Here is a 144,042-nt window from a genome sequence, read left to right as displayed (position 1 = left end):
GTAGGTGGAATATATCAACACCCGAAGCAATTTCGTTGAACATAGTTATCGCCCTCCCAATTGGCCTACCTCCACCCTTCGCCACTGGTACACAGCATTGTCGATCTCTATCATATCACGTACTCTTAAATAAAGCTCTTGATTTTCAATCTGTACGGTTTTTTTTTAATTTGGTCGGAAGAAATTTGTTGGGCGAAAAAATTGTGGCTGGAAAATCTAAAAAAAAATCTTCCATTCTCGAATATCGAGAATTGAAAAATGTCGAGAAATCTCAAGTTCCACAGTCCAACACCGTTTTTCTGTGTGCACACCCAATTGTACCTAATACACAATATACGAAAATAATATATGTATATACAACAATTTTGTTTTGTAAACATGCTAATGTATTTATAATAAAATAACTAATATGGAAATCGTTTGGTAACTGTAATTGGAATATAACAAATAATTGGATGCTTGAATTACTTTTTTTGCGTATATTGTTAACTTTTTAGGATATATTTATCATCGTTTTAAGGTAAAACTGTTTATCGATATATTTTTATTTTATTTCAAATGTATAACCTTCTACAAAGAGGCCACTTCAATAGTTAGATTAGGTCATTGTAAAACTCGGTGAATTCGCATAAGTATATTGGGTCTTTAGACAAATTCAGTAATAATATAAACGAGGAAATAAAAATGGAGACTAATGATAAGAATTTATGTTATTACATAAATAATTTTAATTCGCCCGCTCATTGTGTAATATGAATACTCACTTCTACAAACCCTAATACAAACCATATTAAGTTTATACTACATGGTCCAGAACTTGAACCCAAAAATGTGACGATCGCAAAACAATGATTGAGCTAATAATGAGTCTCTATGATGAGTCAGCATTGTCATATTTTTCAAAACTAAACATTTTTTTCTAGCCGGCAATATATAACGCATTGATAATTAGAAATTCCGCTATCCTGAATCACTGTACCCCAGGTATCTGCACTAACCGCTCTATCATTCTTGTTTACACCGTTGAATCATCGAAGTTTAAACCTGCCAGTTAACTTGCGACTGTTGGGGCTACAAACTAGGATGCCCTTTGGCAGTTGGACACTGTCCATTCTTACGTCATGGCCCGCTCATCGGAGTCTACTATGTTTAACACATGCAGAGATGTCGATTAAGTTTTAGAACTCTAGGTTATATCATATAAACCATTCATCTCTTTCTAGTATGTGACCATATTATATCATACGCAGCACCATTTTTTCTAATACATCGAGTGCACGTTCATCGGCCTTGGCGAGGGTCCAGCGCTCCGACTCGTAGATCTATAATGTACTGATTGACTCCATATTATACATCAAGGTGTTTGATTATCTAGCTAAATCTAATACAGTCAGTGTCAATCGGATTTCCGCGGACCCTGGGGTTCCGTGAGAATTCACAGAACCATAACTTGAAACGATTTAATGTAAAATAATTACAAGATAAAAAGAACTTTTTTATATACCACGTTTTTAAATTTTCTGTTGAATCATATAAACTTGACAATTCTATGTATTAATAAATACTTATTTTTATACTTGATAGAAATACTGAATAAAAATATAATACTGAAATGTAATTTTGACATTTCATATTGATTTCCATATTAACGCACGTATATATTAATAATTTAGTTGCTAGGACCCCCTTAGCAACCAATAATAGTGTTTTACTTTTTACGGATTTTTTCCGAAATAACTTTCCATACAAAACAGAATTAACTGAAAATAAATTAAATTCTACTTAAAGATGGCTAAAAGAATTGCAATTATAACAAACTTATTGTAATTGTTACAATAAGTGCTAATACTTTGATACAAACCTACTCTAAGTTTGATAATATTTATCACTTTATCACTTTAGCGGTCGATAAGTATAGAATAGACCCACTTAAAGATGAAACGCTGAGAATTTTTGTTTATTCCAAACAATAGCGCTATAAAAGAAGAAGAAAATGTATTACTAAGGTAGCTATTCCCGCTGTAGACGCCAAAGATTTTAAATTTTAAAATGCTCAAAAATATTTTCTACCTTAATAAATATTGTAAATATGAGATACAAAAACCTGATATATTACTTGACATCTATTTTTGTTGTGCGATTATTTACGCCCATATTGAAAAATAAGCTGGTAGGCGAAAATCCATTTTGAAGGAAAATATTTCATACGTCTCGAAATATTATAAAATATTACAAAACATTTTCATATTTGACTCAGATTATGGATACTGTCAAGTATATATTATTATTATGTTCGTATCTTCAAGTGAAATAATGTATAAAATGAATTACTTATTAATATATATACGTCTTGTGATGTAGCACCGAAAATGAACATGAATATATGCTACAGGGGTCAGCAACCTTTTCAGACGTATGGAAAAGCCACATTTAAGATTCAGTTTTAGTATTATCGCCGCAAAAGTTTGAAGAAATGACAAGGAGTGTAAACGATTTACTTTACAGTTTATATTATGTGTATCATTTATTATAAATATATAGTATGTTAAAACTATATAACAAAAATAATATAATTACATAATTTGAATAAAACTTAAGAAACATACCTAGTATGAAAAAACATATTTCTGAAGTATTATAAATTACATATTATGGTCAATAACAAATGTTGCATTCTTAGATCTTGTAAATTATTCATAGCTTTATACGTACGTCGAACACATATTTATTAATTATGGCGTGATTATGTATGAAAAAAGTTACTTAGTTGGTTAAGCACGTTGGGCGAAATCCGATGAATGCAGGGTATACTCCCGCTATGCACCAATGTCTTTTCAAATGGTATGTTCCAGAGGCGTTGCAAATTATGCATATTATTCAATGATAAATTCCTAAATTTTTCTAATTAGTAATTGGTAAAAAAATGTTTAATTACAACAATAAAAGATGAAAAAACAGGGTAGGTACACTGTTTACAGTGTTTTTTTTCGACTTATCCGCGGCGTAAATGTGAACTCTGCCATTCTTGGTGGCATTGGCTTGTGTGTCTCTGATAATTATCCTAGGAATCGAGGGCATCCGTTGATTGTTCTTCCAAGGTGCAGAACTAGCCTGCCATTGGTAATGCCAATTGGGAGGGCAATAACTCTGTTCAACCAAATCACTTCAGTTATTAACATATTCTACCTGCGTGAGGATGAGTTTAGGTGGGCATTGTTTTATAAATTCTTAAAATAGGATCTGCTTAGCTCATTTGGTGTACTTCCTTGTATCTAATAAATATATATATATATGTATTTAAACTTTTCTACTGTTTAATGCTGATCAATTTCTTTTTTATATAATACTGTTTTATTAATATTTCTTTGCTTCTAATAGGCCATCCATGGACTGAAACCGTATGCGGTTTAGAACCATGTGCCATACTAAGCTTATCTTTTCTGCTCATGGGAATATATTTTCACAAACTATAGTATAATCATCCGATCGTATTCATTTATACCATACACTTACACTTACAAATTTTGTGAAAATATATTTTCATGAACAAAAATCATAAGTTTATTATGGCATACGCATCTAAACCGCATACGGTTTCAAGTCCATGGATGGCCTCTAAATGTCATGTTGTGAACGTCTTGAGTTAATAATCTGTAATGTAAACATAAATAAAATTTGAATATGATTTTTTAAATCTATAAGATCGCTCTGATTGCGGGTGACCTCCAATAGAGGATGGCACAAGAAGACAGAGAAATATTATCAGCAAAAAAAATTAGTAACCGCTGGTAAAACATGACGAAAAATTATTGCAGTACCTATGTCTTATTTTACTGATATTTTTTTTTATTGCATGTTGAATAGCAGTAATATACAAGATAATCTTTAAAAAAATGATTTTCATGACCTAAGATTACAAAGAAACTATTTAATTTATCGTAAAATATAAACTATGTTATTAAGCACGATGCAAGCATTTCAGAAATATATTTCTTTTTTTTTTTAAATGAACAAAACGTGAATTTTATTTTTACATCAGCGTATCGCAAAACATTTTTATAATATGGATACCTCTACGGCAGTCAGCGTCCGTGAAATGTGCGCGCCATATTTTATATGAAGGCCATTTTGTAAAAGAGGTTGACAGTTGTTTATGGTATCTGTCATATCTAAAAACCTCTTCTGCCGTTTTGTTATTAACAACCTTTTTGGAGCCAAAAAGGATTCTATGCCTTCACGTACACCAACAATATGCAGTACTTTCTCAAAGCTAGACAAATATATCTACATATAAATTTATATTGCTGTGTTAGTCTATAAGCTAAATTCTAGACTGATATACACATGGATGATTTCATTAGGCTTGTAGAGACTACAAGAATATATTTGAATATATCACACGGCGGCAAAGTGAGGTTAAGAATAAATATAATAATAATTACAAGATAAAAAGAACTTTTTATATACAACGTTTTAAAATTTTCTGTTGAATCGTATAAATATGACTTGACTAGCTTAAACGATCAAAAAAATTTGTACTTGATAGAGATAATACTGAAATGTCATTTTGACATTTCATATTGATTTCCATAGTGACGCACGTATATATTAATAATTTAGTTGTTAGGACCCTAACAACCAATAATAGTGGATTGGATTACGGATTTCTTCCGAAATAACTTTTCATACAAAACAGAATTAACTGAAAATGAATTTAATTCTACTTAAAAATGGCTAAAAGTATTAATATAATGCATTGGCATCTTGTTCTGATATATTCTAAAAGTTTCAAATGTCTAGCTAGTCGGGTAGTTAGTTAAAAATCGATTGCAAGATTTGTACCGGTTAAACAACCACCGGACAAAAATAAGAATACGACCTAATAAAAACGTTGTAAAAATATTGCCACAAAAAGTGCTGCCAACAAACTAAAAGTAACTGTTAGAATCTAAACTTCAATATCATTTACAAATAGTACGTAACCAGCCATTCTTATTATTTTACGTCTTATGTGGAATACCATATGGCACTTTCAAGAATCCCTGTCACTCAACAGTGTGTTTATGTCTTCCTAGATGCCAGCACCCGTAGCGATGATGATAGTTCTAGTATAATATCTGTTTTTGAAGCTCATTGTATCGAGATCTCTTTTCTAAATGTCATCGCTCTTGATATGCACCCTAAGGTGTATTAAGCTGTCAACTTTCTTGATGTTTTGTATATCACCTGTCAGAAGCCAAATTGGAGCGGGTCAGATACAATTAGGTATACATAGCGTTGGATTTCTTCGTCACGATTTAAGGCCAATACGAGATCAATAATTGTTATACTATATAGCCTTACTATTTTCACTTGAATGACCCCTAAAAGAACTAATTACGAATATTATCAAATAATAACAATAACCAGCCATACGCATTAGTAAATTTAGTATTTAAACATACATTTAAAGCACATCGCACCATGAGTACTTTAGTGTATTAACTCCAAAAGTATAGTTTTGAGATATCGTTTGAAGTTGCGAATCAATTTCGTACCGTAATATTGCGATAAGTTTAAGAACTTCGTATGTTAATACTTTAGTATATCAAATCAAAACAATAAACTAATGCACCAAATATATATATCACATTGATGCATTACTTATTGTATTATTAATTCACATTTCTCTGTATTTTTATTTAAAAAAAATGTTAACACTTATTTTATATCATGTCATGAACGCTTTGAATTTATAATTTGTTATGTTTATTATATGTAAAATAAATAAATTTGATTGATTTGATTCACTGATTGATTGATTACCATAGTATATCCTAATAATACAGTAAATCAGTCAACTTCTTAAAATATTTTGAAAATACCTTAGTGAAGTAACTTAATTACAACGCATTTCTCATTTTGTTTGAGTTACTACGTTAAAGCAATAAATAAAGCAAAAACATCTGAATAAAACTGCAGTACTAACTAAAAAATGATAATTTTTGACTTAATACACTAAAGTACTCATGGTGCGACATATTTTTCAATTATTGAAAGTTGAAAGCAATCATTTTTTCACATCTAATGGTTTATGGCATTTATTATACTGTTATGTTTACAATATTTTATAAATAAAAACCTACGACAAAACATCGACCGGTATTGGGCCAAATATTTATCCTAAAACTTCGTTTTATGAGATTGCGTATTTTCTTTGATAGGCGCATTACAATAATGTAAAAACGAGCATAATACCCCGTTTACACATGCATAGATTTACTGTGTATAGTAAGAAAATGTATGGGGAAACATGTATTATCCTGCAGTTGGCAAGATTGCGAGCATGAATCAAACAAGTTTGGAAACACCCGAATTGTGATGATTTTTTTTACGCGCAAGTAAGATCTGCACCTGCGCAGTAGAACGATAATGGCGAACCTGCCGGTAAAAAATCGAACTACTCATTTGAAGTTACCCGATTTTCAATACCTACGTCCTGTTAAATAGTAGTATAAAATGACAACATCGCGTCTCACTTACTCTTGAAGAATGAGATTGGAGAGACAGTCGTACTTTTACGTGTAAACCGTTATTGTCATGATAGTTTAAAATAAGCACTATTGCCGACATTAATTCCATTCACGTGTACAGGCGCTATAATAATTATTTCAAATTGTGGAAGCAGATATTTTTTGCCGCCGATAACCAGAATTGGCGCTGGCTGTGGAAGAATGTTTAATATTATAGAGTCTGATACTTGGGAAGGCTTATTTGTGACATCAAATATTATAATAATTATGACAAATACTCACAACTAGCACAATTGTAGATATATTAATGTAATTTACTTATCGATCCATTCATTGGTAAGAATATGTCGTCTCTGTTCTGGCAGAACACACTAACTGGAGAATACTTGTTTCGAGTAATTTGACTTTGAAGTTTTTAAAATGTTTGAAATGGTATATCATGTGAGTTTATTAAGTAATCGTTAAAATAATGACTTCAAAATAAAGACTGTTTATTTATTAAGAAGGTTAACGTAAAAAAAAGAAGTAAAATTTTCTTTTTTTATGTTTATTTTCTTATTTGTTTATAAAAAAACGAATTAGTGTTTTTTGCCAGAACACATTTTGTCTTTCTGTTTTCTGCCAGGATAAAAATGCAGAATATTCTAAAGCCATTGTCATAGTTTTAGGGAAAAATTTTAGTACGTAAAATTATCTAGGTATTTTTTATAAAAAAAATGAGATAGATACATACTGCAATAGTATATTCTTATAGAGCGTAGAGATTATAAGTAGGTAGATGTGTAAATAATGACAAGTAGAAGACATATTAATAAAGGGAATTTCAGAGTAACTATCATTGGTGGAAAAGTAGCATCGTTAGAATTATCATCATCAGTCTAAATCAATACACTGCTGGATAAAGCCCTCTCCAAGCTGATTCCACTTCTCTCGGTCCTGTCTGCCAGAACAGTGACGATGTTATCAAAGTATATTACATTCTAAAGAAATTCATTTATGATATTGTGTTCGACAGAATTCAACCTGCTGCCCTTATTCGTAATACCGAATGGCCATAGATCTTCTTGAGATATTTATTTTATGACCGTTCCGATCATATGCTTGGTGAATTATTGCGAGGATCTCTTGCTACAATTCCAGAAGCTAATATTAGGTGGAATCGATAGGAGAATATTGTAGAAATACTTAAATCATATAATACAGCATACTAATCCAATAACATACTTATTTATTAACTTCCACTTTTTTAATAATTCATCTTTAAATTATATATAAACAGTTCGACCTACTATAATTGAAGGACTAATACGAACATATAGTAGCTAGTTAATTATTACAAGCCTTTATAGTAATTCCATAATGTCTTGAATTGATATATATAGAAGAAATGATCGCATTTTTGTAAATAACATTGTTGGCCTTCGCGTTTATCATTACTTACTATTATAATTGAATTACTTAGGATTAAACAATAACAAGTGACATTTTATCACGTTTTCATTAGCTCGTATTCTTGTTTGTCCGGTACAGATTTTTTCTTGTGCAGTACAAATTTTTTAACTAACTTCTCGACTAGCTAGACATTTGAAACTATTAGAATATATCAGAACACGACGACAATGCATTCTTTTAATACTTTTGGCCATCTTTAAGCAGAATTGAACTCGTTTTCAGTTAATTCTGTTTTGAATGTTTCGGAAAAAATTCGTCAAAAGTAATATTTACTACTCACTATTATTGGTTGCTAAGTGGGTCCTAGCAACTAAATTATTAATATATATGTGCGTTACTATGGAAATCAATATGAAATTTCAAAATGACATTTCTGTATTCTATAATATTTATTCAGTATTTCTATCAAGTACAATAAAAAGTTTTTATTAATACATATAATTGTCAAGTTTATATGATTCAACAGAAAATTTAAAAACGTGGTATATAAAAGGTTCTTTTTATCTTGTGATTATTTATTAATATTTTAAATACTAATGGGTAAAAAATTGGTAATTGTGCCGCAGATGCCCGCATGAGCTTTATAACTTTCTTTTTAGACCAAACCCAACCTAACCTATTCTAAACTAACACAACCTAACCTAATCTACCTTAATCTAACCTACCCCAACCTAATATAAACGTATGAAAATATCAAATTTTAAATTAACGATTTTTGGATCTAAAAGCATCTGCGCCGACAGAAAAAGATATTTTTAATATAATTGTCTACATGGAATATACTGTTTTCGTAAAAATAAAGTTATAAAAGCTCATGCGGGCATCTGCGGCACAATTACTAAAAAAATTATATTGCTAGATTTGTTTTCAAGTCACACATTTTTAATACTTTTGTCAAAACAGGTGAACTCAAAATAATAATTTACAATTCATTCTTATTTTAAATGCTGAATCATATTGTTTAGTAAAGTTGGCAATATTATTTCTATGGTATGACTGACGTCAATGAATATTGTCTATGAATATAAAATATATGCTCATTTGTTTATTTATGTTTCGTTACAAAGTAAATTCGCGGAATGTTGAATGAGAGATTTGAAATTTCCACACGCGAACATTCACTTAGGCGCGACCCACTGCCGACCTATTTGGATTGTTACCCTGTCAACGAAATGCTGAATCAACTGATTATTATTCAACGACTTAATATCTATCTATTTTGTGAATGTATAACTATATTATCTTCACTGCTAAGCTGCGAATATTACTATGAAACTTGAAGTAAAATATTATGTAAAACAACCGCTTTCCATTTAAATAACAACAACATGGGTTGGCATTCATTCACATGGCATAAATCCAATGTAGTACTTACGTATATTAAGTGTTGAACTTATGTAATATTGTGTGCGTATATATTATTAATTATGCCTCTAAAGAGTTACTCTGTGCTTAAATGTGCCTTCTTACCCGTATTAATTTGCCTTTGTAGTTTATCTAGTACTCAAAAACAGTAAAATATTACCATTTACATTCAAAACGAAACACACAGAAATTGATACAATAAATATTATTATATTAAAGAGATTAATTAATATAATAAATTTGTAAAATTAACTAAGTCTAATGTAGGTATTGATACCAAATAATATTTATTATATTATCATAATGCCTAAATCCCCCATCAAAAATCCTCCAATCGACAGAGTTGGGAATATAATAATATTATTGTAACTGTAAATGAGTCAAAGCTAGACCAGGATGCACGCACAGCTAATCAAAGAAAAAGAAAGTTACAGTTATCTGTTTCTGGGCGGACGAAGGGTCGAGGGAGGGTACGGTCAGTCGGTTACCACTCTTGAGCCTTGAACGTCGCCTTTAAATACGATTTTCTACCTTTTTTACGCGCCAAAACGTGTTTACAAAAAAATGTTGTTAATAATTAATTGTTACTTGCCAAGCAAAATATACTTACGTAACTTAATGTCCCTGAATCAGTGTTTTTAATAAGTGAAAAGTATAAATCAACACCCTACGTAAACCCATACCCCTCAGTATATAATACATTTATTATTTGGTTATTCACCACATATAAAAATTATAAACTACTTTTTACCACAACTACATATCTCCAGGCGGTTCTCGTGGTGCAGTGCGAAAGGCGTTGGCCTTCCATTCGAGAGCTCTGGGTTCGATTCCGGTGAGAACACAATATATTTATGTGATTTTCTCAAAGCCTGGGTGTTTGTGATTGTTCAAAAATTACCAACAACCCCCTTGTATGAAAAGGACTTATATAAGTTTATTAATAATAAGAAAAAAACTACACAGCTCCTTATCTACACATATTATCATACAGTTATAAACAATAAATGTACCTATCAATAAAATATAAACTCAAACGTAAATTTCTTTACTCTTACCAGATAAAGCTATCTATCTTTAGGAAAAAAGTGACCTAATATATTATATAATATATATATAAAATAAATCCACAAATTACGAGTAGCGCAAGGTAGCATGGAGATAGTTGGGTATAACGCGTAAAAATCGCAAAAGAAATCAATGGATAAGGAAGCAGATAAGAGTACGCGATATGATAGAGCTCGCTAAGCAGATGAAATGGCAATAAACCGGACATGTCGCTCGGCGAATGTACAATCGCTGGACAAATGCCGTCATACAGTGGTATTCAAGGGACACTAAACGCCCACGGGACGCCCTTAAAATATGATGATAGCGAATAGCAAGGGGTCCTCCATAAATCACGTCACATGTTGGTCCAATATTCACAACATATTTGGTTCTCAGAAAATATTAGTTTATATTTTGTTACGTTTGTGACGTCTCATTTTCTACAAACCCCCTTCTATCTCCTTCATTACAAATCATTATATTATATTAGACCCCTTTCTTACAGCGTTTCGTCATCTATAGCTGTGGGTCTATTCTATACTTATCAACCGCTAAAGTGATACAGTGATAAATACGACAGCTAACTAGGGTAGGTTTGTATCAAAGGATTAGTACTTATTGCAACAATTACAATAAGTTGGTTGTAATTGTTGCAATAAGTGCTATATTTTAACAGCACCTCTCTTGGCTGTGATTAATTTTAGAGCGAGATAGACAGTTTTGACTGTGTGTTTAGACGGCTAACTTAGTGTAACAATTATAATATCTCAATACAAATATGTAATACATACTATCACTTTGGCGGTCGATAGTCGCCTTGTGTATAGAATAATTAATAAAAATTATGATAAATTACTACAAGGTAAACGCTAAATCTCTTGAAGAAATTGACGTAAATAAATATTTTTTCATAACGACAAATAAAACGTGATATTTTACTGATTATTACTATGTATGTATTAACTTAAAATCTAAATAAAACAGAAAAAACTGCTAATTCACTTTCGTAGCAAGGGTCTACGCTTACCGTAGACCTGCGCTGCGAAGTGCTACAACGTGCGAGCTACGCTGTAGCAATGCTTTGTCGGATATTCATTGAGATAAAGCCATTCCCACGAAATATATTGATTCGGCAAAAGCCTTATCATGTCAGCCTTACCGTGACTTAGCGGCAAAGCTGTTTTTGTTACGTACGAATAGATACTTAATCACAATAATGTGAATTGATATACCTGTACTAATAATCATGATAATACTATTGAATAACGGTTTCAGTATTTACACCCACACAATTTAGCTTCTATTATGTTTTACAATGGATACTATTTCATACACCAGATGTTTTCAACCTGGTTCCCGTAACTCCGATGGGGTGACAGATGGCATTTATATCTACTACTTAGTAGCTTACTTAGCATATTTGCCCTGCTAAGTAAAAAGACAGTGTTACAAAAGTATTAAACTACCGTTTCTATTATATTATGTAAAAGTATATATTTAGAGAGAATAGCATGGCAATTCAGTTGATTAAAGTACCATCTAAAGCAAGGGTAGTCAACCTTTTTATACCTACCGTCCACTTTTGTATCTCTGTTAGTAGTAAAAATTTTCTAACCGCCCACCGGTTCCACAGTAATGGTGATTTATAAAGTAGGAAAGTAACTTTACTTTATAAAATTTATAACGCAGATTAACAGCAAGTTAAGGCATATAATAATAATTACTTACCAAATACTTTACGTTAGAGTTAGACTTTCACTAAGTTTGTGCAGAATAAATCTTTATAAAACAACTTACTATAGTTTAATCTATTTTTTATTTATGTACTGGATATCTGGCACAATTTTTGTAAGAAACTTATGCGAGGGCGATACAAATGTAGTATATTTTCTGAAATTTAATTTGTCATTGGGAATTTTATGGAAACACAATGAAAATGTTTTTAAAACCCCTACCATGAAAGCTGGAACGCCCACTAGTGGGCGGTAGAGACCAGGTTAACTACCCCTGACCTAAAGTATAACATTATCCCTCACCACCATATACCTATATCATTTCATTTTATGCATATATGATTATCGTAGTAGATTTTTAGGTTTCCACCCTGTGTCCTTCTTCCTTCTTTACTCGACGTTTGACGCCGACGGAGCCCATTGAAATCCATAGAAACCCTGAAAATATTAATTGGGATGATGGATTACGGTTAAAAACGTCATGGCTTCCAGCACTATCAGCAAAATCCAATATTCGAGCCGATATCTCTGGTCGTAACGATTGACAGATTACTCTGAGCAACGTTTGCTCTTAGCTAATCGGATTCCTTTTGACATTATTAGAGCAACGTTTACATTTATATACCTATACTACATTTTCATCATAAAACATATCATCTCTTGATAATGGCCTCTGCAACGAGCCCGAAACGTCGAGTAAAGAAGGAAGAAGGAGACACGGTGAAAATCCAAAAATCTTCTACGAAAAAAAACAACCGTGAAAGCCTCAAACATTACATATTATATGATTATATTATGTCTTTTGTATTTATAGTAGTAACATGTAGATAATAGAGCGGACCATGCAGCCTCTCATCACATTGAGAGGGCTCGGCTATGTGCTGTGGATGCCTCAAGTGAATTTTAACGTAGCCTGCCTGTCTGTCAATAACCAGGTTTCACTAAATATCATCCACAGAGTGTATAAGGCGGTTTGAAATGCTGACAATATGTTGGGAAGATGAAAGAAGACTGACCTGCGACAGGGAATCTTGGAACATGGAATCATGTGGTGTACCCACATAATATGCTTTAATTAAGGTGTGGATATGATAAAAAAAGAATAAGAAGGATTTATGTATATGTTTAAATTTTAAATCGATACGAAATACCAGTGATTTGAGTAACAGTTTATATATATTATTTTTAAAACGTTTTATTAGGTCGTATTTTTATATTGTCCGGTGGTAGTTTATCCGGTACAAATCTTGCAATCGATTTTAACTAACTTCCCGACTAGCTAGACATTTGAAACTTTTATAGAATATATCAGAACACAATGCCAGTGTATTCTTCATATTTAAGTAGAATTGAATTCATTTTTAGTTAATTCTGTTTTGTATGAAAAGTTATTTCGGAAGAAATCCGTAATCCAATCCACTATTATTGGTTGCTAAGTGGGTGGTCGTAACAACTAAATTATTAATATATACGTGCGTTACCATGGAAATCAAAATGACATTTCAGTATTCTACATTTGTTTGTATGTTTTTTTATTTACTTCATATCAAGTACAAGTTTGAGCATAATAATTCAACATAAAATTTATAAACGTTGTATATAAAAAGTTCTTTTTATCTTGTAATTATTTTATAATATAAATTTAATGATCGTCAACAAAATACAACTGAAAAAATCGAAGTATGTATCTCCTTGCTAAACTGGGAATCAAATGTTTACTGTGAAGCTTCATTTAATAAACGGTGCAAAACTCAAATGTAAGGGTGTAGCACTTATCGATTTCGCGGTAAAATAGGGCAAGTACGATAATTTGCACACCTAACCGTCGGGTTTACCGGGGCAAGGACGCGGCTCGCGTGGCGCGCCGGTTTACCAACCCCAAGGTTCCCGCTTCGATGTTATCCTGCCGGCCTAGCTAACAACGAGGCGCACGCCAACTTTCGCTTTGTTTCACTACTGGCAGTGTTTTGATGGCCAGCCATGTGAAGGAGAACGATATGGCTGCAATCAACCGACGGGGATGAATAATAAACGAGCATTTTATGTTCAAAATTATCTGAACTTTGAACACTTTCATATACATAGATATTCCCACTTTTTAGGATCTTCGGTCATTTTGAACTAAGTAAAACTTTTATGGTCGATCTACGAAAAATAAAAAAGAAACCAAAACTTGTCGCGAAATATATATTATCATAATTTATTATTGCAGCATTATAGTATTATACTCCGTTTACACGTGCATGGACGTACTGTGCAGAGTAAGAAAATGTATGGGGAAATATGTATTATCCTGCAGTTGGCAAGATTGCGTGCATAAATCAAACAAGATTGGAAGATTCCAAACTGTGATGATTTATTGCTCGCAAGTAAGATTATTTTCGATCTGCGGCTGCGCAGTAAAACGATAGAGAACATGCCCGTAAAAAACGAACTACTCATTTTGAGCTCCGATTTTCAATACGACCTGTCAGATAGTAGTATAAAATGACAACCTCGCGTCTCGCTTACTCTTGAAGAATGAGATTGGAGAGACAGTCAGCTCTTTTACATGGTGCTGCATGGTGTGTTTTTGAAAATGCATACATATTTTTTTATGATTATCATTATACACTCCACCAAATCTGCCAATTTCAAAAATGATTACATTAAAATCATGTAAAAAAACACAAAATAATACAAGTACAAGTGAATCTTTTTGCTGTTCACGCAATGAGTAGATACTGCCTTGTCTGTTTTTGGGTTTTTTCATAAACGTTTTCAAATTTTATTTCCTAGACTCGAACTGATTTGGGTCGCTTTAATTTTGTTGTAATTTTGACCCTAGATAATCTCTATATATAAAAAAATCTTGTGTCACGATGTTTGTGGTCGCACTCCTCCGAAATGGCTTCACCCATTTTTATGATTTTTTTTAGGTATGAGAATAGGTCAACAAGTATATTTCATACCGCTAGGTGATTAGGGTATCTCTATCCAGAAAATTTTTCTTTAATTTTTTTGACAATTTTTTTTTGTATTTTTTTTATTATTTGGCATCAAAAAATACCTAGAACCCCAAATTTTCACCCTCCTATCCCCACCCTCCCATTTTTTAATCGCGATTTTATTATTTTTGTATGAACAAATTTAACCGTCGTTCGTATTTCAAACAGAACGAAATTATTTATGTTGTTGAATGACAGATGTTTGAACGTCCGATAAGAATTCAAGAGAAGCGTCATTTTGACATTTCATTCGGCATATCACAACGCAATGCGTGCAAAATTTTGTACGATTTATTTTAATTTATCTATTTTTGTGTGCGTGTATTACAGTGCACAATGCCAGCAAGACGCAAGGGAGGGCATTTGGGCCGTCGAACGAATAAAGCAACAAACATGCAAAATAGTAGAGCAAAAAGAACAGACGAACAAATCCAACAAGATAACAAAAACGTGCGTTTTGAACATTGAACACTTTCATATACATAGATATTCCCACTTTTTAGGATCTTCGGTCATTTTGAACTAAGTAAAACTTTTATGGTCGATCTACGAAAAATAAAAAAGAAACCAAAACTTGTCGCGAAATATATATTATCATAATTTATTATTGCAGCATTATAGTATTATACTCCGTTTACACGTGCATGGACGTACTGTGCAGAGTAAGAAAATGTATGGGGAAATATGTATTATCCTGCAGTTGGCAAGATTGCGTGCATAAATCAAACAAGATTGGAAGATTCCAAACTGTGATGATTTATTGCTCGCAAGTAAGATTATTTTCGATCTGCGGCTGCGCAGTAAAACGATAGAGAACATGCCCGTAAAAAACGAACTACTCATTTTGAGCTCCGATTTTCAATACGACCTGTCAGATAGTAGTATAAAATGACAACCTCGCGTCTCGCTTACTCTTGAAGAATGAGATTGGAGAGACAGTCAGCTCTTTTACATGGTGCTGCATGGTGTGTTTTTGAAAATGCATACATATTTTTTTATGATTATCATTATACACTCCACCAAATCTGCCAATTTCAAAAATGATTACATTAAAATCATGTAAAAAAACACAAAATAATACAAGTACAAGTGAATCTTTTTGCTGTTCACGCAATGAGTAGATACTGCCTTGTCTGTTTTTGGGTTTTTTCATAAACGTTTTCAAATTTTATTTCCTAGACTCGAACTGATTTGGGTCGCTTTAATTTTGTTGTAATTTTGACCCTAGATAATCTCTATATATAAAAAAATCTTGTGTCACGATGTTTGTGGTCGCACTCCTCCGAAATGGCTTCACCCATTTTTATGATTTTTTTTAGGTATGAGAATAGGTCAACAAGTATATTTCATACCGCTAGGTGATTAGGGTATCTCTATCCAGAAAATTTTTCTTTAATTTTTTTGACAATTTTTTTTTGTATTTTTTTTATTATTTGGCATCAAAAAATACCTAGAACCCCAAATTTTCACCCTCCTATCCCCACCCTCCCATTTTTTAATCGCGATTTTATTATTTTTGTATGAACAAATTTAACCGTCGTTCGTATTTCAAACAGAACGAAATTATTTATGTTGTTGAATGACAGATGTTTGAACGTCCGATAAGAATTCAAGAGAAGCGTCATTTTGACATTTCATTCGGCATATCACAACGCAATGCGTGCAAAATTTTGTACGATTTATTTTAATTTATCTATTTTTGTGTGCGTGTATTACAGTGCACAATGCCAGCAAGACGCAAGGGAGGGCATTTGGGCCGTCGAACGAATAAAGCAACAAACATGCAAAATAGTAGAGCAAAAAGAACAGACGAACAAATCCAACAAGATAACAAAAACGTGCGTTTTGAACATTGAACACTTTCATATACATAGATATTCCCACTTTTTAGGATCTTCGGTCATTTTGAACTAAGTAAAACTTTTATGGTCGATCTACGAAAAATAAAAAAGAAACCAAAACTTGTCGCGAAATATATATTATCATAATTTATTATTGCAGCATTATAGTATTATACTCCGTTTACACGTGCATGGACGTACTGTGCAGAGTAAGAAAATGTATGGGGAAATATGTATTATCCTGCAGTTGGCAAGATTGCGTGCATAAATCAAACAAGATTGGAAGATTCCAAACTGTGATGATTTATTGCTCGCAAGTAAGATTATTTTCGATCTGCGGCTGCGCAGTAAAACGATAGAGAACATGCCCGTAAAAAACGAACTACTCATTTTGAGCTCCGATTTTCAATACGACCTGTCAGATAGTAGTATAAAATGACAACCTCGCGTCTCGCTTACTCTTGAAGAATGAGATTGGAGAGACAGTCAGCTCTTTTACATGGTGCTGCATGGTGTGTTTTTGAAAATGCATACATATTTTTTTATGATTATCATTATACACTCCACCAAATCTGCCAATTTCAAAAATGATTACATTAAAATCATGTAAAAAAACACAAAATAATACAAGTACAAGTGAATCTTTTTGCTGTTCACGCAATGAGTAGATACTGCCTTGTCTGTTTTTGGGTTTTTTCATAAACGTTTTCAAATTTTATTTCCTAGACTCGAACTGATTTGGGTCGCTTTAATTTTGTTGTAATTTTGACCCTAGATAATCTCTATATATAAAAAAATCTTGTGTCACGATGTTTGTGGTCGCACTCCTCCGAAATGGCTTCACCCATTTTTATGATTTTTTTTAGGTATGAGAATAGGTCAACAAGTATATTTCATACCGCTAGGTGATTAGGGTATCTCTATCCAGAAAATTTTTCTTTAATTTTTTTGACAATTTTTTTTTGTATTTTTTTTATTATTTGGCATCAAAAAATACCTAGAACCCCAAATTTTCACCCTCCTATCCCCACCCTCCCATTTTTTAATCGCGATTTTATTATTTTTGTATGAACAAATTTAACCGTCGTTCGTATTTCAAACAGAACGAAATTATTTATGTTGTTGAATGACAGATGTTTGAACGTCCGATAAGAATTCAAGAGAAGCGTCATTTTGACATTTCATTCGGCATATCACAACGCAATGCGTGCAAAATTTTGTACGATTTATTTTAATTTATCTATTTTTGTGTGCGTGTATTACAGTGCACAATGCCAGCAAGACGCAAGGGAGGGCATTTGGGCCGTCGAACGAATAAAGCAACAAACATGCAAAATAGTAGAGCAAAAAGAACAGACGAACAAATCCAACAAGATAACAAAAACGTGCGTGTGAGCATGTCGCAATTGCGTGCATCTCAATCACAAGAGGCACGAGCTGAACGAAATCAACAACGACAATTGGAACGGAGCCAAGCGCGCCGGTTTGTAGTTAACACACGCAGAGCAAATGACCGACAACGCCAACAAGTACATCGAACATTTACATCCGCTTCGTTCCTTCGTCTCGCATTCGAGTACGAGCCAGATATTAAATATTCCGCTCATCCGAAAGTGCTGATTGGTGCTATGGACAAAGAATGTCCCCATTGTCATGCGCTCAAATTCAAACATGAGTCAGCCGGGATGTGTTGCGCATCAGGAAAGTGCAACTACCAGAAATTGAGATACCACCAGAACCATTGAACGGCTTGCTCATCGGCACGGTTCCAAATTCAAACCTGTTCCTGAAGTCCATTCGCACATTCAATTCATGCTTCCAAATGACTTCGTTTGGAGCAACAGAAATAGTTCACAATACTGCGGCAAATGGTCAACAATTCCATTCTACGTTCAAAATCAAAGGCCAAGTATACCACAAAGTAGGCTCATTGCTGCCAATGCCAAACGAACCACATAATTTTTTACAAATCTACTTCATGGGCGGTGAGGACATCAATCGTGTGGATGCACGTTGCGGCTACAATAACCTCAATTAGCCTAATGCCAGGCGCATCGTCGGCGAACTGGACGCCCTATTGAATGAGCACAATGAATTATTGAAATTCTTCAAAGCATACATGCACGAATTCCAAAGTGACAATCACGCTATTGTCATCGATCCTGATAAAACACCAGCTGGAGAGCACGTGCGTCGATTCAATGCGCCTGTTGTTGACGACATTGCTGGAATCATGGTTGGCGACCGCACATCGACGCGAGAAATCGTGATTCGAAAAAGAAACAATAATCTGGAGTTCATCGCTGACACACACCGTTCATACGACGCTCTCCAATATCCGCTAATTTTCTGGAAGGGACAAGACGGATATTGCATAAACATTAAACAACGAGATCCTGTCACAGGTAATTCATTCATTATGAACATCATTACTCATTTTGAATTGAGAAAATTAATGGTTGGTGTTTTTTTTGTTTTTATCGGCGGTCATCGTCTACAGCGCTCCATTCCTCTTTCTGTCATAGATCCCATCCCCACACACTTACGATACATTCGTTATTTTTTATTTAACAACCAAAATATTCACTAGAAATAATGGTACTGTTCGGTTATACCGGAGGCAGCGGAAAACGCATTTTGAAAATAGCCGATAAACTGGATTATTTGTTAGGTTAACCTAACCAAACCTAACCTAATCTAACCTAACCTTACCTAACCCAACCTAACCGAACCTAAACTAACCCAAACTAACAAATAATCCAGTTTATCGACTATTTTCAAAATGCGTTTTCCGCTGCCTCCGGTATAACCGAACAGTACCGAAATAATTTATATGGCAGAACAACGTTTGCCGGGCCAGCTAGTAATATATAATATATTGTTATATTATAACAAATAGATGAATACAAACCATACATAAGTTGAGATATTTTATAGTTAGAAAAATGTGTTTTTATCTGTTATGATTTGGCGTAGGCAGAGTGTAATCGAATTTTAAAAACCATCTGAAATTTGTATGCTTAGTTCAACGAAAAGCATAAGCAGGTACTTATATAAAAATTTATTCTTGTTAGTAAGTAAATAGTAAAATACTAAACCAATTATTGCAGTCATGAGACGTCCAAAGCAGATATAAACAAGATTACAATTTTATTACTTCGTCAAAACCTTTCTTAATGCAGACTAAAGCTGAAGGTTTAGTCACCTTTCTATTCACGTACAGCTCTTGACCTCTCGTTCAGTAGTTAGGTAAATATCCCCTAATCGTTGGCTCAACGTCTACAATTTTACTTGCAAATGTTTGCTTGAGTGGGTGTGCAACGCTAGACACTAACGGAAGATTTTTCAACTTGGCAACCCTGATGGATTTTATTTATTATATTATTATTACATTACATAGTTATGTTATGTTATATTTTTTTTTTACAGAAAACAATGTTCTGTATTTGAATTTTTAATCTAAAGTTTTATTTGTGATAAATGATCGCACTGTAATAGTGTGCTTATGTTTAACGTTAATTAAAAACGCAGACCATAGATAGTTATACTAAATTATAAAATTACAAGATAAAAAGAACTTTATATATACCACGTTTTTAAATTTTCTGTTGAATCATATAAACTTGACAATTCTATGTATCAATAAAAACTTTTTATTGTACTTGTTAGAAATACTGAATAAATATTATAGAATACAGAAATGTCATTTTGACATTTCATATTGATTTCCATAGTAACGCACGTATATATTAATAATTTTGTTGCTAGGACCCACTTAGCAACCATTAATAGTGAGTAGTAAATATTACTTTTAACGATTTTTTTTCCGAAACATACAAAGCATAACAAACTGAAAATGAATTCAATTCTGCTTAAAGATAGCCAAAAGTTTTAAAATAATGCATTGTCGTCGTATTTTGATAATATATTTTAAAAGTTTCAAATGTCTAGCTAGTTGGGAAGTTAGTTAAAAATCTTGGACAAACAAGAAAAAATTTGTACCGGACAAACAAGAATACGAGCTAATAAAAACGCGGTAAATAATACTTGCGATGGGTGATTATCTATCGGATTTCAGCAAAATTGCTTTAACAATTTAGCCACCTACACTATGCCTAATCACGGCAAAAATAGATTCTTCTTATATTTCAGGCATATGATAGTATTATTGGATCATCAAAACGACTTTTCTCTCTCAGGACTTTTAAAATGTATTTTCTCTATCGACGTATGATAAATAAATTATGAATTGCTCATATAACAAAATTACGTGTGGACTGGTCAAGATAAAAATATTAAATTATTCTCGAATGTATTATTAATACGTATATAACATTATATCATATTATTATTATGATCATGACTGTCCACTTTTATGTAATATTAAAACCAAAATTCAAAATCAACAATTATGTACACTATTTTACAACGTTTTTCTTAGCTCGTATTCTTATTTGTCCGATGGTTGTTTGTCCGGTACAAATCTTGCAATCGATTTTTAACTAACTTCCCGACTAGCTAGACATTTGAAACTTTTAGAATATATCAGATCACGATGTCAATGCATTATTTTAATACCTTTAGCCATCTTTAAGCAGAATTGAATTCATTTTCAGTTAATTCTGTTTTGTTTGAAAAGTCATTTCGGAAGAAATCCGTAAAAAGTAAAACTATTATTGGTTGCTAAGTGGGTCCTAGCAACCAAATTATTAATATTAATATATACGTGCGTTACTATGGAAATCAATATGAAGTGTCAAAATGACATTTCAGTATATTTATTCAGTATTTCTATCAGGTACAAATTTTTTTGATCGTTTAAACTAGTCAAGTTAATAAGATTCAACAGAAAATTTAAAAACGTTGTATATAAAAAGTTCTTTTTATCTTGTAATTATTTATTTATCACAAAATCTTATACCACACCACATTCTCTCCCATAGGGAGTAATTACAGACAGTTAGTATTATCTTATGTTATGTTATTAACAGTTATAATGTTTTGGGATCCATATGAATATTATATATTATACCAATATAAGTATCGTGAGGGGAAAGGAAGTTAGAAGGTAAACACAATTATTGGTATGGTATAGTGGCATAATCACAATGATTTTAATTCCTAAAAACCAAAATTATACTCCATTCAACCATCAGTAATCGTATAATTAATTATTGTACACTAATTTACAAGACTGGTAATAATTATGTGCTGACGATTTAACACACGTATGGTGCACCAATGAACAAGATTTTTTTAACACTACAACAAGCCCTGAGGCCTAATGATAGTAGTGTAATTAGTGATATAAGTAAGTGAAACAATCACAGATATCCAGGTTTTGAGAAAATCACATAAATATATTGTGACCTCACCGGGAAACCAACCCGGAGCCCTTGGATGAACGTCTTACGCACTGGACTACGTGGGCTGGTGTAATCGATAACAATGTTAAATAATATGCGATTGTAAATTATATATACTCGTAACTGTTTGCAGTATTATGTATATGAGATATTTCTTCAAATAATCCGTTATAACTATTCCGAAAGAATACGTATACTATTTTTTACATTTAATTTTGTTTTTGGTGTGTAGTCAGACCAAAACATTCAAATTACATTTACCATTGATATACTACTAGATGAGCAGTTCCCATACAAATGTCATTTTAAAAATGTACCACAAAAGATATAACGAATATCGTCTTATAATATTTCCTTGTAGGTATAATGCGTTAAGACCGTTAACATGGATTCCCGAATTTCACCCGTATTGCCCTGGCTGTAAAACTAAATTTGCGTTCTTGGAATAGTGAACCTAAGGGTGGCTGCAACGCAAAACAGACAGAGCAAGTCGTCATGCGCTGACTATTAGTTAGAGTAAGATGCAAGCTAGACCGGGCTTACTCAGTAAGTTTTAACAAAGTCCGAGTCGCTGAAAATCGGGCATCATTTTAAGAAGCATATGATCCATCCAGTAGTATATCAATGACATTTACTATTAAAATAATAACGACATTTTATTTTTTCTGTCCATAGGATATTTTATTATGTATTAAGATGCAAATAATGCTTTTAACTTTTTTATGTACAGCAGTTACATAATATATGAATTCTGTTTCACGCATACGTGAAAACTACCCCTAACACATTCTTTAATTAGTTTTAGTTACATGTAGTTTTTAAATCCTCAGCATCTCATTTTTTATAACCTATATTTTATTACAGCAAATATCAAAATGTCTTCTCTTGTATGAAGATTAGTAGGTATATAAGCCAGTAGGCATGTTTAAAACTCTACCATCGTGCAAGTCATTCTCCTGCGCCCACAATGCCCTGGGTTTTCTGCTTTCACTCACTCACCTGTGTGTGTCTCGAACACACCGACTTTCGCCTTTAAATGGCCTGGCGAAAGTGGCAATGAAGAAATAAATACGGGTTGTTATAAGATTACGGCGGGGGTTTAATTCAAATTTATTGACATAATAAACGTAAAGAAACAATTTTACCCTGGCTATTTGGCGGCAAGAATTTTGTTCCACACTTATTATATACACTTAGCTTTTAATTATGTGATAAATATTATTTTTAGGAAACGGAAAAATAAACATATTGGAATAATAATGTCCTAAGAAAATTAGGTGGGTATTGCCAATATATACCAGTGGCGAAGGGAAATGGGACAACTGGACGCCAAGACAATTGGACGCCGCACTGTCGTAGACACGTAAACAGAACGTAGACGATGGATTTTAATCAGTTTCCATTTACTACTTAGTAGTTTTAATTCATTGTACTCTTAACATAATGTTTTTTATTGCGGATTGAGAATTAACATGCCTAAGGCTTTATATAAAAATAAAAAACTCTTTTTTCGTTGGAACTTAAACATACGCACGATTAAATCATTATTTACGTGTGCATATTTAAATTCTCACCAACTATTAAATCATAATATAACAATTTAAACATTAATAATAATATTAAATATTTTTTTAAGAGTACGCATAAGTACCTCGCGTCTCTTTATTTTAGAATTGCGTGGCGTCCAGTTGTCCCGACGCCAAATCGTCCTAGACACGTGGCGAAGGATGCTGTTAAGATATGGCATAAATAACTGCAACAACTTTATTCATATTCCGCAAATATAGCCGTACTCATCACAATCTGATGTTATTATTATCAGCTGAAAACCAAACACCACCAGACGATCTTCACAATACACTACACTTAGCAAGAGGGATGCCTAACGCCCTGCCCCCCCCCCCCCCCCCCTCTTTGTAAGTGATAAATTACTATTGAGTAAATGTCAGTCTCAATAATTATAGGGTTTTTTATAATTAGTATTGAAGTTATACTTCTTTATGCGCGTTTGGGAAAACATATAAGAGTGTATTTTTGGCGTGGGACGAAGTTGCTCGCGCAAATGTGAACGCATTAATTTGGCGTGGGACGGAAGTTTTGCCGGCCGATGCAACATAATTTATTTTGCGCGGCGACGTTCAGGTGTTCTAAATGCTGGAGGTTTGTAATTTTCAGCTGTGATATTGAGGGCCGTGATTTGGGCCGGTTGGGTAAAGACTGAATATTGCAACTTTTATTTATGACTGAAATTATATATCAATAAATAAATAAATTTTGTGAATGTTGAGTTGGTCAATAATTCAAACAATAGTATGTTGTAAATTTACAATATTTAGACACTTCATATACAAAAATACATATTTTTACAGCTTACGATAATATATTTGTCGTATATCCCATATCAATTTATTTATTAGCGGTTTATAATAATTGAAGACAATAATAATTATTATGTTTCATCACAAAAGCCAATATTACGTTTCAGTTAAACCATTAAATATCGCATAGGCTATGTTTTACTTTTGATTTGTAAAAAAATATTATTGTTAACGAAGATAGTTCTACAGTCATCTGTTTAAGAAAAGATGGTCGAAATAGCGGTTTGCAAAATTTTTCAAACACAGGTTTTGAGATTTTTTTCTTCCAAAGTAGCTAGGTACATTCTGCAATAATATTTTGTTTTGTTACGCCAAAGAAGTATAACTTCTAACGCGCGTACATAAGTACACACCGATTTTTTTAAGTATGTAATTAAAGTTATTACGCTTATCTTGTGCTTCTGCCGCGTGAGTGGAATAATAACAAGTATCATCCCGATGAGTCTCATAATCAAACAAATTCTAAAGTTAATAATTTATTCAAAGCGTATTTTAAATTAGGCGGCAATATTCCCAGAAGCCAGCAGACCCTTATCTTAAGTCGCCCCAAATTCAATTAGGCAATAAGTAGAACAATTAATAATTAACAATGGCAAAATTGTGTTTTATGCTCGGAAGAACCCTGCGTCTAAAACACGATTCGTCTAATCATCACTTACGTCTTACATCGATCAAAGTCGCTCACCCAGTTGCGTGCCCATTATCGACAAAACGAAATTAAAAATAATACTTGGCTATCTACGAAACGTTTCAAGCAGTGTTGCCGATTGCCATTTAATAAAATATGCCAGATGTAGTAATGAAATATCAACTGCCGAAAGGAAAAAAGGCGTAACGCTCAGTTAAAATAAAAGTAGGTTTTATTGCATAATAACGTTGTACACGACTATTTAATATACGTTGTGTCCAAAGGGTGTAAGTTGAAAATGCCGATATTTAGCTAACTATAAAAAAATAAGTGACGTGGGAAATACGACTTAACTATCATTTTCGTTGGGTTTTTTTTAAATAACTCAATAATCAATACCAGACTAGGGATATAAAAATGAAATTATTAATTATCATGCACTTCAAAGTTATGTATATTTTGTATTTTAACTTTAACCGAAAACCATAACAAACATTTTTGTACCTCCTGTAAAATTTGATTTGTGTGGGTTACGCCCTTTTTCTTGCCACAGTCGATATGCTAATAATTGACAGTAAAAAGCTCTATATTTTCGTATAATTAAAATAATGTCTAGAAACTATATATTAACAAATATGTCATATTTTTAACATTGTTTTGTGAAAACAAAATATATTAAAGAAGAATTAAGTCGTAAATCAACTTTGTTATTATTGTTGTTATTCAAAAATGCTACACCTGGTAAGAGAAACGTTAGCTAAACTGATTTTAATGGTAAGGGTTATCATAAACAGCCGAGGTCGATCCACTACTAGTCTCTCTTAGCTCCTTCCACTCTTCTCGGTTCATAACTATACAGCAGTGGCGAAGGGTAGAGGTAGGCTGTTAATATCTGCAATAAATATTGCACACTGTCAGTGATACATATTTGGTGTCATTGAAATAAGACTACAATTTAAGGATGGTGTTGGTTAGTTTTTAAAATTCAATTAAACCCTGCGAAAACCAGACCATAATAGATAATAGTCAAAAAATACTCTATCTATAAAATATCTAAAATTATGCAATTAATAAATCATACATAACTTTGGATATTTTATAGATAGAATAATATTTTTTTATCTATTACAGTTTGGTTAGGCAGGGCGTAATGCATTTAAAAAAAATAGCCAACAATGTAATATGTATTCTTAACCCAACAAAAACAAATAAGTATGAATGGAAAAGTGTGCACAATTTTATCGTATCTCCTAAAATATACCAAATCTACTATGGTTTGTGTACTATGGTTTGGTGTAGATAGGGTTTAATTGATTTTTAAAAACTAACCAACACCACCTGTAAATTATTGTAGTCTTAGTTAAATAAAAACAAAAACATATGGCTAACTAAGTTTAATATGCACTATTTATGGCAGATCTTAACAGCCTATCTCCACCCTTTGCTACTGATATACAGATACCTAATTCTTTTCAACATATACACCATTTTCTTGATAATTAATAGTGTGATTTTACTTAAGTGATGCGATCAATATGTTGCAATCGTTACATTTAAGTTTATTTAATATTATAATTTAATAATTATCATCATACTGTATCGTGGAGGTAGAGATGGAGTAATATAATGCAAGAAAGGGATAGTTAGTAAAATTCGAAGTTATAATAAATGAGTATAGAGGGAGAGATTTTTCAATGAGAAAATCGTGAGGAAAGAGTGGCAAATGTTAGCGTTTAAAATGCTGACGTTTTACACCGCCTACCCCTACTCAAATATAATTTGGAAATAGGAGATCATCACACAAACGCCCATACCCTTAATCCAAATACATATTATATTGATTGTAAAAATCATATATTACCTACTTCTATTAGACGCAAACATGCACTGCACACCTGTTCGTTTGATACTGATGTATTTATATTAATATTGTCATTATACATTTCAATACACTGGTTTTAAATTAACTCGGATGAGTAGCTAGGTATTCCTCGCCGTATCCAGAAATTTGTACGTAAACAGTTCACCGCAGGACACATATTCGTGCGCCGCAGTACGTGAAACATGAGTTCGTATAACATTTAATCAAATGACGAGTTCTTCGTTTAACATTTCACCGTGGAGTATGTTTGTACGTATGCTACAACATGTGGTGAATTTTATCAGATGTCTTTACTAGGTTAGGTTAGGTTAGGGTTAATCTAATTGGAACATTACTATTTGCAAACTATCGCCGCATTTTGTACGTACAAATGTATTCCACGGTGAAATGTTTAACGAAGTACTCATCATATGATAAAATATTATACGAACTCATGTTGCACGTATTGCGACGCACGAATAAGTGTCCCACGATGAACTGCATACGTACAACTTACATGTAATTATTCCTCGCGGACAGCAACAAAAATAAAAAAAATACTCTGTCAAATTTAGAAAACATAATATTATTGATTAACTCAAAATATTTTTTTTGTAGCATTCGTACATCATGACATTTTTTCTATTTAGTTTTGTCTGATGCAAAATTAAATATACCTACAGTTTATTTAACATTATTTGAGCATAACAGAAATAAAATAAAACATATCTACACAAACATCATAATTCCATGCCGTCTTGATCCCTTTACCTTGTTCAATACAATCATTTTGACCTTTTTTCTCTTTCACCGGGGCTGCTAAAATATGTGCTCTACGCACTCCACTGGAAAATTCGTTAGTTACCTAATCAGTAAACTAAACAACACAGAAAAGCGATTTTGTTTAGTGGAACGTGACCTTTCTTTGATGTTACTGAGAAACAACCAAAACAAAGCGACGTGAACCTGATTTTATAAATTTCATTCCGGAGGGATCCCCCATCTTCGTATAGATATGTGTCCTCACTAGATAAACCATCGACACACTTAAAGTTTGCCATACTGGAAAATTGTATAATAAAATAACATTTATTTATGAATGTGTTAATATATCTGAAATGTATGACTATTGATTGTATCAATTTTATTATAATATTAACATCTAAGAGGCCATCCAAAGACTGAAACCGTATGCGGTTTAGAACCGTGTGCCATACTAAACTTATGATTTCTGTTCATGAAAATATATTTTCACTAAATTTGTAAGTGTAAGTGTATGGGATAAACGGATACGATCAGATGCTTATAATATACTTTGTAAAAATATATTTCCATTAACAGAAATCATAAGTTTATTATGGCACACGGTTCTAAACCGCATACGGTTTCAGTCTATGGATGGCCTCTAAGTATGTTTATCCGATATACAAAACAAATTGCCACTCGATCACTAAAATACCTGATATAATATTTACAAGAGCTTTTACCTTCTCTCTAAAACGGCGATACTCAACCTGCGGCCCGCGGGCCACATGCGGCTCTTTAAGCTTTTATGTGCGGCCCAAAACACATTTACTATCAGGAATTTCGTATATCTTGAGATTCGTTTCGACTTTGACGCACAGATAGTGACACCCGAAGAGGATTGTCATTATGGTCCACATCAGATCTGGTATAAGAGTGCTGCTATTGCACACGATTAATTTAAAAAACACGCATAATTTTTAAAATTTCAAAAATGTTTTGTAAAAAAGGGGGGTTTTATGATTTTTTTCGTCACACCAGTAGTGATGCGGCCCGCGTTACTTTACAAATATATGTATTTGGCCCGAAGAAAAAAAAAGGATGAATATCACTGCTCTAAAATAATCCTTTAATTTCAAAATTACTTATTCTTTAATTAAACTATTTTTCAATTCAACTAATAATACACAACATTTGATATTATAGCATTATTCATTATTGAATAATATAAATAATTTGAATCACCTCAGAATCATACATATTAGAAAAAATATTGGTATCGAGCGAGTCTAGAAACTGCATTTGATCTTTTTACCCACTCCTCACCTCACCACTCTATCGCTGCTATCTTATCACTTTACCTACTCGTTATGAATCGTTGCGAGTGTATTATTCGACTAATTAATAATATTGACGCGTGCTCCTCTACCTGTACTTCACCTCACCAGTCCATCCCTGCTATCTGACTTCTTTACTTAATGTTTTATTTCCAAGAAGTTGTATCTTGTACATATGTCCACTTTTGAGATATCAAGAATTATAGTAAAACCAACAGATAGACAGACAAGTGACCGTCTGTCTATTTGTTGGTCATTTGTACATTATTTTAATTCTTATAGTGTAGTAACGCTGTGGAAAAACTTTTCACTGTAACGATTTTTTAGGAGATACGAAAATTTTACATGTGACTATGGCGGACTATTGATGGATTTTGATCCAATTTCCCGATCAACCCAGCGAAAATTTCACCCCCGATCGTTGAGTGTGGACTTTATTTTATTTATTTATATAAGAAGAAGAGTTTAATCGGTTCCTTAGATAAGGGTTGACAGGTGTCTGCGTGACCATGCCATTTTGGCAGTGGATACAGCGTTCGTCATTCGGCAAAATAATCGAATTCAGAATACATATTCACGCGAAAAAGTAAACAATTCATGATACGAAAGGGTTATACATGGTGCCTTAAATAATTCAAGCTGACGGTTAAATTTATGTAGCCACAAAAATAACGCGGTCTAAAAGTTTTATGGAATGCCATTTTTCAAAAAAGGCGAATTTAGCTTTTTCATTCTTGAAAACAGTGAAATATCGATTACTCGAATTAAAAATTTAAACAACCGAGACGTTCTTTTTTCAAGTGAAACTATGATAGAAGAATAGAATTTTATGGCTGTATATTTTTTGTGAATTAATCTAAAATGTTGCCATCGACAATTTAACAATCTTTCCATGGACTATTTTTTTTTTAATTATTAATAACCATATCTTTGCTTTTTTTTACAAGGTGGTTGTTAGTAATTTAGAACAATCACAAATACCCAGGCTTTAAGAAAAACACATAAATATTGTGTGTCCTGACCGGGAATCGAACCCAGGAACTCTCGGGTGGAAAGCAAGCGCCTTACGAACTGCACCACGAGAGCCGCCTTTCATGGACTATTAATAAGTATCTTATTTTTTTATTTGTTTCTTTATTAAACACCACAACAGGCCGTGAAGCCCAATAACAGTGGTAAAACTCCCAGGCTTGAAGAATTTACATATTAGATTATGTAAATATATTTTGACCTCACTGGGAATCGAACCCAGAAATCCGCGATAGAAGGCCAGCGCCTTGCGCACTGCACCACATTTTGTCATAAACAAAATAAAATAATACATTAATAATTATAAAAAAAAACAATGGGAAAATTGGTTCCATTGTTTTATATTATGCAACTTAAATAACATGTGGCATTTAAGCTAATGGCCCCACCAAACCACACTGCCTCGCACCACACCTAGTCTGAATCGGCCGTATCACGGGATAATACGTTTGATGTTAAGGAATGTCTCAGGAGCAATTACCCAAGACTGAGATCGCCACGCACTCAAATGCTTTGACTGAATTTACATGGCTTCAAGCTAAAAGTACTCATGGGAGCGAGGATCACTCAGAGGGAAAATAAAAAAATGTAGTAAGTAACAAAAGCTAATACAAAACTGCAGGACATTCACATACAGTGACTTCACAGAAGTGATTTAACGTGCACGATTTAAATCGCTCTAGTTGTACATAATATCGAGGTGTCTTCCTCAGCCGCCTAAAGCTTGTCCCCACTTATTATTTTACCATGCTTGGTTACCAGATTCATACCCGCTAACAAACATATCATACTGTTATCTCATACCGTTACTTTTTACCCAGTCCGGTTGTTCCGAAGAGATGTCAGTAAAATAACTTGCTCCAAAAAAAGTCACATCTTGAATAAGTTTAGCCGCGTCGTTACTCACTACCTATATTATTCAGTGTTATCTATACTAAGATCTATCTAAACCATCAGAATAAGCGTGGACTGGTAAACTGGTACGCGATGAATGCACGGCATCGAGTGTGGATCATGGATTATTGTGAGTTTGGTGTTGTTATCAAACCTCGTTACCACAACATACAGTAGATTCTGATAACAAATGCTTGTAACGTATTAGGTAACAAATATAGACCCGGCTAAAAACTCTTTTTTGTTATTTACTGGAACTGTTGAAATTTATTTACAATACTGTACATTTTGTAAAAATTGTCGGTTTAAAACGCCGAAAATTCAAATGACTTAAACGACCGTTTATTATTGTCAGTATTACAATTCCTAGCTTATACATAATTCATCACAAGAATAATAATTATGAAATATTTATGTCAGTATTTAAATGATCAATTATTGTTAAGTGTGTTATTATGTTGTAGAAGTTAATTAATTTTCTAATCAACCCCAGCCCTGTCTTGTCATTCAAAACCTTCGGTTTCTCTTAACAGAAAATTAGAATATCTTAATATAGAAATGTTTTACATTAATTCGATGTAACTTAATTTACATTTGTATTACAAACTGAAATGTATATAAATAGGTGGTGTGTTAACATTTTAATACTTACGCTGAGCTGAAACTGCTGCTATGAAATACCTAACATGGCAACAAATTTTAATATTATTCAAAATCTGTACGAAATTAAGTTAAATTTATTTAAATTTCATGGCGTTATCGAATCAAAATCGATTTATTGTTGGAAAACTTAATATAACCACTTCTTCATCACTTCGTTTATAGGAGAATCCATTTTCGTATTAATTATTGATAGGTATTCACAAAGCTTGGGATCGTAGACTAGCGGTTTGATAAGCTGAAATATATTTTATGTAAAGGTATTATAATGTATCATCTGGCAACGATAATCGTTCATGGAACTAAACATAATTAAGTATAAGTATACCAATTATATATTATTAATCAAAATCTTTTTAAAGACAGTTTAACTCCACAATAGCTCATAATCTAGTTATAAAATAATGAAAAAATGACAAAATAAAGCATAAATGTCCAAATAATAAGTATTGTCAGTTTTTTTTAATACTACTTATATTATTATATTATTCGTGAGTAATGTATTAAATCCACTGAGCTGTTTTTTTAAGGATATATAAAAGCCATCCATTGAAGGAATCTGGTATAAGGTATCATAAATGTCGGATACGTGCTAAAATGTGAAATAGATACGTACCAAATCTTGATTTTTTTTTAAAATCGAAGGAGTGAAGTAAAAAAAAAAAAAATTTCATTATTTGAACCCATTATTATGTGAAGCGCTTAGTTTCAAAAGCCCCTAGAACGGTTTTTGAAAAATTTTGAGTTAGATAATATGTATTTAGATGAATATTTTTGTTACCTATAAAATGGCCAAAGATTGAACTTTAAAAAACGCCAAAAACTGTCAATACGTATGATCAAAAATTAGGGTAAATTTAAAAACCCGCTAAAATGGTTGAGTGTGCTTTTCAAATACCACTAAAATGGAAAGCCAAAATACTCTTCAGAATATAACGAATCAAAAAATAAATACATAATTTTCACAGATTTAATGGATATGAATTTTTCTCAGAACTACCTAAAATCGTTTTAGGGGCTTTTGAAACTAGGCGCTTCATGTACAAGTTGGTGTGTCTTCAAGGTGTAAAAAAAAATCTTTTGGATAGCTGAAATATCTATTGATTCTTCTTGAAAATTATTACGTCTTAAATAGGTATATATTAATAATGGGGTTCACTCATAGACTATAGATACATCTAGACGCCACCCGTTGCATTGCTAAATGAAGCTGCCTACCGTGCGTTTGGTTTGTGGGCGAGCGAACGCATTCGTCTACAAATGTTCGAGACCATAGACCATTTCGCTAGTGCTCGCACTAGACGCTCAGAATGAAAATATAATTTTCTATTTTTTTACGTTATATAGTATTTTTAAGCGGTTAAAATGCAACCATTGGGTAAAGATATCCATAATTTAAGGTCTTTTAAAGAAACACTAGGTCACTGATATTAAAATGTATAATAATATACAAATAAATTATCACGAACATGTATCAACTTACCTGTGAAACGTAATACAATCTTCTTGCTTACCAGTACGGCTACCATATTTTAATACAACACACAGAACCATCTTTCCTACTTAATTAACTAAAAATATGTACTATTGACTTTATGTTTAACACAAAAAATATCACATTTATGTATTTTTTAAGTGTTAGGATTGTAGAAATTTTTCGACTAAAACCTTTAACATGTGTACGAATATGATGAAATAATGTCATTAAGATGCGGCGCCCGTTAACTCATGTTGTGTTGTTTTCTATCTGCTGTTTTGATATAAATGACGTAAATTAAATAAATAATTATTCAATAAATAGTACATTATAACGACATCCTTCATCCCAACGTGGTAATACAGCACAATTGTATTTCAATGAACTATAATATTATTCTAGTTACACTTACAACTACACGAAGTAAAGTTATCAAATGCAACATTCTAGCGAGTAAATTTTAGTAGTCAAAATGTGGTGTTTGCGAGGAGTAGCTGTCAGTAATAATTATTTCGAAGTTAGTTTTCTCCTACCGCACGATTCGCACCCCTGCCTCATGCAGACCAACTTGGGTAACTAAATTGTAAAGTCGTCGGCCAGATACGGAAAGCAGTGCATAATTAGGATTATATAGGGAATAATATAGGAGCCAGTGAAGTGGCTTATTGCATGACCACTAAGAGGATTTTTAGCAGACTTTTAAATATAGAATCGTGCATGTTCATAATTGACCACTGAAAATATTTTATCCAACATCGAGTAGACACGATGTAATGCATTGTGAATTAAATTGCAATGGGTCAACCACAGTCTATTTTTATTACAACGTTTTTTACAACGTTTTTCTTAGCTCGTATTCTTATTTGTCCGGTGGTTCTTTGTCCGGTACAAATCTTGCAATAGATTTTTAACTAACTTCCCGACTAGCTAGAAATTCAAAACTTTTAGAATATATCAGAACACGATGCTAATGCATTTTTTTAATACCTTTAGTCATCTTCAAATTCTAAAGTTAATTTTTCAGTTAATTCTGTTTTGTATGAAAAGTTGTTTCGACACCATTATTGGTTGCTAGGGGTCTGGGGTCCTAGCAACTAAATTATTAATATGTACACTATGAGATGTTACTATGGAAATTAATATGACATGTCAATGACATTTCAGTATTATTTCTATCAAATACAATTTTTTTTGATCGTTTAAGCTAGTCAAGTCAAGTTTACATGATTCAACAAAAAATTAAAAACGTTGTATATAAAAAAGTTATTTTTATCTTGTAATTATTTGAATATATTATTCTTTTAAAACCAATGCTTTCGTAAATTAAAAGATAACACATGGATATAATAATAATAAATCAAAAGGCATTTGATCAACGTCAAATAATTTTAATCCCGCAAAAAGACAATCAATCAGTCCATTATTATTTAAATATTATGGCAAATATAAAAAATGGATCGTAATAGATTGGTTCTTAACGCGTTTTCCTTTTCCTTATATTATCTTCTGCATCGTTGCATAGGCCATTGTTAAAATCACAGAACAGATAATAATTAGAATACCGCTAGGCAATATTCAATACGCCGCATGGTGAAGCAGGCTTTTGAATGTGTGATTGTCTTACGAAAATGAAGCACGCATTATGCACGTGCAATAGTGTGTGTAATAAACCAACATTAAATGAGCGTAAATGCATAAACCGAGAGCAGTTTTTAGTATTTGACGTAAAACGTATTCTTAACACGTGTGTAAGTTTAACCCGGGATCTTCCTTACTCGAGTCGGTTACCTGCTATCGCCTTACCCGTTGTGTATTTCAGTTCAGTTTCAGTTTGTGTATCTGAGTTCCCTGGTTAAAATATATTGTATGGTTATGTTAAGTTACAAACACTTGATGGACACAAGCGACAAAATTGACTTTGAGACCTAGATATTGGGCAGGAATAATGGATATTTTTCGTGATTATTACATGAGGCTATCGAAATTCACAATATTAATAGGGATGATGGGTTGAGTTTTAAAACTTCATGACTCATGGCACAAAACCTCATATCTGATCTGCCATCTCTGGTCATCGCACCTGACTATGTATATAACTTTGAGCAACGTTTGCTCTCAGCTTCAGCAGAACAGTTTTAATATATAAAAGCCAACGGATCTTATTACAACAAGAAAATTTCAACAAAAATAATCAAGCCCGCGGTTATAAGTTAAAATAACATTAAAATTCAAAAGCGCCTATTCATTATCTACGGCACAAAAAAACACTGCAATATAAGTCTGTGGGGTAATTGTATTGAAAAACTACAGTACACAGTTTTCTGTTTTCCGGCGTTGCACGAGAAACCGAGAGAATAGCGACGAATCAGCCATTGGCGTCCTCGACTGTATTTTTTAATGATCAAAATTGACTTATTAACTACACATTCCGATATCATTTTAATATAACAAAACCTTATAAAGGTTTTTTGTAATGGTTTGATTGATTTATTATTTTTAATTAATTGGAAGGGTCCTCCGGGAATACGAAATGTATTTACTGAAGTTTAATACATTATGTCTTATTTACAAAATAAATCAACATCATTATTTTTATTATCTACCTTTTTTTTTTCATTTCAGAGGCTCTGGAAATAATAAGCACAATAATATTTGTATAATGTATAATAATATGATTGGGGCACTTAGAATTCAATAATTACATGATAAAAAGAGCTTTTTATATACCACGTTTTAAAATTTTCTGTTGAATCATATAAACTTGACAATTCTATGTATTTATAATTTATGACAAATAAGGCAATTGTCAACAAATCATATTTTTGCTATTTTGCAACAAACAAATATAGAATACTGAAATGTCATTTTGATTTCCATAGTAACGCAAGTATATATATTAATAATTTAGTTGCTAGGACCACCCCCTTAGCAACCAATAATAGTATTTTACTTTTTACGGATTTCTTGCGAAATAACTTTTCATACAAAACAGAATTAACTGAAAATGAATTCAATTCTACTTAAAGATGAAGAATACATTGGCATCGTGTTCTGATATATTCTAAAAGTTCTAAATATCTAGCTAGTCGGGAAGATTTGTACCGGATAAACAACCACCTGACAAATAAGAATACGAGCTAATAAAGCGTTTTAAAAATATGTATAAACTGTTACTCAAATCACTGGTATTTCGTATCGATTTAAAATTTAAACATATACATAAATCCTTCTATTCTTTTTTGACCATATCCACACCTTCATTAAAGCATATTATGTGGGTACACCACATGATTCCATGTTCCAAGATTGAAAATGAATTCAATTCTACTTAAAGATGACTAAAAGAATTAAAAGAATGCATTGGCATCGTGTTCTGATATATTCTAAAAGTTTCAAATGTCTAGATAGTCGGGAAGTTAGCTAAAAATCGATTGCAAGACAAACAAGAATATGACCTAAGAAAAACGTGGTAAAAAATACATGTGGCGTATAATGTAAAAATAAGTTAGCAGCAATTATCACCATATACAAGTTTATGGGTGAAAAATGATTCAAATATATAACGTAACGTAGCAAACGTATTTAAAAAATGTTATTATTATTCACATCTCATCGTATTTTGTGTTTTACTTGTCGTCGTTTACAATACTAAAACCATTTAAAAGGCCAAAGAGCCGGTACTGGGATCGAATTTGTATACATAATTAGAGAGATGCACTTTACTTTGTAATTCATCTACTCGATATGATATTATACACGAAAAGTTATGTGCTAGGTCGAGAAGTGGTCGTGGCTCTCACTCCTCATTTCGGTGACATAGTATATGATGGACACCGAGCACGTGCCTTGGGTTTTCTACATAATATGACAGGCGCAGTTTCTTTTGTGATTAATTTAAGAGCGTACTTCAGTGAAACGGCAAATAATTTTTAACAGTAGGTGCAACGAAATTTCTTACTAGTCGCCAATCGGAGACTGACAGTTGAGGTGTCCGCACGTCGATTTGTTTTGTCATGGCGTCGGATAAAAATATTCTTAAATCGTGTAAATATGACTAAAAAACTTTACGTATGTACTTAAAAAAGAAAACATGTCAATGAATATACTAGTATTATTAGTAATATAACAATAAACATAACATTAAATGGAGGCATGTTGGATTTTTATGACAAATTATCGTTCGGCACGCGTCATTCGCACAATCCGCGCATCGCCACAATCTTTTTAGACCATGCCTCAACTGAAGTATAGCCTTAACCAGAATAGAAGGCAGAAAATGCTTATATATATTTCTAAATCACAGATATACAGACAGTAACTATATTATTAGTATAGGTATAAATATTAAATATGTTTTGTGCGCCCACGATTATTGCTGAGCGGTAACGCGTCAGCCATATTATAATATCGCGTCCCGGATTTGACAAATTCACTTAATGTTTTCTAATATGTGTTTGGACCCAGAGTATGTACCTAATGTTGAGCAAGTGGCTAATATCCATTCCTTGTAAAAAGAAAAATCTGTTAATACAAACTCCATAGAGTGTCGACCCAAATGATCTTCTTATGGAATAAGCATAGAGACAGATGAAAAAATTTAATATAAAAAAACTATAGATATCTTGGAAAAAGTAAAAAAACTGATAAAAGAGCAAATATTTCGAAATCACTGACAGAATCTTATTACATATTATAATACATGTATGTTATCTTTCATCCCTTGTGCTGCACGTCACTAGAGTAACTATACCCACCACCTAACAAGAAAGGAGAAAGAAGGAAAAAATGAATACAACGTCTGTTATTAAAAGAATGGAATGCAGTCTTCTAAGAAATACTTACAACTTTTCTCTTGTACTTTAGCTCTGAGCACAAAAGAAAATGCATTGCAACGTGTAATATACGACTAACTGAAATTAAATTCTAAGTAAAGATTTTCGAAATATCTGTATCTGCAGTCACGATCCTAAAATAATGTAGCTACATATACTATATTTCTGGGGCTGAGAAGCAGAAGGCGGTAAGTCACAAAAAGTGAAATTGTTCAGAGGAGCAGTTTTAAAATTTAAAACTGCTTTGAATAGTTAAATATAACAAATGAGACAGACAATGATGGTTTTTTTTTATTTCCATAATGTTTTTATTTTTTCTAAATGTTACATATCAAAATAGTGTATTTTTTATATAAAATAGCATTAAATGCGAAATAAGAAGTGGACTTACTTCACTCTGCTGTTGAAAATGTTGCCAGCCAAATGAAAAACTTTAATACCACAATGAAGTAAGTCCAACATTTTTCATATACTGTAGTCGATATGATTATCACAATTTAGAAGCGTAATGCGATAAGTCACTCTGCTGCATTCTGCTTCTACAAGGGAGAGGATTTACTGCACATATTTGTGATTTATCTTTAAAAGTTCAACATTTTTGGACTTGTCGCAATCTGCTTCTCGTAGATATTAGTCTCATTTAAAAATTGGCACCAAAACATCTTATTCGAAAAAAGTGGACTTTTCGCCATCTGCTTTTGACCCCTAGATTTAGTTTATCAGAAAGCTTTGAGTTGTAGTTTCATCATATTATCAGACAACATAGTTTAAAGTGTTTAAACCCATATTTTTTTTACGACTATACATTACAGCGATTGTATGTTTTTCCTGAAAGGCACGCATATTATGCATGCCTAATTTGTATTAATATATTATTAAGTAAGGTAACATAATGATTACATAGATATCTTGAGGTCAATTTGATTATTGCATGGTTAACTTTTGATGAACATTATCTTTAAAACTCGGGTCGCTAAAATCGATTTCTGTACAATTTTACAAAACCCTTATCGACTAAAATGAAAAAAACTTGTTGAAATATAACGTAAAATATTGAAACAATGAAATAATAATTAGAATGAATGTTATGATCGGAACGCCTGGTTAAAAGTGGATACAATAGTTAACACGGTATAATATAGAAAGTTTAAATAAAACAATACACTTTTAACAACATAAATATGGTATACACCTAAAGTTGTATAAATTATATCATTAATCAAACACATCTATTATCCATGCTTTACAGTACAATACTTACCTACTTACCTAAAGTTTTAGTGATGACATAAACAAGAATTCAATAAAAAATACATTTCTGTGTGTGTTATTTATGGTTGAGCTAAGCATAAGCGCCCAAACAAAATACAATTGAAGTGAAACAATTTTAATTTTTACATAATAATACATTTTAGATACACAAATGAAAAACATACAAAAAAAAATTAAATTAAATTTCAATATTTTGTGCTAACTTTCTTAAATATTCTTAATTTGTAATACTACTATACAAAGGCATTAATTAACTATTGCAGTCTTTCATTCAATTTAACATAATATTTAGATTTTGACGCAATTGGTGTCCTGAAACCTAGCCTGCTTCTTTCGATTTTTATTTCGACGTGATCACAAAATGCAATTAAGAGGTGAAACAATTTTTATTTTTACATATTAATATATTTTAGATACACAAATGAAAAACATATTTCTACCACTTAGTAAAAAGCAGTTGATTTTAAGTTATTGCTCTACTAACAGCTGCGAGGGATTAAATCTCAAATTACACTGATTATCACAAGTATGTAAATTTATATCGATATGCTATTCGTAAAACCAATTATTAACACCTATTTTATATATTTTGTATTTATAGTAGGCGCTTATGTCAGGGCGTATTTATCCGGGCGTTATTTGCGAGCACTGGTACGGGCGCATTTGGGTTGGCGCAAATGTCTGGGCGCTAATGTCTGGGTACCGCAATCTACCACCAAATAAAAGCCGACATGCCCCATTTTGTTCCACGCATTGACTCCGTTGCATGCATGCTTTCCCTATTCTCTCAATATTCTGAGATATTCATCTGTCATCAGATCAGCATTAACGAGTAGGTATGTTAACATAATGCATATCTATAGAAAACTAGCTCTCTTGATAGTTATAATTATTATATTATTATTATGTGATCATAATCAAATTAAGTCAAAAACTGGGCCATATAAAAAGTATGTGTTCGCTTAATATAAATAATTATATTATGGAACTGTCTGCCCAATACACAAAATGCATGTGATATGAAACTACAATACAAATTCATACAAGGTCATACAAAATTTGTATTTGTATAATATTTAATATACAGTACCTACATGTAAGTAAATACTTTTAAAAAACGTGTGAATAACAGAAAACTAAAACAAATATGAAAAGTGGACTCTCGTCCTTGCAATTATAGTTGGGTTTCGGGAATTCTCGAGAAATTTTCGAGATTTTCCATCCCGATTCTCGAGAATTAAAATTTTTAACATTTCGGGAAATCCCGGATCTTGAGAATCTTTTCTCGGGATTCGGGATTTCTTTATTATCAAATATTAATTGAAAAAACTAGGTATTTTCTATATTAAAAAAGTGGACAGAAAACACAAAACTTTCAAAGACTGATCGAGGCATTTAACACAATTAAGCCAACGTCACTCAAAGTGAGCGCAATTTGTGCAACATCAGGGAATTTTGTGTCTCAAAAGCGTACGCGATTGTCAGATGCAGCAATTGACAGTCTGTGTTTTTTGAAATTCCATTTTAATAAGTAATGTTATTAATTATTTTTGTTTTCCTACTTCTATTTTGTTTGTCTTCTTACATAAATAAAAAAAATCATATTTTTTTGGAATTTGTCTGTTTTCACACTGATTTTAGGATGTTTACAGTTTTTTTTAAATTTCCCGAAATCTCGGGAATTCCCGAGAATTCTTTTCTGGAAATCCCGAATCTCGAGAATTCAAAATTTCATCATTTCGGGTAATCCCGAATCTCGAGATTGAGATTTTCTCGGGAAATACCCAACTCTACTTGCAATCAAGCTATTTATATAAATATATCATCTATGACTGCCATTGAATAAATTATCGTATCGTACGATTTGACGAATCACAAAAGTTAGCTTAAGCGGAGACGATTTATATCTCTCTTCAAAAATCCAATAAATAGACACAAATTCCCAATAATTAAACATGCTAAGTATAACACAATCTTCATTTTTTCTGCATGCAAGATAAATGACATGAATTGAACTAACATAATGACATCTCTAACTAGCCTGAAACGCCAGGTAAAGTAGAACGAAGAACACATGGTCAAAACCTTGAGGTCAAACAACCACCCGATAAAGTCCCAAGCAATTCATTTACGTATTTGATATTTTTATAAGCAGTTAAATAAACAAACAACTTCAGAGCCTTAAATCCATTGTAACAAAATTATGAGTTAAGGGGGAGAGGCATGCCAGCAGAGAACGTAGCGGAAAAATACGAAGCTTGCAAAACTAGAATTTGATCTAAATAAAAAGGATTTCAAGTTATACTCATTTATATTTTTATAAAAATCAATGATTTTTTAAAATAAATATTAAAAATATTAAAACGATGAATTAGTCAAAAATCTACGCCCACGGTGGCCGCGCGGCATAAGCGTTGGACTATCATGCCGTGAGTCCCAGGTTCGAATCCTGGGTCTGGCAAGTACACACATTGTTTTTCAATATGTGTGTGGGTGGGTATGGACCTAATAGGTTGAGCAAGTGGCTGGCATCTATTTCTCGTAAAAACAAAATCTGTTAATACAAACCTCTACTCTGTGGAGGCCCATACGATCCTATTAGGATCGGACATGGTCGAAGAAGAAAAATTGAAAACTTAATAAACTAAATTTGAATAATAAATATGACCATAAAATATAATGTAATAATAAGATGTGACCCTGCAACGAATTCACATTTTTTTACAATTGTAAGTTTATCTTTGAATTAAAAAAAATAAAAAAATCTTTGTAATGTTTTCAGATACATATTTAGGTATTAATTAATACAGTTGAAATTGAAAATTATCAAAAAAAAAAATCAAATTGCAAGCTTCGTATTTTTCCGCTAGGTTCTCTGCTGGCATGCCTCTCCCCCTTGAGTATTTATTTTATGAGGACAACGTTGGTGGCAACTTTGACATAGATGGATCTCAGTGCAAATTAAAAAATATAAAGTCACATTATTTGTATTTAAAATTATAACATGTCGGTAAAACAACTACATACTTCTATAATGAGTTTTTATTTTTTTCACGATTATTAATTAATTTACATCATAATTAATACTCATATCTCAATAAAAATTATTTATAGCACCCTCCCTCCCGCGCTTTATCACTGACTACCTATATGAAGCTATATGCCACTAGCAATTATAATTATTATTACAATATTGCGTATAGTAGATAGTAAATTTAAATATCTACCAGAGTTGATATCGTTTACTTTGAGAGTCAATTTTAGATTCTATCCACTGACTAAATGGGAAGCATAATCTACCTCAAATATTATTTATACCTTTGAAATTACAACTTGAATTAGTGTTTTTGACACCGAAACTTATCTAAGTCATGAATTCGAGTGTAAAATTTGACTTTTACACATTACGAAATATGCGTAATATCAGGCCATATTCCAGCGGCGTTTCGTATTAAGTTTATTAATTATAGTATATTTAATTTCCATAATAAAATGTAATACAAATACTTTCATTAGCATTACTATCAGATTCATTTTACTCCAAAATTAATTTAAAAAGTGATAAATATGCAGAATCGTACTTTTTCAGACAGTTAATAATTATCCTGGGATGTGAACTGCCTGGCGTGATGTCTTTAAACACGGTTTGAGAGCTAGATAGAGTACGGCAATAATTATAAAATTACATATTGAAAATCTAGTTGCAGTGATTTTATTGCTCCCTCGAGCTGTCAAAAATGTCGTTTAGTATGTACCTCAACATATTTTTTTATCCGTCGTATTTAATTTCAAATGCATCCGATTATAATGAAGTATGGTGCAGTTGTTACCAATGATTGTAATAAACGCATTGTATACGGAATTTCCTCGCACTCACTCACTCTCGATATCACTATATTCGTGTAACTTTGGATCAACAAAAATAACGGAAACGTGTTATCGTGTCAACTGATTGGAATAGCCCTGCATATCCATATAATATGTACTATTGGTACATCATGTATTATTATAACCATGTTTGAAATCAGTTGTATAATTTATTCTTGTAGAAAATTATTTAATCAAGGTTGTTAAGGCAAAAAAACGTAAGACATTATTTGCGACTTTGCAGAAATGAAATTTTAAATAAGAATTTTATTATACAATCAAAACCGCACATATCCAAAAAGGAATGGTTAGTAAATGGCAAAAATATGTACATACCTACGCGAATAAGTAGAAGAAGAAATGTTTTACTCGATTGAATAACGATTAAAAATTATTATTTCCTGAAAAACATGAGGCAAATGAGTTAAGTATAGACTATATCATTTAGAAAACCTCTGAAACATAGACATTATTAGAGAGAGAGAAAAATAGACAAATATTTGTATCGAATTGGACTTCAACCGACAGCCATCGAATTTTGCGTGATGTGTTTTGCTTTTTAAGGCAGTGTGTCATGAGAATTCTTTTCTAACATTATAATAAGTGCAAATGTTTTATATTAAAAAAAAAACTTTTTTGTTTAACGATTTTTGTATATCGTAAAATGCTAATTAGTTTTAAAGTATGTCGTTAACACAAAAAGGTTGACAAACATTTATTCAATAATCAATCACGCCGAGAAACTCAGTCGTCATTTTTAATCAATTTAATGTTTATTTAATAAAAAATGCTACATTCTTCAATTTTATGTAGGTACTTATTATTAATTAAAATTAAATGTAGATCAATTTAAAATTAAAGATTTACTTATAGAAAAAAAGTTAAAAATTCTATCCGATATCATTACTATATATTATAATATTACAAGTATTTAATGCAGTTTAAATATTAAAGAAACTAGAAGCTTTTCAATGTTGGTTGTATAGACGTATATTCTGTATCAGTTGAAAGGACAAAGTTAGTTAAACGTAGAGATGGTGTGGACACTAAAAAAAGCGAAAGATAACAATATATACTTTCACCATACTATGCAACATGCCTAAGATTATTGACTCGCATGTTATAATTTAACCTTTTCCACACTGTTCATTTTTTCCAAAACGTATCAGCTACTCTGATTAAAATTCGGGACTTTCTTCTTTTTCTTATTGTGCCATCCCTTAGCGGAGGTCGGCCACCATCAAGGCGATCTTATCTTTGTTGTCTGCTACCCGGAACAGTTCAGTGGAGCTGCACTAGTACCAATCACGGAGGTTCTTAAGCCACGAAATGGGGCGCCGTCCTCTGCTACGCTTACCGTTGATCTTTCCTTGAATGACAAGTTGGGGAATGCTGTACTTTTGTCCTCTCATAATGTGGCCGAGGTACTTTCTTGAAAATGTTTAAAGTAGAAATTTTTTTGATATATATATTAAAAAATAATTAATTTCATCTCCAGTGAGTGAGAAACGTCAATAGAATTAGCTGTAGTATTTGAATATCTAAAAAAACGGTATTTTTCAAAATTATGAATTTGAAAAAGGCTTAATTTTTGGACATCGTATTTGATCATTCGTATGACCATTATTGATGAGATCGGATTTTGGTACACTTATATAAACTAAAAGTATTAAGTATGCTTTCAATATATTTACAACAAATATTTCCAGTAAGCGAAATCCTCGTTGGGGAAGAACATTCTGACTCAAGAATTTCAGAGGTTGGATTGAGCGTAGCAGTCCATACCAGTGAACAAAATCATCGCCGACGCCTGATAACGGATATGCACAGACAGAAGAGAAATAAACGTTCTAACTATATGGGGAAAATATACAGTTTTATCAGTCAACATCGAAAAATGTATTTGAATAGAAATCGATTATTATCGTCTCATGTAGTATTACTTATAGTATTGTCCTCCACACAGTTACTCCGTGAAACGTTGAGTGCTTCAACCTTTTATACTCGTATCCTGAAGAATAATTTAAGTTGTATGTTTAATTACTGAATATAATGCGATTCCCATGGCCCCCACAAGGGGGGGGGGCTGACAGGGCTCTAGCCTGGGGCCCTCCTGAGTCCGGGCCCGGCGATGCCAGTCGACTAGATAAGTGAGATAAACACACAACACAAATTTGCTTTAATAGTTAAAAAAAAGTCGCCTGCTGCGGTATTTTCCTTCAATAATGTTATTACTTAAAATTATATGAGTGTATGATAATTTTTTTAATTGTGTATCGACACTCGACAACTCCTTAATTCAAATGGATGTATTAAAATATAGGTACAACAAAAACATTAATTTTACCACGTACGCCATTTGGAAAACGCTACTGTAGAGCATCACACTGCCTTTATCCTTAGAGATAGGTAAGTGGGCCCGCCAAAGATCCTAGCATGGGGGCCCGGTTCAGGATGTGGGGGCCATGGCGATGTCAGTTTTATTTAGTATCATATATATTATATACGAGTACCCCTGTGTAAGCCTGCCTAGAGAGAAATAAATTCTTTTTTACGCATCAAAATGAAATTAGATGTTTCGATAATGAAATGGTAATCCGCTTTGTTGTCCACTTCGGTTTAATTTGTAAAAGTAATAAAATGCCTAGATTGGGCGTCACCTGCGCCAATTTTGTCTAAACTCGCTTTTCATTATTTGGAAGGAAAAAGAAAATTGCTGAGATTGAAAAGAAAAATTCTCTTGGTGATATTTTGGTTAGATAAGTAGGTAACTACTTAAAATTAGCTTAGTCATGTTCTGAAAATACCCATATATCTAATATAATTGCAACATTTCTCAATACAGTTGAACTTGATTATTACGATCACGGAAATAGCGAGATCTCGGATGTAATGAGGAAACATTCGTTGACGTTTTAGTTTATGATTTTCTCCATACATTTTATCACTTTTATTACGAGCTTCTTCTCGGGTATACCGAGCAAAACTGTTCATGTGTCGATGGTTTAAGAACAACATTTTCGACCCTAAGCAATAAAATCCGACCGATGCCGCCGGGATTGGCTTACGTTTATGATACTAGTTAAGTGTCTAAGTACCTATCTAATTAGTGTTTTTGCCGACAACATTGAAAAAGTATCCACGCATATGGTTGAAATTGCATGTAAGCAATCCAAGCTTTGTGAAGTCAGTAGGTACCTACTAGTACCTACAATAAACAACTTCTTTTGTAGTTTATGAATGCCATGCTTGTTTCGGGGATTTTTACGATGGTTTTCAGATTTTTTTATGTTCTATGCTTAAATAGAACGTGGCGCGAAAAATTTTATGCAACGATATAACAAGTAATACTTATAACGGGCAAATTCAGTCGGTCTATCTTCCTCGTAATAACCACATTCGACTTTATATGATTTGTAAAGTCGATACAATGTATTTAATTATCTGTATCGTTCTCCTCGTACGATGTTATATACTATGGTGGCCTATTTGTAAGGGAATAAATGTTTCAGGTTTTCGTGATACCTACTAATATATCTGTGTAATTATTGCAGCTCTGCCTGCAGATGTCCGATCCTAAGCTTTTTTGGAGTCATGCTTCTCCACCCTTAGATAAGTACTAACTTCTAAACGCCGCTGTCTAATCCCAGGGATTTTGTGTATTTATCCTGGGCAGTTATTTCATTGCCATGCTACCCGGAAAATCCAGGGAGGAATCTATGATCAGACACCTGGGTAGACAGTGGCGTTGCAAAATCAATGTTTTGGTATAGGTATGTATATTAATTTACTACATTTATATCCTCCATTAAGAGCATACATCAGTGAAACGGCAAATAATTTTCAACAATAGGTGGAACGAAATTTCGCACTCGTTCGTTGCCAATCGTAGAGAGGTAGTCGAGATGTGAGCACGTCAATTTGTTTTGTGATGGCGTCGGAGGAATATATTCTTAAATCGTGTAAAGATGACTAAAAAACGTTACGCATGTACTCGAAAAAGAAAACGTTAATGAATATATTATTATTATTACTAATATAACAATAAACATAACATTAAAAATGACGCATGTTGAATTTTTATGACAAATTATGTTTTGTTCCGCACGCATCATTTGCACAATCTGCGTGTCCCGTAGTCACGATCATTTTAGACCATGCCTCAGCTGAAGTACAGCCTTAAAAAGATTATTTAATTGATTCCACAAATGTGTAATCTTTAGATAATTGTATTTTAATATGTTTATAATAAAGACAGAAATTTTTCGAAATTAAAATGTGTAACCAATAAAATATAACACTTAAAATATTAAATTTTCTTTATGTGACAAATAACTATTCTCATATTTATTTCTAAATATCTGCAATTCTCTTAATTCTATTAATTTGAGGATCATCTATCATTGGACGCCATTTTGAAAATTTCATTCGAATGTCAGATTTTGTCCAGAAAATAATAAAATCCTATATGTCCGTGCGAGTGCATTAAATTATCTTTATTATAGATTATATAATTAAACTCTCATTCGAAAATTCGAAAACAATTACGAGTTTTTATTTGTTAAATTACTGGAATACCTATAAAAATGCAGAACATTTTGAATCCCGTTTATAATTCAACTAGTATTCTGGACAGGGATGTTTCTTCTAAAACAATCCCGCCCAAACCAGGACGATTGACAACCCTAAATAATCCAATGTGTATTTATATAAAGAATTATTATCAAATTTAAAAAAATAATAATAAAATAACACATCTCCTTCCTGTTTCGACTAAGTCAATTGAGCTCTATATTAAATAAAAATTAGCACGATTATCAAAAATCTTGTTTTAGAATACTAAACTTATCTGAATATTACTATTTTACAGGAATGACACTGCACTCCATGCTATGCCGGGTACGCCACTGCTTATAATGCCATCGTCTAGTGTTGAAAATGAACTTCACTTGTTAAAGTACTAATTACTTTTGAGTAAAGATGGCCCGAGGATAACACTGCAAAGTTTGAACCAAATCGCTAAACTTGCCAACATAATGTGAACATATTAAAATATTATCTTTAGGACATGTATAGAAAATTAATACATTATATTCTATCCTTAATACCCATAACTACGTAGACGAACGAAACTGTGACTACTGATATAGTAGGTAGGTATATGGGGCAAAAATTATTATATTTAAACATGGATTTTTTATAAGTAAATTATTGGCATGAGCGTAGTATTCGATACATAAGGATTGTTATGTATATTCGATATATATACATATATTTGAATATACTATCAATTAATTATATATATTATATATACCTATACGAAAATATTCAAATGAATATTAACGTTAACATTGACCGTCTCAAGATTTGTAGGTATAGACTATAGAGTATAGACAATCCACTATTTTTTACAACGTTTTTATTAGGTCGTATTCTTATTTGTCCGGTGGTTGTTTATCCAGTACAAATCTTGCAATAGATTTGTAGCTAACTTCCCTACTAGCTAGACATTTGAAACTTTTAGAATATATCAGAACACGATGTCAATGCATTTTTTAATACTTTTAGCCATCTTTAAGTAGAATTGAATTAATTTTCAGTTAATTCTGTTTTGTATGAAAAGCTATTTCGGAAGAAATCCGTAATCCAATCCACTATTATCGGTTGCGAAGGGGGTGGTCCTAGCAACTAAATTATTAATATATACGTGCGTTACTATGGAAATCAATATGAAATGTCAAAATGACATTTCAGTATTATTTCTATCAAGTACAAATTTTTTTGATCGTTTAAGCTAGTCAAGTCAAGTTTATATGATTCAACAGAAAATTGTATATTAAAAGTTCTTTTTATCTTGTAATTATTTATTAATTGTGTTTACATATTATTTTCCCTGGTAGAATTTTGTTTTACAAAATAATAATATAAAAATAAATCATTCTCACAAGTGTTCAAGACGTACCAGTGTATCACAAATTTCACTGGGAACGATTCCAGTGATTAATAATGTCCCTCCATTCATGATTGAAGATTAATATTTCAAAAATCACCCTGAAAGTGAACATAGCTAAAATATCTTTCCTTGTAAATAAATCTTCATACATTTCATATTGAAAGGATAGTTGAAATTTCGGTTTAATTACTTCGGTCGGCTTATAGACCTTACCTTACCCACAAATTATCAGATAATATATCTTTAAGGAGGAGAAGAGACGAAGAAACTCGCTGTGTATTCGTATTTACGTGCTAAATCTAAATCTACTTCTAAACTAAATGAGAAAAGGTTTTTAAGCAGGTCCGCAGTAAGGTATCGTATAATTTTATCATGACATTAATATTGTGCAAGATACCATGGAGCGCAATTGAACTAAAAAAATTAAAACTAAAGCGTAAATAATGTAGTTTAAGTGTAATTTAAAAAATAGTATTAGTTACACCAGTGGTCGGAAAACCGCGGCTCGCGAGCCACATGCGGCTCTTTGGCCCCTTGACTGCGGGTCTGCCACAAATGCCCCATGCTCTATTTGATATGGCTACAAAGAAGAAACAACGAAAAACGGAAGACGAAAACCGTGAATTTAAAGTTGAATGGACCGAGACTTTCGCGTTTATTCAAAACATAAATGGCCTCCCGACCTGTATTATTTGTCGGGAATAATTGGAGAATTCAAATTTAAAGAGACACTTTACAACTAAACACGCGCCATTTCGCACTAAATTTCTTGTCGGTGATGCAAGGAAGAAAGCAGTTGAGGAACTTTAGAAGAGCCAAGAAAAAGCAAGTTCTGTATTAATTAATTACTGAATACAATATTCCAATAATGTTATTATAGCAAGTTTTGTGGTTAGTAAAGAGATTTCTAGAGAGGAAATCAAGAGTAAATTGAGAAGTCGTCTTATTGATGAGAACCTGGAATCAGGCTGGAATCGTGCTTAAAATTAAAAACAACATACAAACCTGACTTACTCAAACTTTCCAAGGATATGCAAGACCATTATTCACATTGAGTGCTCGTTAATCAATGTCATGATTTAATTTTATCGATACCTTACTTACAATTTAATTTTTTATCAATACATAAGATCATTATTACGTATGCTATCAAGTTTTATTCAGTGTACCTATAGTTTAATTTTAATTAAGACTTAAATCTTGAACTAAAGTTTATTAAGTTAATAAGCAGCCTACATAATATATAATTTAAGTTTAAGAAATTCGGCTCTCAAAATAAATCTCAATCCTTATTATATTGATATTTGGCTCTGTTGACTAATGAGTTTTCCGATATACCAATAACTGATAGGGTATATAAGAACTATTTTATTCATTCCATATGAAGAATTACATGAATAATAAAGAGGACTACAGAGGACTACAGAATACTACAGAGGACTAGTATCTCGATTATGTAAAGAAATAAACTTGACACACCAGTTCTGTAAAATATGTCTCCAATGAGTTCTGTAATTCTTTGAAGAAATCATCAGAACAAAAAACAATAATTTAAAAAAACTCATTACCAGCGGAAATTTCGAGGGTCGACGCGAAAAGCGGAGCTGGTGGCTAACACGATGATCCGACCGAATGAAATATGCTACAGGTGTCATAATTCGTTAATTTATAACAGTATTCTTCAATCTTTTAACACCCGCGGCCCGGTGAACATATGAGAAATATATCGCGGACCGGTATTAGCCAGAAATAATAACCATTATAGATAAAATTTTATTTCAACTTTTTTATTAACGTTTGGATATAGCCACATCTGCTGCTGCTTCTTTGTAAGCAAATTTGATAAACGTTGTTTCAGAATTGTTTCTGAGAGACGAAGGGATGCATTAACATCCATTCGATTTCTCTGTTTAGTTTTTATTGCTGACATATGAAAGAGTCTTTTCACATAAATAGGAAGTCGAAAAAATTATGTATAAAAATATGATTTTTATAATTCAGAGATGGATATTCTTTATCAAGTGATAGCAAAAATTGAGACAATGATTGCATTTTATGTCTGGACACCAGAGTGACATCAGAAGATAGCTCGATCACGAGGATCAAGTGCGCATATCTTCCAAAAAAGGATTATTACTCCAGAGGTTAGAGGTCCACCTTTACGTAGGTCTTAATTTTCAGAGAAATATTTATTAAAGTTTTCAGCTAACGCTTTTAAATGTTGGCTTATGATGTTGAATATGACTTTCTAGTTAATATCAGCAGCATTCAAAAATTCTCCCAGCTTTTCATCCAGTGCGAATTCCCCGAATCGTGTAGCAATATAGTCGGTTAATGGCACGGTGAAAGCTCTCGCGGACCGGTTATAAATTCTTGTAGACCGGCGCCGGTCCGCGGACCACCGGTTGAAGAACACTGATTTATAGGAACGGCGGAATGCATTAATCGCTGAAAAGACATACATAACTTGGAAAATTTAAATGAACCATGATCCTAAACAGTGAGTGACACAAACACTATGAATAGAAGAGAACCATTAAATTCGTTTACGACTAAAAATATACTTATACGGTATCAATTAACACAATTATGTAGTGGGTGCTTATTCCACAAACCTCATTTCACATAGTCATAACCTGTACTGTCCAAGAATCTGACAAAATATGTCTTGGCGGAGAACGTTTTGCCTTCTATGGTCTCGATTCGCATAATTTTCTCCATATTTTAGAAGACTGGCATCAAAATATTCTTCATTTATTTTTTCGGCAACATTTTTAGAAGATATCTGATCAGCCTGTACGTGCGTTTTCCAGAGATAGCGAATGAATTGTGAATATTTGCAGCATAGCATTCACTCAAGTAGTTGTAGATTGTTGAAAAGGGTAATTTAATTGTTTATTTTAGGTGTATATACCTCAAGCATGTGTGCAAATAAGAAATTAATGATGACGAAAAAAACCTTCCTAAGATGTAAGTATCCCTAAATTTTGAAAATTATTCTTAGAATATCATAACATTTTTGTATTACCCAAGATTACCCAAGATTTAAGATGGTAAATTCTTCGTAATGAAAATACAGTAGTCGTCATTGCTTTATATTATAATATAATTAATTGATATTTTCATTTTTTTATTGTTTATTATATTATATATAAATAATATAATAATATAAATTTTCTTATAAATTATGTTTCCAAACCGAATGACTCTGTCCATTTTCTGGTTCCAATAGTAAAAGAAGCTCGTAATGATTAACGACTATGTACCTAGATTGTAGAATCTTCCCTCCAATATATGCTCCAAACGGAATAATAATTATCACAACATGCCAATTAATACCCCAAATACGTCACGTTCACGTTAGGTATATGTATCTTTTATACACAATAACAATACCGCTCAGAAAATCTTTGAAGATTCGGGCCTGACACTCACCCTTCGAGGTTATCTTTCCACGCCAGTTATCAACCCATATCTTTTGGTTGCACACAAGTTTACGAGGCTTCTACAATCAAACACGGCCAAGTCATGTTTTTTTGTCGATGTTCCTTTTTTGATTTATTGCGCTAGGAAACCCGTCAATACCGTCGATCCAATATAAGTTTCAATATCAAAAGCGGGCCAAAAATATGTGAAAATCAACTTTACAATAAATTATCATTGTATTAGGTATCAAAAGTAGCAAAGTCAGGCTCACCTTGTTATAGGTCTCTCAGCCAGAGTTGGTGCGAACACAGATACGAAAGATTGTGTGTATTGGTGCATTTCTGAGGCAACGGGCATTGCACAACGTCTACGAGAAACAGCCGTGTGTCTTGCTTATCGCGCTTATAGCTAAAAGAGGACAACATGCGTATTCGTTGATGTCGATTTAAAAATTTGAAACATCCTTTTTGTAATATATGCGTCTGTGTGAGTATTGCTTCGCCTCAACTCTTGTTAACACATCTATACCATAGCGGTTATGTCATTGAGAGCCAATCAGAGTGAAACATTTCAGTGAACTGACTGAATATTGTTCAGTCGTTTGTACGAAGTATTTCTTGCATTTAACGTTATCATAATTGAAATGGGAGAACAGATTGTCCCGTATTAATCCCGTAAAGTAAGGAAGTGACTATTACCAAATCAATCACATTGAGTGAGCGGTATTATATAGTACCTAATATATATATATCATAATAATAATTTATTATTACATTTTATTTCATTTAATAAATTTTAATTCAATATATATTGTATTCTTTAAATTATGAAGTTATAATCCATCATTGCATGTACATATTACGTAAATTGTCCTTTAAAAGGGTCATTTTAACACATTTTAGTTTCAAAAGTGACCACCTCGCCAGTTTAATATCAAACACAGCCAAGTCATATACTCATAAGATAAGTGAACTGATTCTCTGACAAAATCGAGTATATTTAGTTGAATTTTACTCTGCCATGTTTGATAGTAGAAGCCTTACATATCTCGTTAGGGCAGAATTAATTTCTACAAAGTGCTGCAATAAAATATTTTATAACGGAGCCTATTTTGATACGACAACTCCTGGCAACCCTGCAAAAATGTGGTATTCTTTGCTTTTCAATTTGAGTTTCGAAAATTCAGTTTAAATAAAAATCTGATAAAAGTAGATAAATATTAAGGTTATAATATTATGTTTGAAATGTAGCTTTTAAATAGAATACCTACATTATTATAAGAAATGGTTTTTGATTGCGATCCTATTTATGACAGCGATATAAAATCATATTATAAAGTTCTAATGAACTGTGAAAATGATTTACCAGTGAATTTAAAAAAACACAGTCAGATAGAAAGACAACCAAGTTAAAATTATATATATATTTTTTTTAAATATAAAATCGACTTTCCATAGTTACATTAGTTGGTACTTAATTGAATATTTTTAATGCGATTAACATCACGTTTTTCCATATTGAAGGTCAGAGAAGACGAAAAAGAGTTAACTCCAGACTGAAAAACCAAATCAGGGGTGTCACGGGTTTACCACTGACACGGACTCTACGTACCTAAAGTTGAATGCGCAGAGGAATGGAGCTGTCATGTTAAAACCTGTAGCCGTCATCCGAATTACGTTCCTCAGTCATGAGAAGAATCAAGTTCTGCACATCCATTCTATACACAAGATTGCTATCGGTGGCTAACGACGGTAAATTATCATATGTTTGTATTGCGGTATTATAATTTTAGTGTTACAATAAGTTAGCCGTCTAACTAAACAGTCAAAACTGTCTAAGTTAGCACAGCGAGGTGCTATTAAAACATAGCACTTATTGTAACAATTACAACTAACCTGTTTCTAAAAATTATAATACCTCAATACAAAAATATGAAAAACTACCGATGATAGCCGCCGATATCAGTATTGTGTATAGAATAGATGCGCAGAGGAGAGTTATGCAGCCTAGTTATTATTGTTAACATTATCATGTTTCCATAATTTTACACTACGTACATAATAAACAGTGTAGGTATTCTGAAAACTAATATTTTTTCTAATAAATAAACAACATTTCCAAAGCAAACTTAAAGTGTTGTAGGTAGGTAGTTGTAGGCAGTATTTTACGCATCTTTCATTTTTCTATGATATCGAATATACTGGTATAATATCATCTAATAAATGCCAAGCCGTTGATAGTGACCGCAAACAATAATGCATTGTTACGCGTATGACATACGTATGTAGGTACCTATAAAATATATCTGTAACACAATTAAATCTAAGGTTAACTTATTCCGCATTTAAAATAAATTTCACTTTATTGTAATAACCCGGTACCCACTTAAATTTACATAAAATCTATCAGGTACCTATACATAATTTAGAACGACTGATCGTTTTTTTACAGATTATTTTTGATGGTACGATTGGTTTTACATGACAATCCTGGATCTCCTAATATGGAAACATCTTTTCGAGTGAGGTACCTTGGTACCTACATTAAAATAGATCCTACTTAAATAATATTAGGTAAGACGTGAATTTATTATCATTACAATTATCGAAAATATGAATAATCTAATGATAGAAGATGGCCTAAATTATTTGTACCTATAATAAAAATGTATTTTGTCTTCTTCCATCCCGAGAAAGTCTCAGAGATTTTTGTTTTGTTGCCTACTTGATAATTTCAGCTTTCCGAATATTTTAAGTAGCTACGAAATTATTAGCATAATATTTCATGTTATTTTAAATTTTGCATTTCAAATTGGCAAGAAGTTTCGCCGAATTTCGAGTGACTTAAAAGCAAATTGAATTGAAATTTTTGATTCAATTTCATTGAAATGATCTCGTGCGACATCAAAAAATACTCCTACAAATTTGTGGCAAGATATTCATTACGTAGGTACCTACATACATATTACAAACTACGCGGTCATATTAGACAAAAATGATTTGGTAAGGTTCAAAAGTATTTTCAAAGGAGAAACCTTGTATGCTCATGGAAACCATGAAAGCCGAGAATTTTAAATAATGACTCCTATTACAAATTTATGTTTTTTTAAGTCCATACTTTATTTTTAATTTTTATTAATATCAACTGGAAAGTAAAGCTCTCTTCTATATGTAAACTACAACTGGTTTCTACCTCCTGTATCATACATAGTAGACGAATTTATTTTTTGAAGAAAATTACCTACCTACGTAAAAAAAGAATAAAGTGATCCACATTAAATTTTGATGTTTTAAAACCGTTTAAAACGTTGGCTACGACGGTTGTTGGATCGGGTTGGGTCTGCGCGTCTGCCAATGTAATTAAGCCTTGACACAATAATATGTTTTTACCTGAGAACCAGTGCATCTTAAATAGGTACAAAATAATCACTTTCAGAAAAACGTAATTATCAATATTATCCATGTCCTTAATGTTCCTAATGACAATACACTGTCTTTCAATTTTGTAACAATACCAATAAATATTTTTTTTTATTAATAAATCAATCTGTGATTAAATAGCGCGAAACTAAATTCAGCATTCGGAAATTGTTTTGGGGAAATAGTTAGTCATTATGTAGCTTTGGTAATTGGCATTACATTATTAATAATTATTGCACGCCACTGATAGCAGTAAATAATACAGAATGGTAAGTATAACTGTAATCGAGGAAAATCCATTTTTACGTGTAGCAACACAGCGCCCGGGCACACGGCGACGCGGTGTTATGTGGGACAACGAATAAATGGCTCACTTACCCGTCTCATAATAACCCCCGCTGGTCGGGAACACGCCACGCACAACCCCACCAACAAAAATATCGATTCAAAATTCAAACCTCCATTTTGCGGCACGAAAACGTCAGCCGGCCAGTTAGCACGATCACACGCTTGCCGCCATAAACAATTTAAAAAAATCTTAATAACTCAGTTCGATTTTTTTTTAAATTACACACCGCGCGCGGGATTTTCTTTTCACTGACACCGGAGAAAAGTATGGCAGCGGCTTTTTTTATTTTATTTGATGGCAACTGAAGCGAACGATTTGTTTCGAGCTGCAAAGCGAGCGACGGACCTCTACACCGTTGAGGCCGCTCTAGCTGACTGACCGGATCGCGCCCTCACAGCCTCCACTCGCGCATGGTGTTCGATAAGACCACCCGCTTGGGGGTGCGTGTCCGGAAAAGCGGTGGAAAAGCGCTTTTCTTCGAATCCATGTACTTGCGATGTGACGTCAGAGAAAAAAGCTCTTTCCAGTGTTGTAGTAAAAAAACCTCCCTAATATAAAATTATATTGCCATGTTCAAAATATTTTTTACTGCATTTATTATTGTTTTTCATTACTTCGATCTTTTTGCAAGATATTTGAAATTTTTCATCGCTTTTTCTGTCAGTATTGTTCGTACTAAAAGTATAAAAATGTCATGGTTAGGTACATCTTTTTTGATATGATATCAATAATAATTCAAATAACTAAATTATTATTTTTACGATTTTTCATCATCTGTATTAATTTATTATAAACTATTTTTAGAAACAAAAAGTGACAAATCGCTGAAGCAAAAATGTCGATAAATAGGTAATAATTAATTCGCGCTTGTGGCAACAAATTTCAAAGCTTCGCGTGTTCACTTTCGATTGTTTCGGTTGGTGCCCATGACAGTTAGTAATCGATTGAAGTATTTTGACTTTTGACATTCTACTTTCGTAAACAATTGAAAATCTTGTAAAGCTATTGTAACCTGCTTGTGTAAATGAATCCTTGCATTACGTAACGATGTCTCAAGAGGAGTATGTTGAACTGAAGGATCTGGTGACAGAAGCGCTCGAAAAAAATGGCGTTCTCGCCAAAATCAGAGCCCAACTTCGAGCCAACATTTTCATGGCACTGGAGACAGAAAATGAACAGAAACACCATAATCCACATCTCAGAGAGTCTCTTTCCTCGCACGACGGAGTTTTATCTTTGCTACTTGTTCAAGAATTGTTGGAATTCTGTGATTTGCGGCAGACGTGTTCGATATACAAAGCAGAAACAGGTCAAGGTAAAAGCTATTTTTACGAAGGGCGGCAAGCTCTTATTCGCAATTTGGAATTTACTAGGGTAGACGATAAGTGTAACTCTCCAGTGTTAGTGCAGTTAGTGAAAGTGCTATATAAACTATTAAAGACTAGTCATTTGGATAACTTAGGGAACGTTTCAACAGGGAATGCGATTGACTCCTCGAATGACAAGTCATTTAATGAAAGTGAAACAAGTCCGAAGATCGGCACACAAAATAGCACATTCGTCGTGAACAGTGGAAGATCTGACATGTATAACTTATCTTTTGCATCGGACTCTGAGAGTTCAGCTGTTTCCGAAGATAAGAGCCGCATAGCACTCCATTTAAACTTAAATAACTCTACCGATACCAATAATTCATCTTCAAAAGAATTAGAAGGAACAGAATCACACAATGAAAGTTCTGACAGTTCGAAACATTCAAATATAGAACAGGTATCTCTGAAAAATAAAAATGATGTTGGCGACACCGCGAGAAGTGTCACATCTGAAATTGATTTCAATCAAGATTCAAAAGAAGTTAGCTTATCTTTTGGTGATTTATCTCCCAAATCTGATGCAGTCGAAGAATCTGTAAAAGGTTTCAATGAAAATGAAATTTTATCAAACAATTTCGAAAGCAATCTGACAAGGCCGTCTAATAGTCAAACTTTTTCTAGCTTACACCATAATAACAGTGTCAGTAAAAGAAATGGTTCAAATGTAAACGAAAGCAGAACATTTCAGCCATTGGTTAATATAAAATCACCGCATCAAACGATTCCTGTTAAAAATGTATCCAATAACAAATCTAGTCATGGTGTTAGTAGTAATAAGTCAAGCGATTCGTCTTCCGATAGCATTTCAGAAGAAATAATGTCCGTTGATACTCGATCAAATAATAGCATACAAGACGAGATTCTCCAAACGATTACTTCACATGACGATGAACCACATTCAAGAACACCAGAAAAACTTATCAAATATAACACATTCGGATCTCCGCCTCCTAATCTACTCGATCAAAGTATACAGGAATCGCCTGCGACTAAACTTAGAGTCAAAGAGCAAATCAGTTCGCTAAAACATCAAAACTTGTGGGTTAAAGAAGACACTGCAAATAATTCAAATAAAAAAGCTAACACTGACTATAATAAAGACCTCAAATCTGAAAGAGTCAATTTGGAAACGTTTAGTGAAAAGAACAACAAATCGAATCCTAAAACACGGTTAGAACCACCTAAGGTCTCAGATAGTCAAGACATTGGCTATAAAACTCCTTTAAGTTCATTGGTGGATCTTCCAGCTCTGGTTATAAATAAGAATGTTAAAATTTTACCATCTTACAAAGGTCCGCCTGATAAGATGGCTGCTGGTATTTCAAAAAGTGTACTAATTGACGGCGTTAATAGTTTGGACCACAGTGTTACCAGGGATTGGACTGATAGTTGAGTTTTTTTTATATTGGCAACTTGTAGAAATACTCATTGTCAAGATTTGCTGTTTATGTCTCTTTAAAAGTAAGATATCGATTAGAATTTTAATTAAATTTTCATCATGTGCCCTCAGTCTATAGTATTAATTATTTAAGAATGTTTATGGAGTCAAATCCAGATAACCCTCTACACTTCAAATTCCTGTGTCATAAGAACCTTATTGAACCTTGACAGAAACATTATACAAATTAGCAATTGCCACTAAAAATAACATGCTTCTTTATTTCAGATATTTATACTGCTCACAATGAATAATTACAATTGATGGCATTTTCTGCATCACTAACAATCCTTTTATTTTTTTTCTACATGTGCAGAAATTCTTGGTTTTTAACCCTTTTTGGCTGATTAAAGATGACACCTGGGTAATATAATATTTTAAAGTGTTCGCTTGTCCATGGTGTCAGACTTCAGCTTGGTTCTTAAGTCACAGGACAGGTGTGCCCAAATCCATTATGAACCTGCATCTGTATGAAGTAGAAAATCAGTTTTCATTTATAAATGAAAACTGATTTATGGCTCATAAATCATAATAATATGTACTTACCTACTGCAGCCAGAAAATATTCAAAAAAGGGTTTGAAATCATGTACGGATAACATGTGCGATTGCATGAGGGAATCAAACGAAACTAGCCACTCACGTAAACGGTCATCGCTAGAGGCGTACTAATAATTAACCCTTCTCTTCTACTTACATATGCGAAAAAATGTGATTTGCACACCTTTTATGACTATAACATGGTTATAGTATACCCACTGCATAAATAATAGTGTGAAACTAATTTATTATATTATGTAATTTACTCTCTTATGACAGACAGCAATAAGTATAAACCATCTAGGTTTTATTATTCCCGGGAGACATGCCTATTTAGGTATTCATCATCATCAGCCTGAATCTATCCACTGCTGGATGAAGGCCTCTTCAAGTTGCTTCCACTTCTCTCGGTCCTGTGCATTGCGTTGCCACGTACTTCCGCAGAACTTTATCATTTCATCGATCCAGCGGCCCTAGGTCTACCTAGTGGACGTTTTGTACTTCTTGGATACCACTGGATGACTAGATTTGTCCAACGATTGTCTCTTCTTCGAGCTATGTGTCCAGCCCATCTCCATTTAAGGCTTTTAATAAACTCTATTACATCGCAAACCCTTGTCTGCTTCCTTATCCACTCATTCCTCTTTTTGTCCTTTCGCGTTATGCCCAGCATGCACCTCTCCATACCACGTTGTGCTACTCTAAGTTTCTGGATCTCTCTTTTACTTAGGGTCCATGTTTCACACGCATATGTCATCACGGAAAGCACACACTGGTTGAACACTTTGCGCTTTAGGCACAGTGGAAGGTCACTTTTGAAGACATTATTCAGGCGGCCAAAAGCACTCCAGCCTAGCTTTACTCTGCGAACAATTTCATCAAATATACATCCATCTATAGATACTTGTTGTCCCAGACAGATGTAGCTTTTCACCTGTTCGAGCTGAGTGCCATTGATGAGGATCTCTTTTTGGCCTGCAAAGCAGTTGAACATGACTTTCGTCTTTGTTACATTTATTTTCAAACCTACTTTGTTGCTTACTTAAGCGAGTTCTTAGGCAGGTAGAGAGGTATTAATTATTATTAAATAGATCAAACTGAAGTATTTTAAAAACCTTACTTCCGTCCATTTTACAAGATATAAATATTTTTGTACATTTTACACTGGCGTAAATGTTTCTTAATGAACTGTTACATGATGGTTTAATCTTTCATTGTGTATTTTGGATACATTGTCGGTAGTCTATAATTATTATTGCACGTGTTTACGTTGCATACTCTTTGAATAGATGCTTACAATATCTGTAAACCGCAGACGAAATTACACTTAAGGCTATACCTCAGTTGAGGCACGGTCTAAAAAGATCGTGGCTAGGGGTGCAAATGACGCATGTCAAACGAAATATAATTTGTCATATAAATCCAACATGTGTCCATTTAATGTTCTGTTTATTGTTCTATCAGTAAGAATAATAATATATTCATTAACATGTTTTCTTTTTAAAGTAAATGGGTAACGTTTTTAGTCATCTTTACACGATTTAAGAATTAATACGCCCGTCGCCATCACGAAACAAATTGACGTGTTTCCAGCTCGACATTCTCTCTCCGAATGGCAGCGAGTCCGAAATTTCGTCGCGCCTATAGTTGAAAATTATTTGTCGTTTCACTGATGTATCACCTTAATAACAGAGGAATCATAAAACCAGCACAACATTTTACAGTCTTATATTACGTCTCTTTTGCCATTTACCTATCATTAAAATAATCCAAGACAATCTACCAACAGTTATAAGGGCACGTATTCATAGTTTTAAATAGTAAAGTTAATGGTGAAGAATGTTTAATCGGGTCATTTTGAAGGAAAATTATTAGTGTTTTTTTTTGTATTTATCAGCTACATTATCAATACAGAAAATATATGAAAATAATAATCATGAAAAAGATGAAAAATAAAATTCTTAAAACTTTTAAAACTATTGTTCAGTAAAGTAGAGATGGGAAAACTGGTAGATTTTGAAGACTAAGTATACTTAAGTACTACCAGTATAAAAAAATACTTAGTATATAAACTTGTTCCAAAATACTTACTAGTATTTGGAATACTATACAGATCGTTTGGCATGCGTATGCGACAAAAGTTTCATACTCAACTGAAACTAAAACCAACTCCATATTATTAGTATTTTAAAATACGTATCGGCTCAGGGAACTCAGACTGTGTATCGGCTTCAATATAATCGCTAAAAATACGCTGAGCTCCGCTTGTCGAAGAGTCCCATTTATTATAAAATTTAAAATTTTGCGTTGTTTTTCTGTTAGGTTACAATATTATTGTTAACAAAAATGAATAACAGTGATTTTTTTTTAAATTTTAAACATGTTTTGAGCGGTATATAAACAGCCTAAGCCTGTGCGTCATCTCACCACTGTGCTGCGACAGAAAATTTATAACCTATTTATTTATACATTCGAACGCAATAGACTAATAAATTAAAATATACCTATATTCAAGTGCTATGTCGTTTGTGCGCATTTATTGTCAATAGTGTTGAAAGTCTACCAACTGGCGGGTGCACAGAACAGCGACTCGCGATGATATCATCACAAGTTTTTTGGAAGAAGTTCATTGGGCCACAAATACTTAGTATGGGTAGTTTCGACCGAAACTTGAGTACACAAACTGGTGACAGTATTTCCAACTCACCTCTACAGTAAAGTTTTGATAAAATCTAGCATGATGAGCTGAACACTGATATAGGTATCAGGTCTTTCTTTTTTTAGAGCGAATTTATTTCAACATTGGCCATTTTTCATTCTTCAACTCACTTAATGTAGCTCTAGGCTGGAAAATGCCTTAGTTTACCTTTGATATCAACCCAATTTTCAATGTTAATTTTCATTTTTCTGCCTCTATTTAAACGGTTAATGTCACTAGGTGACAAATTGACATTATTCACATCCGCCATGTCCGTCTACTTATTGTTGTTCTCAGCTAAGGTAATTTTCTTTACCTTTTAGCAAATTCTATTCGTGTATATTTCAACTTTATTAATACGTCAAAACATTCATAGCATTTTACTTATCCTATTTTACCCAATATGTGCCGCTTATCATTGTTTGTCGATTGTCTTTAATAGTTGAATATAGAACCGGATCAATGAAGCAAAGTCACCTGTAATAATTGGAGTTTTTTAATATACTCGTTAAATTATCTTTTTCCAAAGTTATACAATTAATAGTTTTCTGATGTATGGGTGAAATTTTTAGCTATCTACTTGACTGACAATACTAAGATAATTTAATATTTCCGTTATCTTTTTTAATTTTGAAATTAGTGAATTTATCAAGAAATACGACAAACTCTTCACTTTTAAAATAATTGTGAATATACTAAAATAATCTTTCCTGTATTATCAGGCAGCCATAGATCTAAGACTATTTATATATCGTATTTCGAATAGGACCAAGTCATAATATAATTATAAATCTATGATATAAAAAATACTTAATATTACAACTCAGTCAATGAAGTTAATAGATCTTATGAAATAATTGAGGTGCTGAGGATTGAACGAATATAAGTTACACATAATTAAGAAATGGGTTAGGACAAGTTTTCACCACAGACCTATTTATGCATGAAACAAGACTCACACATCACGTAACTGTTTTGTCTTAAAATTGATAAACATTCTCGTCCTAATAATTGATTATATTCCATGGACCTAATGTGTATAAAACGTTATTATTATTTCCTAGCAACGTATGTAATTTTAATGTTTTGGCTTGACTTATCCTTAAAATACTAAAAACATTAATAAACACAAAGATATAAGAAATATTTTTTCTTGGAGTAGTAATGATGGATTATTTGAGAACAATAACTTATTTACAAAATATTGAAAACAGTTACGTATGTATAGCATATTTAGTTAACTTAATTTACTCAAGTTGGTCACCGGTGCACTTGTATTTATTCAATCATCAGCACCTCAATTTAATATCTTTGATTTTTTAAATTGTATTGTAATAATAGTTTTATGAATGTATACATTGTAATAATTTTTTAAATACAGTTGCATCATCTAAGTTTTTGACTTACGAAGATTGATTGTTAAAGCTACGCGTAACAGAAATGATTTAATTAAAAATGTAATATTTTATGTAAGTATAATATCGGAGTAAATTTAAAGTTGAACCGTAAAAATTAGACTCTTTATTCTCTGAACGACTCACTTCTACCTGATATTACATTATCAGAATTTTTTTGTAAGAACATAATATATTATCCAATCTAAATATTATTTTACTGAAGCTTAATCTGTCTAATTCATGATACCTGATGGTCATCCACAATTTCTTCATATATTGTGAAACATGAAATATTTTATTTAGCATTATCGATATGTAAGCAAAATCTCAGGCAATATGTGTGTACCAATATGATATCGCAGCAAGTGATTTATATGCATAAATATGGTACCTGAGGCACGGCCTTACGACGTTTTATTCTTTGTGTTCACAGCATCAGATAAAGATGTTCAATAAATTATTAATAATAATAATAAATTATTATTCATATTACAACAGACTATTTTTATTATCCATATTATGCCTTATAAAGGTCGAAAATGAAGAATTTCGGTTATCTTTTGAAGCTACGAGGGTGGGTCAATAATTCCTTAGAAAAAAGCATTAAAACAGTTTTTATTTTTGTATTTTTTTTTTATTTCTCAACATAATCTCCTTGGAGCTCAATACACTTGGTTAGACGTTTCTCAATTTTTTTTAAACCGTCAGAAAAATAAGTTTTCGGAAGGTCCTCAAAATAAGCATTTGTCCGATCGATGACTTCTTCATTTGAAAAAAAACGTTGTCCACTTAGCCATTTTTTTAAGTTTGGGAAAAGGAAAAAGTCACTGGGGGCTAAATCTGGCGAATACGGTGGGTGGTCGACCAATTCGAACTTCAATTCTTCAATTTTAGCCATTGATCGTAAACATGTGTGAACACGGGCATTGTCCTGATGAAAGAGGATTTTTTTCCTGTTTAAATGAGGCCGTTTTTCTTCAATTTTGTTTTTTAGCTGGTCCAATAAAGATGCATAATAATCCCCTGTTATTGTTTTTCCTTTTTCCAAATAGTCAACGAAAATAATTCCACGTGCATCCCAAAATACAGTAGCCATAACCTTACCAGCTGATTTTACGGTTTTCGCCTTCTTTGGACATGGTTCGCCTTTCGCAATCCACTGCTTTGACTGTTCTTTCGTCTCGGGAGTATAGTGGTGTATCCATGTTTCATCTACAGTCACAAAGCGACGAAAAAATTCATCCGGATTGCGTTGCATGAGCGACAATAGGGCTTTAGAGGCCACCACCCTATTGCGTTTATTGTCGACTGTGAGCAAACGCGGCACCCATCTTGCAGAAATTTTTTTCATGCCCAATTTGTCATGTAAAATAGAAATGACGCTACCTTTTGAGATCCCTGTAACCTCAATTATCTCACTCAACTTTAATCTTCGGTCACTTAACACCATATCGTGGATTTTATTGATCATTTCTGGTGTAGTCACCTCTACAGGACGTCCTGAGCGTGGTTCATCCTTTGTTGATGTACGACCACGTTTAAATTCATTTAACCAGTTATAAATAGTTGCAAGTGAAGGAGCAGATATGCCGTGAACTAAATCCAACTTATTTTTTATTTCCTTTGCTGTTAACCCTTTTATATTAAAATGTTTAATAACAGCTCTAAACTCAATTTTCTCCATTTTCCATTTTTCCATTTTCCACAAGCAAATTTTTTTTTTAAATGTACGAGAAACACACAACAACCCGACCAATCTGATTGAAACTTTGCAGCATACTGAATCGGTAGTGCCGCTGCATGAAAACAAACCGCTTACAGTACTAGTCGCGCCACCTGTCAGCTTTTCTAAGGACTTATTGACCCACCCTCGTATGTTTGAACAATTTGTACATTTTGTGGGAATGTTATATACATCATCATAATGCTCTCATTCTGGAAATCCAGTGACGTCCCGTGGGGGTAGGCAGATTGAGTGTCACTTGGGGGCGGCAAATCGAGCAGAATCATTTAGTATACATAGAAATAGTTACCTAAACCGAGTACTTATAAACTAAAATATCTTTCCTTTAAAAAATAAGCTCACTGGTTGGAAACAAAATGTATTAATTCAAATAAAAAATTTAACAGGACTGTATTTTTGTCGGGTTCGAGATGTCTTATTTACTTCCGTTGCCCTTCGACATCCTTGGTGACCAGAAAGGACACGAGCACGGATGGTAAAAAAATATTTTTGTATAAAAAATGGGGCGGCATTTTGTCGTCACTGTGGAAATCTATATTCCATGAGCACATAAAATATATCAATACCATAAAACAACATTATTTTTAATGTTGTCATTCTAAAATTGAGAATAATGTCATATTTTATTTTATAAAATATCCATGGTTATTGCACGTTTTTAAATAATTCATTAATTATACACCCGATTCGATAATTATTTGACATTGTATCTTATACGAAAAATATTAATTGTCGACCTTTATACAGCACGTGTGGCCTTAAGAAAATACCCCAAGATACATGTTAATAAATTCTCATTTTTAGAAAGTAAGAGTATATTATTTTAATAATAATAATAGAAAAATCTATTTACTATAAATTGTTTTGCCATGTATAATGTTCCTGTAATGATAAACAATCGATTACTAATCTATTGTCCTATTTTGAATTTTGCAGCATTAATCGTAAATTATAATATAATTCTGCAGTTTACAATAAATTATCCGTCCTTTATAATATTGTGTCTTCTATTTTTATAAACCTAATTAAGTATTAATATTTCAATTACACCTAATATATTATATAAATGGCTGTTTTTGTTAAATAAACCATCATTTCAACATAATATATAAATTTTAGCAGTAAGTAAATATGTCCTGCATAGCCATTGAGGAAATGTTACAGTTTTTATTATTCACAATATCTCGGATTAATAAATCTTTGACTCAAACTTGTTATAAATGAATGCTTATTTTTATATAAGAAAATCGCGAGTGGAGAACTACAAGGTTCTAAGTGTTTGTCCTTGATGAAACAAAAGTAACAATGAGGCAGCTTAAAATACTACTTCATTGTTGCTTTGTTTTCTCAAGGATGAATACTTGAAACCTTGTAGTATTAGGCTCACGAAATCTGTTTGATTAAATCATAATGATTGCCTTTCATATAATATCTCAAATTAAAATTTACAAAAAGCATATTAGAAAACTGAAACAATTTTAAATAGCCACGAAATATTTCTATGTGCTCATCTTAGTAATCTAACAAACCGTCTGTAAATTAGGGAACAATAAAAACATATTGTATTAAAAGAAAGGAAGTGTAAGACAGTCACAGTTTGTAGTGTTCATTTAGCATTTTACCCCAGAACACTACTTAATTGAACTTTTGTCAAAATCATTTCATTCACTCAATAGATATGTAGATGCTCAAAATGATGTGGTATTAAATTTATACAATACAAAATTTCTTACATTATAAAAGTTCTGTGTTACATATGTATTCATCATGAATGTTTTGCACACCTGAGATATTTAAAGGTTTATCTTTTCATAGCGTAGGATAGGCATAGTTAGTAAACTGCCTGTCTCTGAAACCAATTTACTTTTTGATGCAATTATTAAGTTATTGCCTGTCGTATACACACATCGTATTTTGTTATGAAATTATGATGTAGATTTTCTATATATATGCAAAAAGTAGTAGAATTACACAATTATTATTCGGCTCATTATTTTTTTATTATATTTGTGAATGTGAAAAAGTTTTATAATAATAATTGTGTTATTTTTATTAACTAACACGTCTTTTTTCAGTAAAATTAGTGAATTGAGCTATTCCACACAATTCGCGTGTGCAGAACTACAAGGTTCTAAGTGCTTATTTTATGCAGAATCAGTAACAATAATGCAGCTTAGACTACTTCATTGTTAGGTTTGTTTTGTCATAAATAAACACTTGGAACCTTGTTGTATTAGGCTTCCGGGTTCTCAAAAACATTTTTATTTGACCAAATGATACTTACAATATCAAATTTTATGGTGGTGAAGAGAAGTAAGTGATAATTAATAGGAACTTATTTTTATTATAATTTCTTGAGGGGCTAATGCACAAAAATATGTGTTTAGAAGACTGGAAATTTATAAATGATCATATCTCTGAATTTTACAGTGGAATATGTGTATTACCACCACGGCGAAGAAATCAATTTTATAATCACGCAGTAATAGACACCATGTTTACAATGTGGGGTAATTATCCCATTACTATTAACTGGCAACTTTTCTTTTCACCGTACCACCTTAAGAAAATGATAGAGACAAAATTTTCCAACCTGCATAAATATAAAATGGCTTAGATAAATTTATTTTAGTTCAATGTTTACTTTTACCACATTCCGCGAAGACCCATTAAATTGTGAGGAACGGCTACCATATCTTACACCACTGGTCTTACTATTAAGTGTGTTTGTATTTTTTAATAAACGTGTACTAAAATATCAGTATCTGTATAATATCCATCCACAAAATGGTGTCCCATTTTGACATTGAAACTCCTTATGTTAGCAGTTATTGAAGTGAATTTTGAATTGTGTTATAATATAATTACTAATTTGTGTTAGTTTTGTGCAGAGCGTTGGAGCAGACCATTTTGTGAGTTGCTCCGCTCCAGGACCTGATACCGTCAAAATATACTATTTTCATTGGATTTTAGGATGAAAATATAATAAAAAAAAAAACATCCGGAGCAGTGCACTACAAATTTTCGGTGCTGCGACTAAAATGCCAGTGCTCCTGCTCCGAGCTCCGCTCCAACGCTCTGGTTTTGTCCACTATTTTGGAAAAATTATTGTTTATTTTCTGTGTGAATTAGTCTTTATTTTCAAATATTTTGTATTTATTTATTGATTATTGAACCATAATGCTAGTATAATTTTCTTTTTTTTGTGTGTGTACTTATTTGTTTTATGATTGTAATGTCTTTTGCCATGTTTTTATTGGAAATACATCGATATTAAACCAATTTTACTATTTTATTTTTATCTTCTGGTAACATTGCAGCCTAAGTACCCGTTAATAAGTTAACCCGCAGGATAACCAAAGACTTTTATTAATTATTGAACTAACTTTGTTTCCAAAGTATAAAAAACTTTTTTTGCATTTGAATTGAATTTACATTGAAGATCAATAATTTTATTAATGTGTTCAATAAGTAATACAAAAACTAAAATGTGCCCTGGATAAAATATCATCAACCAAAAACTTTTACTGAAAATATTATATATTTTGGTTACCTACGTGTATAATTTTTATTACGCATGCTCAAATTGTATGACGTGTTAGGCATAAAGTCCACTAAAGCGGACTTGCGGGGCGCTCGCGCATATTCTATGTGAATCATCGAAAATACAATGTAATCAAATACGCCAGCGGACACTGGATTTGACGACGCATTGTGCCCGCCTGCCCCATGATTCATCGTTTTTTGGCTTCTCAGCGATACGAATTAACGAAAATACAACGTAGTCCATTCATTGAACACAGCAAGCAAAATCACGCTCCTGGAAGCATAAGCGATAGACGGGCGAGAAGCCATTATTTAATAACAGTGAACTCTTTGCTTAGTTATTGCGTGTCCGATATTTCGCTGGTATAATGATTTCATCGTGAATATTAATTACAAGCCCTGAGAAATTTAATAATATTTTTATTGCTTTGTTATGAGTCACTGATAATAATAATTATTTTGTGCTCCTTGAGCCCCTTATTACATAGGTGAAGGGTAATGCGCGGGTGGGAGGAGGCCTACTTCATAGAGAGCGCACCGAGCGCCGCGTTGGTGGGCTTTATGCCTTAAATGTAAAAAAGTTGTTGATTTCAATATTATATTTTAATGAAAGTACCGACCTACCCATCAAACTTACCGCAAAGGCGGTTGCTCCCTCTGGCTGAGGGTTTTTTCAATTTATTTTTCAGTCTGGGGGCCCCACCAACCTGGGTTATAAGCCCCTTTAGCCCTATGGTAAAACCGGCCCCGATTAAATAGGTTGAGGAAAATATTATATTTGGTGGTTTTATAATTTATCCACTCCCTAGTAAAATTTGAATATATGGATACCATGTGATACCTCTAAAAATACCTATTGCTCCAGACTAGCTCCTTAAATCTAGTAGCATCCTGTAGCTTTGCCAAATAAACCCCATGGATTATATTCACAATGTTGCATTTTCACCTAAGCCCGCTCCGCTCTCACATCAGAACTCGCCTTGTTAGCAACACGTCGACATAACGTCATTGTTATTTACAAAACACACGTTGCCAAATAGAGCTCCGCAGATTGCTCGCATGCGACTGTTTTGTTTGAAAAAACATCTCACTGTTGCAAATCGACAAGTCGCATGCGACTCAACCTACTTGTTGCGACCTCTGCCAATATGAGCTAGCCTGCGGGCTTGCCCAAACCGGCTTTTTTGGATTGATTCATGGTACCAATATCAGATGCAGATTCGAGTCCTGTAAAGCAGTGCTCCGCAACCGGTGTGCCGCGAGACGATGCTAGGTGTGCCGCGGTGCAATACCCAAATTTGCGCACATGGCTGGTAATATAGTTGAGCACCTTCATGACCTTAATAAAACAATGCAAGGTCAGAATGAAAATATATTGACATGTTCTGATAAATTAGAAGGGTTCAAAAATAAATTCGAATTTTGGCAGAAAGAGTTAACACAAATATACCAAAAGACCTACCAGACCAGCATTGAAAACAAGCAATTAATATTGGATCCGTCTCAAAAACATTTAACTTTGCTGCAAAAGAAATTTCATCATTACTTTCATACAAACAATGCGACTGGATACGAAACCCTTTTGCAACCAGTGCCGAAAATTCTATAGAAGCGCTTTTCCTATAAATTCGAGAGGAGTTTGTTGAATTATTGATACACGACGGGACGCTAAAACTGAACTTCGCCGATGTTCCATTGTCCATTTTCTGGATTTCGTTTAATAAAAAATATCGTCAGATTTCCTACAAGGCTATCGCAGTTCAGCTCCCATTTTCGAATAAAAAAAATCGCCTGCGGCACTATTTTCCTACACTAATATTAATATTTTAAAACATGTGATTGTAGGATACATTTTATTATTATTGTGTCAATGCTCGACAAATAATTATTCTTAACCCGACAACTAACCGTAATTATATTAATATAATATAACCACACAAAAAATCGCTGAACATACAATCAATACCATTAATTTAACCTCACACTCTATTTGAAAAACGCTATTTTAGAGTATCACACTGTTTTTAACCTTAGCGATAGGTAGGGTGGCCGCCAAAGATCCTGACCTGGGGTCCCCCTTCAGGATGTGGGGTCCTTGTTTTGGTGTATTAATTGTTTTACGTGTGGTGTGCCGCGGAATTCTGGGAAGACCTTTGGTGTGCCGTGAGTGAGAAAAGGTTGCGGAGCACTGCTGTAAAGCACCTATATGTGTTTCAAAATCATTTATGGTCGATAAAGAATATTAAACTCCTAAATCTTGAAAATTATTCGTTGAATAAAAAAATATTTTGATTTGAATAATATGTATTTACAGGAACCTATATTATTATCATACAAATTCTAATATTACAAGATAAAACATGAATAATTAAGCTCTTTAATTGCAAAATAATGTACATAATATTATTATTGGTAGGTTAGTGTACGTATGTCCAATTGAATTTTAACGATTTGAACCAATTGAAAATCTTTAGTCAAATAGACATATTATATTGTATTTGAATGAGACAATAATATCTTTTCAAATACCCCATTTAGACATACACTACGTTTATGGCATAAAGGTATACAGAATGGTGTTTAAGGGATAATAATTCAATTTCAATATAATATCTACACAGACCCATCGATTTACAGGCTATCAAATTAAGTTCAATTGTTTACTAGTTTACAAAATAAAATATATCACATAATACTTTTGACAACATTATCAAGCTTGTACACACCATTTTATTTTTATCATTAGCAATTTACAATACGGTGTGGATCTTGGCCGCCTTGGCCGAAGACTAACCTTTTCACCGTAGACGGCACAGCTGTTGTGCCCTCATTAGTTGGCCATTCGATACAATTAGCATAAATGTGGTAACTAAATGCTCCACGGTGAAGAGGTTAAGAAGTGTCATGACATTGTTTATTTTTATGAGAAATGGAAGCCACTCGCTCAATCTATGAAGTCCAAACACATATTGAAAAACAACATGTGAATTTTTTCTAGACCCGGGATTTGAATCAGAGACCACCAAGCGGACACTTGGCCATCATCGGCGATTTTGCGGATGACCATTTCATTATTAAGTAGTAATTATAGATTTTCCTTTTTTACTCTTGTAAATTCAGATATATTCATTTCTGTGTAAAACTCGTCTAGCGGTTGCTCCCACCGCTTTTCAAAATAAATGCCTTGTAAAAAATTTGCCGTTGCACCAGTCTTTAATGCCCATGGAAGATAGTGATTTGTATAGAGCTCTCTGTGCTTAGGTTTTAATCTAGCGGCACCAAAAATGGCAGCGCCAATGCACATTGGCAGTTTAGTCTGTAGGGCCTCAACCCATTTAATTGTCACTTCCCCGAGCATCGTCGTTTTCATTTGTAATGCGGCATGAACCAAATCATGGACCTCTCTATATCTTTGCATGACATAACCTAACTCCACATCCTTTACAAATTGCACAGGAAGCCGAGAATCAGCCGTGACTCCATTACTAATCAAAAAATCGTAATAGTGTTTTCCTAATGTATTATCAGGCAGTTTTTTAAGACTTTCATAGTCTAATGTCTTAGAATTTATACGAGGTTGTTCTCTGAAAATGTCACGACCTTCTTGAGTTGTACACATTTTTTCTCTCATGTAAATCAAAGCATTTTCTCCGGTTGTTTCGCCGAGGCACGCTATCATATCTCCTCTGTATGGATCTATTAAACATAATGCGGCCGATCCAACTGCAAGTATACTTCGTTGAAAATCGTTAATTTCAATATAATTCGATCTAAATTCGATTTCAAACTCAGAACTGGGTTTTTCTTGCCCTTCGGTCGAAGGAGCATCTGATACTAGACGAGATGCATTGATCAGGTATTTTGTTAAATGGCCATACTTCGGATTAAATAATCTCAGGCGTAGCATTTTATTTATTTGGTTTGAACTATTTATTATACAACTATGTACTTTATTAACAATTCACTTGACAGATTTGACATGTTTACATTTCGTTATAATTTCAGTGTTGCCATATATGTTAGACGGTGCTACCTGAAAGAAACAAAAAAAAATATTCACTCATTATATTAATTATTATCTATGAAGTCAATCTATCACATAATAATTATTATTCGCTATTGACTCTGAAGTCCCTTGAGATGTTGATCGTATTTTTTGCCTTGTGTTCTTCTGTGCTGGCCCCTTTTCTTTTCGATTATTTATCTCTCTGGTTGCTTATCTTGTTTAGCAGGCTGGCAGAACCTACGCTTCTATCGTAGCGTCCTTTGTCTTTGGTTATTCCTTCGCGCGAGAGGCTCAACAAGATTGGTAGTCTATGATCCCACCTAGCGCCGAACATATTATCTTCAATAAAGTAATAAAGATAAACTGGCGGTGTTCCTAGAAAGAGATGGGGGTCGTGAGAAGGTCTTCGATCAGACCACCAAAGTGGTTGACCAGGGCAGGGAGAGTCAACCTAGCACTTCGTCAGGTGGACATGAGGATACACGAGGAGGATACCAGACCAGGTTAGGGGTGGCTTGCCGAGAGGCCTACGCCCATCCAACCGAGGTTTTCCCAGAGATAACCGAGGTGGTGCGTGGGGCACTTACCCTAGACGCAGGTGACCGGGTCTCCCTCACCACGTTCAAAGGGGGACGCCTCCAGAATTTCCAGGAAATCTGGCAGGCCAAGGGTGCACCACCACCATTATTAAAAATAATAACGGGAACCCGTATTCCGTTTATAAAGAAACCCTCTCTAATAATGCCTTCCCTACAATTCCAGAAGGATTTCCAAACGCGACAATCGCCGGAGATCACTTCACAAATCGCGGAACTGCAGAAATCGGGAGTATTGGAATCGGCAGAACCATCTCCGAGCTTCCTCTCAACCCTGTTCCTAGTAAGGAAGCAAGACGGCAGTCAACGACCCGTCTTCAACCTAAAACGCCCAAACGGTTTCCTACGACCAAGGCCGTTCAAACTATTCCACCATTTCAAGGTCCCAACATTCCTGCAAAGGGAAGACTGGTTAGTAATAGACCTAACCAAGCGTACCTACATGTACCTATAGCTATACAACATCGCCGATTTCTTCGGCTAGTTTACCAAGGATAACTCCTTCAATTCACGTGCCTTCCGTTCGGACTGTCGGCAGCACCAAGACTGTTTGCCTCATTAACAAACTGGGTGGCCGAACACCTCCGGGGAAAAGGTATGAGAATCGTCACTTACTTAGACGACTTTTTGATGGCAAATCAGTCCAGAGAGATTCTTCTGTCGCAACTGACTTATATGATAGATTTCATGCAGGCACTAGGCTGGATAATCAACAAGAAAAAATCTTGTCTGATTCCAAGCCAACAGCGGGAGTTCTTGGGTATCACGTGGGATACTCACAACAATCAAAAATATCTATCAACAGAGAAGTGCACATCACTTCGTCACCACCTGCAATTGCAGATCCAAAAAGGCAGTTGGTCGCTCAGGCAGGCCCAACGCCTCCTCGGGCGACTCAACTTTGCAACCTTCGTCACTCCACAGGGGAGGTTGCATTGCCGACGTCTACAACGTACGAGCGCTCAATTATCAAGGAGCCACCCTCACAAAACAACATCGATTCCACCACAAGCTCGAGAGGACATCATGTGGTGAATTCGAGCGGTGGGCTCCTCAGGAAAGATTCACAGGGCAACCTACAATCACTTCCTCACCACAGACGCAGCTGATTCAGGCTGGGGAGCGCAGTTAGACGAGTACCACCTATCAGGTACATGGACAAAACGCCAATCCACGTGGCACTCCAACCGAAAAGAGCTGTATGCAGTACTCTCAGCCACACAACTCCGGGAGCAAACGCTCAGGGGATCAGAATTACTCCTACAAACCGACAACAAAACAGTGGTGGCCTACATCAACAACGAAGGCGGCACAAAGTCCGCAACCCTACTAAGTCTTTGCCGACAGATCCTGGAAATCACCAACCAGGCCAGTATATCATTGACTGCACAATACATTCTAGGAAAATACAACTGCGTGGCAGACCATCTCTCACGCAGCAAAATTATCCCAGAATGGCACCTAGTTATGGCGGCTACAGCTCCCCTATTTCAAAGATGGGGACTCCCAGACGTAGGTTCGCGTCCAACACAGCCCATGTTGTCGCAACGTATGTCTCACGAAATCCGAACGATGCCCTTGCACTGTTCCACGATGCCTTCAGTCGACAGTGGGACTTCAAACTAGCCTGGATATTCCCGCCGCCGAATCTAATTCCACAAGTATTGGCACACCTGAACATGGCAAGGGGAAAATAATTACTAGTGGTCCCATGGTGGAAGAAGTGTTTTTGGAGCGCTGACCTATAGCAGAGATCACTGGAACCCCCCTACCCGATCCCGCACTTGGAGTCATTTCTAGTGGATACGGTGACAAACCATCCACCTCCACAAGTCCGGGACCTATCACTCCAGTTATGGATAATTTTGGGTGGGCAGAGTTAGTTTCTAGCTGGTCGGTAGAGGACAGATCACTTCTCACTTCCGGCCGGCGACCATCCACTTTGAAGACTTATAGACCTGCATGGGACAAATGGAAGACATGGTGCATGGCCAACACGATAAGCTATAATACCCCCGACCCGATTGAAGTGACTAGATACCTGGGTCACTTATACAATAAGGAAGGTCTTTCATATAACACTATTCTTGTACATAAGTCAGCCATAGCTACCTTTTGCAAACCTATGATCAGTAAAGACATCAGTAGTAACATAGTAGTGCGTCATATGTTAAAAGTCATATCCACCCGCAAGACTAGACCTACAAAACCATCGATTTGGGATCCAAGAATAATCGTGGACTACCTCAAGAAAACAACACCACTAGTATACAACCTATATGAAGTTTCACGCAGAACAGCTATATTATTATTACTCGCATCGGAATGACGGGTTCATGACCTTACCCTACTCAGTGTAGCGGATAATGGCCTAGTAGATAATGGCGACCATATAATTCTATGGCCAGTGTTTGGTTCCAAGACAGACACATCAAGGCACCGCCAATCTGGATGGAAATTAAGCGCTTCCAGTTGCCAAAACATCGATCCAGTATTTTGGCTACGAAACTTATCTGCGTTTCCAATGAGAGAAGAGAAGAGGGTGGTAATATTCCGGCATTATTTATCTCGTCAAGAGGCCCCCCAAAACCTGACTCGAGCAGTCATCGGAAATCGGGTGAAGTCAGTACTCGCTGATGCAGGGGTACAGGAATCACCAGGCAGTACTCGATCAGCAGTCGCCTCTCTAAATTGGTTAGAGAATTACCCCATAGATGACATCCTGCAGAGAGGTAATTGGCGCCAAGAAGCTACTTTTAAAACATTTTACCAGAGACCGATAGACACACAGACTTCTACAGCGGGGGAACAAAATATGTTGACCTCTCTGTTCAGCCCGGTGCACTGAGCCTAAAAGCAAGGATATGTATGTTATACCTAATTCTCATGTTAGGTTCATCCACCCTATCTTGCAGGATCTATCTTGCTTTACCAGGTGATAACAAACAGATATCTCAAGGGACTTCATAGTCAATAGCGAATAATGAAAGGAGTTTTACCTATACCATTAAAACTTTTATTATTCTTGTTGACTCTGAAGTCCAGAGAACACCTACCTGGTTTCCTTGAGACATATCAAATTGAATAACCAAAGACAAAGGACGCTACGATAGAAGCGTCGGTCCTGCCAGCCTGCTAAACAAGATAAGCAACCAGAGAGATAAATAATCGAGAAGAAAAGGGGGTAAAAAGGATCCGGCACAGAGTAACACATTGAGGCAAAAAATACGATCAACATCTCAAGGGACTTCAGAGTCAACAAGAATAATCAGAGTTTTAATGGTAGGTAAAACTCTTTTCATTCTGTATGATATACCTAGGTACCTAGCCATCACGGTCGAAATTATCAAAATATTCGTTGATATCGAACGCTCCTGATCCATTGAAAATTTTATTACTTAGTTGGTAGTGATACATTTTTATGCTCGTCGTTAAATTGTACGGTGAGTTACTAAACTCACAGCTATCTTTATTCCTGACTACAAATTCATTTTCTTATCCCATCAAATAAGATATCTGCAACTAAGTAGGTATATAAAATATTCCTTAAAATATGCGTGTATTATGTTTTTGATCAGCATTTTCCAAAGAGAACCTCATTCGTCTTTGGAATTTTCCGAGATCGACGAAACAGTACCTTCAGAATATTTAATTTATTGTTGTTGACGAAATGCAATCACAAATTCACAAGTATTATCTAATTTTTGTCGATGGTCGTAAGAAATGTCAAAACAAAGTAGTATGTCGTGATATCGACTCCTCCGTTAAAAAATGTTTTAACCGTTTAACATAAGATAAACACCTTCTAAATGAATATGAATAAAACTTTCAAGACACTTTTAGTCATACCAACACGACCTGAATACTGTTAAGCATTGACCACCTCTGCTTTACGAAGGATCTTCCAGCGCAATTGCAATGGAAAAACCCGTGCTGGATTCTGTAAGTGTTTTATTCATTAGTTAGGGAAAGATAGTGACGGTATCTTTTTCATAATATATCGAACAAGTCTGTATGTTCTTCTTCGCATCTGACGTTGTGTAATTTTGGCTATATTTCTGGAAATATTTTGTTCCTCACCTATGGTTAAGTCCCGTGTGCACAAATATATTTTTAGAATGGGAGATGCATCTTCATTCTTTATTGATGAATTATTTCTCGCAAAAAGTAGCGTAATCCATAAATTACAGCAATGATCGACTTAATATCGGATGATTTAACATTTTTCATTTATGTAAACATTTCATCGTGTCATAAAAGTTGAAAATATTCCTTTGCGAACTTTCGAATATTTTGATATTTCCGTAATTTTGCTCTACTTAGTCCCACCCAAATATTTTGAATAATGTTCTATTTAAATAATCTGTCATTACATCATGTGCTTACCTGAGATAGTAGTGCCAATTTTAAAATATCACCTAAATAGCAGACTAGATACCCAGACCCAAATGAATCATTTCTATTTTGAAAAATTGTCATACAACTATTATTAATTGAAAATATGGTATCCTGTCAATTAATACACTTATATTTAGGTAGGTAGGTACCCAACTATTTATTTAAAATTTCAATCGACCACCAATATAAAAATGCCATGAAACATGTACACCCGATCCTCTTTGCACGGGGGATACGTGGGAGAAACGGAAAAACTGCAGTGTTGATACGAACAAAAAGAAGTCAAGGACTCATAAACTTCACACGATCGAGACAAAGATGGAAATTATTAAACGTTCTGATAGCGGTGAATCTTTTGCATCAATCGGACGTTCGTATGATACAAACAGGTCTACGATATATTGTGATAATTGTGGAAATATATCTTTAAAGATTATGACACAGCATAGTTATGGATGAAATGGAAAAATCTTTGTCATCATGGATCGATGACCAACATCAAAAAGATGTCCCTCTGAGTATTTCAATTATTCAAGCGAAGGCTCTTAGTTTGCACAAAGATTTGAAGGCTAGATTAAAAGAAGATTTTAACACAATTTTCAAGCAAGTAACGGTTGGTTTATGTTAAATTCACTGGAGAATTGGCTGATGAAGATAAAGATGCTGCAAAAGAATTTATTTCCTCATTATCCAAAATTATTGAAGATGGAGTATATTCCTCTAGCCAAATATTTAATGTAGATGAGACAGGTTTATTTTGGAGAAAATACCTACTCGTACATTCTTATCTAAGGAAGAATCAGTGGCCCATGCCAATGTTAATTTATCAACCAAAAAATCCCAGAGAATTGAAAGGGAAAGATAAAGAATTGGTTCCAGTCATTTGGTAATCAAATAAAAAAAGCCTGGGTTACTGCGTTAATATTTAAAGATTGGTTCACTTTAAATTTCACGCCAGCAGTTAAGCAATATTGTAAAGTTAATAATTTACCATTTAAAATATTTTATTTAAAATAAGAAAAAGAAGAGTGGCAAACAGTTGACTGTTGATAACTTTTTAAGGGAAACACCCGCAAACCCCGCTTAAACATGTCTCTTAAACGCCTCTTAAACATTTTATATTTACTTGATAAATAAATATTTTAAAATACACAATTTAAATATTTTTTTACTTCCCTCTACTTTCGAATATTTATCATTCGCACACAGTTTCAGGAACCAATTATGTGTGAAAGTCGAAGTTCTCCTGTACATAGTTTTCGATTAAAATTAAATGTATTCATTCAGTGTCCCTACTTGACAGTAAACCTGCCCGTCTACTGCTGTTTTTCGCTGGCGAAAAATCACTCTCATCGCTGGAAATATTTAATGACGCTGACGCCAAAGCACACGGCGCATCTCTCGTATCAAACCCGAAATGACGACTAGTAGCGCCATGTATCCACGCATGTATGTCTGGGCGGTATCCGGTGACAACATAATATTATGTATGCACCAGTAGCATGCGGTCCATTGCAACATAATTTTTTGATAAATATGTACATACATACGTATTTTTATTGTTTTTTAAACCGTGTTAAAGCAAAAAAATCAGTGTAAATAAAAAATAATCGGTACTTTTTCTGAACCGTGTTATTTCGAAACCGTGCAAAAAGAGGATCGGGTGTACTTAGCTCCTTTTTCAATGCAAAGAATTCTGATTTAGAATATTACTGTTATCAGCTGAAGGTAATTGGATGGAATTTAAATTTGAATTGATCAAAACATAATTAAGTAGGTACTGTGGCACCCCCGTATGGACCCCATCTGGGGATGTCTCTGTGTATCTGGAGAGGCCCGAATCGGTATCAAACCCAACAAATAGTAAAGCGCTGATTACGAAAATAAATAATAATAACAGCCGAGCCGGCAATGCCGTAGAGTAGATTATAACCGTTGAAGATTTGAAACGTCGCTTTTTTTTCGACGATGGCTTTTGCTGGAAAAAAACACAAGATGGCGGGCAGAATGCTACAAATAGCTAAATCGGGAACACGCCAATTTCTCTCCTCCATAAAATTAAATTATTAAAAATGTAACTATTATATAATATTAACTTAAATATACCTTGCCGTTTCCAAAACAATTCCGGTGTGTTATTGCTCACCTCCACATCCCGAATCAGACGAAAAACCAGACAACAAAATAAAAGTGACAGTTTGCTATTCACTTACCAAAATGGAGGGAAATGATAGTACTTAGAATAAAAATTATATATATTATGAAAAATCATTAGGGAAGTCCGAAAGGTAGAACAAAAGGCAACCGGATCGGTGAGGTACTGTTAACACATAGGACCGAAAAGAATTAAATCATCTTCCGAAAGTCTTCCTCAAGCAGTGGATTGATCAAGGATAATGATGATAGCATTCTTTTGACAGTTGAAATCTCGACCTATCCATATATATAGATAAAATCGGAATACAGTAGGCTACCTACTGATTGATATGTTTTCATTTGTAGTTCAGCCTAGAAGGGCTCAAGCAGCTAGGCGCTCGTCTCCAGTCCGGCCGTCGGGTGGGGTCTTCGCCTCAGCAGTATCTGGAGAGCATCACGGCGTGCGGCCCGGCCACTAAACATGTCTTATACGTGGAAGTCGTACCAGCACGTTACCTCAAGCTCGAACATGTCTCTGACAGTGAAGAAGACCTTAGCGAGGTTCGTTTTTAAATATAATATGTATATGAAATATATGTTATACTCTCATCATATATCGAAGTATTGTATTTATTCAGTAGTTGAGGCGAAATGTTATACCAAATAATTTTATTACTTTTCTAGTAAGTTAAACTTTTTTTATTCAATAATACACAAAATTTAACAATTTAGCTTTATTTATTGGACATAGATAATTTAGTATAGAAAAATATTAATACCAAATGTAACTTGAACCGACAACCATTGTCCTCACATCCTGTAGCGGGCCCCCCTATCTATCGCTAAGGTTAAGGGCAGTGTGATGCTCTACAGCAAATGGTGTTACGTGGAATCCCATGGTTCTATAGAATTAACTGTTTAAATGAACTTAAAATTGTTTTAAAATGATTTCGGTTTTTGACAGTGATGCATGCGATAGTAGACTGAAGTTTGCTACAAATGAATCTGCATTTCAATATGTCTTGCAGGTTGTTCAGTCATTCTATTCTTCAATGCTTGGTCTTATTATTGAAACCGTAAGGCTAATGGGTGTAATATGCGAATCTGTCATTACTATTGGTCCCATAAGTTGTTTTCTTGTGAAATACAGTCATATTGTCATTCTTGATTTGGTTTATTTGATGGAAACATAAGCCCACAATTGATTCCAAAAAGTGTCATAAATATTTCCTTTAAATAAATCTGCTCAAATGACAGTGTATATTGTGTTACAGACCAATTTGATACCTTTATAGTCTAAATAACTTCTTCAAACACAGCCTCAGTTACTCTCAGAATAAATTGACTGAAAAATCAGTATTTAATCCTTTCAACTTTCTTAATTAACTGCAGCAAACTTGAATTCTAAGTAATTTCGTCCTGTTCACAATATAGACTCGATTTGATTAGACATTTTTACATGCCCAGCGCTGTATGTATGGGTTAATATGTATATGCAACAAGTTATTACTGACTCAATGATGCCATTTCACGTTACTCTTTTAAATATTTCAGTTTACACAAGACCCCCTCATGGAAAGACCCCCATCGACCCAGCAAAATCCGATAAAGAAAAAAAAGTCCAAAGACAAAGACAGAGACAGAGTACGCGATCGAGAAAAGCATAGAGAACGAAAACTACGAAAAGAGAGGGAAAAAGAACTGAAAAAGGAACTGGAAATAAAAAAAGAAATCGAGAAATTAGAAAAAGAACGAGCGAGAACGCCTTCTCCGTCTTCGACCCTGCCGTCACTTCCATCGCCCCCGAGGTCAAGATCGGCTAGTCCTATTATCTGGTCACCTAAGAAAAAGAGAGTCAAGAAGAAAAGGTCTAAGCATCCCGTCAATAATTTTGTTTGTAATAGGTCCAATTGTGATTATGAAGCTACTGATATTAATATGCTGAACTCACACAAGAAGTCGGAACATAGAGGGAAGGATTTTCAATGCGACCAATGTATCTACAGAGGGTCTACCGCTTCCGATCTAAGGTATCTATGATGTTCATTTATTTTACATAGTTGCCATAGATAAATGCCAACATCACTATGGATGTATTGATGCGTACAAAGTTAGTAGATTTCAACTAAAAACACCATTGCATGGGTAGGCAATGCATCTTATGATAAAATGCACAAAAGATATTCACATTTACTTGATTGTTGAGCTGTCACAATATGTTTTTTCGGTATTTTGAGGTTGTTGCAGATGACATTTTCAAGAGATAATCTAATCAAATTTAGCTATTGCTATTAACATACTACATTAGAAAAAGAACAGAAATTCATACAATATTGTTGATGTAAGTGCAGTTAACGATAGAAATCCCATTAACCTTAGCTAATTTCTAGCACTAGAAGAAATCATATCTGCATGGTCAGGGTTAAATTGTTCCACTTTGTACTCAAAATATGTTGAAAATCGTTTGGTTTAGCAGACAGCTAACCTTGCTCAGAGTAAAAAAGAAACAGTAGTTTATCACCTTATCGTATTAGTTGCGACCAAAGATACGAGATCGGATATTTCATTTTACTGTAAGAGCCAGAAACCATGATGTTTTTAAACATTGTCCGCCGTCAAGGAGAAAAACATACAACAACAGCCCAAAAATCAAACATGATAACAACTAACCTTAAAAGTCCAAAACAATAGATAAACATATCGTAGTATATTCTTGGGTTTTCACCGTGTCTCCTTCTTCCTTCTTTACTCGACGTTTACTTTAACAAGCCCGAAACGTCGAGTAAAGAAGGAAGAAGGAGACACGGTGAAAACCCAAGAATATACTACGATAAAAAACAACCGTGAAAGCCTCAAACATTATAATAGATAAACATATTATTTTCAATAACTTAAAAAGAACTCATTGGAATCTGGAACTCGCCACTTCATATTTCTTATAAGACCTAATCTAATTATAATTTATTATCGTATTTTCCAGGAAACACTATAGGCAACATTCTGGGGAAATACCGTACATCTGTAAAATAACTGGCTGTGATTTTCGAGCTAAACACAACAATAGTCTTGTATATCACACTAAAAAGGTTTGATTACATTTTAATTCCATTCCTTCCATTCTTAATTAAATTAGCATTCTTGTACCTAGGTGAAGCATATGGGCTACTATACTAATAAGCTTTAAGGTGAAGTCTTTACTGAGCCTTTTTTAAGGAGGCACCTAGCAGAAAAATACGAAGCTTGCAATTTGAGACATTTTTTTGATAATTTACAATTTCAACTGTATTAATGAATAAATATGTATCTGAAAACATTAAAAAGAAAATTATTTTTTATTTTAAGTCAAAGATAAACTTACAATTGTAGAAAATGTAATAAAATGTGAATTTGTTGAATCGGACCGCACCCTATAATTACATATATTTTACGGTCATATTTATTATTAAAATTTAGTTTATTAAGTTTTCTAAGCATCGCCTAAGCGATTTTTGACTAATTCGTAGTTTTAAAAATTTTTATATCTACGAGGGTGGGTCAATAAGTCCTTAGAAAAGCCGACAGGTGGCGCGACTAGTACTGTAAGCGGTTTGTTTTCATGCAGCGGCACTACCGATTCAGTATGCTGCGAAGTTTCAATCAGATTGGTCGGGTTGTTGTGTGTTTCTCGTACATTTAAAAAAAAAATTTGCTTGTGGAAAATGGAAAAATGGAAAATGGAGAAAATTGAGTTTAGAGCTGTTATTAAACATTTTAATATAAAAGGGTTAACAGCAAAGGAAATAAAAAATGAGTTGGATTTAGTTCACGGCATATCTGCTCCTTCACTTGCAACTATTTATAACTGGTTAAATGAATTTAAACGTGGTCGTACATCAACAAAGGATGAACCACGCTCAGGACGTCCTGTAGAGGTGACTACACCAGAAATGATCAATAAAATCCACGATATGGTGTTAAGTGACCGAAGATTAAAGTTGAGTGAGATAATTGAGGTTACAGGGATCTCAAAAGGTAGCGTCATTTCTATTTTACATGACAAATTGGGCATGAAAAATATTTCTGCAAGATGGGTGCCGCGTTTGCTCACAGTCGACAATAAACGCAATAGGGTGGTGGCCTCTAAAGCCCTGTTGTCGCTCATGCAACGCAATCCGGATGAATTTTTTCGTCGCTTTGTGACTGTAGATAAAACATGGATACACCACTATACTCCCGAGACGAAAGAACAGTCAAAGCAGTGGATTGCGAAGGCAAACCATGTCCAAAGAAGGCGAAAACCGTAAAATCAGCTGGTAAGGTTATGGCTACTGTATTTTGGGATGCACGTGAAATTATTTTCGTTGACTATTTGGAAAAAGGAAAAACAATAACAGGGGATTATTATGCATCTTTATTGGACCAGCTAAAAAACAAAATTGAAGAAAAACGGCCTCATTTAAACAGGAAAAAAATCCTCTTTCATCAGGACAATGCCCGTGTTCACACATGTTAACGATCAATGGCTAAAATTGAAGAATTGAAGTTCGAATTGGTCGACCACCCACCGTATTCGCCAGATTTAGCCAGTGACTTTTTCCTTTTCCCAAACTTAAAAAAATGGCTAAGTGGACAACGTTTTTTTTCAAATGAAGAAGTCATCGATCGGACAAATGCTTATTTTGAGGACCTTCCGAAAACTTATTTTTCTGACGGTTTGAAAAAAATTGAGAAACGTCTAACCAAGTGTATTGAGCTCCAAGGAGATTATGTTGAGAAATAAAAAAAAAAATACAAAAATAAAAACTGTTTTAATGCTTTTTTCTAAGGAATTATTGACCCACCCTCGTATTTTAAAAAACATCGATTTTTATAAAAAATATAAATGTGTATAACTTGAAATCCTTTTTATTTATATCAGGGTCAACAGTTTATATTATAATGGTCAACAAATTCACATTTTATTACATTTTTAACAATTGTAAGTTTATCTTTGACTAAGGGCTTGCGCAGACAGAGCGCGGTCAGGCGGTCTGCGTTCGGAGTTCGGCGTTCTTTGTACTGTATGGACTTCATACTGTGTGGGTACACAGCCGGCGGTCAGACCGCGCCGGTCAATTGGAACGCTAGAGTTCTGGAGTTCTATGCCCGGAATTACAAAGAACGCCGTACCTCCCGTCCAGTCCCGTCATAGGAATTTGAGCAGTCACACAACATAGAGCGAAACCACACGGGGGAGTGAGTACGCAACAGCGGTGCTTTCTCACTTCCACTCGCAGTCGGAATATAGCGGTCTCGCATTATGCAGCGCTTGTGTCAGTACAACGTTTGTAAACAAATGGAACGCTTATTTATGACCGCCACCTGTCTGCTGTCCCTGAACGTTAGCGGTCAACGGTCGGTTGAACGCAGAACTCCGACCGCTCTCTGTCTGCGCAAGCCCTTAAAATGTAAAATATTTTTATTATTTTCAGATACATATTTATTAATTAATACAGTTAAAATTGTAAATTATCAAAAAAAAATCTAAAATTGCAAGCTTCGTATCTTTCCGCTAGGTGCCTCTTTAAAAACGGCTCAGTAAAGGCTTCACCTTAAATGACAATTGGTTTTTTAGTCTTTTGCCTAATCCATTGGATCCTTTCTTTGGATTAAAATAAAATAATAAACAAGTGATTTATGCCAGATGTACTGAACGCACTCATGGCTTCAAAGATGGGCATGCTGGCAATTTTCCAATTACTTACTTAGTGTAGTAAGAAATGCCTAACCTTACTTTTATAGTGCATTAAAAGTTTTTTTTTAATTTTTACACAGTAGTTTTGCTAGTAGAGCGTCCATCTTGGAAGCTGGGGGCCGTCGGTTAGATTCTGTAACTGATTAAAAAATAATCGTCATTTCCGTTTGGGATTCGGTGAAGGGAGGTTTACAAACATAATCTGTTTGAGTAAAATTTATTTTATAATAATTATTTTACTTTACTATGCCTATGTCGTCGTAAATTTTCTACAAACACGTATCTCAAAAAATACTACTTTTCAGGAGAGACATAATATAACAACTTTATTCTCTCAGTTTTAAATTCAGAAATAAATTTTCTTCTATGAAATATCCATTTAGTATAGTTACACATGTTTTCATGAAAAAATGTTATGTTTCTTCAATCTATCGTACCACAATTTCGACCGATCAGTCATATTGTCGAAGATAGGAGAATGCGTTGCAACTTTACTGTGAATCACTCCACAATATTACTGCAGTAAACACGTATCTTGACTTACGAGAAAGAACTCCAGTATAATCGTCTGTCGGAGTTCAGTATTCTGTGTATTTACAAACACGTAACTAAAGATACGAGTTTATAATATATATATAAGTCTTTTATTGTAATACGATTTTTTGCATTGCTTAAATCTATTATGTTATAAAGTATGTTTTGAGATACGTGTTGTGGAATATGTGCGTATTCAAATTCTGAATTCATTACATCAAACAACTCAAAACTGACAAAAATTGAGATACGTGTTGTAGAAAATTAGCGACGATATAACACACTTCCGGCAGACATCCAATCGAAGCATATTATAGCGGTTTCATAATGACATCGAAATAAATTCTACAAGGTCTAGATTTTAAGAAGAATTGATAATGGTCCGATGATAATACTGATGGAGATAAGGAATCCTGAATATCAGACTAAATTCTGTAGACTAGCGATATTGCTGAGTGCAGCAGATACTTGGGGTTACTTATAGTGGAAAACAATTGTCTGTGTCATTTTTCCATCGGTAGAACTTGCTTAACTGCGATTAGGGTAGAATAATCGACCCAATCGTACTTACTAATAATAATATTTTTCTGACCATGTTGGTTTTCCATCAGTATCATCCGACGGGCGAACCTATGAAATGTGACGCAAGTGCGGAATGTATCTTCACTACTTACTTAAAAGCAGCCCTGAAGCATCACAAGATGATGGCACACGGAGGGGGCAAGACTCTAGCCTGCGAAACGTGTCCTTACAAGTTAGTAGTCTTTTTTCATTTGTTAATAATTATGTTTTTTGAGTGGAAATATACAATACAAAAAATCACAATTTTAATGAAATGTCCAAATTATCTTTTCTTTTCTTTTTCTTTTAATTTATTTATAATTTCTTAATTTTTAATTTACAAAAATAAAAATATGTGCACAAATTATGTACAATACTTTACTAATGCCACAGAAATCAAATAGCGATTAACAAAAAAACCATGTTTCTACTTGGTAAAATACAGTCAAATTTAATATTGAATGTCAAAATTATAAATTATAAAATTGCAGTCAGTCTGTTCGATTCGACAGCAGAGAATATTTTTTTAAATTCAGAATTTAGCATTGATTTGAATATCTATGGGAAATTAATGAGATTTAATATTTAAATAATAAGGGTAGAGACCTGATACGCTGGCAACATAACATTTTCTATTTATTTTTTATTACCAATAATTTGATATAATTGAACATTTTCAGATGTTACCTCATGGCTGACCTGCGAAAACATCACAGAGTACACACGGGAGAGAATCCGTACTCTTGTGACTTTGAGGGTTGCCGCTATGCCTGCAAAATTTCCTCCAACCTAAAGAAACACAAAAGAATACACACAGAGGAAAAGCCGTATGCCTGTGATGTTTGTGAATTTAGGTATACAATTTTATTTACTACATACATATACCTGGAGAGCTATTACATAAATAATGGGAACCATTATTTCGTTTCTGTTATTTGACAGTCTTACATAATGTGCTGAACTCAAAGACGGCGAAGAAATCCTTTTCTTGAGGACAGTCTAAATATATGAAAGTGTAGCTGGAAACAGGCTACTATGACTAATGATAAAATTAGCTGCAAGTCATTTCACAATGCAGATTCATTTGTATTGTCTGCATCTGCCAAAAACCTCGAGCATTTCAACACAATTTTAGATACATTCAATCAGTCAATACCATAAATTAGTATACCTTCAGGTAGTATTGTTTTGATAGTATTGTTTCGTATACCAACTTGTAACGAAACCAAAACATCCACATAATTAATATCTATGTGTGCCTGTGATAGAATAGTTCACATCAATTGCAATATAATTGGCAGTCAAATGCACTGAATCATTATTTAAAATATTTAAATGAAAAATCACAAAAATTTCATGTCATACGCATATAGTAGTAAAATGTCAATAACGGCTGCATTGTTTTAGTGCACCAACATACAGTTTTTTTCTGTGTCTTCGTGAGTCAGTAAGCTGGTTGGAAGAGAAAAACATTTTCATGACTTTTCACATACTTCACCCTACCACGCTCTACCATCTGAACATAGAGCCAGAACAAAGTCTGTCTATCGGTACATCCCATGCCTCTAGGTATGTGAGTCCTGAACCATGTATATAAATTTTATAGCACCGCTGTAGGATAATGGAGAGTTGGCGATTGTAACACTATTGACTGACATGCAGATTACTTGTCCCAGTCACGTGAAAGGCTTCTATAATATGATCACATCCGTCACCAAAGACTAACATATCGTAGATACCGCTTGCGATGTAGAGGAGGATGATTTTGACGATTACATGACAGTGGTCACTAGAAAGATCACCTAACTGTTCCAAAATGCAAACGAACCCCTTACATTTTTGTGAGACTGAATATAAAAGCGGTTGAAAATGATTGTAGCTCAATATAAATTTTTTTTTCCAGAACTAACTTCATCAATTCCCTAAAAGTCCACAAACGAACTCATACCAACGAGCGACCTTACTGCTGTGACCAGTGTGGCTATCGCTGCAACCATACCTCAAATCTGAAGAAGCACGTTTCCCGCCTGCATCCTGGTGCCATTTACAACATTGTGAAGAGGCCCATCACTGATACAACTTCTATGGCAATACAGACTGAAGGGAATATTCCTTAACATTATCTTAATCTTTGAAAACACCTAAATACAGTCTTCATTAGGTTTTAGAAACATGTTGATCGTGTTCTATTACTATAAACGTACTTAATTAATGTTCTAGAATCTAGATTGGGGAAACTTGTACAAAATGATCCCTTTAAATAAATAATGTGTTTTTACATAATATTATATCATAAGTTGATTTTTCTAGAGTGTTTATTTAATTACCATACATAGAAGAAAGTTTTGACCTAACTCCGTCGAATTTATTATATCACTAGATATATTTCTTGAAATTTCCAAGATTGTCTCTTTTTGTATAAGATTTTTGGGTTGTCAAACAGACAAGACGCTAGCCATATTCTTACGAAGATCAAACTATCACAAAGCAATATTACGCTTGCGAAATGAGGGGCATTATGTGATTTATGGAAAAATCAAATTGTGGTCCTGCCGGCGGATAAGAAAAACAAAAGAAAAAAGAAAAGAGTCATTATAGATACGGCAAATTATATTGTGAAAATGGCAGAACTAATGAAAACCCATGTACAAAAACCAATATACGAGGGTGGGTCAATAATTCCTTAGAAAAAAGCATTAAAACAGTTTTTATTTTTGTATTTTTTTTTTATTTCTCAACATAATCTCCTTGGAGCTCAATACACTTGGTTAGACGTTTCTCAATTTTTTTTAAACCGTCAGAAAAATAAGTTTTCGGAAGGTCCTCAAAATAAGCATTTGTCCGATCGATGACTTCTTCATTTGAAAAAAAACGTTGTCCACTTAGCCATTTTTTTAAGTTTGGGAAAAGGAAAAAGTCACTAGGGGCTAAATCTGGCGAATACGGTGGGTGGTCGACCAATTCGAACTTCAATTCTTCAATTTTAGCCATTGATCGTAAACATGTGTGAACACGGGCATTGTCCTGATGAAAGAGGATTTTTTTCCTGTTTAAATGAGGCCGTTTTTCTTCAATTTCGTTTTTTAGCTGGTCCAATAAAGATGCATAATAATCCCCTGTTATTGTTTTTCCTTTTTCCAAATAGTCAACGAAAATAATTCCACGTGCATCCCAAAATACAGTAGCCATAACCTTACCAGCTGATTTTACGGTTTTCGCCTTCTTTGGACATGGTTCGCCTTTCGCAATCCACTGCTTTGACTGTTCTTTCGTCTCGGGAGTATAGTGGTGTATCCATGTTTCATCTACAGTCACAAAGCGACGAAAAAATTCATCCGGATTGCGTTGCATGAGCGACAACAGGGCTTTAGAGGCCACCACCCTATTGCGTTTATTGTCGACTGTGAGCAAACGCGGCACCCATCTTGCAGAAACTTTTTTCATGCCCAATTTGTCATGTAAAATAGAAATGACGCTACCTTTTGAGATCCCTGTAACCTCAATTATCTCACTCAACTTTAATCTTCGGTCACTTAACACCATATCGTGGATTTTATTGATCATTTCTGGTGTAGTCACCTCTACAGGACGTCCTGAGCGTGGTTCATCCTTTGTTGATGTACGACCACGTTTAAATTCATTTAACCAGTTATAAATAGTTGCAAGTGAAGGAGCAGATATGCCGTGAACTAAATCCAACTCATTTTTTATTTCCTTTGCTGTTAACCCTTTTATATTAAAATGTTTAATAACAGCTCTAAACTCAATTTTCTCCATTTTTGTAAACAAGCAAATGTTTTTTTTAAATGTACGAAAATAAAAAACAACAACCCGACCAATCTGATTGAAACTTCGCAGCATACTGAATCGGTAGTGCCGCTGCATGAAAACAAACCGCTTACAGTACTAGTCGCGCCATCTGTCGGCTTTTCTAAGGACTTATTGACCCACCCTCGTAGTAAAACCCAACTGACAAAATCGAACTGGTGCATTCTTCTCGTAATCAAGGTAAAGAACTCTCGTAAGCCCAAGTTCACTTCTCGGAATATATGGCTCACCTAAAATTCACAAACCTGACTGTCCACTCCATCCGATAATCAGTGCAATTAACTCTCTCATGTACAAACTTTCGATATATCTGGCCTCACTTCTAGGTTCGGCTCCGCATTCGCTGGTGACAGTTGTTTCCGCATGTTGCTCACAGTTTTTAATTCCTTAAAAATTCAAAAGTGATCTGATTTTGATAAAAAAAATCTCATGTTGTCGTCTAACGAACGCCCACCCGATAGTGTTCGATTTTTCTGGAGAAGCCGCAATATCAGAAAGACTGTGATAACGTGGTTTTTGATCTGTGTTCTGTGACAAAGTTTGTGCAAAAAATCCAAAATATCGCTTAGGCGGTGGCGGGAAGCCCCCTGCATCAGATTTCGTTGGAACCATTCCAGAAAATCCGAAAACTGTGAATTTTGGTTTTCGCAAGTTTGTGTATCCAACCTTGGCCTCACTTCTGCGATCACTCACTAACACACCCTCATAATGGGTTAGATATTCACCACACTGTCAAGCTATTGACACACTCCATAACTTTTCAAACTTTATGATACTACGTCCCCTATTTCAAATGTATAAAAATTTCATGAAAAAATGTATTTTTTACACGAAGCAATAAAGGATTAAATGTTCAACTTTTTGCACCCCAGTGTTTGGAATCCACTACAATAGACACAGCTTACAAATTTGACTTTGTGAGTGAAATATTAGACTGAAATAAAGGATAATTATGTATTATGAGAATGAACTCACCAAATTTTCTATGGTGGAGTTGCTAGTCTCATCAGAATCGGCAGGAATCACTTTGTACAAGTTTCCTTACCTGTAATATAAAAATTTTATGTTCTGCCAAGATAATGTTAATATTAAATAAAAACTTTTTAGATAAAATGGTTGATCGGTGTCAGTGGAAGTTCAGGAGAGACAAAAAATCGTGTAACATAATATTACATACGTTTACTTTTGTATAATTCTAATATTGTTCTGCGATTTGATTTGTACATGGTATTGCCAGTATTTGTAAGTAAGTTGACTAGAAAACTATTACTCAATTCAGAAACATTAATACATTAAACAGCTCGTCTTGTCGTGTCAAAGTGCAGCAAAAAACACATTTTAAAAAATTCACTACACTTACACTGATGATTTACTAATAAATAGGAATCAACAAAAAGCCATTATGGGTGAGGAAAAGTGAGTTTTATCAAATTGGTATTACGTACCTAAGATGAATATGTATCTAATAATTTTCTAGAGTCTGCATAAAATTTAATTTATTTAAAACAAGCCATCTCGAAAAACTGGAATACACTCGTATTGCGGAATTCTGGAAGATTTTCTATGCACGGAATTTTAAATCTATCACTGTACTTCAATCACATCAAACGTACAGTCAGTCCTCGACTTTCGTCCGATTCGCTGTTTCGTACATTTAAAATTTTGTTTATAAGCAAAAACTATATGCTTCCGTGCAGTCGCTCCTCTATCCTCTGCCCCTTCAAATATTTCACCGTTATAAATTTTATAAACATGAGTGCTGATACGGTCAAAAAAAATTAAAAACTCATAAACTTCATATGATCGAGACAAAGATGGAAATAATTTAGCATTCTGAAAGACGTGATTTTACTCCAATTGACCGTTCGACTCAAGCCAGTCTACAATTGACATATATTTTCAAAGATTTTCTCCAAAAGACGGCATAGTTATGGATGGAATGGAGAGTTCTTTGTCATCATGGATTAGTGATCAATATCAAAAAGATGTCCTGAGTTTTTTAATTATTCAAGCTAAGGCTCTTTAGTTTGCATAAGATTGGTAGACTTAATTTCAAGCAAGTAAAGGCTCGTTTGACAAATTTAAACTGAGGTATTCTTTACATAATATTAAATTCACTGGGGACGCTTCCAATGCAGATAATAATGCTGCAAATGAATTTATAACCTCATTGTCCAAAATATTAATTGATATACACTTTTTGATGTTTTTTTTACATTGCTCTACATTTTTACATTCAACATTCGTACACATATTCAAAAACCATTTATGTATGAAGGTATAATACCATCTCATAATAAAATGCTTATCTTGTCATAGTATGTATATAGGTAGTTCAGAGAGGTGAATCAGAACATTTATCATCAAAAAATATTAAGATTATTTATATACATAATATTATTTTACATTGAAATGAGGCGCAGTATCGGATTTGTTTTAGTTTTCATTAAATTTGCCACATACTTACCATGATATTATCACAAATTCTGAAAAAGCGCGCCACTGGAATAATGCCAGAATGAAAGTGGGCACAAAAAAGTTCATATTCTGCTTAGGAGCGATGCTGACTCGGAAGTTGTAGAATAATATGACATAAAAAAAATCATTTTCACACAGCTAGGCTTTCGAACTCGGCAAACGCAACATATGACAGTGACATTGCTCTGAAAGAAGCAGTGTTGTGTTCAGCAAATCCGGTCAGTGTTTCTGTCATACTACTACTCTGGCAATACTGTCGCCGCGTTCGAAATGCTAGCTAAAAGAACATAATATGGGGCTATAGAGAGAGTGATACTTATAATTATTATCAGACTTTTTTTTACAAACAATATTAACTATTGTTAGCCATTAACTCCATCCATTGGCTTCTTGCTCTGGATTAACACACATTGAAAAAACAACATGATTTTTCCCGACTCAGTATTTGAACCTATAGTTCCAGATACGGCCACTTCTCCAAACTATTCCACTGCGAGCCTCCAATGGCATAATGATAATAAATTTGGCAAATTAATTATATGTAATTAAATGTGAATAATTTCAAATTTAAAATAATTATTTAATATTATATTGTATATATTAGAATAACTTAATATTATATTATACGTTGTATATAATGGTATTGTTACTGTGTCCTAAAATGAAATTGTGCAGTCATATCTATTAGACATAAATTTTTGTAGTATTTTTTTTATTGCTTAAAGCTCTTGTAAATAAATAAAACTTGCTGTGAAGTGAAATAGTTTAGTATTTATTTCATCCCTTCCCTATTATTTTAATGAAAACAGAGTTTTTATGTTACGGTTTCGTAATTTCGAAAATGGGAGGAGTCTTGTAATTTGGTTCCCAAGAATAAAAATAGTCCCTAAATATCGCATAATACAATGTAATTCCAAAGTGAATCAAAAAACAAAATAGCTGCCTGTATCAATAGTTAAATATTATTACAATATAGAAGATATAAAAAACGACTATTCAAGTTTTTATTTCAATGCAAACTTGATAATTTTTTTGCCATGGCTTATATAAAATGAATAATACCTATGAAAGAATCATAACTACCGTTTGTAGCCAGCTTCACTTGAGGGTTTGCCTTGGTGTTTATATATTTTTACGGTTCCATAATACTTAACGAAAAACAATATAATGAATATGTTTTTACTTCTCTTGTCGAGAATGTCAAAGACTTTATAGGGTCTGATTGTGCATTTTGCTTGGTTAGATAGGTTATATAACATTCTTTCCACAAACATAATCTTTCAAACTTCGATGATTTTGTTGTCCCGTTACCAAATGTTACATGTTATAAAATGAAGTAGGTGGTACACATTCATAAATTCAAATTTTGATAATGTATGTAAATGTTCATATCAGAATCCTCTTGAATTAAACCACACAAACATCTCAAAATACCTGCGTTAATTTTAATTCTTAACTTTGACCTAGGAATCTTCAGTAAAGATCTCAGCGTTCTAAAGTCTGTGTTTCGGCACCTTCAAATTTTAGACTAGCTGTGTTTATAAAAAAGAAATATTTTTTTTATGAACTAATGTCTCATTACCCTAAAAAAATTCTTTATTATAGATTTCATTTCGACAGTTATAAAATTACACCAAAAGTACCATAATTTCAGAATTAGGTACTGAAAATTTGGCGAGCTGATAAAAAAAAGTTTAAAAGTCCTCGAAACGAAACAGATTTTCTTGTTAAATTTTTTGAACGGAAACCGTAAAAAAATATTACTCGGAATTCCTCAAATTTTCCGTTGTTGGTACATTTTTGTGATAATTTTTTATATTTTAAAATTCGGTGGTAAAAAGATGGCAACACTATAACTAGTGTATTTTAGTCTATGGAATGTAATGTTTGTCATCTATGGTACTGTTCTCTAGTTGTCAATTTTTATGTTGGGATTGTAATTTTTTATCAGCGGTGTGAGGTGAAAGGATTTTCCAATCGTTTATTCATTCGTTGCGCGTTGTCTGTTTAAGTGGTACGTGTGATTTACGCTCGGTTAATAAAATACAGACTTCTAAAATATTAATTTATGAAACTGTTAAGTAGTGTAAAACATATTATATAACCTTAAAAGTGTCGATTATTGTTCGCTGCACGTATTGAGGTAAGAACTTTTCCTTAGACTTATCAACAAATATTCAAATAACTTTTGAAAATAATGTATGAACAGCTTTAGCTATAAAATTCAAATATTTATTTATATTGTAGCATTGAAATTCATTATCGAAAGCGAAAATGCATGAACTTATGTTTCCCAATAGAAATCTACCGTATTGTTATGGTTTATGCAGGCAGTTACGTCGATTGTAATGTTGGTTTAATAATAATGCAAGACAAATATTCACCATGTTACTGATAATTCAGAAATATTATGAAATATATAATATTATTATAGTTTTCTTACATTAACCAATTAATGATAAGGTTTATTATTCACATAATATATTATCTAAATTGGGTATGTAAATGTCAGACGAATCCTAACAATAAATTATAATATACCTTTAAGTGGCAATCGTACATACTTACTTTATTTTTTAGAATTTAAATTCAAGCAAGTGCATGTAGGTATATTTTCTTGCTTAATAAGTATGGAGATTTTATTTACAAATGAAATCATTAGTGTAAATTTATTATTGGTGTTGATATTAACACCGTTCACGAATTGCAGGTATTTTCAATGGTCAATTACAACGAAAAATTAATATAAGTTTAAATAATTTTGGTAACTAAACATTAAAACAAAAAATAACCAAATTTGTTTTTCATTACCAATAATAAACATGATTCGACCATCAATGACAGAATCCACTACTTAATGCAAAACAATATAAACCTTCTTATTACTAGTTTTGTTGATTTGTATTTGTCTTACAACCACAAACCCAATTTGGTATTAATTAAAATCCTTATATCGCTCCAGCTACCAGCGGCAATTTTCTCACAAATCGAGTATAGCATATTACCCAAAACATTTCATAATCCTCGCATCTAACATCAAAGGGTGTTATACTTACATATTCACTTAAATATATACTTAGGTACAAACTAATATTATTATGTATCATCACCAGGGCTCGTACTGGACCAGCACGCACCGGACCACAGCTCCGGTTGATGATATCCCTGAGATTATCGCACTGTCTCGTGGAAAAATTTATTTGACCACCTGTGCTAGGTAGGCCATATAACAGAGATTCGAACACACTTATTTTTATAAAATATACATAAAAGTAGATATCTTTTTACCACCGAATTTTAAAATATAAAAAATTATCACAAAAATGTACCAACAACGGAAAATTTGAGGAATTCCGAGTAAAATTTTTTTACGGTTTCCGTTCAAAAAATTTAACAAGAAAATCTGTTTCGTTTCGAGGACTTTTAAACTTTTTTTTATCAGCTCGCCAAATTTTCAGTACCTAATTCTGAAATTATGGTACTTTTGGTGTAATTTTATAACTGTCGAAATGAAATCTATAATAAAGATTTTTTTTAGGGTAATGAGACATTAGTTCATAAAAAAAATATTTCTTTTTTATAAACACAGTTAGTCTAAAATTTGAAGGTGCCGAAACACAGACTTTAGAACGCTGAGATCTTTACTGAAGATTCCTAGGTCAAAGTTAAGAATTAAAATTAACGCAGGTATTTTGAGATGTTTGTGTGGTTTAATTCAAGAGGATTCTGATATGAACATTTACATACATTATCAAAATTTGAATTTATGAATGTGTACCACCTACTTCATTTTATAACATGTAACATTTGGTAACGGGACAACAAAATCGTCGAAGTTTGAAAGATTATGTTTGTGGAAAGAATGTTATATAACCTATCTAACCAAGCAAAATGCACAATCAGACCCTATAAAGTCTTTGAATTTGACAGCGCTCGAAATCGAAAATTTTACAAACCGGAACGCTCGCAAATTTCCAAAGTTATTAACATATTAATGTTAATAACTTTGGAAAATTGTCGAGCGTTCCGGTTTGTAAAATTTTCGATTTCGAGCGCTGTCAAATTCAATGATATATTTTTAGTTACAAATTGTGTTTTATACATCAATATTATTACTAGATGCATTGGTAGTTATAATTTGATTCTTTTAACACGCCACTGCATCATCCCTTGGTTCGTTTGATTCTATCACAGACTAGTGGAATCGTCTTTATTATTCATGAAAACAATTGCATTAATGTTTTTTAATTGTCTTACAATTACATTGTATGAATAAAATTGAGTGTTCATGTTGATGCCTACATTAATGAAGTTTTTACGATAATATGAAGTACTGCAACTTGTATATTACCGGTTACTTTGTATCATCAAATGAAATGTGTGAAGAAAATAGCATTGTTGCGACTGTTTTTACTTCATAAGATAATGAAAACAAATGATGCAATCTGACAGGGGCGGCTATACTTTAGAGTTTGTAGGGGCCATCCCCACATACCTATCTGGATCAGATCTACGTAATTTATTTTATACATCTACCTGCATCATACCTACACTACTTTCATTCATTATCATTAATACACACCGCACAGTGACATCTATGTGCAAATTAAGAAAGCTATGGTGTCTATTTCTCGCTGTCCAGGATCACTCTGTCTATTCCGTCTCTGCAGTACAAATATCGTTCTACAAAGGATGCAAATGCATTAGCTTTGGTATAGGATAAGTCATAGGTAGACTGGGGAGGGATTCAAATAATCCAGATGTCAGTGAAAAGAGCTAGCTTAGATGTCGCTGTTCAAAACCGATAACGGTATATTATTATATTACTATTATTTTGCCTGATTATTGATATCAATAATATTGTTATTCGATTTACATTATAATTTAGTTATATAAATACGTGGTTTGATGTTGAATAATTACTAATTACAAATTTTAAAATAAATTTATAATATTAAAATATAAAAATAAATAGTGATATTAGGTAAGTACTTAGGTATATTTAATAATAAATGGCTATACCCCACCACCTAAAAAGTCGTTGAGCCGCCATTGCAATCTGTCAAAGGTAGATAATAAGTAAATACTCTCATATCTACTGACTTGTTTACTGTAAATTGATTTGTTTACTCTACTTCAACGGAATGATTAAATTTAGTAACAAGATTAATGCTATATTAATTTACCATTTTCGCTCCTGAGCAGAGAACTTGGGTCCGCACAGGGTGGGGATTAATTTGACAGACCTCTTTACGAAGGATGGCTGTAACCTATAACCTATTTGCCCAACCCGCTGGGTTCTTGCCCTGGATAAAAAAATACATTTTAATAAAATAACATGATTTTTTGCTAGACACTGGATTCGAACCTAGACTCACGTACCCAAGACAGGCGTACAGCCATACTCGACTATAGGAATTATCGTCATTTACTTACCTAATCGTCAATTAATTTAACGCAAATATTGCAGTTGTGAAATATTATCACTGTACCATGACCAAAATGCAGTAATAAATGCAATTAATCGGATACCATACCATTTCATTTGTTTATCTGTATCCAGTCTTCAGTATATAATATATATGCTCGATTATACCAATCACGTCGAGTCGCTGTAGTCCACGTCTGTCTGACATGTTTGTAGCTATTTTATTTATTTTATCTTACTATATTATTGTGTCTTTAAAAATCAGTAGCTTCCAAGGGTGGCTGCCGCCCAGGTGCCAGCCGAAAATTTCCGCCACCTCCCGCAAATATAATGTTATAATATATCAGTGGCGGAGAAGGCTAAATTGGGATAAACTGACATCAGAAAAACAACAAATATCTCACTAAATTATATAAGTGTGTAAATTTAGATAATATTGGGTCCTTTTTTTGGTAAATTTACAATTAACCACTACATATGTAAAGTATTTTTAAATTTTATTTATCCAACTGAACTTTTTTCTAAGATTTTTCAAAATTATGTTAAATGTATTATCAGTTGGTTATCTTGAATTGGACATTCGTTAGAATGTCCTAAAGATAAACCTATTTTTCATTGAGAGAGACCACAGAAGTGAAGAACAAAATGATGTCGTTTAAAACGCGTGTAATATTGTTAAAATATAATTTATTCCTAATTAAATGAATGGTGGACAAAAACAATCACAAAATTTCATAATGATTATATTGTTTATTTAAAATATTGATTTGCTTTCAAGCATGAGTATGTGACGATTTTTTGCCCCCAGAGTTGACCTCAATTGAATTTCTCACGTTTTCTTCTGAGGTTTATCTGAATTGGGTTCAGTGTGTTGTCAAGTGTTGGGTTTGTTTATACTTGGCACATTGGCAATGCCAATTTAATCATAATTACATAATGCTTAACTAAACTTATTTTTCTTTCTGTAATTTTTAAAAATACAATATTATATTTTGTTTTTTAAACTAACGTGTATTTTTACCCACTACGACTACATTATCAGACCGGTTGGTTATAAAGCAATACATTAACTAAATCTCCGATATTCATTAATTTAATTTAATTTCCAATAAACAAATAGTACCTATACAATCGAAAATCTTTATTTACTTCGAACAGGTTACCGCATTGATTCGAAAATAATCAATAACTACTTAGCACTCTATTAACAGTCGGGTCCACCAGGTTGAAAAATCATAAAAAGTGCACAATCTATTCTGAAATCAATTGAAATGGAAGACTTCGTTAACAATTGTTGGTCTTTCTACTGACAAACAAATAATCCTCTTAAAAATTACATAATAGGCATTACAGATAGTTATCATATTTATGTATTGAGGCGGTTATGAGTTACAATAAATTAACCGTCTAACTAAACTGTCAAAAAGCGCTATGTTTTAACTGACCCTCTCTTGGCTGTGTTAAGTTGTAGAGCGAGATAAACAGTTTTGACAGTTTAGACGGCTAACTTACTGTAACAATTATAATACCTAAATACATAAATATGATAAAGTACCGTCGATAGCCGCCTTATGCATAGAATAGACCCACTGGCACGTGGATACTGTTTAATAAAATATAATAGTCTGACAATAAACTGATTTACGGTTCTCTACATATAGACTAATTAACAAATATGTTATATAAGCATGACATTTCTCTGATTACTGACATAACCTGTTTTCCGTGTAGTAAGTATTTTACTGATATGTACTTATACATTTTTAGTTTGCCCTAGTTAGATAATGGTCTCGAATCACAATATTTTTTAAACCCTATTACATAATCGAAGTAAGTGGGGAACTCTACTAATTATGGCGTAGGTTCCTAATACTTATTAATGAAGAAAAATAAGAATTTCGACATTTTTGTAAAAAAAAAAATTTGAGAAACGTGATTGAACTTTTTAAAATTATTTTTCGAGTATTCTCGATCGCAACATAATAATATATTTAATAATTGTATTATATTGTGGTGAAAAATTGTCGAAATATTTTTAATAAATCCTGGGAATTGAGATTCTAAATTTCTCTAAAATTCTCGGTCGCAACTTTAATCCTGAGGGCCTAACTTAACTTCAAAAATGTAATATAAATAATAAATTACATGTGTAGATAAACAAGATTTTTTTCAATGTTCTTTTGTTTTTTTTCCAGTTTAATTTTTTTATTGAAATCGATCACTGTGTAGAATGTGGTTCGAAACTGCTGGGGGCAATCTATATTCTCTGGCAGGGTTGGCGAACCTTTTTATGTACACGTGCCAAAATTTCCCAAATATTATTTTTGGACTTTCTGACGTGCCGAGCAGTTTCGAGAAGGAAAAAAATGAAAAAATAATTATAAGAATTCTATTAAAAAGGTTCAAAAATTATAAGTAATTGCTTTCTTGAGTATTATCATAATACATACTTAGTTTGGTTCTTTACACACAAATTGACGCCAAAATTGCTCAGATGAGATGAGGCATCCTCTCTCTACAATGGTCTCAACCTCAACCATTGTAAAATGATTGTACATCAATCAAAATCAGAGGTTCGCGACACGGCTTCCCCCACCGCCCTATGAGGTCAGTGCTATAATATTATTATGTGTGACGCATACAACCTAAGGACCGATCTATGTAATTCAAAATTAATTATATTGCTTTTTCGAAGAGTATCTGCCTATTATTTTTTATACAATGCGATCTGTCATTTATGCATGATTTTCGTCGTATCCGTCTGCGATATCATGATAAATATTATCGGTAAAAATATTATCGAAAACCGAAGAAAATACGCATTTTTAATACTATATAAAAAATATTTAAGGTTACTTACCTATTTCTGAAAACTTTTGTGTAAAATAAAATATTTTTTAAATTAAGTATGTATATCTATTTTTTTCCTCGTCAACATAAAACATTTGCGTGTTATGCAAAATCATCTCGCGTGCCACTAGTGGCACGCGTTTTTTAAGTTCGCCATCCCTGTTCTATGGTGACCTAATGACACGTCTGGCGACTACATTTCAACTACGAATTTTCACCGTTGCGATGTAATGAATGTAATTATTGGAGGTACCTAGTAGTTTAAGTATGTATTTAAATCTACAGAATATCAATTCTTGAGATCCTTATCATTAAATTTATCATAACATACACACCATCAGATTATAATCCAATGTCAGCTTTAGCCAACAATATTATTTGTATAATGTATACAACACAGGTATAATATACATACACCTACCTACCTGCAATATTATTCAGTCACTGATAAAAACTCATACCTGTGACAAATTGATAAATAACTGATAGTGAAAATGTATTTTCTATTGCTACTTACTACCTACTAAATATCAGATTATCACGCTTATCTTACTATCTGATATAAAATAATAATAATTGCTATTGCGCAAACGCGGTTTTTCAAATTAGATTCATTCTAAATTCAATTTCAGTTATGTACATATTGTTTAAATTAAAAAATAAAAACCTCGTGTGCATGATTATTGATTAGTCTGGTTACCAATAGCAACAAACTATGTTATAAAAACCTTCCCAATAACTTAACTGTGCAATTGAGATAGGCAGGTAGAGTCGGCACCACAGACAAGTTAAGTTATTGACTTCATCTCAGATCAGATCAGCAACAATAATTTATTTCCGTTATTATTGATCTGTCATGAATACCATTGCAATGCCACGCCAGATATCAAAATTTCGTACAGCTTATCAATATTTAGCGGACGAAATTCTTATTCAACTTCTGTATTATTTACTACTTACAAGTCTTTGGCCTTCAGCGATTTATTCCTCAGATATAATTTAGAAAGTAAATTAAAAATACTATCATTAAACATGCATTAAAATATGTAACAAGAAGTACTTACTTATCTACCCAATCATTGTTTTTTTGTAATATTCAATTCGAAATGTTGACCATGTCAAAATGAGAAAGTGGCTTTATTAATTTTATTTATATAGAGAACTTCCAACTTTTGCAAGTGATAAGAGTAACTTGTATAGTGAATTTAGAGTCATGTTATGTTATAGAAAAATAACAAATAGCTACGTATTAATAATTAGTTCACACTTTTTTCAAATTTCTTACCTACTTGAAATTATACCTTACCTTATTAGTAATTATATATTTTTTAATTTACAGTAATATCAACAACTCTGCCCACCTATATTTTGACATCATGCAGTTACTGTAAAAACGTTTCTATCATTCGAAAATCAAAATGAGCACCGTTCCAAAATCGAATTGTTCATTTTTATTTTTTAATCGTGAACTGCGAATAAATTCTCGCGAGATTCAAAATGGCTTTCGGTTCGCGTATCGCGGCTATGTGGAAATGACAGCTCGGCTGGTGTCGTATAGGTAAATCATTCTACAGTGGCACCATGGGTACGGAAAAAGCGACTTGCAGCTGTTGTAGTGGTATTGTTTGTTAGCATTGAATCAGGCATTGCAGCAGACAATTCCAATACACAGGCGAAACGCCTATGGTGCCACTGTAGAATGATTTACCTATACCTAAAGACACAATTAAAATAGGTAGAATGCGACGTAAACAATTATATGCAATGAATGCACCAATTATGAGACTGGTTTAGCTTGTAAATATTACTAAGTTTTAACTAAGATTACTGTAAATAAATGTTCGGTACTGTTCGGTTAAAGCGGATACAGTGGAAAACGCATTTTGAAAATAGCCGATAAACTGGATTATGTGTTAGTTTGGGTTAGTTTAGGTTAGGTTGGGTTAGGTTAGATTTGGTTAGGTTAACCTAACAAATAATCCAGTTTATCGGCTATTTTCAAAATGCTTTTTCCGCTGTATCCGCTTTAACCGAACAGTACCAAATGTTCTTTTAAATAAATTAGGAACAGCAATTTTAGCTTTAACCAATTGCTTTTCCCCAACAAATATATTTTTAGCTATTCTTTTCTCTCGAAGTGGTTTTTCGCACATTTATCGCTAAAGCAGTTTTATCTCTAAAAATCCGACCAGTACTAAATGAATCGAGAACTTTTTTATGTTGAAAAAGTTGAAACATGAGATTAAAATTATTTTGAAATATCAGGAAATACCATTCATCTTTGTTATTGTTTCACGGAATTATGGGATAGTAATATTCACAAATTATTATAAAACTTCGTACATACTTATAGGTACCTCGCGTATAGATTGGCACGAAAAAAAACACATCTTGTCTGATTGTGATAAAACCACTATCAATCGAAAGCGTGGAAAAGCAAAACGCATTCTCAAGAGCAATTCTTCAATTGGTTGTACTAGGACAAACGTCAATAATGTCCACCATTTTTACCAAACAATAATAATCAGTACAATTCAGTTATATAGGTACTTAATCAACATTCAAAGAGTAATGCTATATGTGCACCAGTGTTGCCAACCGTACTATAATTATAGTATTTGTACTATAATTTTGGTCCGCGTAATATGTACGATATGAAACAGGTATAGTACGCCCAAAATATTATAATTTTGAATATCGGAAAAAACATGAAAAAGTACTAAAATTTCGATATTTTCGTTCGATAGATTGGTGCAAAGTACTATAATTTCGCAATATAAGAAGATTTAGAGAAAAAAAAATGCTCGAAAAACGTATTAAAAAATCCTTAACTTTGGTTTAAAATGAAATTTTTTGAATTCTTCGGTAAGCATTTTTGGTCGGAAGAGGTACATATCTAAATAAAAAGGGGTCTCATAGTTTCTCAAATTCTCCGTTATTTTTTTCCGAGACACAAAAAACCTATAGGTACATTTTCAACACAATTTAACAACGCGTACTATATTTTTCCCCCAAATAATATAATTTTGTAGGCTCTGTACTATAATTCCACTTTGAAAAGATGGCAACATTGATGTGCATATTATATTTTTTATCATACGTCCGTTCCAGTCATTTCACAGATATTTTTTTGAGTAAAATTTCTCTTTTACTCTAATCTTGGAATTGAAAAAATACTACTCCCGTAATCCCGGGATTAAAAATGATGTCTGTGTGATTTCAATTCCCAGTACTCACATAAATCTGTTACATCGTCTAATGCGTTTATACCTACTTCTTATATATTATAAATACAACTACGTAAGCACTAACTCTAGTTTCGATTTCGTTATAATAAATGACCAGCTGGTTGATTTTCTTGAGTAACTATTTAGTTCGTTGTCTTATATTGGTTCAAGGCGATTTCGATATGCTCACTTCATCTTAAATATAAAGCATTTGTCTGACGACTAATAAAAATCACTTTAAAAATAAAATCTTTGTATGCCAAAAATCATTAAACCTCACCTTACAAAATTGTATAACAATCAAGGACTGATATACATACCTATTTATGCATGAAAAACTCGCTTATTACTTACATATTATATTACACTGATTATATAGAGAAACAATAATAACAATAAAATACTAGACCCAAATAAGTCACAAGATATGTAAAATTGAACGATATAAGTACATATAAATCAGTGGCGAAGACTCCATACTAGGCGATTATTTAAAGCCTACCTTCTTAAGAAAAATATTTTTTAATTTCATATTGACATAGGTATTTGTATACTTAATCACTTCATTATTTTATGTTCTATAAAAGTAATTTATTTTGCCAAGGAGAGATGTCGTATATGTACGAATGTATTACAGTATTACACATTACACAAAACAATCTGCAAAGGTATTAAAAAATATACCACAGCGCGCCATCTATCTTGACGTAAATAAAGGTCCGATTATGTGTGAAATCATTCTAATTTTTTTTCGTATCGACTTTAAGTCTCGTAACCTTCGCAAGTCTGTCGAATTGTATGAAATAAGGTAAGCTCCTCTCGCAGAGCCTAAAACATTCGCGCATAATATTGTTGTCATGACTGCGCACTTTGTCTAAAATCATTAATAATTAGATAATTTAAAAAAATAATTTCTACGGCATTTAATCGAATATTACTACGTATAGATTATTTCTAAAATAAAAAGACATTTTATCTAATGATTTTTGATGGGTATAAATGTGTTGAAAAATACGTAATTTAAACACATCGCTCATTTTTATGTCGTCAGCGAGTTTTTGAAGTTTCATTGAATTAGTGTGTCGTTGTCATTTATTAGTGTATTCATTAGTCGTAAATATCGTATTATCTTCTTATTTCTCTATAGTCTTATTATAGTATACCTGACAAGTGTGCTCTTTTTATCAGATGTCCACAGCCTACCCCTTTCCAAAAGTCACCCTTCGCCACTGATATATATATAAACCAATAAAATAATACTTAGTTATAAAACCATTGATATACATACTAGGTTTCTCCAAGTATATAAAATACATCATCCGGTCCCCTGGATATCTCAAGAGTAGGTACATTACCCCTTAGTACGACTGCATTACCTCTTTGGAGTTATATGCCCATTCGCTGTATCGGATATCAGAAAGCCAGTTGGCTGCATTAATCCTCAGCTTGTCAATTATAAGTATTATAACTTGTTGATGTGGCTTGTATACTAACTTATATTACAGTAAACATCCTATCGTATCTTTATGGTGTGAATTTATTGTCTATTATTATAATATTATTCTCCTTATTTAAAATAAACCTTACCGTATTACAAAAAATATATTTAGAGCCTAGGTACAAATTTTATTAATGATATTCTTAAATTTGTAGTCACCTATACATAGGTTTTAAAACGTAATAATAAATTTTACATGATATTTTAACATTCACAAAATATTCGACCGTGAGACACAAATGTGTTCGATAAAATTTAATACCTACATATACATAAGTACATACATTTTGTTTTCTCCACGCATACAATACGGATATAGGATTTTAGTTGGAGTTATAGAATAATAAAAAAACAGTAATTTATTCCGATATTTAACTCTGTATCAACTATGATATCCTTTGGCGATAATTAATTTCTCACTAACACTTACACAAACTCAAATGTAAATTTCAGTACCCATACTTGAAAAATCTCACCATATGAGCGAACCATAATGTCGTAGAAACAATGTCTATATGTGGTGAATACCAAGGGATGACATATTGCCACCTAGTCAACGCTGAATCTCTTGAAAAAAAGACAAATATTTTATTTGTAAACAACTAAATAATATATAGCAGGGTTTCGAACTGGAACTGAACCGAAAACCTTAAACACCGTTATTTTTGTCGAAACGAAAAAGAAAATATCGGTTTTTTCGGTTTGGTACATGTTGAAACACGCGCGTTAACATGATCTAAGGCCCGTTTCAGACGGGACACCGGTGTCGCGCTCGATATAATATAGGAGGCCTTTGTATTCGAATAAACGGGACTTTGCATTATGTTTATGAACGTCCCAGAGCTTATGAGTCAACGCATAATTTCGCGTTATAAATTAGAACATAAAACTGGCTGCGGTAATAAAAACAAGTGTATCGGCGGCTTGAGAATGTAGCGGCCGACGGAAACGTGTACCGGACACGCGTTGACTCATTATCTCTGGGGCGTTCATAAACATAATACAAAGGCCCCTTTATTCGAATATAAAGGCCTCCTTAATACGAGCGCGACACCGGTGTCCCGTCTAAAATGGGCCTAACTCCCCACTACAGTTGTCGTTCAGTTACAGTGACACATCTCGACATAGTTCTCATAATTTATAATATATTATTTAAAAATAAATATCTTAATGGATTCTTGGGTTTCCATCGCGTGTACTTCTTTCTTCGACGTTTCTGGCTCGTTGCAAAGGCCATTATCAAGTACAAATACATAATATAGCAATATCGTATATCTATAACTTTCACCCGATATATTGTGTCCATACGTCCCCGATATATAGTCATAAGTACACCATGATTAGTTGCTTTACTATTTTAAATCTCGCTAACCCATTCATTAAGTCTTTACTATCAGAAACAGCAATCTCGTATTAAATTCACATTATTATTTATATTACAATATTATTTACTCCATTAAACTTGTGTATTTCCAAAATTGAACGTATAGAAAATTAACAATAAATGTCCTAAATGGGATAAATTATACTAGATTTATTTTTGACCGATTTTATCAATGTTATTTGTAACTATAAAAATTTTATATTAACAATGGAAAAAAATGCCAATCCCGGGATTGTCAAATTGTAATCCCGAAATCCCGGGATTGGATTCCCTAATCGCTACTGCTTGCTCCGTTTAACTATTATATTCCTCACGGAAAATTTGCCATTTCTCCTCAATCGATCACCTGAAAATCACAAAACCGATAGTCATAGTAATATAGACTCATATTAAAATTCAATATTTTTTATGTACTTATAGATATTAATAAAATTAAAATCCGGATACGTTCGTCAATGTAAGAATAGCGACATGTCTTGATTTATACAATTTATATTAGAATGTCTTGCAATATGCCAGCATATTATATTATTTGAATAACACTATATCAAAAGTTGACCTCCAAAACACACCGTAAATAAGTACAGATCGCTAAAATTATTAATTTGTATTTAATTTATTTATTGTATGTGAATTTTAGCGGTTTTTATGTGTGGCAATATTATATTGTGTGGTTCTTGTTGTTTTAACTGAATTTAGTCAGTCGCTGCTGATAATGTACGTTTCTTGAATGGACTGCTTCAAAAGTGCGTTTATTTGACGAAACTGATACAACTGATTCGTTAGAAAATTTAAAAGGGTGCCTCCGAAAATCCGTAGAGTTAAAACCAACCCCAAAGCTATTAAATTATATTGAAATTTAGAAAATATGCATTTCTCACAAACTGATTAGAATATCATGTTTTTATTGTGGGGGGCCTCAAAATAAGTCAATGCGTCGGCCTCTATGTAACTAAACACGCCGCTGAACTTATTATACATACTCGTATAATATAACAAACAATAAGAGAAGTAGTGAAATGTGTGAGTTCGAATTTCACTCAGTTCAACTTTTTATTTAGGATTTTTTCTAATAGATTCGTTTCTGTGGGTTTTTTTAATTAATTTGATTGTGTTTTCAATAATAAAAATCCAACATTCTTTAAAATTTTGCGTATATTCAGTAGGTATTGAATATTAAAAAATATAATTTAAATAAGTTTAAGAGTACCTACCTATGTAATAAAGACTAGGTACCTACTTTAAATATCTTTTTGTAAATAATTTATCAATTATGAAGTCAATTTACGCTATTTAGCCATTGATGTATTTGTACCCCTAGTGGTCTCAGACCCTGAAATAATATTATTCATTATTTACTCCCGTTAGACCAGTGATTTCCAACAGTTTTTGTTCGGCGGAATTCTTGAAACATTTTATAAAATCCTGAGGAACCACGTAAACATCAGCTTAAAAACACAAGCATGTATAGCTCATTGTTTAAACAAAAAAAATATTAATAATGTTTACTTTCTTGAAGAGTAATAATTGTTGTATATATAATATAAGCACTTTTGAAGGAATAATAATTGAACATACATAATTTTGAAAAAACACTTTCTGAGAAAATATATTATAACCAATAGAAAAAATCTTTTTGAAAAACGTAAGCCACCCCGGCAGGGAATCGAACCCTGCATCTCCTGGGTTTACGCCCCGTCCGTCGCATTTACCCCTATGCTACGCAGTGACATACTAATTGCGACACATTTTAACTATTGGCCTTTTTAATACCTACTCATCAGCGTTCTTCTAAATCAAGCTACTTTGGCAATCGGTTTTTGTTTTATTAAATCAAAGTAGATACCTATTACTTCAATTACTAACCGACTTCGTGGATTTCTCCAATATTTTTTATGGTGTAAGTTTCTAATAATTTACAATTAACTATTTCTTTTATTCAATGAATAATTCACAAGATTTAAGAATGTACCATTCTGATTATTGAACATACATAATTTTGAAAAACACTATCTGAGAAAATATATTATCATTAAAAATATTGGAGAAATCCACGACGTCGGTTAGTAATTGAAGTAATAGGTATCTACTTTGATTTAATAAAACAAAAACCGATTGTCAAAGTAGCTTACTTTAGAAGAACGCTCATGAGTAGGTATTAAAAAAGGCCAATAGTTAAAATGTGTCGCAATAAGTATGTCACTGCGTAGCATAGAGGTAAATGCAACGGACGGGGCGTAAACGCAGGAGATGCAGGGTTCGATTCACTGCCGGGGTGGCTTACTTTTTTCAAAAAGATTTTTTCTATTGGTTATAATATATTTTCTCAGAAAGTGTTTTTCAAAATTATGTACTTATGTTCAATAATCAGAATGGTACATTCTTAAATCTTGTGAATTATTCGTTGAATAAAAGAAATAGTTAGTTTTAAATTGTATTTTTAGTGACTTTCGATCACGTATTGGTTTTAATTTTTTGTGGATGCATGACTTTCTTATTTCAAGATCTAGATATCGAACTATCGTTTATTTTATCAGAACGAATCTATTCAGATATCATTATTATTATTATTTCTTTTTGTGTTACATTCTGAACAAATATCTGCGCTGTATATACCGTAAATATAAGTATCTATTATTGTATACCTAACTACCTACATATTTTCAATAAAATATTATTATATTACATGGATATAAAATATCACATGGAATTTGGAGCAACTTCGGAAATGTAGTTTTACATAGATACTTATCAGGATTAAAAGTCAAAGATTTTGATATGACAATTTTTCATTGGCAGATTAAAAAGCTTAAAAAATCTTCAATATGACTAAATACGGAAATTTTTAATTAACTGATCAGTAAATACGATTACTCAAAAGTGGGGCGCGCTAGTAAAATTTTCCTGTAAAATGTTACTTATGTAGACAGAGGTGAATTTAATATTTAAGACGGTCAATAACACCAACATAATATTTGTTACCCGATAGAATTTGCTTTATATGGCTACCCATTGGCCGATACTAATAGTCGGTATTATCAGTTATTTTAATTAAATTTTATTGTATGTAATCTTTTAGTTTAAACTATTATTTTTGAGCACTAAAAGCTACACAAATCCGTCTTATAAATTTGTACTGAGTCTACCTACCAACATTTTATGAGTTTTGGAATTACTTCCATATGCCATAGGCCCCATAAACAAACGACCATCAACCGTGCACCATAATATTATATAGATGAAGAGGTAAATAATATGGAAATATAATAAAACTCGTAGGTTACTCAGTGATTATGCACAGTGTCTCATTTTCAGTTATATCAGTGTCGAAGCCAATATCCAAATATAAAATCATATGGAGAAAACATAGTAATTATATTTAATCGTAATGTCTGTTCCTGAGAGCTTATGTATCATAATGTTCAAAAAATATCAGTGCTTCACTTGCGTGTGTTTGTTTCTCAACGAGGGTGATTTTGAACCAATGGCCACCGGAACACAATTATCGAGACTTGTTTCCTCCCACCCGTCTCTCCGGCCTTGATGGTGTGACCGGGCTAAATCTGATATTTACCGCCAGGAAATTCAATTGTCTTAACTCTAAAGTGATGTGATTTTTGTTTCACTATGTTTATTTCGTCAGAACTTATAAGGCGATTCTTTTTTGAACATCCTTACAGAGCTGTTGGCAACCTTCATTGTCAAATACAAAGACTAATTTATAAACATTAATTGTTTGTTATAAATAAACTTAAAATGTGAATTGTCTTTGAAAGATTTATGATACTTAAAGAACCTACGTGACCTAAAACCTGTAGTTACTTACCCCACTTTCTGCATAATCTTACATATTAATTATGACTAGGGCCCGGATTTATATGCTAGTGCATGTTTTGTTAGGGTGTATGCACAGCTATGAGAGTTGCACAGAAATCTGTTTTGAAAGACACAGAATCCAAAAATAAAATTTTATTGTGCATATAAATGCATATTTGAGACGTTAGAGCATATTTGAGACATTAGTGCATATTTCATAAATAAATGCATATTTTAGAGCTTTTGAATTTATAATTTTAGTTTTTTTTAAATTATTTTATCGAAATATAACTAAGTTAGGAAGGAAGATAGTTTAGATGCACTTGCATACTTAATGCCATCTCCGAGCTGTGGATTTATCAGTGGAAAAAGTGAAGTCAACTCGGGCACTATTATTTAAAGTTTGCCCAAGTGGACGTTGAGAGGTAGTTTTCCGCATATAAACAAAATACTGACAGATACCTATGCGGAAAATTTTTATACCAGAGCATAATATTTAAAAAAAATGTTGTAATTTTTTTCGGGCAAAAAACAGAAAATAGTATTTAGGAATAGTTAAGTGTGTCGTTTTTGTTTTTTAAGTTATGATTGGTTTACATTGCATTTATTATTCAATTATTTGTAGGTACTTGTGAAAAAACTATTTTGAAAATTGTAATTGATTAACTTTATATTCTTTGTTTGTGTTTTTTGTTCTGATATCGTATTATGTTGAACAATTATTAACTAGTTATTCGATTTTTTGTCAGTAATATTGGGTAAAGTGGGTATTTACAATTTTTTCCCACAAAAAATGTCAATTTTTAACTGCATATTTCTTCGGTTTTAGTGCATATTTTATTGATTTTAAGTGCATACGTGCATGCATATATCCATGTTTTTTGTTGCATACAAATCCGGACCCTCATTACGACACAGTGGCTCCGAGGTACAAAAGTCAAATTGTACCTATGTATTTATATCGCTATGTTCTCCTTTCTTTGTAATTATGCTGAAAAATTTTAATCGCGGTTTGTCCAGTTCATTGCGCCTATGGGGTAATTTATAATGATGCAGTTTTAATCCGATTTTCTTTTAATCCAATTTGAAGTTAAACAGTTTTGAAGCACTTCGCAGAAAAGCGAGTAAGTAAATAGTTTTTATCAATAATGCTAAATCAATACATACAGAGAAGATAATAATATTATAGACCGATTTGCTTAAATAACCCTTAATGTTTGCTGTGCATATAGATTAACTTACACGACAGACAAACAATAACAATAGTATAATAAATAAACATACACACGATAACAATGCCAAACTTCTTATTTGTATTAGTATTTATTTAAATTTTTATATTGATTTATTTTTATTATCAATTTCATTTTTAGATAAAATAAAATAAATTCTATGTATTCTGCAAAACTTATCGCAATTATTTACTTTTATTTTAAATCTCCGTTATTCTGCTTGTTGTGAAAGTGATAGTCAAATATAATACTTGGTAGTGTATTGTTAACTAAAAATACATTTAATATTGCGAGTATAATAAAGTCGGTTTTATCAACAATAAAATGCAATCATTTAAACTGCCTCTCTCAAATGTCATTCGTTCTGTTTTATTTTGCAGACAAGCGATGGTGAACCATCTCCCAAATATCTCACTATCATTTACAAATTTGGATCAATTCAAAGCACCCATAATCTGATTCCGTTCATCTTCGTCCTGTGCGTTGCTACGTACTTCGGTAGAACTTTTTCAGAATTCCGCTGATTCAGCGGTCACTAGGTACCGCTTTATGACTAGATTTGAGCAGAATTGTTCTCTTCTTCGAGCTGTATCCTACTCATTTATATTTTTCATTTTTTTTAAACATATTGTGGACATTACAAATTATAAGTTTAAGACGTTCACAACATGACATTTAGAAACAAAGATATATAAAACAGTATTACATAAAAAAGAGATAGATCAGTAGATAAATTAGATAGGTACAAGGAAGTACACCGGATGAGTTAAGCAGACCCTATTTTAAGAATTTATAAAACAACGTCCACCTAAACTCATTCTCGCGTAGGTGGAATATATCAACACCCGAAGCAATTTCGTTGAACATAGTTATCGCCCTCCCAATTGGCATAACCAGTGGCAGGTTGGTTCTGCACCTTGGGAGAATAAACTACTGATGGTCTCTATTTCTATTATAGTTATCAGGGACACACAGGACAACACTGCCCAGAATGGCAGAGTTCTCATTTATACCTCGTATAAGTGGAAAAAAATACGTAGCTAGATAAAGATTTCAATTAATTTAATTGCAGACTGTAGTATGTAAGCATACCTAAGAGAAAGTCAGTTGGATAAAGCCACGGATAGATTGAAGATTTTTAGCAAACTTTTTGACTCCAAAACGACACCAGGATTGGTTGTTTCCTTAGCATTTTCTTAATATATTAGGTTTATTCGATGAACCACAACGCACACCTCCTCTACCTATAGCCTGTCTGATACAGGCATCAGATTATTGACTGACGTCAGAGTATTTCCTGGAAATGCTTTCTGTTGCAGACCGCGTGGAATTTCTCAACCAAACTTATTCCATTGCATTGCTTTGTCGATGGGTAAATAGCTTATAAGGATTTGTGACATTTCATGAATTGAGTCTTAGTAAATACATACCTATTTCCATTGTGGGACTCTCAAGTTTACTATATTCAAACCTCAGTTGTACGTTTTTTGTCTCGGGCTTTGATTGAAAAAAAAACCAACACTTATTATGCATTTGACCCAGCTACGGGATTCCAACCTGCGATACATATAATATGAGATGACTTTATAACCTCCGCTTCAAGGTATATGCAGATTCATACGCAGCTATATGTACCTACCTGACATGCAGCTGATTTACAAAAAGAAAATTCTCCAAATAACACTACCTTAATATACATAGCACTGTAGATGAATAATTTTCTCAAACCATTAAGTCCCTCTGTATTAGGGTTTGCAATACCGAATGAATATATCAATTCCGGTATTATAGAAAAAAGTAAGTAGACCTACTTATAAATAAATATAACTATTACATGTATTTAACATACTATTTTACCTACCTACCTACATTTATTATGTTGACCTTTATGTAGGTATAGGTAGATCATAATATTTTAGAACTGGTCATTTTTACAAATACTATAGGAAAGTACTAAGTAAGTAGAAAGAAAATACTATAATAAGTCCGGGTATAGGAAAATCTCTCTCATATTCAACGTCTGTCGGGTGTACTATTAACCTTGGATCAATAGTTATAGAATAATTGGAAATATTTGCCACGAATGTTTTCTTTTTTTGAAATATGTCAATAATTCATCACGACAATTCAATAAGTATATTTGAGGGATTTTGTTTTAAATATTATTTAACTTTACATAGTTGGTTTCAGTCAATATATTTTTGTTTAAGCAGCATAAAACTTATACATCAAATTTGATATACAATCTAACATTAAATTAATTTTCGAAAAACATAAACGTGTATGCTTTCATAATACCGAAAAGTTCGGTATATTGGATTTTTGAAACCGGTATTTCGGTATCGATAGATCGATAGAATACGTATCGATACGGATCGATAGAATACAGGTTTTGAAATACCGGTATTGCAATCCCTACTCTGTATGTATTTATTATGTGTAAGTATATAATTACTGTAGACAACATTATTTAGGCGACAACAGGAAGTCGCCCTTGTCGCGTATAGAATATTTCTTAGTGTTGTCATTTTTTGAAAAAAAAAAAAGTCCCGCGAATTTAGGTTTTGAGTTTTTATCAATTCTATTCTCAGTAAGTTTATAAATACATTAATTTATAAGTCTAATTATTGTTCGATAAATATCAATAGAATTTTTTTTTCAAAATAAATAACAAATAATACTTAATTCTGTTTTGATCGAATGATGTGCCACTTAGTGATTCGTGTATTATCGGTTGGCAATTGCTGTCATAATGTATTATTTATAATTATTATAGTATAGCATGCATAGATACCAAATAATAGTATCGAATGACTGATTTGATTTGTCTCTGGCATATGCAATATTTACATTTATATATTTATCGACCTGCTTTGTTTTAATGCTTTTATTGTATTAGCAAATAAATATAATAAAATGTATTGTGAAAATAATTTATCTCATTCAAGTGTGTGGTGCAATCTAATATCCGGTGTTTAAAATAATAAACAATGTTGCATACAGATAAATAATTACGAGATAAAAATAAATTTTTATATACTTACCACGTTTTTAAACTTTCTGTTGAATCATATAAACTTGACAATTCTATGTATTTATTAATAAATACTTTTTTTGTACTTGATAGAAATACTGAATAAATATATTTTTTTTAAATAATAATAATAAATAATTAGAATACTGAAATGTCATTTTGACATTTCATATTAATTTCCATAGTAACGCACATATATATTAATAATTTAGTTGCTAGGACGCCCTTAGCAACCAATAATAGTGTTTTACTTTTTCCGATTTTTTTTCGAAATAACTTTCCATACAAAACAGAATTAACAGAAAATTAATTCAATTCTGCTTAAAGATGGCTAAAAGTATCAAAAGAATGCATTGTCTTCGAGTTCTGATATATTCGAAAAGTTTCAAATGTCTAGCTAGTCGGGAAGTTAGTTGAAGATCTTCAATCGTCCAATACAAATCTTGGACAAACAAGAAAAAATTTGTACTGGACAAACAAGAATACGAGCTAATAAAAACGTGGTAAAATTAGAATTATAAATAACTTTATTGCAAAAAACTGAATCCGTTGCATGACAGTATAGAATATAATCAGAAAAGGCCAATCTCGAAGCTCGAGAAATTAATTTTCCGAAATTCCAAAAATTTTCATTTCTCGAGAAATCATCAATGATATTCTCGAGAGATCGAGAAATTGTCTGAGAGACCTAATAAAATTAAATCTCTCTATAAAAGGTCTATTGTCAGGTGAAGTACGGCCTTATGGTGGAGAGGGTCCAAAAGAAATTTATGTTTTATATTTATGTTTATCCATACAGGATTATCCTTAATGGATAATCCTGTATGACTTATACGCGGCGTAAATGGAAACTCTGCCATTCTTGGTGGTATTGGCTTGTGTGTCTGATGTGTGTCTTAGAAATCGGGGGCATCCGTTGTTTGTTCTCCCAAGGTGCAGAACTAACCCGCCATTAGTAATGCCAATTGGGAGGTCAATAACTACGTTTAATAAAATCGCTTCGGATACTGATATATTCCACTTACATGAGGGTGAATTTAGGTGGAAGTTGTTTTATACGTTTTTAAAATAGGGCCTACCATGCTAGTTCGCTCTGTGTGCTTACATGTATTTTTATTTTTCTAATCGTATTATTGTATTATTTACTCACATTATGTAGTATTTTTATTTTAAAGTTAACATTTACTTTATGTCATGTCGTGAACGCTTTGAATTTATAATTTGTCATGTTCATTATATTTTGTAAAATAAATAAATGTGAATTTGATTTCTCGGTAAAAAAAAATCCTTCGCCTTCTGATTCTGAACGGAATTCGTGTAATTTCACGGTTAAGTACATTTTTTTGCCGAAATAGCTGAAAAACAAAGCCCTCAAGATGTGGAAAGGCGAAAACTGGGACGCCTCCAAAGTGGAATACGTGATTCGACGAAGTTTCATAATTTTATATTGACAATAGGATACAATACATAATACAACATTTGACACGAATTTCAACAAAAATCTCTTTACAATGGATTGAAAATCGAGTGCATATCCAAATTTAGTAAGCACATCAACGTATCATATTCTGTAATGTCGGGTATTAAAACCGAACGTCGAAATAACTTAATCTTGGAACCAGACTTTCGAATCGCAGTATCAGCGAGTATTGTAATCCAAAATTTTAATATATGTATAATTTATTTTTCTACTTTAGGGGTCACGCAGTATTTCATTTTTATACCTTAGGACAGAGGTCGGCAAACTGTGGCTCTTTGGGTATTGGCGTGCGGCTCTTTTCGTGCCAAATTCCCAATTCACGATTTTTACAAAATACACAATTTTAATTATTTGTCATTGATGTGTACACTTGTCTTATTATATTATATAATGACATTGTCACGAGTCTAATAAGTATTCCTCCGTGATGCTTGATGCAAAAAAAGGTCGTTTGTTTACTAAAATGTCCCGTTTCTTGGAATGCAAAAAGGTCACGTACAACACATACAGTGAAAAATATTCTTAAATAATACAACATTTTTCGCTAAGATTTTTATAAACAAATAAAACAGAAAAATATAAATAGAGTTTGAAAATACTATAAATAACTCTGATAATAGTAATGCCCTCATTAGCACTGATTATTTTAGGACAGCAATATGAAATATGAGGGAATATATTATGCGAGATTGAGAATTTTAAAATGGTAAACAAACCTTAGCATTTGTTTTAAATCCGCTCATTGCAAATGTCGACAAATTAAATTTTTCTCCATTTGATGTTGGACACGAGCACTTTTTAGATACAATTGATGGATTTAACGACCAAAAAGTTATGGAGTTCCAATTTTGTAGGTCTTGCCATCAAACTTGAAGATTTGGAGAGAGAAAAATGCAATTTAATTTCACAAGACATGAAGCGCTCTAAAAGATCTTCGTAAGGTAGATACTATGATTTTTAATACATGGAATAGCCTTCCGAACCATTTCCGAACTAAGTAGTTGAAACAAATTGCATTAATTTGCTATTTTTAACCAATGAGAAATTGGAGACGTGCCTGAAATTAAGAACTACAAGTTACATACCAAACATAGAGAGACTGTCCAAAGAAATGCAAGGAAGGTCATTGTTCACATTAGTTTTTTTAAGGAATGCGTGAAAATCGTGTGTAATTCATATTCTGTAAAAAGCATATTTATAATTTCAACAATAAAAAACATAATATATTTATGTTAGTTTTATTCGGGAAATGTTCTTAACTTTATAAATAAATAATTATAACATGTAATTAATTCACTTAAATATAATATTTATCATATGTATGGCTCTCGAAAAAAAAATTTACCGTCGTGCTACTCATATTTGGCTCTTTTGGTCCAAGAGTTTGCCGACCCCTGCCGTAGGAGTACACGATCAAAAAATTTTGAAGTTACTTCAAAAGATCGTGTAAAACTCTCATCAAGTGATGTTTAAATATGTTATTGTCAAGATATGTGGTCTCGCACAACCTGTTGTCATGTATGACACAGTATTGAGTACCTACCACAAAAATACAATTATTAGCTATCAATTGGAGTATTTGTTCCCCATAATGATATAATAACATAATTTATTTTACATTACGTTTATCCTTAACTGATGTATGTAGTATCATTGATTATGCACTACTTTTTAATCGTCAATATTATTGCTAATTGGAAAATACTTCTGATAACTCCTTTCATAGGCCAGAGGTCAAAAATTTCTTCCAATCTCATTGGCAATTTTGCGTACTTCTTGCCAGATCACTTAGTTTGCAAAAATCGCTTCTGGCTTGGCCTTTTTCAATATTATAAACTAGCTAGTTGTCATAAAAGATCAGACAGTTTTTTTGGCAAGAAGAGAAAATTCTTGCTTTGTTTTTTTGTCTATTTGTCGAATAGATTCTTTCTTTACCCCGTCTGACATATTTTTGTCAATGAGAGTTGGTAATACTGGAACGTTTTGCAATATTATGTAATATGTTGGAATATTCTAATAATTCACGCGGGGAAACCTTTTTGTTTTTATCAGGGACGTAATTCTTATCCAACCCAACTCGCGTCCTAGATGGATCTGGGAAGAATTTAAACTTTTCTATTTTTCTCCAGACTTACTGAACATATAATATATTGAAAGTGGCATTCTAGTTGTCATACATAACCAGTGGCGGCTCGTGGATAAGATATTTGGGGGTGCTGCGGTTGATTATATTACTATTAACATCAAAATTGAGTATGAATTATTAATAATTAAAATAAAGAACTTTGCATAAATTGCTTGCAGAAATAGTTTTTAACAATGTTTATAAATCATTATAGCTATATTTCTTTCCTTGCTGTGGCGGGCGTGCTTACGTTCGATGCAGAAACGGCGAAAGTATATTAGTCTATGGGCGAAATATTGAAATCGGACTGTCTGACCCGCAGTACTGATTAAGCTTCTAGCGACGAGCCCCGCACCCCGCGCCCCCCTTCGTAAACTCGAGAAAATTCAATCGGAAACGGTACTGTGTAAAATCAAGTAGGTACCTACCGCGGTGTATGATAATATTATTGGGCATTGGATATATCGGTGCGCGGGCGAGCTTATTACATACTTAAATAATATTGATATTTTCATATAATATACATAAATTTATGTATATTATAATATTACATTTTTCTCAATTTGCTTGTGGGTGCTGCAGTTCCGCAGTGCATATAGACAAGCCGCCACTGTACATAACTATACTTTTGTCGTACCTCCTGAATATGAATAAAAATTCAAATTTATTTATTTACATGACTGAACAATACAAATTATTAGATTGTATGATTATGCGATTCAACTAGAATTACATCATTAAGTAGGCAATTGAGACAACAATGTATCTTTATAAATAAGTTAGACATGTCCTAAGAGCAGACAAGCAGCTATAGTTAGCTGCTTCACACAATATTATTACACTAATTTGTACAATGTGGTTTAAATTGACCACCTAGAGGAAAACCCAGGTGGTAAATGCTCATTGGCTGCCTGAAGTAACTGAGCATGCATACGTGCCGAGTAAAAATCATTCTATCACCCGTTGTGACCGCAAAATGGCGGAAGTTTCGGCGAATCGCTTTTTTATAGATCCGATAAAATACCTCAGTTTGTAAGACTTGTACCTACCTGTTGACCTGTTGACTATTCTCACTTATCAGCACAATATTACGCTGCTTTTACACGTGTCCCTAACCAGATTACGCAGCACCGCAGGGAATGGAATCAAAGCTTAAAATTTATTTTATAATTGCGCCACTTGGGCAACATATTAAGTCCATACTCTGACTCCAAACACACATTGGAAAACAATATTATTGTGTATTTGCTAGACCCATGATTCGATCCTGGGATCCATGACATTATAAGCCGACGCGTAAGCCGCACGGCCATCGTCGGTGTATAGCTAGCGGATAGAGAATCAATACGTCGTAACGTAGACTCTACGATACGACGTGACGAATGAGGGCCCGCTTCAGGATGTGGGGGCCATGATTGTTTTACTTCCGTTTTCTACTACCTATTTATCCTAAGCGGGATTTTCTATGTATGCTGCAACGAAGTCAAAGTGCAAGGAACATGTTCGACGCCACACCAGATATTAGAAGATATGCAATTCAAGCACTCAAAATTATCAAGTGCTTTATTTATTCATATGAATTTTTATGTTTAAGGGGGGACATGCTTGTCGTAGGTCAAAATTGAGTTTTTATTGTATTTTCAAACCATGATCCTGGACACTCCTTAAACGTTGTAGATAATATATTTATATAATTTTGAAGCCTTATTATCCTTTATATTTATTTTAAACATTTGATGACTGCATAAAGTATTTTTGTTACATAGCCTCTCGCTCTAATGTTTTAGAATATAGTCATATTTCGGTACATGAATGTGCAGTGGTGTTAAGATTTTTTACATTTATTAATTTTTAAACGCATTTATAAAACCATTGGTATAATTTATGACGAGATAATTTTAGTAAAATATTCACGATAAAAAATTATATTGATAATCTCTGTGATCCCAAATTTGACAAGAATTAGGCATTTTATTATTCAAAAAATCGGCAAGATTAACACATTTGAAGATAATTCTAAAGATACTCATTATAAGCTATGTCTTTGACCATTCAAGTGTGATAAACATCCTACGAATAATGATTGCTTTATAATAATTATTGACCTAAGAATAAGGTAGTGTTTTTTTGAAATACGCCATTTCTTTTGGCATTTCCCAGTGGTTAAGCTACCACATACGGCCGTAGCCATAAATTGACAAACTATAATTAAAGTAGGGAGTAAAATTATGTTAACGAACATTTTAATAACATTTTTTTTAAATTTTAACTAGTATGAATCAATCTAAAAAATAATTGATTTATATATTCTATAAATATTTTTTTTACATATATTATCATCTATTTATTTATGTATTACTACGTAATATATTAATACATCAAATTTTATGCGAGGTAATCAGGCAAAGAGGCGTATCAGTGTAGTAAAAAGTGCAAAGTTATAAAACGTGTACTCTGACTAGGTATCTTACGTTTAATACAATCATCTCATAGAATAAATTGAGTACCTATTCAACAGCTCCGATGTATTGTAATGCTACAATATATAAACACCGAAAAAACTCTCAGAAAATACAACTTCGCAAGAACTAAATACCTATTTAAAACTTTTTTTTGATAAACCTCACAATTGTATAATTAAATTTGACAATGCTACGTTTTTGTGGTAACAGATTAACTTTAGTAGATACCTACGTTATATATTAAATTTGCTATCGCAGAACCCCGCGAGGAATACTCTGGTATCACAGAACAGATAATAAATAGAATACCGATAGGCTATATTTAATACGCCGCATCTTGATGCAGGGTTTTGAATGTGTGAGTGTCCTACGAAAATGATGCACGCATAATGCACGTGCAATAGTGTGTGTAATACACCAACATTAAATGAGCGTAAATGCATAAACCGAGAGCAGTTTTCAGTATTCGACGTAAAACGTATTCTTAACACGTGTGTAAGTTTAACCCAGATTCTTCCTTACTCGAGTCGGTTACCTGCTATCGCCTTACTCGTTATGTATTTCAGTTCCTATTATTTCTGAGTTCCCTGTCTGGTATCTTATACGAATGAGAAATACCTACATAATGTTACTACATATTATATTATGTTATATGATTTTTACTAGGATTTTAATGTCTTATAATTGTTCATAAATATGGTTATAAACTTAGTTTTTCGGATGAATGCTTAGTGGAAAACGCGTAGAAATATTTTTCACCATTGCTTCCGATGATCCATATTGTATTTTATATCGTGGGGGCGTCCGCGTCGGAGATATGCGCTTATTGAAATCTCTGGAATTCCACAAACGGCGCTTAAAACAGGGCTGACAACCAACCTGGCATAATATGCTGATTTCAGCAAAGTAAATTGGTGCCATGTGATGAACTCAGTAATATCCCGTGGGGGCAGGCAGCTCATGTTAATACAACTTTTTAGAATAGATTCGGCGAAGACAAGAATTCCTGCGGTGCTGATGGCTACTACTCTCAATTTTATTGGATAAATTATCCGTGTCCGGAAAATTATACGTATGCAGTTTTCCGTATCACAGTTTGCCATGAACTATTGTAGGTTTCGGAAACCGATGGCCTTATAGCATTGAGATCAAATTCTTGTCTACATAAAACAGTTACGTAATACAAACGCAAGACAGAATAATATAGGTAATATAAATACATCGTATATATTTATATTCTGAATGATTCAATAGTAGGTTAGCAAGTAGGTGGTGGCAAGTGTCAAGTCGCACCTGTCAAATATATAATAATAATGATTGCGTCATTATCAGCTGTTTGATACCATTCATTATCAAATTAATGTTCTTATTGAAACTAATAATAAAATTGGAATACAACTCCGCAATGCTCAATGAACAATGCGTCATTTTTTTGATAATATCAATACTTTACGGTCATCTCTTTCCGATACAACAGCACGGTGAACTGTGATATAGCGAAATATATACATAGATTTTAATGGATTTAAGTTTTGTACTATTCCATTTGAGTCGTTTTTGCCGACACGGGTTCCGCCTTTCGGCATCTGGCCGCCAAGAACGACTCAAATCAAATAGGTAGTACTAAACTTAAATCTATTAGAATTCAAATTCAAATTCCATCAAGAACCATCGGTCGATAGTATTAATATTATAATACATAGAATTTACAAATGACTGCATTTATTACATTAAAATAATAATATGTTGTAGGGAAGGAATTTATATATTATGTAAACATAAGATACAAAAGTTTGGTGCAGCTATTTGAGACTGCATATTATGTGTGGCACTTGGCTATATAAACTCATTTTATAATGTTTTCATTAAATGTCATGTTTTTTTTTATTTAACGAAAAGTGAAAGCAAAGGGTTACGTCGGCGATTCAAACGGGTTATTTTATTTGCACACTTAAAAATCGACCAATGGCATTTAGGTTTTAAAATTAAATGTGCTTAAAGAATAATAAATTATGTCTTTGTTTAGCTCAAATTTAATTTGTTGCGATATGTGTAGCTATCTGTATTTAAAAGTGTAACAGTCTCACACATCTATATATTTGAAAATGGAATGTAGATAATTTGTTGTATTGTTGTAATTTCCGGATTGTAATAGGTATATCATGGATTCCCAACCTATTAGTATCGGTTCCAGTAGGTCGTAAAGTTGTTTACTATTTGGATTGCTAACTACAAAATAGTAAACTAAAAAAAATCTTCATTCTCGTTGCAAAGATTTATATAACAGACCTTCTTTGGACGGAATTATTTATATTGATCTATTCTGTGTAAACATTGTTCTGATAGTCATAAGACAATCTTTTCTTTCTTTTGACCATGTCCGATCCAATAAGGTCATATGGGCCTCCATAGAGTGGAGGTTTGTATTAACAGATTTTTGTTTTTACGAGAAATGGATGTTAGCCACCAGTAGGTCCATACTCTAACTCCAAACACAAAGTGAAAAACAATATGTGTATTTGCCAGACCCAAGATTCGCACCTGGGACCCGTGGCATTATAATCCGTCGCGTAAGCCGCTCGGCAATCGTGGGAGTTTCTTTTCACGCGGCACAATCCTTACAGTTCTTCCAAATATCATGGATTAGAAGTTTCGCTACTTGACTAAGAATCATGGGAAAAACGTTAGGTGACGTGAAATAAAATGTGATGATTGCGAATTCACATGTAAACATAGACATGTAGCGTCCCGCGTGAATCCGTGGCAGGCCTCCAGGCGCAATCTTTATATTTTAATCAACCACAAATAAATCTAATATCACAAATTCCCTCGCGTGTTTCACTGATTCCCACTAACTAAATCCCACTGACACATTAAGAACAAATACATTTTCTTCGTCTTATTAAATTACTGTTTTATGCTAATGTGGTGGGGATCACACATTACTTGCGTATTACAAAGAAGTAGCAAGTCAAATAGGACAACTTAGGCCCGTTTCAGACGGGACAACGGTGTCGCTCCTGTATTAATAAAGGAGGCATTTGTATTCGAATAAAGGGGCCTTTGTATTATGTTTATAAACGCCCCAGAGTTAATGAGTCAACGCGTGCCCGGTAAACTTTTCCGTCGGCCGCTACATTCTCAAGCCGCCGATACACTTGTTTTTATTACCGCAGCCAGTTTTATGTTCTATTTTATAACGCTAAATTATGCGTTGACTCATTAGCTCTAGAGCGTTAATAAACATACTACTAAGGCCCCTTTATTCGAATACAAAGGCCTCCTATATTATATACGGGCGCGACACCGGTGTCCCGTCTGAAACGGACCTTATTAGACTTTACTTTGGCAACCCTAATCATTATCACATACATACAATATGTTCGTCTTATCGCCCGTCACCATCTACAACTATGTCATACGATAAAGGTCGCGTCAATATGCAGGATTAACTAATTTATTTGCTTTGGCTCAAAATACCAACTACTGCAATAAATTGATAGATATGCAAGTACCTACTACTTATTTAATGCAATCATAATTGGCAAATACTATAATAATGTATTTAAACGTTTCAAGATAATTTTGAGGGTGACTCTTCGAAAAAGAAATGTTTACCAACACTAATTTAAAGGACATTGATAGTTACTTAAATATGTTTTAACCTGATTTTTTTAAGTGTGTGTAACCAAAATTAAATACAATTGTCAAAGGTTTAAAACGTAATGCTTCTTCCCTGCACATTGCATGCGCAACAATATAATATATTATGTACATTACATATTATTATGTATTTATTTATAAACAGAGAATGCACGTACGAACGTGTCCGTAGATTTATACATATTATACAGTTGGCCATATTATCACAGTTCTTTGTTAGATGTCTTCGGTAATCGATGGCAATATAGTATTGAGATCAAAATCAATATGCCGGTAGGTAAGTAAATAATTAGAAATGCAATCATATCTATTATCTAAAATTCATTTTATTTTTATTAAGGAAAATAAAAAGTTTTCATATGTAAATTATAGCCTAGCAAAATAACGAGAGCATAAATTAGAATGAAAAATAGAAAAACAGTTAGTATTGAATATTTTTGAACCAAAAGGTAACATTTTTATATTATATATAATATCATCATCAGTCAGGGTCGATCCACTGCTGTATGAAGGCCTCCCCTAGCTCCTTCTACTCTTCTCGGTCCTTAGGTTTTCACTGCTACGTGCATCCGCCGATAAATATTCTTATATATATTTAAGTATTATTGAAATTTGTACATATGAGCATGCAATGTCAGAGAGAACAGAAAAAAGAAAAATAGAATGATATATTATATACAAATGATAGGTGCTCGTAAGTATGAAGTCAGGTACCTATCAAATATCTGACAATAATGAAAAGTTATTATTAGAAATTTGATTCCAATTATGTAATATCGTATTAATATTCTTATTATTGAATCTAATAAAATTGGATCATTAAGTAGATATACCTATCAAATATCTGACAATAATGAAAAGTTATTATTAGAAATTTGATTCCAATTATGTAATATCGTATTAATATTCTTATTATTGAATCTAATAAAATTGGATCATTAAGTAGATACTGTCCGCAATTCAAATTTAACTAATTAGTGCATTTTACAAATTACAAATTCAAGACGTTCACAACATGACATTTAAAAACAAAGAAATGATATTAAAACAGTATTGAAAAAAACAAAGAAAGAGATGCAATCTTAAGAATTTATAAAAACAACACCCACCTCACTCATTCTCACGTAGGTGGAATATATCAATATCCAAAGCAATTTGGTTGAACAGAGTTATTGCCCTCCCAATTGGTATTACCGATCGTGGTGCAACGCCAATGGCCATCACTCTTTCCGGTAAGACAGCTGATGGTGAATTACTGTAATATAGCGAAATGTAATACGTACAATTTTATTTACAGGAATTTACACGAAATAATATTTGTAAGTATACTATTCCTGAGCTGTTTAAACTTCCTATACCTATGACTATTTTGTACCTACCACGTAGCATATAGACACAAACTGGCTTCCACATTTCAATCTTAATAATCCGTTTTATGGAATTTACATTTAAATGAGCATTGTTTTGGATTCAGATGTTTATTGAAAATGAGATTATTAATTTGATTGTAAATGTGCACTGCGAGTTGGCAGACACGGCATAGTTGGAGATCTCGTTGAACATAATAATTATTCAATCTGACGCCAATCTAAAACAATCAAAATAATAAAACTTGCGCTGCTATTACGGGTATGTCCCCTCCACATATGAGATGGTATAGTCACTGACTGCATGTAACAATGTAACATTAACCAAATACATATTACACTGTGTTCATATTACCGCTATTTATATGTCACATTGTACACCCAATCCTCTTTTTGCACGGGGGATAACGTTCCGAAGACTACTGTGCAAAACAAAACCGTGTAAAAACAGATAAGGTGCCCATACAAAAATGGTAGATAGGTTCCATCACTTAAAATCAACTCAAAATACGAAATTCTTGAACTCAAATATAAATCGAATTTATTTATTATTTATACATAGAAATATTTATAAGTAGGTATATAAAAATACATAGTTTTCGATTTCAATTAAATTTAGCATAGAGAAATATATTCATTCAGTGTCACTCCTTGACAATAAACGTGCCCGTTTCCTGTTGTTTTTCGCTGGCGAAAAATCACTCTCATCGCTGGAAATATTTAATGACGCTGACGCCGAAGCAAGCGGCGCGTCTTTCGTATCGAATCCGAAGTGACTGACTAGTGGCGCCATGCATGTACGTATGTATGTCTGGGCGGCATCCGGTAACAACGTATGTATACACCAGTGGTGTGCGGTCCATTGCAATGCAATTTTTTGATAAATATGTACACACATACGTATTTTTATTCTTTTTAGTTTTTTAAGCCATGCTAAAGCAAAAAAATCAGTGTAAATAAAAACTAATCAGTACTTTTTTTAAACCGTTTAAATCTTATATCTGTAGGCAATACTGTAGACTCAATTCGCACATTGAGTATATTAATAACAGAAACTCTTCAAATAAAGTAGTACGTAGTTACTAACAAACCGCCCTTTGGATCAGGATGAATATAATATAATAGGGAGGGAGGGGATTGCTTCAGGATGAACACTATTTTGGTGAACTGATTTATTGATACAGTAGAAATTACAATGATGGTACAAAATATTGTGTTTGCACAACGCGTTGCGTTTCGGAGTACATATGTACGCGTATAACTGCTTCGACATGGAGGTCAGTACAGACCAAAGCTTGAACAATGAAATGCATATTATGATTTCTCTCAGTATATTCGTTATACAGCGTGTGAACAGGAGAGAAGTATGATCAAATGCACGATCTGGCGACTGAAAGGCAGATACTTAATACTACAACAGGATGAATAAACTCTTTGAATTCGGGGTAACATTAACCAAATGCGTGGCAAATTGGTTTTTCTACAACCGCGCGTAGACGGGGAGTTTCAGGCGGGTACCGTCAATAAAAAGGAGTGTTAGTGTCTTATGTTTCCAATTTGGGCTTAAAGTAGTCTGGCTCTTGGGTACAGATTAAAGAAACACAGACACAAATAGATATTCAAGGACATATTTTTTATTTATCTTTATTATTTATTATGCAAGGTAAAAACAAAACAAAAATAATAAATAGATTTTTATTTTATCTGCATTTGTTATCAGTGTTTTCTGTGATAACTTATTATAGATTCCATAAGTATTATTTTGATAAATAATTTATTTAGGTTATGTTTTATTGTAGCATCCACATTGACCCGCTTTGCAGAGCGACCATGTTTGTATAAATGCGAATCAGTGGGCTGGAACCTATGTATACTTGATCCAGTGCAAGGACCCAATTTGTTGGTGAAATAGTCTTTATAAAAAATGTTGTTAATACAGGGTCCGATAGAGGAATTGGACGGTTTTGAATTGAAAATAAGACACTGAATTTGTAAAGCTGGACTAATTTATTATTACACAAATACAGGCTAGTATCTCATTTTGATTTACAAAAGTGCCGTCCATTCTTTTCCATGCACGACGATGTAATGCTTGGAAGAGTGGCTCGCAGGTTCAGGAAGATAGGTACCTACTTCAAGAGTGCGGGGAAAGAAGTGAACAGCATTTGTAGGACGTAACTTTTAAAGCAATATAAGACATTAATATAAATCAAAATGACATACAGTACTCATCAGCAACATCTTCTTGGCTACGTGTTAAAACTGTGAACTAACATGCTCCTCCCATTTTTCCATTATAAACGAACAAGCTCCTCCCATCTAGTCGACAACAGCGCCTAGAAGTGTAGCCAAGAAGATGTTGCAGACGAGTAGTGAGTATTTGTATAACAATAAATTTATCCAAATTTACAAATCCACGTCTTTACTTATTTTCATTTCAAAACTGTTCAACTCCTCTTCCAGACCACATCATAATAATTAACCTCCACTCTTTGAATATATGAACTTGGTAGTTTACTTGTTTAATATTCATAATTTTATATTGACACTACACTAATGTTTTTTTTTCTATGAAAATTTAATAGCTACTTTTAGTGGTATTATATAAAACTTGTCAGGTACCTACTTACATGGGTAATGGGTGTATAAAGTTGTAGTTTATGCTAAAAAAACATTATAATAACTATATTCTTTCTTCATTTTCAGATCGCGGCAATACTGACACCTTTTGCCGCCAAAACCGTCAAGTTAGTAGAACTCTTTCCGTCAAAATGGAATCAGGACACGCCCACGATATGCACCAAGGGCATGACATGCACCAAGGGCATGATATGCACCAAGGGCACGATATGCATCAAGGTCATGACATGCATGCAGGACATAATATAGCGACCACAATTGCACAAGGATTAGCCGAGGCAGTAACCGAAGGACACGTTCATGTAAGAATACAGTATTGTTATAAATATTGTCTGTCTTAAAATTGTTTTAACACCAATACGTAAAATGAATGATAAATATAATGAATTAACTCAGACATTCCTGTTACTAGTTGCTTTCTATACTGAAATTATAAAGAATAGATCTTTCTACATCAAATGGATTCATTAACTCAAAACCTTGGATTGTTGAGTTATTTTCACATATACCTAGGATATCAACGTCTAAACTAAAACCTATGTATTAGTAAATATAATATTATCATTTGTGAGTACTAGAGATGGGAAAACTGGTCGATTTTGAAGACTAAGTATACTTACTACCAGTATAAAAAAATACTTAGTATATAAACTTGTTCCAAAATACTTGCTAGTATTTGGAATACTATATAGATCGTTTGGCGTGCGTAAGCGACAAAAGTTTCATACTCAACTGAAACTAAAACCAACTCCATATTAGTATTTGAAATACGTATCGGCTCAGGGAACTCAGACTGTGTATCGGCTTTAATATAATCGCTAAAAATACACTGAGTTCCGCTTGTCGAAAAGTCCCATTTATTATAAAATTTTAAATTTATGAGTTGTTTTTCTGTTAGGTAACAATATTATTGTTAACAAAAATGAATAACAGTGATTTTTTTTAAATTTTAAACATGTTTTGAGCGGTATATAACAAGCCTAAGCCTCTGCGTCATCTCACCACTGTGCTGCGACACAAAATTTATGACCTATTATTATTCATACATTCGAACGCAATAGACTAATAAATTAAAATATACCTATATTCAAGTGCTATGTATTTCGTTCATGCGCATTTAATGTCAATAGTGTTGAAAGTCTACCAACTGGCGAGTGCACAGAACAGCGACTCGCGATGATATCATCACAAGTTTTTTGGAATAAGTTTATTGGGCCACAAATACTTAGTATGGGTAGTTTTATCCGAAACTTGAGTACACAAACTGGTGACAGTATTTCCAACTCACCTCTAGTGAGTACTCACCGATAATTAATTTTTCTGTATGCCACAGATTCTGTAAGTGAGGACAATGTTATTCCACATGACTCAGTTAACACATGCTAATCGTTATCATAACATCATGTTCGTTGGCATAATACTATTCACTCATGATATTTTCAAACTAAACATGCATGGAATGGTTTTCAAAACAAGAAGTGCAGTTTAAAATATTAAATATTTGTAAATCGCAGAAGACAAAGTTAGTATCAACAATAATATTGTACAGTAGCTTTTTCTTTGTATGGAAGTCGACAATATACATACTTCTTCTATTATCTGATGAAATGTCTAATCATCACCATCAATCGGGTTTGGTTCACTCTTTCCTCTCGTTTTACTCTACTCAAACAATCTATTGATCTAAAGCAGTGGCCCAAAGATGGTTGACCAAACATAATGCCACATTCCCATAATATGTTGATTTTGGTTGATGAGCTGTCCATTGAATGACAGTTAAAACTAAATTTATATGAATGAACGACACTTCAAAATACTTGACAACTTGGAAGTTGAATTGAAAAAAAAAACGGGGTGTGTACTTATGTACGCGCGTTAGAAGTTATACTTCTTTGGCGTAACAAAACAAAAACAAAACTTGTGATAAACTAGATTCTTTGACTAGCTCTTAATTATCTTGTTAAATTACACACTCAAGAAAAAGGACCGCATATTGGAACGCCATTGGTTTATTTCTATATACTTTAACTTGTATTACTAAATTATATAATGGTTTCTCGTTGTTTTTATTTTTAAAGTACCAACTGTCACTCTGACGTTTAATAGTTTGTTTACGTAAGGAATTGCAAATGGCCGATAACAATAAATTCGCTGCCTAGGAAACGGAACAATTCTAAACTATAATAATATACTGTATAATCGTCACGATTGCAGTATCATACTGTGGCGTAAAAGTAGTGCGTTCGGCTGATAACCAAACAATCGGTGGTTCGAATCCAATCGAATGCGTTTTTTTTCATGTTAAAAAATAAATTATGTGTTACATGTCACACGCCAAAAATACACTCTGATCTGATTTCCCAAACGCGCCAAAAGAAGTATAACTTCAAAAAGTTAAGCTCCTTTTTTCCTTCCTCCCTACTTTTACACGATTCAACTGCGAATCATCATTTGAGTCGTCAATGCATGAGCACATGAAAACAATTTGTTTTGATTTGAATGCGATTAGTTAGCTGTCATATGTCATAGAATTCCCTTGATGTAGTTTCTGAATTAAGTATATCGTCTTCATCAAAAAAAAATGTTTCAAAGTCAATTGATGTCATCTTGATCGTGACTATTGATTCAACTTAAACTGGCATGTGGGAACAGTCCTATCAAGTTCTTGTTTAACAGACAGTTGATTGACAAAAATCGACTCGTGGGATGGGAACACAGCATTACATACAGCATGTATGTTGAAAAAATTGTTTTCAATATACATTTATAAATAATAAAATTAATGATTTTACATATACAATTTGAAAACACTTCACTTCACACATATAGCATTAGTTTTTACAAAATAACATACATTTTTAAGTGCATTTAATAAAAGTTTCTTAAATGCGGGCCTTATTAGGATGCAGTTAACTTCATGCGGCATTACATCATGAAAAGGTTTCCTACCCCTCTAAATATATACTTAACATAACTTTTGTTAATACGTGTATGTATATAGACCAGTGGCGAAGGGTGGAGGTAGGCGGTTAAGATCCGCCATAAACAGTGCACATTAAACTTTTTCAGACATGGATATTTGTTTTCGTTGAAATAAGACTACAATTTACAGATAATGTTGGTTAGTTTTTAAAATTCAATTAAACCCTGAGAAACCAAGCCATAATAGATAATAGTCAAAAAATACATGTATATCTATAAAATATCTAAAATTATGCAATTAAATCATACATAACTTTGAATATTTTATAAATAGAATAATATTTTATATATATTATAGTTTGGTTTAGGCAGGGCTTAATGAATTTAAAAAAAAATAACCAAAAATATGTGCAATATGTATTTTTAATCCAACGAAAACAAATAACTATGAATGAAAAAGTGTGCACAATTTTGTCGTATTGCCCAAATTAGACTAAAACTATTATGGTTTCGTTTAGGCAGGGTTTAGTTGATTTTTCAAAACTAACTAACACCATCTGTAAATTGTAGTCTTAGTTCAATAAAAACAAATACATATGACTAAAAAAGTTTAGTGTGCACTATTTATAGCGAATCTTAACAGCCTACCTCCACCCTTCGCCACTGATATAGACTGTATGTCTAAGAAACCCTTCTAATACCAGATCGTGCTTTCATTGGTTTCCATAATCACTTTAGTAAGTTCCAATTTGTCATAAGTGTCATTTTTCTATTCATGCTCAACTATGTTTAGGCACCATCTTTATAGAATGTTTTCTTCAACATCTTTGATGTATAGCTATTTTTTAATATAAATAATGTATAATCATGTTTATTTGATGTGTTACAGGACTCCTCGGCGGCGGGCGGTCATGCGCATGATCATTCTGCGCACACTGTGGGCGGTCATATGATGTCCATGACGGTAATTTGAGACATTAATACAATACGATCCTATTAGGTATTATGAACGTCTTCAAAACACATGACATAAGTTCTGCAGTCACACAAATTGGGCTGAGTCAAAAACGGTAACATTATTAATTTAACCTTATCTCATTTAGCGCATTTGGAGTCATTGGCCATTAGATATAATTAACCTGTTATTTAAATGTGGTAATAGTGATTGTGTTAAGGTGACCAATATCCACAAAAGTCAATCAGACCATGTAGTAGTGATTTAGTCAATTTTCACAATTTACACTGTCAATATTTTCTTAATCCTTTCAGTGCTGACGGCACACCTGTTGTGCCCTCATTAGTTGGCCATTCGATATAATTAACATGTAATTTAAATGTGGTAATTAATAGTAATTAAATGCTCCACACGGTGAAGAAGTTAATTTATAAAATGTTTACAAAGTCTTTATAAGAATTCATCAATATACTATCCTACACTCGGGTCTCATTGACATACAGAACTTTATTTCTAGTTCCACGGTGGCTACAATAATGAGACAGTGCTGTTTGAATGGTGGAATTTCAACTCACTCGGAGGACTGTTTGCATCAATCTTCGCCATTTTCATAATTGCAGTATGTTATGAAGGGTAAGAAATATTAAATTTCCGTTAATTCAATAATTAATAATTTTGGAATGTGGATATTGAACGTGAAAATAAAACTACCATAAATATATCCCTCTTCTTTGCCGGGACTGAGATTGTGATTTTGATGATTTGACCGCATGTTAGCCGTCTCCTCGTCTTGGTTCAAACTCTCAACATTCAGTGAAGCGAAGGGCCTGTATCAGTGAAAAACCTGTGGTTTTCTTGATTTGGTCCGTCCATTTGGACGGAGCTTTTTTTCATCCTCTCCAACCTTCTACCTGATGAAATATTATCCTTTATCCGATATCATCGTTTTTCCTTTCTGTGAGCTATATGTCCAAAAAAATTATGAGTCCGGGAAAGGCAAATCGACGAGAGTCTGTCTCGAATTTGGAGTTCACTGATTATGGAATCGATGGTTCGCTTGGCCCACCATGACACTCTCAGCATCCGCCTCTAGCACTACATTTTAAAAGCGTGTAGCCTTTGTTTTTCTCTTGCTTTTACCGTCCAAGTCTCGGAAACCCGTATACAAATTGGAAAGTCAACCAATTAATTTCCAATCCGTTTGATAATGATTTTGGCACTATTGAATTGCAATAAAAAATTACTGTATAATGTTTTGTAATAATAGGACAGTTTTTCATCACATCGAATTAAAAAATTAGGTTTTAAATTTGATTACAGGTTAAAATATTACAGAGAGCATTTATTCTGGAAAACATACAATGCTTTGCAGTACAGAGTGGTGCAGACGCCAGAAGAAAAGGCATCTTCGGAAGAACAGTCCAGAGTAGTACAGTGAGTACATACATATTACATTTTATTACTTTCTTTACGCGCAATAATACGGATTTGAATTAAATCAAGGCCCAAAACCTACAAAATTCAAAATAAATCAAATGTGTAAAATTGTTTTTTCTATTTGTATTGGCCAATACTATCAATAAAGGAATAAGTGTAAAAAACAAATGAATATAGAAGTTGGCCACAAAGTAAGATTAGACCGATAGTGCATATTGTTTACATAAATAAAGGCAATTGTGCTTTGTCGGACTTAGCCAGACATTTCATAGAAAATAGCTTTAACAGTGAAGAATACTTTTGAGATTAGGCCCTTTTATTCATTATGAATGATGTCAATAGGCTAAACAACATTACTTCACTGACACTAAGGCCATTTATTTTAAAGTCATGTTTATTATTGTTTCTAAAATAGTAAGTAAATTACTTAATTAGTATATATTATTATTAATTTTTATAAAGTGCATTTTATTACTTTGAATACTGAATGTCGTCAAAAAATAGTAAATTTGGTGCTTGGGTCCTTGTTTATTTCAAATCTTCAAATACTATAAAAATTGATACTTTAAAGTCCACTTCGAAAAATAGTGCATCTCCTTTTGAACTATACAGTAGTTACTTTAAACTTACACTTTTTTGATTTCAATGTTAATTTTTCCAAATAATTCGACTATAAATAGGAGTCTCATATTATGTTATTTCTGTTATGGCATTTGAAATTATTTTGCAAGCGTATGAACTACGCTTAATTTGATAAACTTCACAAATATTAAGAGCATACATCAGTGAAATGGCAAATAATTTTCAACAATAGGTGTGAAGAAATTTTGCACTCGTTGCCAATTGGAGAGAGGCAGTCGAGATGTGAGCATGTCAATTTGTTTTGTGGTGGCGTCGGAGGAATATATTCTTAAATCGTGTAAAGATGACTAAAAAACGTCACGCACGTACTCGAAAAAGAAAACATTTCAATGAATATCTTATTATTTCTAATATAACAATAAACATAACATGAAATGGATGCATGTTGAATTTTTATGACAAATTATGTTTTGTTCCGCACGTGTCGTTTGCACAATCTGCGCGTCGTGTAGTCACAATCTTTTTAGACCATGCCTCAGCTGAAGTATAGCTTTAAGATAAAGGTGGCAATTTTTTATGTTCATTATGATTACTTACGTATATAAATGGTTTGACACAAATTTTTCATAATTTTTCAACTGAATAATAATGCCGAAGAGTAAAGTGAACTGACTGCATAATCTACTTGTCGTGACAGATTGTCGTTTTATATGCCCTGAAAATTGCTAAATAAATGTCATAGCAGTAGTGTGAAATTTGTGGCTAATTTCATATTATGTGGACCAGTGGTTTTTTTTTTGCTTCAATTTCATAATAATATATTTAGGCTACATCTCTATAAAGCCTCAATTACATTGAGCTTCTTTACGAGCTGTTTATTGGCGAATTTAAAAGCGGGCGATTCAGCTACTGCGATTGGTGATTACACACAAAACTTTCCATTCGCTGAGAAGCCACAAGCCAGCGACTATTTTGACGGAACGTAGTTCGTTTTTTTACCGGGAGGTTGGTACTGCGCTCTACTGCGCAGCGTGTAAAGTTGACCGGCTTTCAACTTTTCTCGGTAGAGTGTTTACAACCTGCTTATTAACTTATTCGATGATTACACTGGGCGACTTTACAGGCAGATTGTAAATTCGCCAATAAACAGCTCGTAAAGAAGCTCAATGTAATTGAGGCTTAAAAGGTTTTTGACATCTTTTATTTACATAATTCTACATTTTATTATATGATGTTTATAAAGAAGTATAAATAAATTTGATTGATATCTACTCAATTATTTTAGTATGTTTATAGAATGACAGTAGATAAGGGGCCACCATGCAGCTTGTCAAAATCATATTATTGTGTTTCAACACCGCCATCTTTAGATTAATAAAGCCTGAGCATAACTTTTTGCACAAGCAACGAGTGGTCCACTTTTCAGCTGTCAAAATCAGATCCCTGATTGCTTGACATATTGATTCGCCTTTTCTCAATTAGTTCAGAATGTTGCCACTAAGATATTTTTTAGCATTCATTTGTGATTTTTGTTCATTATCATCAATATGCCATATAGATTGAATTAGTGTGTATGTGTATGGCTGTTTTTAGAATTTTAAATTTATCACTGATATTCAATTTTACTGCTGCCATGATAAATCACATTAAAATTTACTGACCTGAAGTGTGAATTTAAAATTAATACTTATTTCTTTTATTTATTCGAAGCAATATGGTTGGCGAGGTGTTCAGAAAACAACCGTAAGTCAACTGAGTATTCTCAGAGCATGTGCTTTTCTGTAGATAGATTGTTATGCTTGATTTTTATTTTGTTTTTTCATCTTATTCACACTGGTTACAAATTTTGTAAGAATTGTTTTTAATAGTGTTTATGATGATAAAATACGAAGCCATTTAAACAAAAAACATTATTTTAAGATATGTATTGTCATTTTAAAATTTAAGGGTACATAGTATATAAAAACAATCCCTTTTTGTGAGAAAACATTTACCGCATCCCTTCTTTACATGTACTGCCTGTTACAAAAGTATATTGTCTTTGAGCTGTTAAAACCTACGATGTGACAAAATTGCTTACTACCGAATGGTTCTCTGTGATTTGATAAAAGTGATTTTTAAATTCCCATCCAGCATTCGCTGCTGCTACCAATATGCATGTCCCTGGTGATTTTTCATTTGTGATGCACAGTGCACTAGGATCACCTCGTTTTACGTCAGCCTAATTAACCTCCGCAGTCGCTGAATATTCTTGAGATCCATCCCTTAGTGGCCAGTGGCTAGTTGTCTTCGGCCCTAAGGCTATTTGAACCGGACCGGATTTGAATATTCCTTTTTTATGGCAATATTTAATGATCATGATAATATTATGAAAATACCTTTTCGAAAATTCACCTTCATATCTTTTTGCATCATACATCTACATATTGTGCTAAGTATCTGTTGTCTTGTGTATTTTGTTTTAGAAGTATATTGAATGGGAAAAACTCTTTATTCTGTCAATTAAGTGCTGTTGAATTGATTCCATGTCAAATTTAAAGATTATAGGTTTTAGAAATCTACATAATGAAACAGCCCCTTAGGATCAAAGAAACGTACCCTAATGTTTTTGTGATTTCGAGTTACGTTTGGTAGAGTATATGTTTTATTTGCACACTTTACTATACTGATACGCCTCTTTGCCTGATTACCTCGCATAAAATTACATCAAATGACATTTACTTGTATTGATACATGTACTAATAAATAGACAGATAATATATGTAAAAAAAATATTTTTAGAATATCGTCGTTGCGCCTGCAAAATCCGACAAACATTGTTTTTTTGCGTTTTTACATTTTTACGCTATGTGATGGAACGATACGCGACGGACGGGCCTGTAAAACCCGTTTTCTAATATCAACGCTAGTTTAGAAAAAATGCAAAATAAGCTATGTATTTTCACTTAAAAATGGCTTGCAAAATACGCTATGAATATTCCGGTCACATATCGCATTTTAAAATAAAAAAAGTTACTATTAATTGCGCCTGTTAATGACACATGACGGAGTTTGCACTGACCTTTACTTCAGAATGCGCCTTTTACTACCAGCGCTACTGCACATAGCGGATTGTTTACGTTTGTCGACAAATAATATTTAAACAATAAAAAAGTGTAAAACTACATTACATTGCACAATCCTTTGTGTTTACTTAAAGAAGAGTATTAATTTTAAAAGCCCAGTAAGTAGATAGGTGATACAACTGTTTATTATTTATAATCTAATGTAACTTTCTTGATGTGCTATAATAAAATTGTTTAATTATTTATCCATCGTACTCTGGATATTTTTATTTCCCCTTCACTCGATAATTATTACTTATTTATATGTCAAATTCAGGCTGGGAAGATAAAGGTTTGTTCGATACACACTATTGGCTTGGTTAAAGATGTTTTACGCATCGAATTAATATCATTAAATTATGCAATCATCATTTTTTACTCGGGGCAAAATCCGCTATGTCTAAAATACGCGTTAATTTGTGCTATGTGCTGCCTCAACCACAAAACGGATTTAAAGACCCAAATAAAACAAGCTATGTGCCATTTACCCACAAAAAAAATTATTACGACTAAAGTATTAAATATTGTATTATAAAATATCATTTATACTGAATCCGAAGTAATTATCTAATTTTCAGTTTATTTGCTTTGCAAAAAACGTGAGGCATTGTTGAGTAAATCAGTTTTTTCCTTCGGAAAAGTTGTGTTTTATTACATAGCGGATTTTGCAAGCGCGACGACGATATACATCATTTTAACCATATAGCCGGAGTGCAAAGCTATGAAGCATATAGGTACTCTATAGGACATAAAATAACATATAACGTTAAGTGACAAACAGGCAAAAAAATCAACAGATTGAAAACCTGAAAACTATTTCTTGTTAATATCAATGAAATGTAATTTTATTTGTGTTTGGGGTCCCCTGTAATGTGGAGAAAAATGAGTTGTGTCTCTTTCACCCTAAGGGGCCGATATGTCCTATATCAGACATGTCAAAGAAAGCTGGACATTTTTTTTTATTTACATTCAATCGACTTCTACACCACAATAACAGAGTTTTTATTGTATAATCTATTAATTTATCTATAAAAGTATGCAAAAATATAATAGCCTTTTTGTTTTGCTTGTCATGTCTAGAATGCTTGTGAATGTATATTGATGCCCATACAATTGTTTGGTGTATTTTTTTTATTTTAATTGAAAAATTGTATCTTTACAGGCCAACGATGTGCAGTCGTGCCCACGCTTGGCAAACTCTACTGCACGCAGTGCAGGTGACGGTCTCCTACCTGTTGATGTTGGTGTTCATGACGTACAACACGTGGTTGTGCATTGCCGTGGTGGCGGGCGCGGCCGCCGGAAACTTCCTTTTCGGCTGGCGGAAGTCTGTCGTGGTGGACGTCACAGAGCACTGCCACTGACAGAACACTTCCGAGACCATCACCATCGTTGATAAGCCGATCGTTTTGACGCGGGACGTCGAGTACTCCGAAATGAACAATACGCATATTTAATTTTCACTCTGAGTGGATTCGTGTGTGCCGTGGAAAATTATTTCAAATGACTTTCATTGATTTTTCGTATGGTAGAATTCATAATTAGAATCCTTCAACTGTGTTTATACCTCTGATATCATGTTTTTTTCTGGTGATAGTTATTGGATCATATTCAGAAACTATCTTTCAGATTGTCAGTGAAAATATTGGGTACAATAAATTAAAGTGTCCGCTATAAGTTACTAAAATGCACAAAATAATAACACAACAGCATATTCTTGTTATTTATCTAGTGAAATGTTTTCCCAGTGTTCAGATGTATCTACCTACATAATATTATTGAAAGTGCAATTTGAACCAAACTAAAGGTGCAAGAAATTTCTTCATCATCTTTGTGTATGTCCGCTCATAAGGTGGAGCATATGAATACCGCGCACCCAATCATCCCTGACACATGTCAGTGTTCTTGCGTTTTGCCAGGCCTTTCCAGCTGGTTTCCAATGGTTCTGTCATATACACCAATGCGGATGGTATTGATCGGCGATCCAAGACATTGAAATTCAGTTTGAAAAAAGGCTGATGACTTCTTCACTTTGGATGTGAAAGGAGACTGAAATTTCTAATTCTCATATAATTAACGTATATTTAAACACAAAGAATTCGCCGTACGAAGAAAATAAGTAGGTTTTGACATTAACTATACAGGATTACAATAAAATGAATACTCAACGTGAAAAAATGTTTTAGGCTCGTTTTTATGATACATGTTATAGGAATTCTAAATTATTATTAATTGTTAATGGTTAATGAACATGCATATAATTCAATGAATAAATCGTCACCTCGGTGGTGAATTTACCCATTCCATGTATAGTGTTGATTAAAACTGGTGGATAGCGATCCAATAATCAAGCAGAGAATGGTTTATAGAAAAAAAGCATGTAGTTTAGAATAGTTATGTAAATTAGATAACCATAATCTGACTATGATTTCTCCCCTGCGCGCGCTATGATAGCTTGGCTTCATATACCTGAAGCCCGCTTTCTCATAATTATGGGACCAGATAAAATGTATGTTATACACCTCATGCCTATTTTGGACATTTATAACACTATTTAAATAAAACCTAATATTAATAATTATCTAGGTATCCACCAGTATAAGTTATCGGCTGAGTGAGGGCGCCACATGCTAACATTTGACATGTCATTCAATACTTTTTATACTGTGATGAGCTTAGTTCTAAATTCAAACACCTGCCGATTTATTATGGTGGATCTTTAGCAGTCAACTCCTTGTTATAAGGCCGTCAGAAGCCGGTTTCGGCCTAATCCTTAAGGGGATGAATTTAGATATGAGTGTATGAAAATGTTATGTTTATACAATAACATCTGAAAATGTTAATTTATATATTTCAACCAAAAAAATATATTTTAAATCTCTTCGTTGACAACATTTGTAAGTTCCGTGATTAATCAAATTAAATATACATATATGGAATAGGTCAGTTCACCACGAAGGCGACAAAATACTTTATTTATTACTATAATACTGACATTTTGAAAATATTGTTGCATACGTAACGTTATACTTGTATTTAAATTATTGGATTGATAACATTGAAAAACAAATTATATTAATAAAATTTAAAAATAGAAAAGTAATTTCGAGGCTTGAGTTATGACTTTTAGAATAATGCATTTTATAGGATACCGTTGTGGCACATACAATATATTATTATTATTAAGATACATGGAGAAAAAGAATATAATATTTCAATTCAGTGACTTAAGGTTTAGGATCACAGGGGCCTATCTGCAAACGCAAATAAAGATTTTGGTGCTATGAAATTTGTAAAAAAACGGCTATGTGATAATATGGTATTATCGAAACCGGGGTTAACTCAAAACATTTATTTTTGTAGTTAGACCCCTATAACCCTAAAACCCCGATTAATGGTACCCAGTATTGATTAATATTTTCTACCATTGTTAGAGATAACCTTTTAAAAATATGTTTTTGAATATTCAAAGCACTATTCACGTCTATCTGCAGCCTTAAATATTGTTGGTTTGGAAACCATTATTTTTTGATGGGATTGTTAAAAAGCATCATTTCAACTGCTCTAAATATTGATAGAAATTAACTTAATATTAATATGATTATAGCAGACCTTAACCTTCTACGCTGTCTATGTTTATACAAAAGTTAATTGGAAAGACTATGATTATATAGAGAAACCGATACACCAAAACCACAATAATTAGAGAATCACAATTTCTATTTATTTCTGTCGTGTCAACAAAAGTATTCAATAATTTAACATAAATTGTGATGTCCATCGTATGTTTATAATTTATGAAATAACACATATTATTTAAAATTTAAATTATTAAACTATGCATATCGTTATTGCAATTTTCCTACGTTAATAAATTAGATTTTGTTCTAAATCTTAAAAAAATGATTTGTAGAATTTTTATTGTGAAAATTAGTGCCAAAACAAAAGAAAAAGTATTTTAAATGGTTGCTCACATTTTAATTTACAAATTAATTCGAAATTTAAATAAATTTAAGTAACCCAAGATTAAACCGATTATCCTTCACTTCATAATGCAATTGATTATTAAATATTTTTTTTTATATATATTGCAGTGCTAAGTAGACATTTTTCTTTTCTTTAAAAACCACTCAGTTATAATAATGAAAGATGTTTTTGTTTCACCCATGTACAAATTTTTAACATATAATTATGTATGTTCAACACTTTACCTACCACCATCAGATTTATTGTCGTAAATCATTTCCACACTGATAGTTTCGGCAAAAAGTCATAGTCAGAGCAGCATTGAGCGAGAGAGAGCGATGCAATAAACTTTGATATAAGTGAAGTCAGGACTAGAAATCTTAACTGTAATTAAATTTACCCAGCCATCTACTCTAGAAAAAATCGCATCTGCGCATATGAAAGGTTAAATTGTTCCACTATACCGGGTCATAAATAGTCGTAAAAATATATTTTTATTGATTAATGGGCATGTAAATAATATCTAAGGTATTGTTTCATTTTATCACAGCAATAACTAACTACACTTGGGAGATTAGTGATACGTACAGTAGATAAAAAGCCTTTTTAAATATATGGATTTTAAAAACATACATAATTTTGAAAAACACTTCTGAGAAAATATATTATTACCAATAGAAAAAATCTTCTTGAAAAAAGTGAGACACACGGCAGGAATCGAACCTGCATCTCTTAAATTATGTATGTTCAATAATTAAAATGGTACATTCTTAAATCTTGTGAATTTTTGATTGAATAAAAGGAATAGTTAATTAAAAGATATGAATTTTAATTATGTGATTTAAATCATAAAATTTATTTAATACAATCACTGCTAACCTTTTAATTACCACATTTAAATAACACGTTAATTATATCTAATGGCCAACGACTCCAAACGCGCCAGTCGCGGTGTTAAGTTAATAGACCAAGTCATGGTAAATGATGAATACAAATAGCATTATTTGATGCATTGATTATGTTTTCTAAAAATTTGATCGATATATCGTCAGTGTTTCTGGCAGAAGACACTAATTCGAAAAAATGACATATTGAGTTAGTACCAAAATGTTCCTTATTTCAATCTTTACCGTCTGGAAACCTTCTTAATAAATAAACAGTCTTTATTTTAAAGTCATCCTTTTTACGATTACTTAATAAACTCACATGATAGACCATCATTTCAAACTTTTTAACAACTTCAAAGTCAAATTACTCAAAACTAGTATTCTCCAGTTAGCGTGTTCTGCCAGAACAGAGACGATATTATGTATGTAAGTATATAATTTTTAATTTTGGTGATCGAAAGTAACTAATTTGTTATCAAATAATGTTAACAGTATTTGGCTGTCTTTACATAATTTGCCTGATAGGTAAAGTGTTGTAGCTCTACATACAGTAGAAACAGAGTCCC

General features: G+C 33.0%; 4 protein-coding genes across 8 annotated transcripts; 3 read left to right on the top strand and 1 right to left on the bottom strand.

Moving 5' to 3' along the window:
• The first annotated feature begins 57,342 nt into the window (after nt 1–57,342).
• On the top strand, nt 57,343–61,721 carry LOC147071688 (uncharacterized). The gene is made up of 2 exons (XM_085946501.1): nt 57,343–60,119; nt 60,853–61,721. Exon 1 carries the CDS (start codon nt 57,480–57,482, stop codon nt 59,196–59,198), a length of 1,719 nt encoding a protein of 572 aa, XP_085802627.1. The 5' UTR covers nt 57,343–57,479; the 3' UTR covers nt 59,199–60,119; nt 60,853–61,721.
• Nucleotides 61,722–71,465: 9,744 nt separating this feature from the next.
• Coq4 (Coenzyme Q4) lies at nt 71,466–73,171 on the bottom strand. The gene has a single exon (XM_085946335.1). It carries the CDS (start codon nt 73,072–73,074, stop codon nt 72,253–72,255), a length of 822 nt encoding a protein of 273 aa, XP_085802461.1. The 5' UTR covers nt 73,075–73,171; the 3' UTR covers nt 71,466–72,252.
• A 4,307-nt stretch (nt 73,172–77,478) lies between these two features.
• On the top strand, nt 77,479–92,698 carry LOC147071686 (uncharacterized). Of its 2 annotated transcripts, none has more exons than XR_015070580.1 (8): nt 77,479–77,711; nt 80,670–80,864; nt 81,858–82,333; nt 83,284–83,389; nt 87,162–87,304; nt 87,792–87,965; nt 89,015–89,778; nt 91,071–92,698. XR_015070580.1 is itself a non-coding variant. In XM_085946502.1 (8 exons), the coding sequence occupies exons 1-7, from the start codon at nt 77,688–77,690 to the stop codon at nt 89,226–89,228; spliced, it is 1,332 nt and encodes a 443-aa protein (XP_085802628.1). In that variant the 5' UTR covers nt 77,479–77,687; the 3' UTR covers nt 89,229–89,261; nt 91,976–92,698. The 2 variants fall into 2 exon arrangements, 1 of the variants encoding a protein (XP_085802628.1); XM_085946502.1 differs by having other exon boundaries at nt 89,015–89,261; nt 91,976–92,698.
• A 2,587-nt stretch (nt 92,699–95,285) lies between these two features.
• Nucleotides 95,286–141,684, top strand: Ctr1A (Copper transporter 1A). 4 transcript variants are annotated; one of them, XM_085946503.1, is made up of 8 exons: nt 95,322–95,560; nt 96,531–96,634; nt 129,690–129,925; nt 133,435–133,509; nt 134,018–134,133; nt 134,821–134,934; nt 137,230–137,262; nt 139,786–141,684. In XM_085946503.1, exons 3-8 carry the CDS (start codon nt 129,755–129,757, stop codon nt 139,985–139,987), a joined length of 711 nt encoding a protein of 236 aa, XP_085802629.1. In that variant the 5' UTR covers nt 95,322–95,560; nt 96,531–96,634; nt 129,690–129,754; the 3' UTR covers nt 139,988–141,684. The 4 variants fall into 4 exon arrangements, with proteins under 4 accessions (XP_085802631.1, XP_085802632.1, XP_085802629.1 ...); XM_085946505.1 differs by lacking the exon at nt 137,230–137,262 and having other exon boundaries at nt 95,286–95,560; XM_085946504.1 differs by lacking the exon at nt 96,531–96,634 and having other exon boundaries at nt 95,431–95,560; nt 139,786–141,678.
• The last annotated feature ends 2,358 nt before the right edge of the window (nt 141,685–144,042 follow it).

This window comes from Rhyacophila brunnea, unplaced genomic scaffold, assembly GCF_057557595.1.
Source record: "Rhyacophila brunnea isolate RB1 unplaced genomic scaffold, BYU_Rbru_1.0 scaffold_2, whole genome shotgun sequence".
NCBI classification, from domain to species: domain Eukaryota; kingdom Metazoa; phylum Arthropoda; class Insecta; order Trichoptera; family Rhyacophilidae; genus Rhyacophila; species Rhyacophila brunnea.
This window is presented reverse-complemented; position numbering and strand designations above follow the sequence as displayed.

Bases quoted from the DNA above. Each gene is read 5' to 3' on its own strand.
- LOC147071688 (XM_085946501.1), top strand. From the start codon at position 57,480: ATGTCTCAAGAGGAGTATGTTGAACTGAAGGATCTGGTGACAGAAGCG.
- Coq4 (XM_085946335.1), bottom strand. From the start codon at position 73,074: ATGCTACGCCTGAGATTATTTAATCCGAAGTATGGCCATTTAACAAAA.
- LOC147071686 (XM_085946502.1), top strand. From the start codon at position 77,688: ATGGAAAAACCCGTGCTGGATTCT. The intron at 77,712-80,669 runs GTAAGTGTTTTA...TTTCATTTGTAG, and splicing joins AAAAACCCGTGCTGGATTCT to TTCAGCCTAGAAGGGCTCAA. The intron at 80,865-81,857 runs GTTCGTTTTTAA...TAAATATTTCAG, and splicing joins GTGAAGAAGACCTTAGCGAG to TTTACACAAGACCCCCTCAT.
- Ctr1A (XM_085946503.1), top strand. From the start codon at position 129,755: ATGGAATCAGGACACGCCCACGATATGCACCAAGGGCATGACATGCAC. The intron at 129,926-133,434 runs GTAAGAATACAG...GATGTGTTACAG, and splicing joins TAACCGAAGGACACGTTCAT to GACTCCTCGGCGGCGGGCGG. The intron at 134,134-134,820 runs GTAAGAAATATT...ATTTGATTACAG, and splicing joins ATTGCAGTATGTTATGAAGG to GTTAAAATATTACAGAGAGC.